This window comes from Diceros bicornis, chromosome 3 (assembly GCF_020826845.1).
Source record: "Diceros bicornis minor isolate mBicDic1 chromosome 3, mDicBic1.mat.cur, whole genome shotgun sequence".
In the NCBI taxonomy this organism is placed as follows: domain Eukaryota; kingdom Metazoa; phylum Chordata; class Mammalia; order Perissodactyla; family Rhinocerotidae; genus Diceros; species Diceros bicornis.
In genome coordinates this window covers 83656012-83794210 of record NC_080742.1, presented here as the reverse complement: position 1 = coordinate 83794210, position 138199 = coordinate 83656012, and the positions used below count along the sequence as shown (strand labels likewise).

The 138199-nt window shown below is 43.0% G+C and overlaps 2 protein-coding genes across 3 annotated transcripts; one reads left to right on the top strand and one right to left on the bottom strand.

The window, feature by feature from the left end:
* The first annotated feature begins 56719 nt into the window (after positions 1–56719).
* Positions 56720–110666, top strand: LOC131397548 (solute carrier family 23 member 1-like). Of its 2 annotated transcripts, none has more exons than XM_058530645.1 (12): positions 56720–56959; positions 62172–62315; positions 65017–65174; positions 77878–78037; positions 83744–83925; positions 84843–84963; positions 86108–86264; positions 87094–87347; positions 106532–106696; positions 107086–107194; positions 107291–107386; positions 108722–110666. In XM_058530645.1, exons 1-12 carry the CDS (start codon positions 56918–56920, stop codon positions 108979–108981), a joined length of 1848 nt encoding a protein of 615 aa, XP_058386628.1. In that variant the 5' UTR covers positions 56720–56917; the 3' UTR covers positions 108982–110666. The 2 variants fall into 2 exon arrangements, with proteins under 2 accessions (XP_058386628.1, XP_058386618.1); XM_058530635.1 differs by having other exon boundaries at positions 62169–62315.
* Positions 110667–110747: 81 nt separating this feature from the next.
* Positions 110748–116988, bottom strand: LOC131400099 (WD repeat-containing protein 91-like). Its single transcript, XM_058534832.1, has 6 exons — positions 116954–116988; positions 115958–116218; positions 115054–115204; positions 113581–113675; positions 113252–113420; positions 110748–111177 (listed from the first exon to the last, which is right to left on the bottom strand). The coding sequence occupies exons 1-6, from the start codon at positions 116986–116988 to the stop codon at positions 111028–111030; spliced, it is 861 nt and encodes a 286-aa protein (XP_058390815.1). The 3' UTR covers positions 110748–111027.
* Positions 116989–138199: the final 21211 nt, after the last annotated feature.

The following is a 138199-nucleotide window of genomic DNA, read 5'->3' as shown; positions in this document are numbered from 1 at the left end:
TCCCAAGGAGTGGCCCAGCCTTGGACCCCATGAGGAAGCCCCACCCACTAAGCACAGTGGTGGGCATGACCATAAGAAGAGGTGGTGGCAGGCAGATCTATGCACCCAAGTGAATGCTTTCCCAGCTGGCACAAGCACTCATACTACCCCAAAACTTCCAGCAGATGGCGTGGGATCAGAAACCTAGCTCCTGCTTCCCAAGTGGTAGCAGGAGGAATCTGTGACCTGAAAGTACCACAAATGCTCCAGCAAAAGATTAGTTCATCAAACACCATGAGAAACTACAGCAACAATTCGGAGCAGAAGGAGAATGACAATTCTCCAGAAACCAACTCTGAAGTCACAGAAATTTACAATCTAATGACAGACAATTCAAAACAGCTTTCAAAAAGAAACTCGAGTTACAAGAAAACTCAGACACACAGTGCAGTGCGCTCTGGAATAAAATTAATGAGAAGAAGGAATACTTCACCAAAGAGATTGAAACTGTAAAAAAAAAAAAAAAAAACAAGCAGAAATTCTGGATATGAAGAACACAATTAATGAAATAAAAAATAATCTAGAATCCTTAAAAAATAGAGCTGATTTTATGGAGGAAAGAATTAGTGACTTAAAGGATAGAAATATAGAAATACTTCAGGTGGAGGAGGGGACAGAACTAAGACTTAAAAAAAAAGGAAGGAATTCTTCAAGCAATAGCTGACTCAATTAGGAAGAGCAACATAAAAGTTATAGGTATTCCAGAGGGAGAAGAGTGGGAGAAAGGAACAGGGAGCTTGTTGAAAGAAATAATAGCTGAGAATTTCCCAAACCTGGGGAAGGAACCAGACTTACAAATACATGAAACCAATAGAACTTACATCAATGCTAAAAGACCTTCTCCAAGGCATATAGTAGTAAAACTGGCAAAAGTCAATGACAAAGAAAAAATATTAAGGGCAGCAAGGCAGAAGAAAATAACCTACAAAGGAATCCCTATCAGGCTTTCAGCAGATTTCTCAGCAGACACCTTATAGGCTAGGAGAGAATAGAATGATATATTTAAAGTACTGAGAGACAAAAAATTTCAGCCAAGAATACTCTATCCAGGGAAACTATCCCTAAGATGTGATGGAGAAATAAAAGGTTTCCCAAATGAACAAAAACTGAGGGGGTTCCTCACCACTAGACCTCCTCTACAAGAAATGATTAAGGATGCTCTCACACCTGAAACAAAAAGGCAAAGGTCTCCAAAGTCTGAGCAAGGAGATCAATATATAGACAAAAATCAGAAAAACTGCAACTCTCTTTCAGAACAGGAAAGCAAACTCTTAATTATAACTTAAAAGATAAAGAGAACGAAAGCATCAAAAGTAACTATAAGCACTTCAACTTAGTCACAAACTCACAACACAAAACAGAATAATTTGTAACAATAACTCAGAAGGGGAAGAGGAAAGGGATGGAACCTGCTTAGGCTAATGGAGATAAGAGGCTATCAGAAAATGGACTATCTCATCTACGAGATCTTTTATACAAACCTCATGGTAACCACAAAACAAAAAATCGGAGCAGAGCCACAGTGCACAAAAAGAGAGAATACTGAGGGGCTGGCCTGGTGGTGTAGTGGTTAAGTTCATGTGCTCTACTTTGGTGGCCTGGGGTTCGCAGGTTTGGATCCTGGTCATGGACTTACACACCGCTTATCAAGCTATGCTGTGGCAGGTGTACCATATATAAAGTAGAGGAAGATAGACATGGATGTTAGCCCAGGGCCAATCTTTCTCTGCAAAAAGAGGGAGCATTGGCAACAGATGTTAGCTCAGGGTTAATCTTCCTCACCAAAAATAAATAAATAAATGAAAAAGAATACCGAGAAAACCTCCACAGAACACCACCAGAATGAAATGGCAGTCAGAATGACAAAGAAAGAGAAAAAATGGAACCATAGAACAACAGGAAAACAAAAGATAAAATGCAGTATTAAGCCCTAATATATCAATAATCACTCTAAATGTAAATGGATTGATTCTCCAATCAAAAGACACAGAGTAGCTGGATGACTTACAAAACATGACCCAACAATATGCTGCCTCTAGGAAAAACATCTCAGCCCCAAAGACAAACATAGGCTCAGAGTGAAGGGATGGAAGACGATACTCCAAGCAAATGGCTAACAAAAGAAAGCAGGAGTTGCCATACTTCTATCATACAAGGCAGATTTCAAGATAAGAAAGACAAGGAGAGGCAAAGAGGGGCAGTATATAATGACAAAATGGACATTCCCCCAAGAGGACATAACAGTTATGAATATATATGCACCTAACACAGGAGCACCAAAGTACATAAAGTTACTATTGACTGACCTAAATGGAGAAATTAACAGCAACACAATAATGGTAGGGGACCTCAACACCCCACTTACACCAATGGTTAGATCCTCCACACAGAAAATCAACAAGGAAAGAGTGGAATTAAATGAAACACTAGTTCAGATGTACTTAATAGATATATAGAGAGCATTCCATCCGGAACAGCAGACTACACATTCTTCTCAAGTATGCATGGAACATTCTCAAAGATAAACCATATGTTGGGAAACAAGGCAAGCCTCAATAAATTTAAGAAGATTGAAATCATATCAAGCATCTTTTCTGACCACAATGCTATGAAACTAGAAATCAACTACAAGAAAAAGGCTGTGAAATTTCCAAATATGTGGAGACTAAGTAACAAGCTAGTGAACAACCATTGAATCAATGAAGAAATCAAAGGAGAAATTAAAAAATACCTGGAGACAAATAAAAATGAAAACACAACATATCAACTTTTATGGGATGCCGCAAAAGCAATCGTAAGAGAGAAATTCATAACAATGCAGGCACACCTCGACAAACGAGAAAAATTTCAAATAAGAAATCTTAAACTACATTTAACAGACCTAGAAAAAGAAGAACAAACAAAGCCCAAAGTCAGCATAAGGAGGGAAATGATAAAAATTAGAGTAGAAATAAATGAAATAGAGACGAAGAAAACAAGAGAAAGGATAAATGAACCTAAAAGCTGGTTCTTTGAGAAGATAAATAAAACTGACAAACCCTTAGCTAGACTCACTAAGAAAACAAGAGAGACGGTTCATATAAAGAAAATTAGGAATGAAAGAAGAGACATTACAACAGATACCACAGAAATACAAAAGACTATTAGAGAATACTATGAAAAACGATATGCCCACAAATTGGATAACCTAGAAGAAACGGATGAATTCTTGGAATCATGCAACTACCCAAAACTGAATCGAGAAGAAACAGAGAATCTGAATAGACCAATCACAACTAAGGATATAGAAACAATAATCAATAATCTCCCAAAAAACAAAAGTCCAGGACCAAATGTCTTCTCTGGAGAATTAAACCAACCATTCAAAGAAGACTTAATACCTATCCTTCTCAAACTATTCTGAAAAATGAAGAACACAGGATTTTGCTAACTCATTCTACAAGGCCAAATTACCCTGATACCAAAACCAGACAAGGACAACATAAAAAAGGAAAATTACAGGCCAATATCACTGAGGAACATAGATGCAAAAATCCTAAACAAAATATTAGCAAATTGAATACAGCAATACATTAAAAGGATCATACACCATGATCAAGTGGCATTTATACCAGGAATGTAGGAATGGTTCAACATCTGCAAATCTATCAATGTGATACCCAACATTAACAAAACGAGGAATAAAAATCTCATGATCATCTCAATATATGCAGAGAAAGCATTTGGCAAGATCCAACATCTATTTATGATAAAAAAAAAAACTCTTAATAAAATGGGTATAGAAGGAAAGTACCTCAACATACTAAAGGCCATATATGACAAACCCACAGCCAATATTGAACTTAACACTGAAAAACTGAAAGTCATCCCTCTGAGAACAGGAACAAGACAAGGGTGCTCACTCTTGCCACTCTTATTCAACTAGTAATGGAGGGTTTTGCCAGAGCTATTAGGCAAGAAAAAGAAATAAAAGATATCCAAATTGGAGGGGAAGAAGTAAAACACTTTTGTTTGCAGATGACATGATTCTACATAGAAAACCCTAAAAAATCCACTGGAAAACTATTAGAAATAATCAACAACTACAGCAAAGTTGCAGGGTACAAAATCATCCTAAAAAATCAGTTGCATTTGTTTACAATAATAACGAACTAGCAGAAAGAGAAGTCAGGAATACAATCCCATTTACAATCACAACAAAAAGAATAAAATATCTATGAATAAATTTAACCAAAGAGGTGAAAGACCTATAGAATTAAAACTATAAGACATTATTGAAAAAAACCAAAGAAGACATAAAGAAATGGAAAGATGGTCCATGCTCACGGTTTAGAAGAATAAACACAGTTAAAATGTTCGTGTTACCTAAAGCAATCTACAGATTCAGCGCAATCCCAATGGGAATGCCGATGACATTCATCACAAACATAGACGAAAGAATCCTAAAATTTATATGGAACAACAAAAGACCCTAAATAGCCAAAGCAATCTGAGAAAAAAGAACAAAGCTGGAGGCATCACGGTACCAGACTTCAAAATATACTACAAAGCTATAGTAATCAAAACAGCATGGTTCTACCTCAAAAACAGACACACAGAGCAATGGAACACAATTGAAAGCCCAGAAATAAAAGCAGACATCTATAGACAGGTAATCTTTGACAAAGAAGCCAAGAACATACAATGGAGAAAGGAAAGTCTCTTCAATAAATCTTGCTGGGAAAACTGGACCTCTACATGCAAAAGAATGAAAGTAGACCATTATCTTACACCATACATGAAAATTAACTCAAAATGGATTAAAGACTTGAATGTAAGACCTGAAACCATAAAACCCCTAGAAGAAAATATAGATAGTACACTCTTTGACACTGGTCTTAGCAGCATCTTTTGAAATACCATGTCTACTCAGGTAAGGGAAACAAAAGAAAAAATAAACAAATGGGACTGTATCAGACTAAAAAGCTTCTGCAAGGCAAAGGAAACCATGAACAAAATGAAAAGATAACCCATCAACTGGGAGAAAATGTTTGCAAATCATATATCTAACAAGGTGTTAATTTTCAAAATATATAAAGAAATCATACAACTAAACAACAGTAAAAAAACAACCTGATCAAAAAATGGGCAGAGGATATGAACAGACATTTTTCCAAAGAACATATACAGATGGCCAACAGACACATGAAAAGATGTTCAACAACACTAATTACTAGGGAAATGCAAATCAAAACTACAATAAGATATCACCTTATACCTGTCAGAATGGCTATAATTACCAAGACATAAAATAGCAAATGTTGGAAAGGATGTGGAGAAAAGGTAACCTTCATACACTGCTGGTGGGAATGCAAACTAGTGCAGCCACTATGGAAAACAGTATGGAGATTTCTCAAAAAATTAAAAATAGAAATACCATATGACACAGCTGTCCCACTAAATTTGTATGTTTATCCAAAGAACTTGAAATCAACAATCCAAAGAGATTTATGCCCCTCTATGTTCTTTGCAGCATTACTCACAATAGCCAAGGTGTGGAAGCAACCCAAATGTCCAGTAATTGATGAGTGGATAAAGAAGATGTGGTATATATATACAATTGAATACTACTCAGCCATTAAAAAAACTAAAAACGTCCCATTCACAACAACATGTATGGACCTTGAGGGTATTATGTTAAGTGAAAAAGCCAGACAAAGACAAACATCACATGATTTGACTCATATGTGGAAGATAAACCAACATAGGGACAAAGAGAACAGATTAGTGATTACCAGAGGGGAAGGGGGTTGGTGGGTAGGCAAAAGGGCACATGTATATGGTGATGGATAAAAATTAGACTATTGGTGGTGAGCACGATACAGTCTATGCAGAAACTGATAAATAACAATGTACACCTGAAATTTCACAATGTAATAAGCCATTATGACCTCTATAAAATAATAAAACAACAACAACAAAATATAAAAAATTAATAAATAAAAAATAAATAAAACTGAAAATGGAAGAAAATATACTGAATGCAATCTAAGCAGTGGACAAAAGCTGATTCAGAGAACATGACCATATTCTGCCTAAATTAAGCATCTGGCAAGAAAAGGGAAAGTCAGAACTCCTCTTGATTTTCAAAAAACAATTGTGATAAAAGTTTTGCCTTAATTTGTTAAAAATATCAAAAGGGCAACGTGAATACCAAAAAAGAAATCCTAGAGATTTAATATAATAATAATAATAAAACACTTTATTAGATGATACTTAATATCCTGCTAGAGTTGGAGTTTCCATGGTTACCTTTATATATAAAGTCTGATTACTTTGTATTGGATATAATACAACAAATTAAATGGCTTAATACAACAAATTAAATGGCTTTGTCCTGAGGTATAGTGAGGTAAACTAAAATCTACTCCTAGATATCCTTAGATTTGGCTGACTGAGAGTGTAGAAACAACTAGTTATCTAGCCACTTAAATTATTTTTCTGAAATTTTGCATAAATGACAATCTCTAATTTTTATTTAGAAGTGACCTTAGGACAGCATTAAAAGAAATTTAGAAAGGACAAATAAAATGTTATAGAGTTATTAGACAGAAACCCTTTATCATGGGTTAATTTTGGCTTCATTCTTGCTGTAAGACGCCAAGACATCCACTTAATGTCTCCTAGGGTGCTAAGGCTCCCGGGTTTTGTTAACAAACTTGAGCTCCCTGTAATGACACTTATGAGCACATAGCTTTCTCCAGCCTTCAATGCAAGCCTTTCATCACCTGAATCTTCTTATAAAGACAAAAGAAGTGGTTAGCTCCCACTTACTTTTCTGTGCAGAGAGATACACCTGTTAGACAAAGCTTCTTTCCTGTGGTAGCTTTCTCTTTCCTTTCTTATTTTTAGCCAGTGCCAAAATACTGTCAAGATAGGTTACCCCGATTTGCTAGAGCCCAGAACTGTCTGCTGTCTGCTTCTCCCCTCCTCAACCCCCCACCCCACTTCTGTGCACACCATACATCAGGAAAATGCTTCTTGGGCAATTAGGGCAATTAGGCTTCAACCTATATATTTTCACATAGAAGAGCTAAAGATTATACTTTAACTAACTTTATATTTCCTAGACCTTGTAAGCCTAAGAATAATACGCCTCACCATTTTGCTTACTAAATATTTCATATAGTATGTTTTTTAAAAAAGTGAAGTCTTAAAATCAGTCATAATTAATTATACTAAAGCACAGAAGAAATTACACAACACATAAAAGAAAGTACCACTTCACATAACCGGTAAATTGATCAAACCGAATGATAGTAAAGAAAGAGAAATTCTAAAAAACTTCAAATTGGTTTTTGATAAATTCCTTCATGCTTGTCTATCATGCACAAGGGAAACTTTATATGCTTTTACATCCTTAACCTTTAAAAAGTGACTAGTCTATTCCTTAAATCAGGAATTTTTAACCTGGAGTCTAAACTCTTTGGACGTACTTGCAGAGTTAAGAGTTTGTGTATGTACATCTGTCCATTTTTTTCCGGGGAGAAGATCCATAGTTATTAGGTTTGTGAAGGGTTTGGTGACTCCCCCTAAGAAAAAAAAGTTAAGAACTGCTGCCTTGAAATGCTTTTATTGCTTTTATTAGGAAACAGAGACCTAGACTGAATGATTATTCATATGATGAATGTCAAGTGCTGCTTTATTTTTTTACAGATTCCATTTGAAAACATTTTCTGATTAATAATACTTTCCTTTTCACTCTACTGTTGCATTTTGTTTTTCCAGGTGATGCTTTTGCATACTCTCCCTTTATTTCAGCAAGCATTAATTAAATATTTGAGTGCCTGTTGTGTGTAGTGACCTGAGCTAGGTCTTGAGGGATATAAGGTCGAATAAAGTACAGACCCTATCATCAAGGATAACAGTGTAGTGACAGTTTCATTTCAAATTATTTCTATAAGGTCAGCTTTTGATATGTTTTAACCACAAGAACAGCCATAGCAGGTCAGACTCGTGTCGTTATTCTTCGCTCTGACGGTGGCAACAAAGGGCATTGAATACTGATACTTGAAATTTTTAAATGTATTCTAATTTGGAGTGAGCAAAGAAAATCTTAATAGGGAAACACACCTTCGTTATTCTTATTTAAGTATTTCTCAGTCACGTGTATAATATGCTCATGTCTCTTACTCTTTACTTAGTGTCCTGGGAATTAAGCAGAGCTTTCTCTATATCTGTTCTTTTAAAGAAAACAACTTTAATATATTGTGTCTGTGCACACTTTTACTGATATGGCTCCTATTTGTGTGGTGTTCCAAGCACCTTCAAGACTGCTAGAGCTGTCTTCTGCTGTGACACAGGTCCTTAGGGGGCTACTTCCACAGAGGCATTTCCTCTTAAAGCCAAGAGAAAGGAACAAATTGCAGGTGCATTGAAATCTTACAAAATGAAGACCACCATGTTATTTATGCATATGTAAAAACTGGGGAACATTTTATCCTATGTTGAGTTGTAAGGTTTTGGATTTTTTAAATTTATTTCATCATGCATTTCTCCAAAATCTGCTTAATTGGCTTTAAGAGATGGATATCACACAATTGATGACACAACTTTAAAAAATTTTTTAAAGAGGTGATAACCCAAAACGACATAAAAGTTTTTTTCTTCAACATATGAACAAAGTCAAGCTAGTGTCAAACTAGTCCTTCTATCATTAGTCCTGTGTCTCTCTCCTCTCAGCCTTTTATCTGAGTGAATGCCTATTACATTGTCTCCTTGTACTGTGCTGAATAAATGGCAGTAATATCTGCAAGTATTCACACATGAAATTTTTAGTGAACTAATCAGATACTGTGCTGATAAAAAAGTAAACATGGGAGTTAGAGAAAGAAGTTATTGTGAGCTGGTTCAGAGAAGGGCTTCCTAAAAAGTCAGACTTTTTGATTTTGAAGGATGGCTGAAATTTAGATGATGGAGGGGGAAAATATGGTAAAGGAGACAGATGGAACAAAAAAGCATAGACAGAGATTAGCATGGTCTGCAGGAGTTAGGAGGGAAGGACAGTAAGGAGATGGACTCGTCGGAGCTATACAGGTCATATAGGAAGGTGAGATAAGTTTGCAAAAGGCTTGAAAACTTTGACGAAGAGTTTAGTCTTGATGTGGATGTGGTCAATGGTAGAGAACTATAGGTTCTTTGGTAAAGATGTAACCTGATTATAGTATTTTAAGAAGATTCATTTAGTAATATGTTTCTTGAAATTAGGACCAGTTAGAAAGAAGTTCCAATATGTTATTGCTGACCAGTGCAAATAAGATGGTCTGGACTAGAACAGTAATAGTAGGAATGGAGAAGAAATTATGAATTAGGAGTCAGAAAGGATGAGAGCTAAGAAAGGACTTTGGGTTTGGCTAGGTCTCTGGCGACTTTTAAAAATGTAACTTTTATAAAAAGGTACAGATGGAAGCCAGATTCCTAGAATTCATGAGGAAAGGTCAAGGGTATGGATGCAGCAGTCATTGACTACTTACTTAAGACATTTGGCAACAAAGGGGAAGAGAAAAACAAGATGCTGACTAGACGGGTGGTAGATCTTGGGAGGCATTGCTTTAAGTTAAGGGAGATACCTAAATATTTCAAGGCAGAGCCCCTTCATCTATGCTCATTTTCTCTAATCTCACATTCTGTCTCCTTGATTTTCTGATTGTTCTAACAAACAACAGAGGAAGACATTCTCTATCTCTGTCAGCACCATCCATGTCTTCCTCTCAGTTGGCTCCATATGTTCTGCCTTTAAATATTTAGGTATCTCCCTTAACTTAAAGCAATGCCTCCTAATATCTACCACCCATCTAGTCAGCATCTTGTTTTTCTCTTCCCCTCTGTTGCCAAATGTCTTAAGTAAGTAGTCAATGACTGCTGCATCCATACCCTTGACCTCTCCTCATGAATTCTAGGAATCTGGCTTCCAGGAGATTAAATAAATCTGTGAGAATAAGCCTAGAAGTGCATCAGAAAGAAATTAAAGAATTATTGAGTAAAGATAAGGATCAAATTTAAAAATTTTAGAGTCCAAATATGTATGGTTTTATATGTTCCTCTGATTTAACACAAAGCATCAGGAGTGGACAAAGTGAATATTGAGAGATTTTTTAGAAGGTGAAGAAAAGGACACAAAGCTATTCAAGAAGACAACATTGAAATATCTAATTTTCTGGTTAAAGAAGAGTCCACTGAGGCGGGTGTGAAAGTGTTGAAGGGAGTTCAGTGATTTTATATTTTGATCAGGACAAAGAATAGGTATAGTGTTGTAAGGGAATGAAAATTAGGAGACTGTGGTCAGTGTGATGGCCACTCAGTGCTGAATGATGAGTCAGAACCAGAGAAAGGATGGTAGGTAGATGTCTAACATTAGGGCTGGAGGTTGGAAAGAAGGCTGGCTTTCATAACCGTTATGGTCTCTTTTCTACCCACTTTCCCTCCAGTCCTTTCTTGAGAGTATGGAGGCAGACTGTATGACAGAGAATTGTGGAAAGCATGGTATTGCCCGGGGAATCCTGTAAGTTGAAGATGATCCAAAGGAAAACTTCCCAGAATGGAATAAACAGTCCTTCCTCAAAGCACAGTAGGAGGATGGGGAAGCAGAGTGAAGGAGAAGGCCTAGGAAAAGTCAGAGATGAGATTGGACAGGTGTAAGTAAGCCCAGTGAGTGTGAGGGATGGGTGGACATGTTAACTTATGACGTGAAAGATTTAGACAGAGCGAGCAGGTATGGCATATGGTGAGTCTGGTAGTTGAGGAGTGCATGTTACAGGTATGAGCTACTTTCCCCCAAGCTCACATACAAACTGAAAAGAATCAGCTTTCCACCTACTTAGGGAAAGTATCTCTTCTTACTTAGTCAGACTAGGTCATTCTGCTTTATTTATAGAACAGATTGGAATTAAAAGCAGTAGATTGGTGAAGAGTAGAGAGAACTGAAGAATTTTATCATAACAGGTCATAAAAATATTTTGACAATTTTCCTCAAATGTGCTGTGTAAATAGATACAAACCTACAAGTTATTGAACTATCTACTTTTGGTCCTTAGATTTTTTATACTTAGATGTGACCTTTAGGACAAATTGCTGAAGATGTAGTGGAACAGGGATGGAGATATAGATATAGATATATAACATATTTTTTTCTCCCTATTCAATTAACAGCAAATATGCTTAGTTTGGAAGTGCTCTAAATTTCCTGACACTAAAATATTTTTAAACTTCCTAGACTTATTCCACATGTGTCAGCTGAGATATCAACTATGATATTTAAAAAGATAATGCTTCAAAGGACAAGTCATTGCTCAAGAATCCGGTGTTTGCAATGTGCTGATGGATCGAGAAGCCATCGCTCCTTGGATCTCCTTACTGCCCTGTGATTTGCTACCATGAGTATTATTCTCAGCAACTTTATATTGCTGGGCATACTAGCCTACAGCTTCTTTAATCAGGAGCCTTTTCCAGAGAATCGCTCTCAAGAGTTCAAAATTCATTAAGGAGAATCTACTCTGTTCCATGGTGTTTTATAGGGTCTCCCCTGGGTTGGAGTCATACAAAAATCTAGGTTATACCTGTTAGGTACCTAAAATTGAAGGCAAGCCTAAGCAATCTAAGCTACTTGAGAATTGGACTGAAGTACCTAGAAGTTCCATGAAACAGTTGGAAATTGTTGTCCTTGAGAACCAATCCATTTTCTCCACATTTCTTCAGACCACACTTCCTAAGGCAGCTGTTGACTTGACTTTGTTCTTAGCCCACTTCATGTTACAGTTATTCTAAAGGTTCCTGGAAGCTCCACTCTGACTCTGGAACATACCATGCTTCGAATAGCTTTGTTGTTCCAGCTCTTGTTTGGTTCTCAGACCCACTATTCTGCTCTGTTACAAAGCAACACCCTAAGAGCTTCCCTCCAACCCCGTATAATTTATAAGGCCTTTACAGCACCCAGTGCCTTTTTAAAAAAAAATTGAGTTGAAATTAACATAACATACAATTAACTACTTTAAAGTATACAATTCAGTGGCTCAGTACTGTTCTTTAATTCCCTCAGTGTTAAAATAGCAGAATAAATAACCCAGTCCAGCTTGTGAGGATTTTGGCCTGTTCCTTCTTGGGGCTGTGTGGTCTAAGCTGCATCTAGACTCAGTGTTTTAGCCAGTAAAACTGAAAAGCAAATGTTAAATCTTAAAATATTCCATACTTCTTCACAGCAGTACAACTTAAGCTTGTGGGTCAAATAACTTCTAGACCCCGCCCTCCAAAGAGGGGATGGGAGAATGAACTGTAGGCGAGAGACCTTTAGGTTACTTGCTTTCCTGAGTAGGTAAAATTGTTTGAAATAGCCATCTGAATAGTTTTGAAATGGCACATATAGTCTTTCTGTCTTGATGACATTTGATCAGCTTTATGTAAGAAAATGTTCCCTTAGCAAAGGTAAACTATAAGTCTGGCTCTCTGTGTGGGTGTGAGGTTGAATGTGTGTGTGCGCATATGTGTTGGTTTATATACAGAAATTTTCATTTAAATTCTCCACTTAATGAATGTAGCAGACGAAAAAGTCTCAGGCCATCTCTCTAAGACTTTTAATGTATTTATTTCTGCTGTGCTGTCATTAATTCATATGTTTAGGCTAAATGTTGTATTTATATTCCATCTTTCTCTAAATATTTTTTTTAAAGAAATAAACACCCAATTTAAATGCAGCGAGCTTACAATACTGGTGCCCACCTCACCCCTGGTCATATTTTATCTGAACAAATATTTTCATAGCTTTTTATTATCAAGTTTCACTCCCACTACTAAGCATGCTACCCATCCCACGTCATACTCTTTGGGAAAACCTCAGGAAGAGATAATAGGAAAAAAGTTTTGTGAATCACGAAATTTCAGAGCTATGAAATCTATAACATAGTCTTGAACAATCCTCCTTTGAAAGACTAAATAATAGTAAACAAGGTGCAGAGGGATTGCTATTTGCCCATAATCACGTTCTAACAACAATCTAAAGTTCTCTTGGCCCTCATCATCTGAATTTGCTTTCACACATGTAACTCAAGGAGAAGAAAACTTCAAGATTCAGAATATTTCTTTTCTCTAAACTTCATTGTGTCTTACAGTTTGGTTATCACAGCAGTTCTCACAAGCAGTTTGATTATTATAGTAGCTCTTGCAAGTCAAGGTTTTTCAACTGTGAATATCAGTGCAAATAGTGAATTGAAGGCTTTCAAAGCATCTATCTATTGGCAACTGTTATCACAGATCCTGTCAATTGTCAAAACAGCCTGTGTTAAATGTGGCCCAGTGATCTTGGAGTAACTTCAGGAGGAGGAAAATCTAACTTGGCAGGTTCTCCTAATACAGACTTAAAATAATTGCCAATGTCAGAACCAAAATGATGAGTAAAACAGAGGTGGAAGTAAATTTACTCAGGATTTTCCTGCAGTGCCAAAGAGCATCTTAAGGAACAACATGCATGACCACTAGACTGGTGACATCTCTAATATTACAGAATGAAAAAAATCTTATAGTCATGGCGCCAGGATGCACTACACCCTCACTAAAATGTGATCTCAGATTCACCTTTGAGGAGTTGCTATACGCTACACCATGTAAAATGATAGCATATCTGCCAATTTTTTTTTCAATCAAGGAGGTTGTTGTTTTCAGCATAATGAAACAGAGGGAAAGCTTCACAAGGATTTAAAGATGATAATACCACCACTACCTCCAAGAGGAAATGCAGGAAAGCTGACTGCAATCAACTTCTGTAGCCTAGAGCTGTTTCCTAACATGTCGAGACCTTATCCCAAGGACTGCACTAGCATTTACGCTCTGTTCTCAGTCTTGCACACTGAATGTCTACGGAGCAGAATGTAGTGATCTGGAACATTACTGAGATGTTTTTAAATGTCGTTTTATATGTTGGTATTTGCAAGAAGACTGACACCCAAAGCTGCTTATTTTTTCCTTTATTACATCTATAAATTGAGTATCCAGCTAATGGTAAAGGAGGCCCTGGGTTATGACTTCATCAACCAAGTAGGAAGGTTTCTTATTGGCCTTAAGCTGAGTCTGGGGCTACAAACCATTGTTCCACTTATGTTTTCTCTATTAAAAATATAAGTTTTTATTAAAATTGATGATTATGGATTACGGATATATATGTCCTATCCTCTCACCGCCCGTGTAGGGGAAGATTTTCCACCAGATATGTTTCTTTTTACTTCTAAACTGTTAACATTCACTAATTAACCCAACTGTACTCTCCCCCAGTCCCAGATAGGTATAACATATCTTGAGTGTTAGTGTAGTCAATGCTGCTAGGCATAAACTCCCAGACCTCACCTGTATTTTAAGTGGTAGGTGATTGGAATGAAGCCTGTTACTAAAATAAGCAAAGGTCTTATATAATCTCCAAATAAGTACACAGAGCCCTGCAGCCTTTGCTTTATAATACACTTTTCAGGTTTTAATTCTTTTTTTGTTGTTGTGAGGAAGATCGGCCCTGAGCTAACATCTGCCAATCCTCCTCTTTTTTTGCTGAGGAAGACTGGCCCTGGGCTAATATCCATGCCCATCTTCCTCCACTTTATATGGGATGCCGCCACAGCATGGCTTGACAAGCGGTGCAGTGGTGTGCGCCTGGGATCCCAACTGACGAACCCCGGCTGCCCCCGCAGCAGAACGTGCGCACTTAACTGCTTGCGCCCCTGGGCTGGCCCCTTCAGGTTTTAATTCTTGACCATCATGAGTCTTATTCTGATAGATTGTGCTCACCTCTCTATCCAGTTTCTTTTTCTTTCTTTGGACAAAGAAGAAATTATTTCTTTCTCGTGTAACTTATCACAATTAGAGGGGGAGTTCTTGACTAGATCTTAATGTGCACTACCTGTTTGTTTCCCCTACAGGACCCCTGACAGGCCTGGATTTTCCCTTTTCAAAGGAGAAAGCTCTCTCTCTGTCAGGCTGCTGAGTATTTACTCAGAGTCTATGATCAGTTACCTCCCAATACCTCCTGGTAACCAGTCTGCTACCTTTCAGGTTATTTCCAAACTTGCTTTTCATTTTAAGTGATCGTATTCTTTCTTTTTTTCCCCTTTTCTCTTTTAAAACAAAACAACACATTTAAACAGAAAGTATAGCCTGGGTTTTGGAGTAGATTGAGTAACGACCACTGCAAGGTTAAATGTCGAATTGATAAAGATTTTTAACATTGTGAGACTGGTATTATTCACTTTCCCCAACTTCTAGGTTATTCTAGCTCTTTTATTGTATTTTTTTCAATTATTTTATTGAGGTCATAATGGCTTATAACATTGTGTAATTTCAGGTGTATATTATTATCATTATTATTTTTAAATTTTTGTTTGTTGCAGTAACATTGGTTTATAACATTGTATAAATTTCAGGTGTACATCGTTATACTTCTATTTCTGCATAGATTACATCATGTTCACCACTCAAATACCAATTACAACCCATCACCACACACATGTGCCGAATTATCCCTTTCGCACTCCTCCCTCCCGCCATCCCCTCTGGTAATCACCAATCCAATCTCTGTCTCTATGTGTTTGTTTATTGTTGTTATTATCTACTACTAAATGAAGGAAATCATATGGTATTTGACCTTCTCCCTCTGATTTATTTCACTTTGCATAATACCCTCAATGTCCATCCATGTTGTCACAAATGGCTGGATTTCATCGTTTCTTATGGCTGAGTAGTATTCCATTGTGTATATATACCACAGCTTCTTTATCCATTCGTCCCTTGATGGGCACTTAGGTTGCTTCCAAGTCTTGGCTATTGTGAATAACGCTGCAATGAACACAGGGGTGCATGTATCTTTACGCATTGGTGTTTTCATGTTCTTTGGATAAATATCCAGCAGTGGAATAGCTAGGTCATATGGTAGTTCTATCCTTGATTTTTTGAGGAATCTCCATACTGTTTTCCATAGTGGCTGCACCAGTTTGCACTCCCACCAGCAGTGTATGAGAGTTCAGGTGTATATTATTATTTATCAGTTTCTGTATAGACTGCATCGTGCTCACTGCCAACAGTATAGTTTCTATTGGTCATCATACACGTATGCACCATTGCCCAACCCCCACCCCTTTCCCCTCTGGTAACCACTAATCTGCTCTCCTTATCCATGTGTTTGTTTATCTTCCACATCCTACGGTGAAATCACACGGTGTTTGTCTTTCTCTCTCTGGCTTATTTTGCTTAACATAATACCCTCAAGGTCCATCCATGTTGTTGCAAATAGGATGATTTTGTCTTTTTTTATGGCTGAGTGGTATTCCATTGTATATATATACTACAACTTCTTTATCCATTCATCAGTTGATGGGCATTGGGTTGCTTCCACATCTTGGCTATTATGAATAATACTGAAATGAACATAGGGGTGCATAAGTCTCTTTGAATTTTAGATTTCATGTTCTTTGGATAAATACCCAGTAGTGGGATAGCTGATCCATGGTATTTCTATTTTTAATTTTTGAGAAATCTCCATACTGTTTTCCATAGTGGCTGCACCAGTTTGCATTCCTCCCAGCAGTGTATGAGGGTTCACTTTTCTCAACATCCTCTCTAACATTTGTTATTTTTTGTCTTGGTAATTATAGCCGTTCTGATGGGTGTAAAGTGAGATCTCATTGTATTTTTGATTTGCATTTCCATAATATTTCGTGATGTTGAACATCTCTTCATGTGTCTGTTGGCCCTGTGTATCTCCTTTGGAAAAGTGTCTGTTCATATCCTCTGCCCATTTTCTGATCGAAGCGTTTATTTTTTGTTGTTGTTGAGTTGTATGAGTTCTTTATATATTTTGGAAATTATCTCCTTGTCAGATATATGATTTGCAAATATTTTCTCTGAGTTGATGGTTTGTCTTTTCGTTTTTTTCATGGTTTCTTTTGCCTTGCGGAAGCTTTTTAGTCTGATGTAGTCCCATTTTTTTTTTCATTTCCATTGCCTGAGTAGATGTGACATTCAAAAAGATGCTGCTAAGACCAATGTCAAAGAGTACACTGCCTATTATTTTCTTCTAAGAGTTTTACGGTTTCAGGTCTTATATTCAAGTACTTAATCCATTTTGAGTAAATTTTTGTGTATGGTGTAAAATAATGGTCCACTTTCATTCTTTTGCGTGTAGCGGTCCAGTTTTCCCAGCACCACTTATTGAAGAGACTTTCCTTTCTCCATTGTATGTTCTTGGCTCCTTTGTCAAAGATTAGCTCTCCATACATGTATGGTTTCACTTTTGGGCTTTCAATTATGTTCCTTTGATCTGTGTGTCTGTTTTTGTGCCAGTACCATGCTGTTTTGATTACTATACCTTTGTAGTATATTTTGAAGTCAGGGATTATGATGCCTCCAGCTTTGTTCTTTTTTCTCAGGATTGCTTTAACTATTCAGGGTCTTTTGTTACCCTATACGAATTTTAGGATTCTTTGTTCTATTTCCATGAAGAATGTCATTGGGATTCTGTTTGGGATTGCATTGAATCTATAGATTTCTTCAGGTAGTATGGACTTTTTAACTGTATTTATTCTTCCAATCCATGAGCATGGAACATTTCTCCATTTCTTTATGTCTTTGATTTCTTTCAATAATATGTTATGGTTTTCAATGTATAGATCTTTCACCTCCTTGGTTAAATTTATTCCTAGATGTTTTGTTCTTTTTGTTGTGGTTGTAAATGGGATTGTATTCTTGACTTTTCTTTCTGTTAGTTCATTATTAGAGTATAAAAATGAAACTGCTTTTTGTAAGTTGATCTTGTACCCTGCAACTTTGCTGTAGTTGATGATTATTTCTAATAGTTTTCTGATGGATTCTTTAGGGTATTCTACGTATAAAATCATGTCATCTGAAAACAGTGAGAGTTTCACTTTTTCATTGGCTACTTCGGCTCCTTTTATTTCTTTTTCTTGCCTAATTGCTCTGGCCAAAACTTCCCCTATTCTCTTGAATGGGAGTGGTAAGGGTGGGAACCCTTGTCTTGTTCCTGTTCGCAGAGGAATGGCTTTCAGTCCTTCCCTGTTGATTATGATATGGGCTGTGGGTTTGTCATATATGGCCTTTATTATGTTGAGATACTTTACTTCTATACCCATTTCATTGAGAGTTTTTATCACAAATGGATGTTGGATCATGTCAAATGCTTTCTCAGTGTCTTTTGGGATGATCGTAAGGTTTTTATTCCTCATTTTGTTAATGTGGTGTGTCACATTTATTTGCAGATATTGAACCATCCCTGTGTCACTGGTATAAATCCCACTTGATCATGGTGTATGATCTTTTTAATATATTGCTGTATTCAGTTGCCAGTATTTTGTTGAGGAATTTTGCATCTGTGTTCATCAGCGATATTGGCCTGTAATTTTCCTTCTTTGTGTTGTCCTTGTCTGGCTTTGATATCAGGGTGATGTTGGCCTCGTAGAATGTGGTAAGAAGTGTACTGTCTTCCTCAATTTTTTGGAATAGTTTGAGAAGGATAGATATTAAATCTTCTTTGAGTGTTTGGTAGAATTCTCCAGAGAGGCTGTCTAGTCCTGGACTTTTGTTTTTTGGGAGGTTTTTGATTACTGTTTCAATCTCTTTACTCACGATTGGTCTATTCAGATTCTCTATTTCTTCTTGGTTCAGTTTTGGGAGGTTGTATGAGGCTAAGAATTTATCAATTTCTTCTAGATAATCCAATTTGTTGTCATATAGTTTTTCATTCTCTTATAATCCTTTGTATTTCTGCGGTATCTGTTGTAATTTCTCCTCTTTCATTTCTAATTTTATTTGAGTCTTCTCTCTTTTGTTCTTGGTGATAAGAACAAAAACCTTCTTGATAAGGTTTTGTCAATTCTGTTTATCTTCTCAAACAACCAGCTCTTTGTTTCATTGATCCTTTCCACTGTTTTTTTTCTTTCAATTTCTTTAATTTCTGCTCTAATTTTTATTTTTTCACGGCTTCTGCTGACTTTTGGCTCTGTTTGTCTCCTTTTTCTAACTCTGTTAGGTGTAGTTGAAGATTGCTTATTTGAGATTTTTCTTTGTTATTAAGGTGGGCCTGTATTGCTATGAATTTCCCTCTGATGGCTGCTTTTTCTGCATCCCATATGAGTTGGTATGGTGTATTTTCATTCTCATTTGTCTCCAGGTATTTTTTGATTTCTCCTTTAATTTCTTCAGTGATCCATTGGTTGTTTAGTAGCATGTTGTTTAGTCTCCACATATTTGTCACTTTTGTTTTCTTGTAGTTGATTTCTTGTTTCATAGCATTATGGTTGGAAAAGGTGCTTGATGTGATTTCAATCTTCTTAAATTTATTCAGGCTTCCCTTGTTTCCCAAAATATGGTATATCCGTGAGAATGTTCCATGTGTACTTGAGAAGAATGTATATTCTGCTGTTTTTGGATGGAGTGTTCTATATATATCTATTAAGGCCATCTGGTCTAGTTTTTCATTTAATATACTATTTCCTTGTTGACTTTCTGTCTGGATGTTCTATCTATTGATGTAAGGGGGGTGTTAAGGTCCTCTACTATTATTGTGTCATTGATATCTCTTTTTGGGTTGTTAATAGTTGCTTTATGTACTTTGGTGCTCCTTTGGTTGGGTGCATATGTATTTATGTGTTATGTCTTCTTGGTGGAGTGTTCCTTTCATCATTATATACTGCCCCTCTTTGTCTCTCATTACCTGTTTTGTCTTTAAGTCTACTTGTTCTGATATAAGTATGACAACACCTGCTTTCTTTTGTTTGCCACTTGCTTGGAGTATCATCTTCCATCCCTTCACTCTAAGCTTGTGTTTGTCTTTAGAGCTGAGATGTATTTCCTGGAGGCAGCATATTGTTGTGTCATGTTTTTTTTAATCCATCCAGCTACTTTGTGTCTTTTGATTGGAGAATCAATCCATTTACATTTACAGTCATTATTGATATATGAGGGCTTAATGCTGCTGTTTTATTGCTCACTTTCTGGTTCTTCTGATTTCCCTTATTTCTTTTCCCGTGTATTTCAGACTACCAATTAAGTTTTGTAGTTCTCTATGATGGTTTTCTTAGTTTTCTCTATTTATCATTTGTGTCTCTGTTCTGATTATTTGTTTAGTGGTTACCACGAGGTTTGTAAAAAATATCTCATAGATGAGATAGTCCATTTTCTGATAGCCTCTTATTTCCATAGACTAAGCCAATTCCATTGCTTTCGTCTTCCCCTTCTAAGTTATTATTGTCACAACATATTCCATCTTGTGTTGTGAGTTTGTGGTTAAAATAACGAGATCACATTTATTTTTGATGTTTTCCTTCCCTTTATTTAATGTTATAGTTGTTTCCTAACCTGTTCTGATACAATTTTCTGATTTTATCTCCTTGCACAAGGCTTTGTAACTCCTTACTTTTTTTTTCAGGTATGAGGGCCTTCTTGAGCATTTCTTTTGAGGGGGGAGTCTTGTGGTTATGTACTTCCTTGGCTTTTGTTTATCTGGGAAATTTTATTTCTCCATCATATCTGAAGGATATTTTCACTGGATACAGTATTCTTGGCTGAAAGTTTTTGTCTTTCAGAATTTTAAATATATCATTCCACTCTCTCCTAGCCTATAAGGTTTCTGCTGAGAAATCTGCTGAAAGCCTGATAGGGTTTCCTTTATAAGTTATTTTCTTCTGCCCTGTTGCCCTTAATATTTTTTCTTGGTCACGACCTTTGCCAGCTTTACTACTATATGCCTTGGAAAAGGTCTTTTTACATTGATATAATTAGGAGTTCTAATAGCTTCTTTTACTTGTATTTTTAGCTCCTACCCCAGGTTTGGGAAGTTCTCAGCTATTATTTCTTTGAACAAGATTTCTTCTCCATTCTTCTCTTCTCCCTCTTGAATACCTATAATCCTTATGTTGCATTTCCTAATTGAGTCGGATATTTCTCAGGGAATATCTTCGTTTCTTTTTAGTCTTAATTCTCTCTCCTCCTCCATCTGAAGCATCTCTATATTTCTATCCTCCAGACTGCTGCTTCTGTCCTCCATAATATCAGCTGTGTTATTTAGGGACTCCAGATTTTTCTTTATCTCATCCATTGTGTTTTTCATCTCCAACATTTCTGATTGGTTTTTCTTTATAGTTTCAATCTCTTTGGTGAAGAATTTTCTGATTTCATTGAACTATCCGTATTTTCTTGTAACTCATTGAGTTTTTTTATGATAGCTATTTTGAATCCTCTGTCAGTTACACGATAAATTTCTGTGCCTTCCTGATTGATTTCTGAGTGCTTGTCATTTTCCTTCTGGTCGGGAGTATTAATGTATTTTTTCATACTTTTTGACGGTGTGGATTTGTGCCTCTGCGTAGTGATAGTATCTGGTCACAGCTTCCACCTGCTGCCACTTGGTGGGGGTCAATAGCTGTGTATTCTGAGCCCGCAGCTATCCATGGCTCGCTCACTCACAGCTGCTGCTTTTCTATCTTACATGCAGGTGCTCTGGCCAACTGGCTGAGCTTCAGTGCTGGGCAGGGAGAAGGGGGCTTTCTTTCGCCTGCACGATCTCAGGGGCTTCTCGCATTGCCCTCCCTATCTGCTTTCCTGGGGTGCTGAGTTGATGAAGACATTCCCACAATAGCTTAGTCACCTCTGTGTGGGGCTTTCCCATGGGCTTGAGGGAACTTGGAGAGCGAAGGTGTTCCCATGGAGGGCCACTCCACCCCCTTCTCCTTGCAGAGCCACGTGTAGTCCAAGGGTTGCTACTGTTCAGGAGGGAGAGGAAATCCACTTACCTCCTTCTACTTCCTCTGGGGGTCCAGCACCTCCACCTTTGGATGTATGGTTCTGTGGGTCTCTCCGATGTCTTTTGTGTTGTGTGAAGGTCCTCTGTTGGTATATGAATGTCATTTTCATTGTCCTTAGAGGGGAGAGTCTAAGGGAAGCACTCACTCCACCATGATCCTGATGTCACCAGGAGCTCTCTTTAGAGAAACTTGTGATTGTTAAAGAATTTTTTCTCTTGGTTAAACCAAAATCTTTTCCCCATTTATACTTTGTATCATATATGTGAAAGTAGTTACCATTTGTCTAGTAACTCTTAGATGTAGATGAAATATCCTTAGTTCTTTCAACCATTCTACACTTAACATGGTTTCTAGTTCTCTCTGTAGTCCAGCTCTCCTGAACACATATTTTGAATTGGCAATGAATGCCTTTCTTAAAATATGAAGCTCACACTTAATATAATAATCCAGATATGACTAGATAATAGATCTACTTTTTCATTAAAACTATTCTTATTGCTAATATTTGTATATTCCTTTACAGTTTACCAGAGTCCTTTTATAAAAATATCCTGTGCAGTAAGTATTATCCCCCCCTTTTTTTTTTGGTGAGGAAGATTGGCCTTGAGCTATCATCCATCACCAACCCTCCTCTTTTTGCTTGAGGAAGATTGGCCCTGAGCTAACATCTGTGCCGATCTTCCTCTATTTTGTATGTGGATCACTGCCAAAGCATGGCTTGATGAGTGTTGCAGGTCTGCACCTGGGATCCAAACTGCCAAAGCTGGGCTTCTGAAGCAGAGTGCACTGAACTTAACTACTACACCACCAGACCAGCTCTTATTATTCCCATTTTTTAAATGAGGAGATTGAGGCTCAGAGTGGTTATCATCTATGATTTTCCCAGTGTCATACAATTGCTGATTTAGACATTGCACATCTATTTATGCAGTCTTAATGTTACCTTTTTTATGAGTTACATTACCAATTGTCACATCAGGTATTATTTAAGCCTGTTAAATAAAACCACTAGACCATTTTTCATCCACATGACTGCTTAGTTAGATCTCTTCCATCCTGTACTTTCCTAATGCATTTTTAAAAATCTGAACGTATACCTGTTAAATTTTATGTGTTTGGATTTGGCACAGTTATAGTGTATCCTCTTTGTATATCATCATCTTACAAGTTTGTCTTATGAAAGAACTATGTGATTAGAAAGTGGTAGATAAATGTTATTAGCAACATTATTAATATCATTTTGTGAGGAATTTATGAATTTTAATTTAAGAATAATTGTAGTTTGAATTATTGATTCTGTCATCTCTAGAATTGGCTCTCCGTTTACATATACAGTTAACTTTGTGGGTTTTTTTATGTATAATAAAAAGCAGGGAGTCAAAGATAAGCCAAGAAGTATCTAAGAAACTTTTAGGCTGACACACAGTATTTTAAGTTCTGTGAAAACTCACCTGAACACTGCTGTTATCCCTGCTATACTTTACCATCTTATCCCAAAAGGTACCTTGAGAGAACTTACCAGAAACTGCTGAATTCAAGATACGTTATACTTATGACATCCTAGAAAGCCTATACAAAGAATAAATTACTTTGATATGATTGGTTCTTTATGGAAATGCTCTCATTCATCACTATATTCAATTTGTTTTATGTGATTGATGTGTAAGTGGTATAGGAATGGAGCTAGCAGCAAAGTCTTTGGGTTTGGGCCAGCAACAGAAGAGGGAAGGAAATGGACCATGGGATATAGAAAGAGGTGTTTCTTGGTTCTTGGTTATGTTTTCTTGATTCTCATTAGATTATCTGATTCTCCTCCAAAACAGACTTGTAGATGGAAAACAATCATCTGTAGAAGCTGCCAAAATGACTACTTGTTCCATTTCAAAATTAAAGTTTAACTTCCCATGTATTTCAGCTGGAAAGGAGCTGAGATTCTAGAAAAAATGCTACATATTATTTCCCATGAAAAATGCCCCCAAATACAAGCAATAGAGCAGTGCTGGTTGGATTTTTATCCTCCTATGTCATTTAGCTCTGTTGCTTGTATGTTCTGGTTCAGGTTCCATCTAATCCAGTCTATAATGCTTCTAGGATGGTATTTATCTTTTGCATTAAATTTTAAGTTTACTTTTTCCTCATTCTATTTATAGCTTTATATATAGACATCTTCCCATTAAGTATTTTTCCATGATATTTTTTTAGTAGATTCTGCTTCCTTAGATCCTTCATAAAGCAAACATCTGGATGTTTTCCTGGTTCTGATTAGATTATCTGATTCTCCCCCAAAACAGACTTGTAGATCCTTATAGGAACATTCTAGAACAGAAAAGTACACATTGTGCAAAACACATCTACTTATGTTTTGAAGTGTTCCTACTGTATTTCACGATTAGCTGCTTCTGCTGCTCTATGTTCTGTATGGAATGCCCTTTCCCTCTTCCACATCAACTTCTCTTCCTCTGAGCTTCCGTAATCATTGTTTATTCTGCACACAGAATGACAGAATTGTTCATGTTCTTCTTTATGCCCCATAGGGCTTTCTTCATACCAGAATAGCATTTATTATCACATAGTGTAGTTATTTAAATGTGTCCATGCCCCGCCTCTCTTGGACCATGAGTCCTGCCAGGACAAGGACTGGTTGGTGGTGTTCTTGGTGGCAAGAACAAAGGTTTTTGAGTCAGACTGGGTTTGATTAGTGACTTCAGCACTTTTTCCTATATAACCTTGGGCAAATTCTTTAAATTACCAGAGCCTACTCAGTCTCCTCATTTGTAAAATGAAGCTACTACTTAGCTCATTGGATTGTTGGTACTAAAGTACTTAAGTATGTAAAGTGCATAGTGAGTGGATGAATAGTGTCTAGGGTATAAAAATGGATAGAACATAAGCTAATAGACGTTTTACCATCCTGTACAAATAATATTAGAATATCTTTTTTAAAAGCATTCCTTATTTAAATAATTTTGGTGAATTGGATTTTAAAAATTATATTTGCTTGTGTTTTTGCATCTCAAGCACTATTGAAAATGTATCATCTTAGTGGCTCCTTTCTCTCAGTTTCCATGCAGAGAAGCCTTTTGGACCCCAGAACTTATCTGATTCCTTCTTTCAGAAAGATTTGAATCTCTTTGGAGACAGCAATTTAATTCATAACATGATACAGACACGAATTAAGCAGGGTTTTTGGGGAAAGTGATTTTCCAGCTCCTCTCAAGTTGAATCTTTGATTCAGCAGATACCTCGGGCACGTCAAGTTTCTAAGATGCTGAGCTACGTGCTGTAGAGTGTACAAAATATCCCCTTGCAGGCCTTTCAGTAGAGTTGTGAGAGAGAAGGTGTGAGTACACGAAAGGGAAACAGTAACTCCAGCGGATGTCACAGCACAGTTTGCTGCCAAGTGAGTGTGGTTCAGACCACAAGTGCTGTCATCTAGAATGATCTGAGTGGAAGAGAAAAGACTTAAACTTTTGGAAGATTTATTAAAAATTAATTGAAGAGATCAGGTAAGTGTTCTAGACAAGGAGAAAGGCAGGAAGTAAAGACAGAGTCCAGAAAGCCCAGATCATATTTAGCTGATCATCACGGCCTCTCTCTTCCTGTTTATGTCGTTTCTACTTTCTAGTAGCAGGAGTAAATTTTGACTGTGTTTTTTATCACTTTGTTGAAGTTCTTCTGTTCTCAGCACTCTTTTTCATTTGAATTCTTAGAATTTTTCACTTAATTTAATCTCTACTTCCAGAACTCTTAAACCCTTAAGTTTTTGTCTTTGCCCCAGCAAGTCTGCTCTGCAGCACTGGTCTATCTTGCTTTATAATAAGCATAATTCTAGAAAATTGAATGCCAGTTCTTTTTGTTTGAGTAACATTTTTTCATTAACTAACTGATTTTATAAATCTGTTTGAAAGAATTTATTCACAAAGTAGTCATTTTCCCAGTGAATTTTAGTTAATAAATTGAAATGATTTTTGTAGCTGTGCTAAAGTACAGCATGCCTATATCATGAAGGCTTTAAGTTCCAATTGGAGAAATTTGTGTGCTCTTTAAAGTTTGGTTTAACATATAAGACAAGCATAATCCATTTATATTTGAGTTGCTTAGAGACATGTTGTTGAATTCTGAGAAAGTTTAGGCTTTCTTAAAATCATATACTGATGGAGATGGACTCCGTCCCCAAACTGATAGGAAATAGTATAAAACAGGGTGAGGTGGGGGTGTGTGTAGAGAGGGATGTAGTAACTGAGACAGGCTGTATGCCATGTCCTTCTACAAATGCATGGAGGTTTCAGAGTCTAACTGGCAAGGGGTAACCATAATGGGAACTAGATTTCTGATGTATAATCACTTGTACCAACAAAGATTTGTTTCACTAAGTAACCTATACACTGGAGGGAGACTTTGACTTTGAAATGTAAAGGACAGCAATGGAGAAAAAGAAGATAAAAGCTTTTTTGGAAAAAGATCAGGTTGCAGTTGAGGTTCTGGGGTGTAGCCATTAGATAAGGCTTAGAAACTGAAGAGCAGAATGAACTCTTTTAGGAATATTTTGTGACTGGGACTCTCAGTGACTGGTACCCAGTTGGGGTGTGTTTGGCTGCTAACAGAGAAATTTAACTTGAAATCAGAGGTCTCTGGCCCTAGGGACTGCAGAGGAGGATGGAGTAGCCTAAGGCTCAAAGCTGAATATATGTGGGCCCGTTGTCCCCACCCCAACATGACAGTAGAGAAATTGGTGAATTGTGCATTTAGGTGCATCTAGCTAGTTTAATTAATATGCCCTATGTGTTTATTATTTAATGAAAAGACTGGAGGATGGGGAACCCAAAAGAAATTAGAGGCAAGAATTCCACCAGGAGACAGGAAATCCTGACCTGGTCATACAAATTGTATTAGAGGAAACAAATACTTGGAATAGCCTTTTGTTTAGAGTTCCTCTTAAATAAAACATGTTATCTCACTGTGTTCTCATTATAAGTAGATCTTCTGTCTTCACGCTTAGGATCAGATCTTGTTTTTCAAAGGCAATCATACATGGTAGTCTAATATGTGAAATGGGTGTAATCAGGATGGGGGGCTGTGTTGTCCTAGTGCCCTCCCCCCTCAGCTTCATCCCCAGTGGCTCCTGGGGATGGTTTTGCCGTCTGTGAAACCAATTATTTGAAAATCGTTCTTTCAGGTGAAGATTTTATGCAAACCAGAAAAACTCATTATCTCATCACCAGTGACAACTTATCCTAAGGAGCAGATTTTTCCACATTTTGCTATCTGTAGTTTTGAATTTCATAATAATTACCATATTGCAGTTCATCTGAGGAACAGAAAGGAAAGAAACCCACTTTGGCAGCTGTAACGTTAACTGTGTGCTCTTGCGTAAGCTGTTCATCTTTTCCTGCTTTATGACTTTCTATAAAAGGTCTAATATCAGAACACAGCTTATCTTGGAATTTATGCTTATAAAACATGTCTTTCTTTAAACTTCCTGGTAAATAGTTGGACTAGTCTAGTATTATGTAGAAATATCAAAGATAGTTTCAACCTGTTGTGGGTTTTTCAGGCTCAGAGTGCCTATGTAGTCACTAAAACAACTTATGAATGAATGACTGCTATTGTCCTTCACTCGCTGTACTTCCAGCACATTCCCACATGTGTGCCTGATCTCTCTGTTTATTAAACTTTTATAGTGTTTATTAGTTATTACAACCCTGTGACATTTCTTCTGTTGTTTTTTCAGATTGTAGTTATTGAAATTTTCACGTACTTGCATTGTCTCACCATCTACACTATAAGTTCCTTGAGGAGGCTGGGAAGATGGTGGCATAGAAGGACTCTGAACTCACCTTCTCCCATGGACACAACAAATTTACAACTACCCTTGGAACTGTTACCCCTGAGAGAGAACTGACAACTAGATAAAAAGAACCCCCACAACAAGGGACAGTGTTGACGGAGGTGGAAGAGGCAGAAATTCTTTTCTGGAGAGGAAAAAACCACATTCTAGCCATGGCACTTCACATCCAGGAGCAATCTTAAGGTATGAAGTTTTCCCTGGAGGATTGGGGGAGCTGAGTGGGAGAGCTTTGCCACAATAAGCAGCTTTTGGATTCAGCACAATGGAGATGAGTGTCATAATAGCTGGTTTTGCTGGCTATTAACAATGACAGGGAATACTCCCAGAAAAGCTATCCAACATAAGGGGAAGAAAAGCCTGCTCTTAAAGGGCCCACACACAAATTCACCCATTTTGGAAAGCAACGTAAAATCACCAGAAAGAAAGGTGCACAGTCCTTTGGTGAAAACAGACTCAATTGATAAGCTCTGGGCACATCAGCAAGAGACAAGACCTCTCCAGGCTGGGACCACCCCCACAGGGACTGAGACATTGGCGACAGCCATTATTGTGGCCTAGTACAGGTGTGCTGCTGACACAGAGGATGGCAGATGCCATTGGAGTTCCCCCCCTGGCTTGTTAGTGCAGGGGTATGCCCCACCCACTAGAGCACTGATTTAATCCAGCTCAGCCAGGGCAGGCAGCCCACTCTAGGGACTGGCTCCCCCCAAAAGCAAACCCTTAGGCAACTTGTGGGCCTGCACAGGTGGGGTGTGTGGGACCTCCGCAGTGGGGTGACCAGGTCCACCCCTGTGGGGCAGGGCATATGTGAGGGGCAGGGTCTGTGCGAGGGGCAGGCCTGTGTTGGCAGAGTATGTGGGGCCTCTGTAGCAGGGCAAGCTGGTCTGCTTCAGTGGGTCCAGGCATGTGCATGGGGCAGGACTGCATTAATGGGGTGTATGGGCCTGTGGGGGATGGGGCTTGTCAGCTGCAGCACACTTGTGTTTCTCAAACAGCCACATAGGGAATCTGCCCCACCTTCCAACACCTGAAATAATCGTGTGCTGCCATGCCTGGAGCCAGCCCCTAACCAGCTGCAGTACTGAGAGAGCTGACAACAACCTTGCAGGCTGGAGGCATACAGCAATTATAAGCCCCTGAGCCTAGCAACCAGCCACACTGGGGCCCTACTCACTTAACAGAAAAACTGTAGCAGGAATGTGCTATTAGACCTTGCCAACTGTACTGGGGCTCCTCATGCCTGATAAAGTGACCAAAGGAACAGTAGTAGATATACAAGCTGAGCATTACAACCAGCTGGCCAAGGTGACAGCCTAGCCTCCCTGTGCACCTGCAGCAAAAGCAACCCTGCCACAACAGAAGGACACATGTAACCCACACAAGCGACACTCTTGGAACATTTGGAATTGGTGACAAGAGGGAAGCACGCTGCTGGACCTGATAAGGCATCTCTTACATAAGGCCACCTCTCCAAGATTGAGAGATGTAGCTAATCTACCTAATACATAGATACAAGTGCAGATAAAGAGGCAAAATGAGGAGAAAAAGGAATATGTTCCAAATAAGGGAAGAGGACAAATCCTCAGAAAAAGAACCAAATGAAATAGAGGTAAACAATCTATATGATAAAGATTACAAACTAATAATCATAAGGATGCTCACTGATCTTGGGAGAAGAAGGGATGAATTCAGTGAGAACTTCAATAAAGAATTGGAAAATATAATAAAGAACCTAGGAGAACCTAAGAATACAATAATGGAAATGAAAAATACACTAGAGGGAATCAATAGCAGAATAGATGATACAGAAGAATGGATCAGCAAGTTGGATGAAAGACTAGAGGAAATCACCCAAGCTGCACAGATAGAAGAAAAAATTACAAAGAATGAAGACAGTCTAAGGGAACTCTGGGACAACATCAAGAGCACTAACATCCATATTATAGGTGTCCCAGAAGGAGAAGTAACAAAGGGCCAGAGAATATATTCAAAGAAATAATGGCTGAAAACTTTATTAACATAAGGAAGGAAATAGACATCCAGATACAGGAAACACAGAGAACACCAAACAAGATGAACTCAAAGAGGCCCAGACCAAGAAATATTACAATTAAAATGTCAAGAATTAAAGATAAAGAGAGAATCCTAAAAGCTGCAAAAGAAAGGCAACAAGTTACATACAAAGGAAACCCCTTAAGGCTATTGGCTGACTTCTCAGCAGAAACCTTACATGCTAGAAGAGAGTGGCATGATATGTTTAAAGTGCTGAAAGGAAAAAACCTACAGCCAAGAATACTCTACCTAGCAAGGTTATCATTCAGAATGGAAGGAGAGATAAAGTTTTTCAGACAAGCAAAAACTAAAGGATTTTATCACCAATAAACCAACCTAACAAGAAATGCTAAAGGGACTTATTTAAGTGGAAAAGAAAAGACCACAAATAGGAATAAGAAAACTATATAAAAAAACAATAAAATCACTGGTAAATGCAAATATACAGTAAAGGTAGTAGATCAACCACCTACGAAGCTAATATGAAGGTCAAAAGAAAAAAGTAAAAATTATCTATTTCCATGATAAGAGGGTAATGGATACACATACACAAAAAAAGAGGTAAAAACACATAAATGTGGGAGGAGGGGAGTAAAAGAGTAAAGCTTTTAGAAAGAGGTCAAGCTTAAGAGACCATCAACTTAATATAGATTGCTATATACATAGGTTATTATATATGAACCTCACAGTAATCACAAACCAGATACCTATAATAAATACACAAAAAAAAAAAATCAAAAGGAACTCAAGCGTAATACTAAAGAAAATCATCAAACCACAAGGGAAGAGAGCAAGAGAAGAAGAAAGGAACAGAGAAGAACTACTAAAACACCCAGAAAAAAAGTAACAAAATGGCAATAAGTACATACTTATCAATAGCTACGTTAATGTTAATGGACTAAATGTTCCAATCAAAAGACATAGGGTGGGGGCTGGCCCTGTGATGTAGTGGTTAAGTGTGTGCACTTCACTGCTGGTCACCCGGGTTTGGATCCCGGGTATGCACCGAGGCACTGCTTGTCAGGCCATGCTGTGGCGGCGTCCCCAATAAAGTGGAGGAAGATAAGCACAGTTGTCAGCCCAGGGCCAGTCTTCCTCAGCAAAAAGAGGAGGATTGGCATGGATGTTAGCTCAGGGCTGATCTTCCCCCCCCCCACACACACACAAAGACATAGGGTGGCTGATTGGATAAAAAAACAAGACCCATATCTATATGCTGCATACAAGAGACACACTTCAGACCTAGATACTCACAGACTGAGAATGAAGGATGGAAAAAGATACTCCATGCAAATGTCAATGAAAAGAAAGCTGGGGTAGCAATACTTATATCAGACAAAATAGACTTTAAAACAAAAACTGTAACAAGAGACATAGAAGGGCACTGCATAATGATCAAGGGAACAATCCAACAAGAGGATATAACACTAGTAAATATCTATGTGCTCAACATAGGAGGACCTAAATATATAAAGCAATTATTGACAGACATAAAAGGAGAAATAGACAATAACACAAAAATAGTAGGGAACTTTAACACTCCACTTACGCCAATGGATAGATCATCCAAACAGAAGATGAATAAGGAAACATATGCCTTAAATGACACACTAGACCAGATGGACTTAGTAGATATATACAGAACTTCCATCCAAAATCTGGAGAATACACATTCTTTTTGAATGCATATGGAACATTCTCCAGGATAGATCACATATTAGGCCACAAAACAGTCTCAATAAATTTAAGAAGGTTGAAATAATACCAAGAATCTTTTCTGATCATCAAGGTATGAAACTAGATATCAACCACATGAAGAAAATCAGAAAAGCCACAAATATGTGGAGATTAAACAAAATGCTGCTGAACAACAATTGGGTCAATGAAGAAATCAGAGGAGAAATCAAAAAATACCTGGAGATGAATGAGAATGAAAATACAACATGCCAAAATTTATGAGATACAGCAAAAGCAGTTCTAAGAGGGAAGTTTATAGCAATACAAGCCTACCTCAACAAACAAGAAAAATCTCAAACAATCTAACAGTGCACCTAAAGGAACTGGAAAAAGAACAAAGCCACAAATCAGTAGAAGAAAGGAAATAATAAAAATCAGAGCAGAAATAAATGAAATAGAGACTAAAAAATAAAAAAGAGAAAAAGAAAAAAAAATCATTGAAACAAGGAGCTGGTTCTTTGAAAAGATCAAGTTGACAAACCTATAGCTAGGGTTACCAAGAAAAAAAGAGAAAAGGCTCAGATAAATAAAATCAGAAATGAAAGAGGAGAAATTACAACAGACACCTCAGAAATACAAAAGATTATAGGAGAATACTTTGAAAAGCTATACACTCAACAAATTGGATAATCTAAAAGAAATGGATAAATTCTTAGAATCATACAACCTTCCAAAGCTGCATCAAGAAGAAACAGAGAATTTGAATAGACCAATCACCAGTAAGGAGATCAAAACAATAATCAAAAACCTCCCCCAAAATAAATGTTTAGGGCCAGACGGTTTCCCTGGTGAATTCTACCAAAAATTCAAAGAAGACTTAATACCTACCCTTCTCAAACTCTTCCAAAAAACTGAAGAGAAGAGGAAGCTTCCTAACTCATTCTACAAGGCCGACATTACCCTGATACCACAATCAGACAAGGACAACACAAAAAAATAAAATTACAGGCCAACATCATTGATGAACATCAACGCAAAAATCCTCAACAAAATACTAGCAAATCGAGTACAACAATACATTAAAAAGATCATACACCATGATCAAGTGGGATTTATACCAGGGATGCAGGGATGGTTCAACATCTGCAAATCAATCAACATGATACACCACATTAACAAAATGAAGAATAAAAATCACATGGTCATCTCAATAGATGAAGAGAAAGCATCTGACAAGACACGACATCCATTTATGATAAAAACTCTGAATAAAATGGGTATAGAAGGAAATCATCTCCTATATATTGGATGTTGATGGAAAGACAAATTGATCTGTAGCAGTAACTGGCCTATTGCTAAAGAGGTTATCAGGAGGGGAGAAGTGATTTTTTTAAAGGAGAAAAAAGATGTGGCTTTAGATTTAAAGTAAATTCAAATGTTGTAAAGAAAAAGAGTATTCACAGATTTAATACCTATCCATAATATAAAAGCTGAAATACAAGTGATTTATTTCTTCAGTCTTTCTCCTCTGTCAGAATCTTGTTTTCTTTTACCTAAATTCCCCTGACGAGGGCGCTCTGAGACAGCACTGCTCTGGGGCCCTCTGCTCATCATCAGGAGCAAATATCTGAGCGCCTTGCCTGCAGCTTTTGTAGGTTCTGGACGTTTGTGCAGTATTGAGAAGACAGGAGAAAAGAAAACAGAAACCTGGTTATAACCTGACGCTAAAACTAAAAACAAGAAAATGTACCTCTTTCTTCAGAATTAAAACTAAAATCTTAAATAAAAGAGAAACCTTGATGATGACCATTGGGTTGTTCTTGTTTTTGATTCTCCGTTTTATTGCATGTGAGTCTGAAACATTTTGTGATAGCAGTCATCAGGTGTTTCCATTGATTTTTACATCTTCCACAATAGGGAGGGTGGCTGAGAAGAAGAAATTATAAAAAGAGTTCATTTCTTGTCAGTCACTGCCATCTTTGAAGATCAGCCCATCTTGTCCTCAAGAGTTCCTCTTCCACTGGCTTTCAGTAGAGAGCTCTTCTTATGCTATCGTATTCTGTAGACCAAAGCATCCCAGATGAGAAGCCTCACATGCCAGGAAGGAGCAGAGGGCTGTCCTTGCTGAGATGCTGGTTGTCTTGGGGAGACCTGGCGGGAGCAGCAGCCAATGTGCTGCATAAGTAGCAGCACCTCGTGCGAGTGCCATGATGAGAAAGAGATTGGAAAACACTGATGTAGACAAGCCACAGATAGATCTTTTATGACCGGCCATTCTAGGGAGTTCCTAATGATGGAGAGATGGTCACTCCACTGACCAAAAGAGGGCAAAGGACAGAAATGAAATGTTCCCTACCAGATTCCTAGGAATCTGAACGTTTTGGATTACATTCAGAAGCTGGAGTTGGCATATTTTCAGCCACATCCATCAAGGGAATCTTTGTAGGATGAATTAAGTAGGTCTTCTAAATTTTACATCCTGTTCTTTTGAATTGATTTTCTCCTTCTTATGTTTACTTTGTACTTCAATTTACTACCAAGAAACCCACAACAATAATAACTTCAACACAGTTTTGAAAAATGTAAACAGGATAGTCTCGAGCGTCACTACAAATAGATGTTGCAGGTGAATAGTAAATTGTTTTTTTAAAAATTAACCAAAATGTTACTGTGATAGAGAGGAGAGGGCTAGAAACTGCAGGCTCTCTTTGACCTGTGAGCTTTGCTTCTGTCTCCTGAGTCTTCACATTGCACTGCAAAGTGATATACCAACACACAAGCAATATTCAGGTAGCAGTGAATTGTAATCAAGGCTTTTGGGTGGGGAGGTATTGAGGGGATTGGATATTCCTGAGATGTGTGTATATGAATAAAAATGTTGCTTTTCCCAAAAAAAAAGGAGGAAAATTCTACCTTGCATGGTTGTGCTGTGATTGTATGTTTAATGAACCACACCTACAGAAGACTTTATAAAATGTATAAATATCGTTTAAAGAATAATCAAACAATAAAAATTTGTGTGCCGACCACCTAAGTTAAAAATAGGACCTGCAGTATCTTAAAAGACCCCGTATCTGCCCCTCTCCAACTATACTTCCTTTTCATTACCCACCATCCATAAATAACCATTATGTTTATTTCTGTGTTAATATTTCTTTTCTTTAGAGTTTGGCCACTTATGTATGCATTTGTTTAATTTTAAAAAGCAGAGTAGTAAACTAACACATACCTGTGTAAGGAAAAGGGCAATATTGTCACTACTAGATCAAGGATTTTAGGAGAAGATAAGCTCAACAGAGTCTCTGGGTCATAGTTTGGCTTTAGCTTCTCCGATAATTTATAAAAGCCAATTCTGGGGAAGACAGTGGGTGAGGTCATGAGTGAATCCTGTGCTTATATTGAGTTTTGTTTACATTGAATTTACACTCCCAACTTAGCCAGCGTCTTCTGGGTTTTGTACAGATAAGGAACAAGGAAGGATGAGGTAATTGTCTTCAGATATTTGAAGGACAGTGTGTAGGAGAGGAAATAGGGTGAAAGATGCAACTGGGACTAAGATGTGAAGAAGAGATTTGGGTTTAATTTAGTCTAACCTTTTTTTCAAGTATCTACTTTGGGCCAGGCATTATTATGCCAGGTGTTCAGGGGGTGCAAAAATAAGACGACCCCTGCTCTCATACTCTGAAAAAGTTTGGGTAGTCAACTCTAAAACAAGACCAAATGTGAGTGTCAGAAGTTCAAAATGTCAAAGTAGCTCAAAGTGAGAGTTTTGGATAAGCTGAGAATTGGGTAGGCAGACAGCCTGAGCAAAGAAAGTCTCAAGATGAGATTGCAGAGTGATATCAGCATCATGGTGGAGTGAGCTATTCCTTTAGTCTCTCCCCCCTAAGATACAACCAAAAGGACATTCATTAACCAACATAGGACACCCACACAGTACAATAGGACATCTGAGAGATCCATGTAGCCATATGACTGAAGGTGGGGGTACTGGATCCTTGGGAGGCAGTGGAAGGAGGTGAGTGGATAACCTCCCCCTCACCAGCAGCAGTGATCTAGGGCATGGAACCCCACGCAGTGGCTGGCACGTGACTCTAAGAGGAGACAGGGAAATAGGCAGGTCTCCACAGGAATGCTTTCACTTTCGGAGTTGCATCCCAGCTCATGGGAACAGGGTGGCTCAGCCACCATGTGGGCACCCCCACCAAGCCTAGCAGCCCAGGTGGGCCACCAGTGAATCAAAGCCGGCACACAGGCACAAAAGAAAGCACTCCTGTCCTCCCCTCCTGCCTGGCACACTAGCTCGGCTAGTCAGCCAGGGCAGCGGATCCTCACCAGAGTGCCTGTGCCTCTGTGTGAGACCTGTCAAGGATCAGCAGCCAGCAGGCAAATGCAGATGAGCCCTATTGGCACAACTTGCAGCAGATAGGAACAACTTCCAGCAGATGGGCACAACTTTCAGCAGACATGATGGGTTCAGAAAACACAGCTCCTGCCCTCCCCCCAGGGGTGGCAGGTGGAATCTGTGACCAGATACTACCACTATGCACCAGCAAAGGTCTACTTCATCAAACACCATGAAGAAATATATTAACACTCCAGATCGGAAGGAAAATGACAAGAAGGAAAACAATCCTGAAGTCACAGAAATTTACAATATAAATGACAGATAATTCAAAATAGTTATCATAAAAAATTCAACTAGTTACAAAAAAACTCAGACAGTTCAATGAGCTCAGGAATAAAATTAATGAGTAGAAGGAATTCTTCACAAAAGAGATTGAAACTTGAAAAAAAAAACTGAAATGCTGGAGATGAAGAACACAGTGAATGAGACAAAAAGCAATCTAGAAACCTTCAAAAACAGAACTGACATTATGGAGGACAGAATTAGTAATTTAGAGGACAGAAATATAGAAATGCTACAGGCGGAGGAGGAGAGAGAACTAAGACTTGAAATGAAGAAATTCTCTAATATCTGAATCACTTAGGAAATGAAACATAAGGTTTCATTATAGGTATTCCAGAGGAAGAAGAGAGGGAGAAAGGAGCAGAGAGCTTGTTCAGAGATATAATACTGAAAACTCCCCAAACCTGGGGAAGGAGCTGGTAATTGAGGTCAACAGAACTCCTAATTACATCTATGCAAAAAGACTTTCTCCAAGGCATATATTAGTAAAACTGGCAAAAGTCAACAACAAAGAAAAAATATAAGGGTAGCAAGGAATGAGAGAATAATCTACAAAGGAACCCCTATCAGGCTTTCGGTGACTTCTCAGCAGAAACCTTACAGGCCAGGAGAGAGTGGAATGATATGTTCAAGATACTGAAAGACAAAACCTTTCAGCCAAGAATACTCTATCCAGTGAAACTATCCATCAGATAAAATGGAAAAATAAAAACTTTCCCAGATAAATAAAAGCTGAGGGAGTTCACCACCATAAGACTTCCCTGCCTCATATCTGAAACAAAAAGGAAAAGGTTTACAAAGCCTTGAGCAAGAAGATAAACAGGGAGACAAAACCAGAAAATTGTACCTCTCTCTCAGAAAAGGTTAGCAAACACTTAAGTACAAAATTAAATATAAAGTGATGGAAAGCATCAAAAAAAACTATAAACACTTCATTTTAAATGCATACTCACAACACAAAATGGAATAATTTGTGACAATAATAACTTAGATGGGGAAACGAAAGAGATGGAACTTGCTTAGGCTAATGGAGATAAGAGGCTATCATAAAATGGACTATCTAATCTATGATATCTTTTATTAAAAACTTCACAGTAACCACTAAACAAAAAACCAGAACAGAGACACAAATGATAAATAAAGAGAAAACTGAGAAAACCATCATAGAAAATCACCAAACTGAACTGGCAGTTGGAAATACAAGGGAAGAGAAACCAGGGCAATATAGAACCACCAGAAAACAAGAGATAAAATGGCAGCAGTAAGCCCTCATATAAAAATAATCACTCTAAACGTAAATGGGTTGAATTCTCCAATCAAAGGGCACAGAGTGGCTGGATGGGTTAAAAAAAAGACCCAAGAATATGCTGCCTCCAGGAAATACATCTCAGCTCTAAAGACAAACACAGGCTCAGAGTGAAGGGATGGAAGTTCATACTCCAAGCCAATGGCAAACAAAATAAAGCAGGTGTTGCTATTCTTATATCAGTAAAGTGGACGTCAAGATAAAAAAGGCAATGATAGACAAAGAGGGGCAGTGTATAATGATAAAAGGGATACTCCACCAAGAGGACATAACAGTTATGAATGTATATGCACCTAACATAGGAGTACCAAACTACATAAACCAACTATTAAGAGACCTAAAGGGAGAAATTAACAGCAACACAATAATAGTAGGGGACCTCAACACCCCACTTACATCAATGGATAGATCATCCAGACAGAAAGTCAACAAAGAAATAGTGGAATTAAACAAAAAACTATCCTAGATAGACTTAACAGGTATATATAGAACACTCCATCCCAAAACAGCAGAAGACACATTCTTCTCAAATGTACATGGTACATTCTCAAAGACAGACCATATCCTGGGAAAAAAGCAAAGCCTCAACAAATTTAACAAATGAAATCATATCAAGCATCTTTTCCAACAACAAAGCTATGAAACTAGAAATCAACTGAAAGAAAAAAGCTGCTCAAATGACAAATATGTGGAGACTAAACAACATGCTACTGAACAAACAATGGATCAATGAAGAAATTAAAGGAGAAATAAAAAAACATCTGGAGACAAATGAAAATGAACATACATCATACTAACTTATATGGCATGCAGGAAAAGTGGTCCTAAGAGGGAAATTCATAGCAATACAAGCTTTCCTCAACAAACTAGAAAAATCTCAAATAAGTAACCTGAAACAACATGTAACAGAACTAGAAAAAGAAGAACAAATGAGCCCAAGTCAGCAGAAGAAGGGGAAAAATAAAAATTAGACCAGAAATAAATGAAATAGAAGCTAAAAAAAAAAAAAAAAAAGGGAGAAAGGATCAATGAAACTAAGAGCTGGTTCTTTGAGAAGATAAACAAAATTTACAAACCCTTAGCCACACTAAGTAAGAAAAAAACAGAGAAGGCTCAAATAAATAAAATTAGAAATGAAAGAGGAGAAATTATAATGGATACCATAGAAATGCAAAGGATTATAAGAGAATATTATGAAAAATTAAATGTCAAAAAATTGGATAACCTAGAAGAAATGGATAAATGCTTAGAATCATACACCCTCCCAAAACTGCATCAAGAAGAAATAGAGAATCTGAATAGACCAATCTCAAGAAAAGAGATTGAAATAGTAATAAAAACAACTTCTAAAAAATCAAAGTCTTGGACCAGATGGCTTCTATGGAGAAGTCTACCAAACATTCAAAGAAGATTTAATATCTATCCTTCTCAAACTATTCCAAAAAATTGAAGAAGACAGAATGCTTCCTAACTCATTCTATGAGGCCAATATCACCCTGACCCCAAAGCTAGACAAGGACAACACAAAGAAGGAAAATTACAGGCCAATATCGCTGATGAACACAGATGCAAAAATCCTCCACAAAATATTGGCAACTGAATACAGCAATACATTAAAAAGATCATACACCATGATCAAGTGGGATTTATACCAGTGACACAGGGATGGTTCAACATCCACAAATCAATGTGATACACCACATTAACAAAATGAGGAATAAAAATTACATGATCATCTCAATAGGTGCAGAGAAAGCATTTGAGAAGATACAACATCCATTTATGATAAAAACTCTCAATAAAATGGGTATGGGGGAAGGTACCTCAACATAATAAAGATCATATATGACAAACCCAAAACCAACATCATACTCAATGGTGAAAAACTGAAAGCCATCTCTGAGAACAGGAAAAAGACAAGGGTGCCCACTCTCGCCACTCTTATTCAACATAATACTGGAGGGTTTGGCCAGAGCAGTTAGGCAAGAAAAACAAATAAAGAGTATCCAAATTGGCAAGGAAGAAGTGAAACTTTGCTGTTTGCAGATGACATGATTCTATACATAGAAAACTCTAAAGAATCCAGCAGAAAACTATTGGAAATAATCAACAACTACAGTAAAGTTGCAAGGTACAAAATCAACTTATAAAAATCAGTTGCATATCTATACTCTAATAACGAACTAACAGAAAGAGAACTTGAGAATACAATCCCATTTACAATCACAACAAAAAGAATAAAATATCTAGGAATAAATTTAACCAAGGAGGTAAAAGACCTGTACAATGAAAACTATAAGACATTACTGGGGGGCTGGCCCAGTGGCTTAGCAGTTAAGTGCATGTTCTCTGCTACTGGCGGCCCGGGTTCAGATCCCGGGCGTGCACTGACACACCACTTGTCTGGCCATGCTGAGGCAGCGTCCCACATACAGCAACTAGAAAGATGTGCAACTATGACATACAATTATCTACTGGAGCTTTGGGGAGTAAAAGGGAAAAAAAGGAGGATTGGCAATAGATGTTAGCTCAGGGCCGGTCTTTCTCAGCAAAAAGAGGAGGATTGGCATGGATGTTAGCTCAGGGCTGATCTTCCTCAAAACAACAACAAAAAAGACATCATTGAAAGAAATCGATGATGACATAAAGAAACGGAAAAATATTCCAGGCACACGGATTGGAAGAATCAAGATAGCTAAAATGTCCATATTACCTAAAGCAATCTACAGATTCAATGCAATCCTAATCAGAATCCCAATGACATACTTCACAGAAATAGAACAAGGAACCCTAAAATTTATATTGAACAACAAAAAACTCTGAACAGCCAAACAAACCTGAGAAAAAAGAACAAAGCTGGAGGCATGACAATCCCTAACTTCAAAATATACTACAAAATTATAGTAATCAAAACAGCATGGTACTAGCACAAAAACAGACACACATCAATGGAACAGAATTGAAAGCCCAGGAATGAATCCACACATCTATGGACAGCTAAAATTTGACAAAGAAGCCAAGAACATACAATGGAGAAAGGAAAGTCTCTTCAATAAATGGTGCTGGAGGGCCGGCCCCGTGGCTTGGTGGTTGAGTGCGAGGGCTCCACTACTGGCAGCCCAGGTTTGGATCCCGGGCGCACACCGACGCACCACTTCTCCAGCCATGCTGAGGCCACGTCCCACATATAGCAACTAGAAGGATGTGCTACTATAACATACAACTATCTACTGGGGCTTTGGGGAAAAAAAAAGGAGGAGGATTGGCAATAGATGTTAGCTCAGAGCTGGTCTTCCTCACAAAAATAAATAAATAAATAAATGGTGTTGGAAACTGGAAAGCCACACACAAAAGAATGAAAATAGACCATTGTCTTACAGCATACACAAAAATTAATTCAAAATGGATTAAAGACTTGAATATAAGACCTGAAACCATAAAACTCCTAGAAGAAAATATAGGCTGTACACTCTTGACATTGGTCTTAACAGCATCTTTTCGAGTACTATGTCTACTCAGGCATGGGAAACAAAAGAAAAAAAAAAGAACATCAGACTAAAGAGCTTCTGCAAGGCAAAGGAAACCGTGAACAAAATGAGAAGACAACCCATCAACTGGGAGAAAATATTTGCAAATCATATATCTGACAAGGGATTAATCTCCAAAATATATAAAGAACTTACGCAACTGAACAACAGAAAAACAAACAACCAGATCAAAAGATGGGCTGAGGATATGAACAGACATTTTTCCAAAGAAGATATACAGATGGCCAATAGGCACATGAAAAGATGTTCAGCATCACTAATTGTTAGGAACATGCATCAAAACTACAATAAGATATCACTTTACACCTGTCAGAATGGCTATGATCACCAAGACAAAAAATAACAAATGTCAGAGGAGATGTGGAGAAAAGGGAACCCTCATACACTGCTGGTGGGAATGCAAACTGGTGCAGCCACTACGGAAAACAGTATGGAGATTTCTCAAAAATTAAAAATAGAAATACCATATGACTCAGCTATCCCACTACTGGGTATTTACCCAAAGAACTTGAAATCTACAATTCAAAGAGACTTATGCACCCCTATGTTCATTGAAGCATTATTCACAATAGCCAAGATGTGGAAGCAACCCAAGTGCCCCCCAACTGATGAATGGATAAAGAAGATGTGGTATATATATGCAATGGAATACTACTCAGCCTTAAAAAAAAACAAAATTGTCCCATTTGCAACAACATGGATGGACTTTGAGGGTGTTAAGTGGAATAAGCCAGAAAGAAAATACAAACACCTCATGATTTCACTCATATGTGGAAGATAAACAACCACATGGACAAAGAGAACAGATTAGTGATTATCAGAGCAGAAGGGGGTTGGGGAGTGGGCATAAGGGGTAAAGGGGCACATACATATCGAGAATGAAAAACAATGTACACGTAGAATTCACAATGTTATAAAATATTATGACCTCAAAAAATAATTAAAATAAAATGAAAAGATATCTGCCAGTAACGATGAGAAAGCTGGCACATTTCCCATTCAGATCACTACCGGTCAAGATGAGCCTAGTGGGTATTTACTGGCGGAGTTGAGCTAAGTCACAGACTGAGAACAGCTCCCTGGAGCAGGCTTCAGGTCAGACATTCAGGAAAATTCACTTCTCGCTGGTGCGTATGCTCAGATCAGATGACATTTCAGCGGAAATCCGTGTAGGATATTCATTATAGTATCCAATATCGCTGCCGGTTGGCATCATGCCTGTTAATTTTCTTCTAATTTAGCCCGTCTAAGTTTTATGATGTTTCATTTTGAATCTGGTCCTTGTAGGTATATACTGCTCATTGTTGAGTAGGGCAAAGGCACAGGATGTGTGGGGCGGTGGTCAGGGGTTAAGCAAACGGGTGCGAAAAGGAAGTGGTGAAATGCTCCTTCCTGGAATGTGGCTTCCTGGCCTTCGTGTGAACATCTGGTCCTTGAGGCAGCGTCTGTTGAGAGGAGGTGTAGGTCCCTCACCCACATCTGGGTCCAGTGCTCAAGCATAGGGAGCACGTAACCAATTTTTTTCTATGTGTATTGTCGTGCACATCCAGCTGCTGCTGGCTATTTCCATGCAGATGTGCACTGTCCTTTCACATCCAACATGCATGAAACCTGGTTCCATTTTCCCCCAACCTGTTCTCCTCCCTGCCCTGTTTGTAGACTTTGCTTGTCAGTACTGGACAGGGATGTGGGGAAAGCTGCGGGCTGGGAGGTGGTCCTGGATTCTAGTCTGAGTCTTACACTTAGCTGGGTGTCTTTGGGTGGACTCTTGACCTTTTGGAGTTCGGAAACCCTGGTGTAGCATTATCTACAGGGGCTACATGCCACTTATGCCCAATCCCCATGATGCACAACACTGAACATGCACATTATTATCAATTGGTTATGAGAGCAAATTCTGTTCATGAATACCCACCTTTCATCTCCTGTTACCAATCTTCTCTGAGTCATTATTTAGTATATATGCTGGATATGTTCTGTTTCCCTTTCAGACTCACCCTTCGCCCCTCTCCATCCTATGCTCAGCCCCAGGAGGCCGACCTCTATGGGTTACATCCACATGCCGTGCCCTCTGGCTTCGGTTGAGTTTGGCCCATGGGGAGCCCCAGTAGGAAATGAGAAGGAGGAAGGAAAGTGAGCCCGTGATATTTAGTCTCCTGGCTCCCTACCTATGAGGCATCTTTGCTTGGCTGTATCCCTCAACCAAGGTCCCTGCACTTCACAAATCATCCCTCTCGACATGGCTTTCTCCTCCTGGGTTCCAGTACCTCTTCCTTCCCTTTGTCCTTGGGCCTAAGTGTAGAAATTGTTCCTCCACTCTTACTACCTCTGGGTTACTACATATCCATTGTGATTGCCTTATATTCTATCTTCACCTTGCAAATGATCTAATTTGATTGTGCCTTCTGTTTCCTGGTGGGGGTCTGACTGATGGGAGTGTTGGAGAACAGGGGCGAGAGGGAGAATTTGGACAGGGGAACATGAAGGCACCGTTTTTGAGGTTCGAAGGCCCATCTGCTGATCACTTGTCAGGAGAGGAGAGAGTGAGTGGATGAGCTGCCTTGCCCAGGACCACCCCTGGGGGTCCACTTAAGCCCTTTTCTGGGTATGCCTTCTCCCCATGGGGCAAGGAGTCTGTGGGGCCAAGGGGACATGCCAAACTGGAGCCACAGCCCCCTTTCCAGACCACACTGTCATTCCAAGACCCTGCCCTTCCTGCCCAAATGCTCACTTGCAGAGCCTGTGCAGGCTTTGTCCCCAGGTGTGCACCCCTAGGCCCAGCCAACGAGTGGCCAAGAGCTCATGTTAGTGGGGGAGGGGTGGACAGAGCTTGGATGTGCAGACTGGGCCTCCACTTGCATGCACCCAAGGTCCTCATGGTGTGGGATGGAGCCAAAGGTGAGGAAAGCAGGGGATCAGGCTGTGAACTGAGGCCTGTTCTCCCCGTGCCACTGCATTTGAGCACAGACTCCAAGGAGTCAGAGAATTCTAAATGCAAATCGGCTGCCAGGTTGATTTGAAGGTGCACTTGTCAGGGCAGGATGATAGAACATACTTATTTCACAGTTTCTTAACTTGACTTATAACCTTTCGATAAGTAGACACATGGTAGGTAGGCCTCCATTTGTGCTTGTGTCCTGGGCCCTGCAAATATCATGAGTGGGTTGTCCTCAGAGTCGTGTTGTCCCCAGTTGCTGCTATTCAATGGCAGGCAGCCTGTCCTCTTCCTAAAGATGTATAGGGACAGAGAGTCATCCAATTCCTCATTAGTCCTTGCTGTGAACTCAGCCTTCTCAGGACATTCTCTTCCCTCCTAAGTCCAGTTTCCTTAAGAAATAGGACATGGTGAGGAAGAAAGCCCTTTCTGATGACACAGTGATAAGAATCAGGATATGATGAGTTAGAAAGATCTTTCTGATGACACAGTGATAAGAATCAGGGTATGGTGAGTTAGAAAGACCTTTCTGAGGATACAGTGAAGGCCATTGACAGGGGCAGAGCTGCATTCAGAATCCTGGCGGCTGGCCTGGACTTTCCAGGCCAAACTAGAAAAGGTCTGGATTGGGACCCAGGGAGGATGGAGAAGACAGGGAGGATGGAGAAGACAGGACAGATGCTGTGAGTGAGTGCTGGTTCCCATCTCCTGCCATGCCACGCTCACCAAAGAACCTTGGGAGTTGGGGGGATGCCTCCCACAGTGGGTAGGACACCTCCGCTGTGCTCAGAGGACCATGGCAGGAGCACCGGGAGGTGGGCATCTTGCTGCTGCTGCTCCCAGCTCTCCCAGGGGAGCTCAGATGCAGGCTCTCGGGGAGGGGTGTCTTCTGAAGCCAGGCAGGTCCCTCAGCTCCTGGAGCAGGTGGCTGCATGTTGGAGCTGCCAGTAGGGGCTCCTGGTGCAGGCTCCTTGGGGGGAGACTCTGGCCTGCCTGTTGGCTTGAGGAGGCATCCCTGGAACTGCTGCAAAGAAAGAGCTAGGGAGGAGGGAAGGAAGGAAGGAAGTGTGAGTGATTCTGGACGAGAATGGTGTAGAGCTGTGGCTGGGCTGAGTGGGCTGCTCTCTGGCTTTGCATCTCCCCCGTCTTGCTGTTCAGACACAAATGCTGCCTCACCCCTGGGAGAGTGTGGGGCTCCTCCTCTAGGCTTCTCTGGCCTAGGGGGTGGGCACTTTCTCTTATGACATGTCCCGTCACTGCTTTTCCCTGCCCCCCCAATAGATGATAAGTGCCAATGAGGGCAGAGTCAGCTACCTATTCCAGCCATTTTCCAGACACTCCTCCTCTGCTGCGCCCACCATCACCACAAAGCCGTCTTACCATTGAATTAAAGGCCTTGATTGGCTATGGGAGTGAGGTCTGTGTGCGTTGTCAACGCACACAAGTGAAGCCCAGGAAACCCATTGTTGGGCATAAAAGGGGAGAAAGAGAGGTTTCAGGGGTGAGCAATGAGGTGGGGCCTGCTGCTGGTGACCGCTGGTCAAGGCCCAGATGCCCGCTGGGAGCCTGGCTGCAGAGGAGGGAACAGGAGGTTGCTGGGGCAGGGCATGAGCGGGGGAGGCCAGGAGGCTGCTCCAGGGAGTGAAGGCCACCTCTGTGGGGAGGCCGAGTGTGTTGTAGGGATATCATGTGAGGGCCCAGGCCTCTGACAAGGAGAAGCTGGGCTGGAGGGCTGTAAGATGCTGGCAAAAATGTGGGGGCAAGAAACTGGACCTGAAATTAGAGTCTGTGCCACATCCAGCACCCTCTTCCAACTGCTCCCAGCACAGAGCAACAATGCCAAATTGGTAACTGCCCCCAGGCCAGGCTGCCTCCCTACTGCCCCCAGGCCAGGGTGACCCACACTGCATGACCCACACTGCCCCCAGGCCAGGCTGCTCAAAACTTTGGGGCCCTAGAGATCAGGGCATGGTCCATCTTGAGAGCACTACCTCTGAAAGCCCCAGTTATTGGGGCACAGGGTGGGGCAGGAAGGTGGCTCTGTGTCCCCAGGTCAGCCTTGTCCATAAGCCCCAAGGTCTCCCCACCTCCTCCTCCTGTGTGGGGCCACCTCCCTGGGTAGTACCTGGAGGGTGGAGAGAAGGGGCCTGGTCCTGGGGGAGGCACTTGGGAGCCAGGCACAGCTTTTGGGCTTCCCTCCCTCCTGCATGTGCATCGGTCCCCACAAGCCCCCACTGTCCTCCCTGCCAGGAGTGTGACCTTCAGCACAGGAAGGACTCCGGCTTCATCACAGGCTGAACAGAGCTGGGAGGGGAATGAGAAGGTCACCCTGTCCCACCTCACCCATGTCGACTCTCCGCAGAGTCAGCTCAGGGCCCTGTGGCATTCTGCCCTGTCAGCAGGGAGCCCCAGCCAGGGGCTGCTCCACCACAGAGAGAGGGATGGAAGGAAGCAAGAGCTAGACCCACAGGTCACCTCCCCGCAGCGTGAGCGTCCTTCTCTCTGGTCTCCACTTTCTGTCTCTGCTCCCAAGGATCTGATCCAACAATCCTCCATCAGGTGGGAACACATTGACTGGAAGTCCAGCTTGGGCAGCAAGAGAAGTGGTTCTCTCCTCCTCCCAGCTGCTCTTCCTGGACTGAAGTGTGCAACCTCGGGGCAGGCACCCTGAGGCCCTTCCTAAGCTGTTATTGTCGTGCCAGTGGCCTCGTGTCTGCTCCTCATTCTGTATGCTCTCCCTGGGCCTGATCATCCATGCCTGACCTCAATGACCATTTATACAGAGCTGAATCTCAAAAATGACACCTCCAACCCTCTCCTGGGAGGTCCTCTGTATGTATGTCTGCCTCCTTGACATCTCCACTTGGGTGTCTCAAAGTCACCTTGAACTCAATGACTGCACTCCTGCTCTTCCGCTGCAAACCTGGTCCCATCCAGGTTTCCCCAGCTCAATAAAAACCCTCACCTTCCATCATATCAAACAGACCAGAAACCCCATGTCACCCCTAATACTTCCTTCTCCCTTACCCACCCCCATGCCCAATCCATCATCAAGTTCTGTTGATTTTACATCCTAGTATCTCTTCATTCCATTCAGTTCTGTCCACCTTCACTGTCACTCTGGTCTGAGCGACCATCTTTTAGCACCAAGTCTCACAGCAGCATTCGTCTCTCTTCCATAGCACTGATCACAGTTGAAATTATATATTGATCGCTATAAGTGTTTGATTAATGCCTGTCTCCCACACTAGATGATGAGTTCCATGAGGGTGGGGACCTGTGTGTCTGTTTTTGCCCACTCTGACGTACTCAACACCTGGCACGATGCTCAAAACACACTAAATGATGGTCAGTGCTCTATAACCTGTGGAATGGTTGATGGCTGGAAGACAGAGAGGATGCAAAGAAGGAAAGAATGCTCATTAATAGGCGTGTTTGAACTAAGCCTCGAAGCTAAAGTTCTCTTTTAGATACGTGATGTAAGTTGATATGGCTTTGTAGATTGAGAACAATATCTTTTCTCTCCTGGCCCACTCCTTGAAGCGTGGAAGAGGAATACGCCCTTGAACAAAGGCCAGGACTTGGGTCTGGGCTCAGGGAAACAGCATTAGTGTTGGGAAGTCACGTGTAATTGGCAGCTATGGCCTTGAGGCCCTGAGGCAGCAGATGTCAGATGTCAGGCCCTTCCATTGCCCTCAAGTCCAGCTTCTCCTTCCCCCACCCTGGGATGTCAGTATCACGGACAGCACTCAAGCCCAGTCCCAGGAAGATGGGATCTGCTCAGAATTCCGGTGAAGCAGAGGGCAGGCCAATTCCTGTCTCTAGGGAGAAGAGAGCTGGGGTCTATTTCTCCACTGGGTGTCATGGCTACCCTTGTTCTCTATCACACAAAGCTCTGGCAGCTGCAAGGGGATAAAGCCAAGGAGGCCCCTCCCTGTCCTCCAACTAGGGAACAGGGAAGGAATTGCATGGGTCAGCCCAGGAAATGCTGGCTGGGAGCCCAGTCATGGGTTATAGTCTCCGTGTGCTGTTTACCATGCAATGACCCCTCTTGACCTCAGTGGTGAGATTAGGGTAGAGGGAAGCTCTCTGATGGAACTCTCTGCTTGAAGCTGTTTCCTGCAGCCAGGACTCCCCCAGCTCCAGTGATTCCTGTCATATGCAGGGCATCCTCCCACCCTCTGCGCTGGGAGGTGGGCATGAGCACTTCTGAGGAGGAGTGCTGGGGCTCGGTCCTCTGCCTCCCCTGGGTCCATCCACCACAGGGTCAGCACAGGGTAGTGTGCGCTCGGTGTGCCCAGGCTTTAGGGCTTTCAGCTTCACAGAACCGAGGTCCTCACACACAACAGGCAGCTGCAGAGCAGCTCCTTGTAACCTTCTTCTGAAGGAAGCACAGGGCGAAGAAGATGGAGCCAGCTAGGAGGATGGCCCCGCTGAGAGAGAGGCTCTTGCTGCTCCATGGAAGCCATCCTCAGAGGGCTCAGGAGTGACTCAGACCAAGACTACAAGAGAAAGCTGAGCAGCAAAGCCCCTGATGTGGCTCACTTGCATCGAGGGGGCTCACAGCGTGTTGGTGTGCTGCACGCTCACCCTCTGGACTCGAGATGGCAGCACCGCCCATGATGGCCACCTTTTGTGCTCCTCAAGAGAAGCATCTTTAATATGCAGCCCAAGCTCCATTGCTACTCAGCCCCCTTAAAAGTGATCAAACAGCAGACGGACACTGCATGCAAGAAGTATTTAGGTCAAACCCCTGTTAAGAGGAATTGAGCGAACAAAAGGCCAGAGGCCAAAACCATTATTCTTATAAAGCTAATGAAGGGAATTCCACACATGCCAGGTTGTCTTAATCTGTTTGAGCTGTGATGATAAAAAAGCCATAGACAGGGTGGCTTTAACTACAAACATTTATTTCTCACCCTTCTGGAGGGTGAGAAGCCCAAGATTAAGGTGCTGGAAGATTCGCTGTCTGGTGAGGACCTGCTTCCTCGTTCACAGACATCCTTGCTGTTTCCTCACATGGCAGAAGGGGCAAGAGAGCTCTCTGGGGTCTCTTTTATAAGGCATTACTTCCATTTATGAGGGCTCCACCCTTATGACCTAATCACCTCCAAAAGGCCCTACCTCCAAATATCATCACATAGGGCATTAAGATTTAACATATGAATTTTCGGGGACCCTAACATTCAGTCTATAGCACACATCTTAGAAGGTCTCTGGACCTGGGCTCCCCCATCTCCCAGCTGCAGCTGGTTCACAAAGAGCAGCTGGTGCTTACAGTAGAGTGGGGAGGACATGCAGGAGATGGGCAGGTCCTCAGACCGGGGCTCCCACCGACTTCTCTGCAGTCAACCCCTGGATAGCAGAGGAGCTACGATGGAGCCCAGTGCCAGGACACCACCGGTGTAAGCACAACATTGGAGATAGTGTAATGAAGGACAAACCAGGGGCACCCTCCATGATAACTGGTCCCCGATTTGAGCATTTGAGGGAGGTGGCGTGTGGGGAGGGCAAACACTGATTTTGCTTTGTCCATGGTTCACACAACCTCAGTTGCTACTCCTGGAGAAATTTTCTGGTGATGCAGAGGCTGAGCCCTCCTTTCTCCTTAGGTTGTCCATAATAGATATGGTATTCTACTGGGATGGTGGGTGTTCACCACTTTCCTGGACTTTGTGGATAAATTTGGGAGCACTTGGGTACTGCCAAGGCTTTAGGGAAGGCCCATCCCATCTGGCCCTGAGTCACCTGTGCTCACAGGTGTCCTGTAAGGTGTCTATTGTCTGTCTGCCATGTTCTTCAGTGCATGTATGTCCCCACTGAGAAGGCCCTTGTTCTTTCAGGCCCATCAGCCATCTTGACCACCTCAGATTCTCTAACTCTTTGGCTTGAGGACCCAGGAATCATTCAGTTGCTTCAGTGTCCTGGGGGGTGCTGTCTGTGGCCCTGTCACCTGACATACAGATGGTCCCTCTCTGGGGTCTTGCTGGACTCTTACTGGCCTCTTCCCCAGGAGAAGGAGACCCCCAAATACTCTTGCTTTATCCATTTCCCCTCACCATTGACCCCTCAACTACCTGCGGGGTGAAATCCCTCCCTCTACAAATGGTGATTTTTTTGCCTGAGGAACCTAGTACGATTATTATTTCCAAAACATTATTCTTTCACAGTGTCTTGCCTCTACCAGTCACATTCCCTTTCTTTGTCCTTCCGATGGCCCTGGAACTGCTCAGGGCATTTAGTGTCCTGTGGGACTCTCCACCAGGCAGTCATGGGGACTCACCCTGAACCCCGGCCTCTGAGAGGCTCCACATCACTGCACACGATTCTACCCGGCTCCCCACGCCCTGAATGGCATGACTCTCATTCTCAGGTCTGTGTCAGTCCCCTCTGCCTGGGGGGTCTCGGCCAACTGGGTGAGTCCCCGCGCTGGAGGGTAGGACTCTCAGTCTGAAAAATCAGGGATTCAAGAAATTAACCCTATTGTTCTACAACTCGATCAGTTCTGGGTTCCTGCCTGCTTCCCTTAGTGATGTGTCTTCTAGAATAGGTGGGGGACAGGGGGAGAGGAAAATGCCTGCCCAGAAAGCATGCATTAATCATGCAAAAACAGTGTCTCCCAGCTACATTAACTTCTGTTTCCTGGGGAAGGGGGTGGGCAGCAGACAATCGCCTTCCAGGTTTGTGCTGAGTAGGGGAGGAGGAGGTGGAATGTGCTTTTGCAGTGGCCAGTGAAGCACAGGAAGCAGGCATACTCCATTGTTGTACTTATTGACCACATGGCTGGTAGTCTTGCTGCAAAGGCACAGAATTTGCGTGGGAAAACTCCTTGGGTTCCTCCACCCAGGATGCACCCGATCATGGTAACTGTGGGGAGTGGCCACTTCCTTCCTGCATCTTCCTCCTGCCTTTCTTCTCTTTCCTTTGGAAAAACTGCCCCTTCCCCCTTCTTTGTGCCCCCTGGAGAGCTACCAGTTGCAGGACCCCACTCCAATCCCTGTGGGCTGCCTGCAGGATACATAACCCAGGCTGGGCCAATCCCATCCCACCTCCTTGGAATTTGACTTCTGAGTGATGGCACAAGGAAGAGAAGGTGGTTGGGGCTGAGTCACCTGACAGTGACACCCTCAAAGAGAAGGTCCATGGATCCCTGCCACTGTGATCCCTAGACCCACTATTGCTATCCTTCCCAATGCCTGGTTGTTCAACTCTTCATTCTGTGAGCTACCAGTGTTCTTCAAATAACTACCCATTTCTTTCTAACCTTGGTCAGAGTCAGTTTCTGTTGCTTGCAACTAAGAACATAACTCATAGCCTGTGGTTTACACTTATCAGGCATCCTCTGATTTCCCAGATCCTCCGATGGCCTGCAGTAGCAGGGTGAGCCATGGGTTGCCAAGTCTGGAATACTGTCCTCTGGGTAGGTGGGTCACAAGGTGACACGAGAAGACTGCAGATGGGGCACACCCACAGACAGCTTCAAGGTGATGGAGTCTATAAGTCCAGGACCTCTCCTGCCAGAGGAGTCTCTGTGTGAGGACCCATCTGACTTTCACTAGTCTCTGCTCACTCAGCCTCCTGAAGCCCCATCCTCCACTCCGAGCCTCAGTGACCTGACCAAAGCTGGCCGCAGGACCTGCTCCTGCTGAGAAGGGGCAGCTTAGAGTAGCGGTTAAATTTTCGTAACCTGTGTTCCAAGTTTAGAGTGTGTCTGCTTATATTAGAGTGCTGTTTTTCAACCATTACTCTCCATAAGCTGGTTTCAGCTCTTGGTTCCACAGCCCCAGCTCAGTTCCATCTCATCCAGGTCCTGGGACCCTACCTGGAGATTCCTTCCTGGGCCCTGCTTGTCCAACAGAAGAGCCTGGACACTGAGAGACAGAGACAAGCTGAAGGGTTAGCAGAAGCAGTTAGTTACATAAGAGCAGAGAGAAAACATTATAAATGGCAAATTGCCTGTTATGACCGTTCCTGTTAAGCAGCCCTGGAATCAGGCCTGTGCTCTGGAAGAGTGAACTCAAAGATAAGCTTGTAGCACACTGAGCTCTAGAAGAGGAAAGCAAAGACTGGTATCAGTTGAAGAGGAGATAATAGGGTTAAAAAAAGTGCTTATTTATACTTTGTTTAAATTTATTTAAATCATACCTATATCATGTAATTAAAGATGAAAAATTATATGCTGAAGACTTTAAATTGAGTGTTGCTTTTTTTTAAACATGAGTTTTTGGACTGATATTCTAGAGCAGAAGTCAGCAAACTTTTTCTGTGAAGGGCCAGGTAGCAAATTATTTTAGGCTTTGTGGGCCCCTCACAACTATTCAACTTTGCCATTGTAATCCAAAAGCAGCTACAGAGGATATGGAAACGAATGGGCCTGGATGTGTTCCAGTAAAGCTCTGTTTGTACACGTAGGAGTGGGTCAGATTTGGCTTGTGAGTCACAGTTTTCCAACCCCTGTTCTAGAAACAGAAATTGAAAATGTTCAATTAAGCATTAGTACAAGAATCATTTAGACCAGGAAGACATAAATCAAGAGCCACAATCGAGGCAGTTTTCCAAGCTGCAAATATCAAAATTTGAAGTAAATAATTTTTTTTTTTTGGTGAAGAAGATTAGCCCCGAGCTAACATATGTTGCCTATCTCCCTCTTTTTGCTGAGGAAGATTGGCCCTGGGCTAACATCTGTGCCCATCTTCCTCTACTTTTCATATGTGAGACGCCTGCCACAGTATGGCTTGAGAAGCAGTGAGTAGTTCCGTGCCTGGGATCTGAACCTGTGAACCCCGGGCTGTGAAAGCAGAGCATGCGAACTTAACCACTAGGCCACTGGGCGGGCCCTGAAGTAAATAATTTTGCAAATCCAAACCTAAAATGCTACAACTCCAAGTTCTGGTGAAACAAGCAAGGGCTCTATAAAGATGTTAAGAAACCCTGCTCTCCATGGCTAAGGCTGGTTTCTTGACCTTTCAGATCAAGAGTATTTGAAATTAGGTACAGCCATGGGTCACATAACAATGGGGATAGCTTCTGAGAGATATGTCTTTACATGGTGTCATTGTTGTGGGAACATCACAGAGCATACTTACACGACCTAGATGGTATAGCCTACTGCACACCTAGGCTATACGGTACCAATCTTGTGGAACCACCATCACATATGTGATCCATCACTAACCAAAATGTCATTATGTGGTGCATGACTGTATTCATTTGAGTGAAGCACCTTATGGACAAATAGATGTTAAACTGTTCCCCAATAGTCTCTTGGATGGTTTTTGCCACATTTTAGACAATTAATTCTGTGGTGGAAAAATATGTTGAGGTGGTTAGCATTAGACCCAATGTTTAAGTTATTTTCAACGCTGTTAGAAACTGAACAATCATTGTTAGTGAAGGGTAAAAAATTAGCAAATATTGTGTAACTAATTCTAGAAAAAGAACTGGTCTAGGATTGGAGATAAAAGTGTAAGTTTGTGGGTTGGTGTTTTGGTTGCAAACGACAGAAAACCCAAATCACATTGGTTTAAGCCAAAAAGAGAATTTACTAGCTGAAGTGTATGGCTAGATATATGGATTCAAATATCCCTGGGAACCAGTTTCTCTCCAACTCAGCTCTGTTCTCCATGTCAGCTTCCTTCTCGGGCTCTGTGTAGTTGTGAAATGGCTGCCAGCAGCTATAGAGCAGCATCCTCCAGGTTCAAGTTTAGTGAGGAAAAGAGAATGCCTCTCTCCCCAAAGTCCCAGCAAAAGTCTCGTTACATCTCATTGGCTCTAGTTGGGCCCCACGCCCATTGCTAATCCAACCAAGGCTGTGGCCAGAAGTCTGCAGTGCTCCAACTGCCCCACACCCTCCTGCAGGGCAGCCATGGGGCAAAGTAAACTCTGCCGGGAGCACGCAGACTGGTTGCTGTGGATCAGGATGGTTCCCAAGAGGAAAATGAGGGAAAGTTAAATAGATTCTGAATGGCAAAACCAAAAGCTGCACCTACACTTGAGAAACTCTGCTGGCCTTCTTCATGCTTGTTGTCATGTGTGATTTGCTTCATGGCTGTGTCTTGGCATATTTCTGCCTACAACAGCCAACTGCCCATTTATGTGACCTTAGTGATGAAAAGGTCCAGGTCAAGCCTTCTTGCTTAGCCTACTCCACACAAGAAGATGGTGCATCCAATGGGGCCATCATGCATTATATACAGAGAAGCCCAACACCTTTGTCCTGCCAAAGTGCCTGGGGCTTAAGGAGCTGCCTCAAATTTGAGATTAGAAGTTTATGCGTGCAAATGTAATGGAAGAGTTTTAACTCCATCATGTATTTGAGGAAAGATCATGGGTTCCCTGAGAGACCCCACATTCTTAAAACAAATTCCTCTCATTGCTTGAGCTAATTACCAGAACTAGATTTCTGCAACTCAAAACACACAGTCATAAATAATTAACGTGAATGTGCTGGGCGTATATTGCGAACCTCGAGCTGGTGTGCGTATGGGGTGTCAGGATGATTCCAGCTGGGCAGGAGGGTGAGGCCAGCAGTTGGGGCAGCTGCAGTTGTGGGCGAGTTGTGAGGTACCACAGTGGCTTTAGTGTGAGAGATGGAGGCAGAGGCTAGGCCAGGGCAATGAGTGGAGAGACCACCGTCTGTGGAAGTGACTTCTGAGGGGCGGAAGGTGGAGGACAAGGAACAGTGCTGGCTTTGCTCCTCACCTGAGCTGCTGAGGGAGGTGGGGACTACAAGGTCTCAGCAGTGACCACAAGCCACAGGGTGAACACAGAAAGGACTTGTGCAAAGAACCATGTGAAACAAAGAGTGTCAGGACCAGAGGAGAGGACTTGAAGATGAAGAGTGAGGAAGGTTCTGGAACACATTGAAACAGGCAGCCAAACAAAGTGGCTAACGGGAGACCATCTTTGTGACTTACCTCAACTGTGTAGCTAACCCTGTACCATGTTTCCTCACACTCTAGGAGTTTAATTGTACACCAAAACAATTGGCAGGGTGGGCAAAGGGCAAAGCCAAGAAAGGCAGGACCTTCAGTGTGGGGAGGGCAGCATCTTGGAGAAGTCCACTTCTTCCGTGTTACTCCAAAAGGTGACAGAGAAAAGAGATATCCAACATGAACCCAACTTTGCCCATGCCCGCAGGTCTGTGAGGGTGGGGGGTTGTGGTGGGCAGTGCAGGCAGCCCCCTGCTCTGATCCTCACCAGCCAGGCCCTCCTGCAGCAAGGAAGCTTGTGCTGCTCGCTGCCGAGATCCATGTGAATGTTGGCACCTGCTCTCTGTCCTCACTTTGTAACTTGCCCAGCCCAGGGAACCACACATTTAGTGTGTTCAGGGCAACCCAATCGACACAGGAGTCCATGCTCTCCTGAAGCTAAGCAGTCTCACACTCACTTCTGAGGTGAACTTGGGGTCCCTGGGATCTATCCTTGTAGAGGATCCACGTTTCCTCTCAGGAATGGTGTGGGGAAGCCCCTCTGTGTCCACGCTCTCTGGACTATCTCCCCTGGAGCCCTGTCCTTCCATTCTCCAGACCCAGAAGGTTGCATGTCTCCATTCGGCATCTCCTTGACCCTCGCGGGCTGTGGAACAAGACTGTCTGGGTTTGAATCTCAGCTCCCGTGTTTGCTATGAGCCTCAGGCAGAGAGCTTAACCCATCAATGCCTGAATTTCTTAATCTATGAAATAAGGATGTGAATGCTAGTTTGTCGTGAACAGTAAATAAGATAATACAAAAAAGGTGTAGCAAGTGTACACTGTTACATATTCAGTAAAGTTAGCTACTTAGTGACCTTTGTCTTCTGACCTTGGCTTTCTGTCACAGCCCAAATCAGGTCTGTCTTCTCCCTCATCCAACATCTCATTGTTGTTTTTTTCAGTGCTCCCTCTTGGACCAACTCCCATTGATGTCTATGTGTGTCCTGCACGTTTTTTGAACTTTGAGACACAGTGCCACCCATTCCAGAACATTATGCCATTACGAGTAGCTAGTACTTGACTTGCTTTGGACTTCATGGAATAGGGTTTATCAAGCGTTTATTTTTTTCTTTTTGTGAGGAAGATCAGCCCTGAACTAACATCCATACCAATCCTCCTCTTTTTGCTGAGGAAGACAGGCCGTGGGCTAACATCCGTGCCTATCTTCCTCCACGTTATATGGGACGCCGCCACACCATGGGCTGACAAGCGGTGCCTTGGTGCACACCCGAGATCCGAACCCTGACAGCCAGCAGCGGAGCCTGCGCACTTAACCGCTACGCCACGGGGCCGGCCCCTATCAAGCGTTTCTGAGGAGAGCTTTTCAAGTGCCCTGTGCAGAATAAGAGAAAGACTATGCCTTCCTGGATTTCTCTCTCTAAAAGGTGGGTTATTAGGTGTTTCTGGGTGTTAGGGAGCCTGTAAGAATTAGAAGCACTTTTTTTTCTCAGTCTCTCACCTGAGCCCTTTGCTCCACCCCTGAGCTGGAGTGGCTGCTCCAAGGTGAACAATAATACGCTTTCCCTCATCGATGACTTTATTAATGCATCTCAGGGGCCAGGCTGGTTGGGTTGTTTTTGCAGTGCTTTCATTCCCGCTCAACTAGTCACTAGAAATCAGCTTTCAAAAACTGAAAAACTTTTTCAGCCACAGCCTCCCCCTCACCCCCCTCCTTTCCTGCCTCTGGGAATTTGGCTTCCCGAAAATGATCTCCTGCCACACCCAGCCAGGCTGTGCCCTGATTTGTTGCTTTAGTGTCATGGGGTATCAACTTCTCTGCAATTATCCAAACTTACCAAATTATGACTGGAGAGGGCCGGGGAGGGGGAGGCAGCGTGGGCGGGAGTCTGTTGCAGATCCACAGACGGGTTATGGAGGCCCCACCCTCCCCAGAGCCAGGCCCCGGATCCCTGTCTGTCTCTTTTATTATTTTGGCAGGGCGTTGAGAAGTTAATCTTTCTCTACTGGAGCGGCTTCCCTTTTTTTTCACCCTGAGAGGACGCCAAAAGGAAGAGACCTCAAGTTGCCATGAACTCTGCCGTGACCACCAATGAGGACCCCGACTTCTTGGTGAGTGCTGGTAGAAGAGAGAGGGAAAGAGAAGAGGGGGGCAAGCAGAAAGGAAGAAAGAGACCTGGAGGGGAACCCAGCAGAGAGTCCTAAAGCCCTGATTCATCATTAGTGCTAAGGACGGTGGCTCACAGTCTAGACGAGATTTTAGATGATTACACGGGGGTGGCAGCTGCCCTCCCGACCTGGTCACCAGAGGCAGAGGCCGCTGTGCTGAATTACAAAGGACTGAGGAGGAGCTGGAGCAGCTGGAAGAACCTCTGCTTTACCTTTACTCTCAGGTTGGTCTCTGTTGAATCTAAATATTTGTTTTCCAGGTTCCTCAGAATTACAATTTCTTTGCTCAGAAGCCCTTTGTGAAGCAAAGCAAAGGGAAAGAGAGAGGGAAGCAGGGAGAGAGAGAACTAATGTTTACTGAACAACCCGTATGCCCCAGGCACTTTATACACTTAATTTTCTTCCTTCCAAGCCAGTGGAGCAGGCACATCTGTTCCCATTTGACCGATGAGGAATGGGAACTGAGGCTGAGGCCCAGAGGAATAGTCACAGTAACCCGTATGGAGGCCTCGCTGGCTAGTCCTGGCCCCAGCACCGCTCCACCCTGTTCTGGCCACCTGAAACTGACAGGGGAAACTGAGCGGAGGCCCTCTGTTCTTGTGACTCCCACCACAGCTGGAAAGAGCCCCTCTGCACCAGGCCAGGGCTGTAGCCCGAATGCGGCCCAGCCAAGGCCTCTGTGGGACAGGTGCCACCTGTGAACCTGGCCTGGGTTTCCAGAGCTGTCCCCTTGAGCCAGGTGCCAGACCCTGCCCACGTTGGTCAGCCTTCTGGTGAAGAGGCCCTGGCCATCTCTTCTGGAAAACTGTGGGAGGCATGGGAGAGAATTCTCCTTTCTTCTCCTCAGAATTCTTCCTGCCACTACCTCATGGAAGCCAAAACCAAAACCAAAAAAAAAACCAAAAAACATCTTGGAAAATAAGTTGAAGACTCTATTTTCTGACCGCTGGGATGTTTCCCACATTTGGGGCTTACCCGAGGCCAGTTGGGGAGCGGAAGGGCCTGGGCACGTATCCATCTCCTCTTCAGTGGCCCGTCTTCTCTTCATTTTCCTCAAAACCTCAGTTTCAGCACCTAGGTTAAAAAGTCACTTTTCTGAGATGTTTTTGGTTTACCCATGCGTGTTGCTCTGCTAACACCTTCCAGAGATATGAACACGGGGAAAACAGATTATGGCCGAGCTAGGGGAAAGCAGGGTGCACCAAAAATACTTCTGATACAAGGGAGAAAATGGTAAATTACATGACAGAGAGACAAAGTGTGTTGGGAGTACAAGGGAGAAAAATCTCCCCAGGGGTGCGGGGTCAGGAGAGGTGATGGGGGAGGAGGCATTGAGCTCCTGGAAGCAGGGAGTGGGGAGGGGAAGCAGGGGAATCGAGTGTGAGCACAGGGTGAGCAAAGGCTCTGTGGCAGGATAATTGAGGTCACATTTGGAGAAACCTGGAGGATTCCATTGGTTGGGGCCAGGGGAATGGGAACGTTAGGAAAGGAACCTAGAGGGGTGGGTGGGGAACAAAGGCTGTGTGGGGTATGGATGGAGTCAGAGGGGCAAGTGCTCCATCGCCCCCAGAAACTCCCCCTTCCCACTGCTGCTCTCCCTGCACCAGGGTCTCCTCCTGCTCTGCTCATCTGCTCCAGGGAGCTGGAGGGCTGTATGCACAGGGAAGCACCTACAGGAAACTGCCCTTGACTCCAAAAGAGGACAGTTCCATTCTCCCACGTACAGTGGGACCTTTGACAAGCCATGGACCCTCAGGAGCCTCAGTCTCCTCACCTGTAAATTGGGGCTGATATGATGGTGATGAGAATCAAATGAGAGGATGCATTGGAAGCTCTTTGTAAACTGTAAAGCTCTATAAAATGTCAACACGCGTCAGAAAGCCTCTTTCGATCAAGGCTTTTGGTGAAATTACAGCTCAGGTGTTGAGTTGATAGACTCACCTCCAGCCAGAAGAAGAGCTGTGGCCTCTCTTCTCACCCCAGTGCTCACTGGCAGGGAAGCTTCACTGAGAATCCATTCTTCCTCCACAAAGGGGCTCACAAGCTTCCATCTGCCGCTGTGTGAGTCACACACGCAGACTCCTCCCGGCCGGGGATTCTCCTGGGAGAAAAGCACCTCCCAGATTCAGATATGCCCTGAGATGGGACAGCTCCCTCCTCCATCTGAGAAGCGCTGCTCTCACATACCTTTGGGGCGTCACTTGTTTCTAAGTGTGTCTTTAATATGCTAATAATTCATCTCTGACCCACAGGAGTCTTAGCGCACCGTGTACCTGATTGCTGTATTTTTTGCCCCATCTCTTTGCATAAGTGACATGAGGTCACCAGGTCTACCGGCCATGGCTGACGGGCTTCCCAGAAGTCACACACCCTTATGAGAAGAGGAGAACCAGCTGTTCTCAAAGAAGACAAGATTTTCCCAGCTCGAAGTTCTAAACAATTGTTGTGTGTGTGTAGGGCCTCATGCAAGGTCAATTTCCCAGAAGACTGTTTTAAAGCAGATGCAGAGGTGGTTTCTATAACCTTCAGAAGGTCCGATTTGATATCCAGACAGAGCTTAGGACAGTAAGAGGTCCTCAGGCTGGGGACAGTCTTTGAGTCATTGGCTCCTATGAGGAAAAAACACCAGAAGGTCCAGAACCAACAGTTCCCCCCAGTCAGTGTTTCCCTCCCTGTCATCTTCCTGAGAATTCTGAGAGATCCTGAGAGAGGGTGTGAGGTGAGCTTGTTGGCAGAACACACACAGCTGTACCAGCCACAGTCCTGTGAGCTCACGCATGGGCACACACAACAGGATGCCACATACACCGCACACACTGGAGTCTTCCTGTATCCTTGCAACCATCCCAGATTTAGATGGGGAGACTGAGGCTGGGAGAGGTGAGGTGATGTGCCTGTGGCCTCCAAGTAGGGGACTGACAGACCGTGTCAATTTCCAACTGCATGCTCTGTGGTTCCGTGTAGCCTACGGAGAATCAATCAACCAACCAATCAATCATTCAATCAATCTCTCTTTCCATCTCCCTCTCCTCTTTTCCTCAACCTGTTTTTCCTCTGTTGCCCTCACTGATTCTTCAATACATTCACTAAAAACTTGTGACCAGGGCTCAGGGGCCCAGAGTTCCTTCCCTGTAGCAGCCTCCATTCTATCTTTGACTGGCCTTAACCTCCTTAGGCGAAAAAACTTTCCTGTGCAACCCAAGTACCGAGCAGCATCAGTACAGCCTTCTGCTCAGAAGTCTAAATAGGATAAGCATGATGTTTCAAAAGAGTTCTAACCAGTTAGTGAGGGACATTAAAAAAATCAATGAGAAAAATTCTCTATAGTGATTAGTTTATACATTCGTTCATTTATTTCATCAGTCAACAGACAGTTACATGAGCACTAACTGTGCTGGAGATGGCAGTAGAGACTTTATGGTCTTTTGGACAAGGAAACGTGGTTGCAGTCATGCATGTTTTGGGCCAGGGTAAACATGTTCATGGTGTTGTAGGAGCCTCTGAGGTGGAAAGGCCTAGTTTAGTCAAGGCTGAGGTTGGGTGAGGTCAGGGAAGGCTTCCTGGAGCAGGTGAGGGATGCATACTTCCAGGCATCACTAAATAGATGAGCAGAAGCAAAACTCTTACACTGATGTTTTAGGACATAAATGTTAGAAGATTAATGAGCAAACACTGTTCAGAACCCCAGGAACAAAATGACTCTGCAGAGCTGTGCTTGGCTGGATCAGTCAGCCCACTGTCAGCAGAGTGACCATAGCCCTGGGCTCCCCCGGCTGCCCGGAGGCTCAGCGCGCTATGCCACGCCTTCCCCATGTTCAGTGATGTGGACCTCAGAGGTGGCACTGGGAAGAAATTAGGATCAGGTTTGCTAATGCTCTAACCCCATGGAGGAGGTGGCCTGGCTTCGTCTGTCTCCACATGGGAGATGGGATGGTCTGCCTGCCCACCTCCCCATGACCGGCAGCACTGTCCCTAGTTAGGACTTCCGTAGTGGGGACTGGTCAATACTCAGAACAGCAGTTTTTTTGTTTTGTTTTGTTTTTTTTGTGATGAAGATCATCCCTGAGCTAACATCCATGGTGATCCTCCTCTTGTTGCTGAGGAAGACCGGCTCTGAGCTAACATCTATTGCCAATCCTCCTCCTATTTTTTTCCCCCAAAGCCCCAGTAGATAGTTGTATGTCATAGTTGCACATCCTTCTAGTTGCTGTATGTGGGACGCGGCCCCAGCATGGCCAGAGAAGTGGTGCGTCGGTGTGCGCCCGGGATCCGAACCCGGGACGCCAGTAGCGGAGTGCGCGCACTTAACCGCTAAGCCACCGGGCCGGCCCAAAAAACAGCAATTTTTAACTGGAGGTGATTTTACCCTTCCCCTGCCCCCCCCAGGGACATTTGCAATGTCCAGAGACATTTTTGTTGTCACAACTGTATGGGAGGGGGTGCTATTGGCATCTAGTGGGTAGAGGCAACAGATGCTGTTAACATCCTACAGTGCACAGTAATTCAAACTTAATTTTTGTTAAACTGGTAGGAGTGTAAGTTGGCTATTGCCCCTAGAGCATTCTGTATGCGCTGCACTCATTTACATTTGTGTGTGACATCCATTCATTTGGTCTACACTGAGCACAGGGATTGCTCTGGAAGCTGGGCCACAAAAAAGAGTAAGGCACAGTCAATGCTTTCTAAGAACTCACGACCCAGCAGAACAGATGGACAAGGAAACCGTCCATACAATAACCACGCTGTAATGAGGGCTTTGGCAGATGTAAGCACAGAGCCTGAGGGCAGCTACTCCATTCTGGGGCCAGGATCCCCATTTATCTGACTGTCTGGGAGGGAAACCTGCCCATTTTCTGACCTTGGAGTTGGGCCCCATCTCCTCCTGCACAAAGCTGATTCTCTGCCAGGGCTTCGGGCAAGAGATCCACGCCTCTTGCATGGCCCCAGACTTTACACAGAGGCCCTATGCAGATGTATAATATAGAAAATCACTGCTCTTTTGAGTCTGGACCTATAAATCCCAAGCTGGCCAACAGTTGTCCCTGTCTCATTGCCTCTTGCCTCTGGAGGGCTGTCCATCAGTGTGGTTGAAATCTGGAAGTCCATTTGATTCCATTGGAAATGTCCTGATATGTCCTTCTCTTGTTCCCAGCAGAGGGATGATAGCTTGCTCAGCTCCCACGATGATGGCCAAGGCAAGAAGAAGGATGGCCAGTCGGGGAGTCCCAGCAGCAGCCACCTGGCCTATAGCATCTTGGACATCCCACCATGGTATCTCTGCATCTTCTTGGGGATCCAGGTAATGCCACTCAGCAAACACTGTGTCCCAAGAGGCTCTGCCTCAAAAGCCACATCAATACACACCCAGGTCAAATTAATTAGTCAAGATCCACGACTTCAGTTGCTGATATTGTTGTCTTCCATGTAATTGACCTCTAGGGGAACTCAAAGCTCCTCTGGTCTCTCTTTCTGTCCAGGAGTTTGGGGATGGGAGAGGAATTAGGCAGGATTCTCTTTCATGCTGGGCTGAGAAGTCACATCAAGGACACCAACGGGGCCATTGCTTTTTCTTTTCAAGATACCAATTTTAATTTATTTGATTGGCAACAACTAAAAAATTTGAGAACCAATGCTTGGGGAATTTTGGGAAACAAGCACTCTCAAATACTGCTGGAATGTTAGTTGGGGCAATCTTTCTGGATGACAATTTGGTGATTTCTATCAACATGTAAACCACATATACCCTTTCACCCAGTTCCCAATGCTGAAGAATTTCTCTGTGGATATGCTGACAAGACTTGTTAAGATAAGTACAAATAAGTTCTTGTAACATTACTGGTAATAGTAACCTCAAAACACACAACAAACAAAACGCCAGAAACAACCAAAATATCCACCATAGGTTAAATAAATTGTGGCACATCCTAACAAATGATGTTTTTATGCAGCTATTAAAAAGAGAGGGATATATTTACTTTGCAGTTAGGGAATGTTCCCCAAGATATGTTAAATGAAAAAAACAAAGTAGATAACTGTGTATATGTGATCTTCTTTGTGTTAAAAAACAAACAAAAAAGAGACAGAATGGTAGAAATAAGTATATGTAGTAACTTTGTTTTGAAGTATTTAGAAGAAACTAAGAAAGGCATTTAGCTTTGGGAAGAAGAACTAGGAAAGGCAGGGTAGCTTTCAACTTTCATTTTTTTATTCTTTAACTTTTTATAGCATGAATTTTCTAATTTCATAGATGTGTTTTTTTACTATTACAAACTGTTCAATATGGGACAGCAGGGATGTGGTACAGATTTTTGTTTGCTTCTTTGTGCTCTTCTATAAAATAAGAACAAATGTCATACTATTTTTAAAATATTATTATGAGCCAGTTTAATGGATAATGTAGATATTTTCTCATGAAAGGATGTTGAATTTTGTCAGTGCTTTTTCAGCATCTATTGAAATGGTCATATGATTTTTATCTTTCATTTTATTAATGTGCTGTATCATATTTATTGATTTGCATATGTTGAACCATCCTCGCATCCCAGGGGCGAATCCCACTTGATTGTGGTGTATGATCCTTTTAAGGTATTGTTGAATTCAATTTGCTAGTACTTTGTTGAGAACTTTTGCACCTCTGTTCATCAGGGATATCGGCCTGTAGTGTTCTTTTCTTGTAGTGTCCTTATCTGGCTTTGGTATTAGGGTTATGCTGGCCTCGTAAAATGAGTTTGGGAGTGTTCCCTCATCTTCAGTTTTTTGGAAGAGTTTGAGGATTGGTGTTAATTCTTCTTTAAATGCTTGGTAGAATTCACCAGTGAAACCATCTGGTCCTGGACTTTTCTTTGTTGGGAGGTTTTTGATTACTGATTCAGTCTCCTCACTTGCTGTTGGTCTGTTGACATTTTCTGTTTCTTTACGATTCAGTCTTAAGTTGTATGTTTCTAGGAAGTTTTCCATTTCTTCTAGCTTATCCAATTGTTGGTGTATAATTTTTCACACTAGTGTCTTATGGTTCTTTGTATATCTGTTGTATCAGTTGTGATGGCTTGTCCTTCATTTCTAATTTTGTTTGAGTCTTCTCTTTTTCTTTTCTTAGTCTAGCTAAGGATTTGTTTATCTTTTCAAAAAGACAGTTGATTTTTTCTGTTGTTTTTCTGGTCTCTGTTTCATTCATTTCTGCTCTGATCTTTGTTACTTCCTTTCTTCTGCTAACTTTGGGTATGGTTTGTTCTTCTTTTTCTACTTCCTTGAGGAGTAAAGTTAGATTGTTTGTGTGAGATCTTCTTTCTTAACGTAGGCATTCGTTGCTATAAACTTCCCTTTGAGAACTGCTTTTGCTGCATCCTGTAAGTTTTGGTATGTTATGTTTCTATTTGCATTTGTCTCAAGATATTTTCTGATTTTTTCTTTGACTCATTGGTCGTTCAGGAGTCTGTTGCTTAATTTCCACAAATTTGTGAATTTTCTAGTTTTCCTCCTGTTATTGACTTCCAGTTTCATAAAACTTTAGTTGCAAAAGATACTTGGTAGGATTTCAATCTTCTTAAAGTTGCTAAAGCTGTTTTGTGACTTAATATATGATCTATTCTGGAGAATGTGCTCAGGCCTTCCTGGTCAATGGTCTTGCTCTCACCGTGTGCCTTGTTATAATAATGAGCCTCTTGCCTTGTTCTTGTTCTTGAGGCCCTCTCCATGGTTCCTGTCATGTCCATCTGGGCTATGTTTCTGCTTTGGTTTCTCACCCAGGATATGAGTTCCCAGCACTAGGGTCCTGCCCAGGGTCTGCGTTGAACTCCAGCCCCTCTGGCTGGGTCCCTGCTTCTTGCTGCCAGGCCTCCCTAGTTCCCACTGTTTGCCTGGATCTCTGCCTATCACTTATGGCCAGGATCCTCTGAGACCGGAGATGGAGCTCTTGGCACTGGCGGTGGGAATGGGAATGAGGGTGGAGCAGGAAGCCACAGCATCTACATGCCTGTCTACTCTCTCTGCTTTGTCCATAGCACTTCCTTACGGCCCTGGGGGGGCTCGTGGCAGTGCCACTCATCCTGGCGGATTACCTGTGTCTGCAGCATGACCCCCTGACCCAGAGCTACCTCATCAGCACCATTTTCTTTGTCTCTGGCATCTGCACTCTCCTGCAAGTGTTTTTAGGAGTCAGGTAAGTAAAATCCTCGCCATGGATTCACACTTTTACCTGCCAGTGTATCAGCAAGTCTTGCTTGGCTTGTAGCAGGAGAGGCAGTTAGGAAGCTGGTGTGACATGATAGAGAGAGCACAGAGCCAGGGGTCAGAGCCTGGGTTCAAGTCCTAGCTTCAACAGTTACTGTCCATATTAGCTGGGATTCTTGATTAAAGTAACACAAATCCAGATACACTTAGGCAAAAATTTGTTCTTTATTAACTTATAAGATTGAGCCAAGAGAAAGGCAGGGTGCATTATGCCTCAGGAACATGGCCAACCAGGGACTCAGATGCCACTAGGACTTTCTCTCCATCTCTTGTCTCTACTCAGGTCTGCTCCTAATATTCGTGAGACCCAGGGCAAGAGTACAAATGGAGACCCACACACTCCATGTCTAAATATCAGAGAGTTATACACCAAGCTTACAAGCTCTTAAATAAAATATGTTCTGATCATCCTACCAGGATTGAACTTACAATTCTATGATTCCTTCAAGTTCTGCTTTGAAACCTGGCATCCCAGGGAGGGCTGGCCCTCAGCCTGTGGCCTTCCCCCTTCTCTTCCCACCTCAAGCTTTGCTCCAGATCACAAATGGTCTCACATGCAAGAATAGTGACACCCCAACCTGCACATCCAAGTTCCATCCACACCCCACACACACCAGATTCCCCAAACAGCTGCCCCTTGGCCATCCTTCAGGCCTAGGGGTGTGCACACCAGCATTGTGGTCTGCCTTCAGCAGGACAGATCTGGCGAAGAGGCCCAAGCAGGCTCTGGAAGAGGCTCAGGGCCATTTGGGAAGAGAATTCTTGGGATTCAAAGGAGAGGGGCACACAGACTTGAGGTGGGCATAGCCCTTTGGCCCTGCAGTCGCCTCCCCAGGGGAGGCCAGAATGGAACCCTCTAGAGCATCCGGCCATGTGCAGGGGGCTTTTCTTTCCTAGACTGAAGACAAGACTGTCTCTTCATGACTCTCCCAGAGCCTGTGCTTCATTCTTGCAGACAGGCTTCCTACGCGTGTCCATAGGCAGGGCTGCTGGCAGTCCTCTCACCCCTCCAAAGCAGGCAAGTACTGTTCTGGCTGGTCTCACATTTTAAAAATTCCAGGGAAGAGCTCTGATTGGCCCTGTTTAAGCCAAATGCCCAGCTCTGGCCCCACCAGGGCAACAAATATGGCAACTCCCATTTGGGAAGATGAGTTCTGTTCTGAGTAGACAAGACAGCAGACGTTCACTGAACCAGATATGTGGTTTGGGATCTGTCAGAGAAGGCTCATGATCACATGTGCCCTGCTCCCTTACAGTATTATTGAGATAATCAATTGTGATGATTGGTGGAGTCACTTTTTTTTTTAAACCATCTAGTATTTTATGTTCATATGTAAGCTGCTAAAATTAGCCTGAGTGAAATGGAGTCCTATTTCTCTGAGCTGGCCTGGACAAAACTGTGAATGAAGCCTGGAAAACATGTCTTTGGAATCTTCCCCTCCTCATTTCCACACATCCTCTCTTCACATTCTCCACCACCACCCCCCGCCCCACCTGGAGTCCACACCACACAGCGGCTCCCTTGGGTACCATCTTCTCAGCAAATTCCTCTCTGTCAGTCTTCCAGACCTTTCCTGCTCACCTCCTTCGCCCCAAATCTGTTAGTCCTGTATCTTCCTTTCACATTCATTTAGCATCTAGTCAAAGACAGGCCCAGGTTTTGTTCAGCCTGAAGCTTATACAGTTTTTGGTGTCCCTTTTAAGAAAAAGAACACAGAATTATGAATAAAAATCACATACGAGAATATTATTAAATTTAAAAAAATAGCAACAAATTACAAACTTTTAAAAGCAGATAAACACCATAAATTCCAAAACATAGCATGGTAGTTTTTATTCTTTAACTTTCTCACAGTCCCCTGTAATACATTTTTCCCCATGTTTTGTGGTTGCATACCCTTCAATCCCCTCTTCATTTCACAGAGAGAAGGAAAGATGATTCAGTCATTCCTCTAGCAGGAGTCAGTCCAAATCTGTTTGTTATGACTGCTAGTTGGGACGCAGTACCATGCCTTCACATGCAAACTGTAGTTCTGCTGTAGATTTGTGCCCTACAAACACAGGACTTCTGTCCAATTCTATGGTACGTGATTCCTATCATTTTTTTTTTAATGCATGGTGCATTTGTTACTGTATATGTTGCATTATTAAGTATATTCCTGATAGGAGAAAACTTCTATTTTGCCTGCACATCAATGAGAACAAGACTTTCTCTGGTAATTTTGCATATCTGATGCTTGGCAAATTTGCCACAGACTAGCTTCTGACTGCATACACCTCAAACCCTGTTTTTCATCTACCACCCACACATGTCAAGTGATGGGTGCTATAGAGCACATTCATATCATAATGCAAAGTCTGGTCCTGTACCTTCGTGACATAGAATGAGCTGGCACAGTGGGCAGTAGAGCGTTGCTGGAAACCAGATTACCCCAAGACTGCCAGCAATACATTAACTACGTATGGGTAGTTTAGTGATCTCAAACCATAAAATATATCCCGCTACATTCAAACTAAATTTATCCTGACTCAACTCCCCCTTAGCCAGATCCTAAAAGTGCCCATAGCCTTTCAAATGCTGTCTGATGCAAGCGTCAGAGTTAGGGATGTGGCGGTGGAAAGAGACAGTAGTTACAGAAAATTGTGGCTGAAACCTCTCACTTTCGCAAATTTTACAAAAGTGTATGGCTAGTGAACACATTGCACGGCCCCTCCCTGGACTTTAGAAGGAGCCATGCAAGTGAGGGGCCCGTCACTGTAAATCTGCTTTGACCTAATCTGTGCCAGGCCTGTGCTCAGCCCTGGAGTTGCAGAGGAAAATGGAAAACATTCCCTACAGTGTGCTTCTGCCTGACCTGTCTTAAGAGAGAATGACTGGACAGGAAAAACTAATATCCATTGGTTCTTTATCAATTATCTGAATCAAGCCACACAGGTGTGCCTGATAGGAGGTTGGCCCATTGTTTCCAGGACAGGCTGACTGCAGGCAGCATCCAGAGGAGAATATTCATTCCTACCATGGTCCTTTGCTAAATCAAGTCAAAGGCACTTTCCAAGGTGCTTCCTTTGCAAGTCATTTCCAGGAGCTATGCCGGTGCTTAAGTTCTTCCATTCTCCACCGAGGAGTGGGAGACTGGCGCCTACATCTTTGGCAGGTTATTTCCCTTCCCCCTCTTCTTTCTTCTGTCACCATCTCTATGAGCCAAGATTTCTTCCAAATTCTCCATGAAGAACTCAAAGAGGTACAGAGTTTGATCTGGTCTGTCTCTCAGGCCCCTAAAATCCAGGACCCCTCCTTCCTTCCCAGGATTAGCCCCTGGAATGTCAGACACGGCAGGAGCATTAGACAGGACTTGCAGCAACCTGCCTGGATTCCTAGGAGCCCCTAGCCCTGCGGGGGACCTATGGAGAGTTACAAACACAAAGCTCTTCTGGATGGGGGATACCCTCCCCCTTAAACCCAAAATGGTGTTAATTATAATTATGGAAAAGCTTTGAGCTTGGAAACCGGAGGCCTGAATTCCAGTCCTGGTGTCTGTGCTGTGGGAACTTGGACAAATCATTGACTCTCTCTAAGGCTCAATTTTCTCATCTGTCAGATGGAGTTGAACTATATAATATCTAAAAGTCCCTTACATCTCTAATATTGTGGATACCTATGATGGTGACAGAGAAGATGAAGTGCCATGTTTCAAGTGAATAATCAGTAGTAGTAGTACATGTGGGGGTAGCCTTCTGGTAAGCTCTGTGAGAAACACCAACTAATCAGGAGCTAAGCTTCAAAAAACTTACACCCTAATTAAACATGCAAAGAAAGAAGGAAATAAAATTATGCTAATGTCATTAGACTAAGATGGGGGCAGGAACACACTTGAGTTTGGTTCCACCCATGAAAGTGGGCTTTCCTCTCAGATGCTGATGAGTAACTGCCTAAGATATTTTAGGTGGTAAAACCTAACTGACAGCTTATGAATCAAAGGCCAAGTAGATTTGGTTGTTGATTATCTGCTAACCAGGATTTTATGGTAGACTTTTCTAGATTACATATAAAACACTGAAGTTGCAATAAGATTTCAGAAGCTCTTAGTATTTAAAACCGTATTAAATAATCAAAAAGGAATGATAAGAGGCAATGAGTTCTGCATCTTAACTCCATCTCTGGAATTATTCATGATTTTTACCTGGTAATTTGTTTTTCTGGAGTCGTTCCATGTGATATGACTTCCTTTCCATTTTCCTGGGAATATCTCAAGTGTGGAGCAAGTACTCCTGCCACAAAGTGCACTCTGATGCCTATGTTTGCTTGCATACAGTTTTGCCTGAGTCAGCCCTGGCCTTTGTCCTTTTCACCCACCAAATTCCCTGCAGGCCCAGCCCTGCCCTGCCCTAGCTCTGCGCCTGTCCCTGGTTATGCAGAAAGGCCATGCCCATCACCAGAGGTGTGCAGCCACCTTGTTCCTGCCCTGTTGACAGCTAGGTCACCCGATGAGCCATTGGAGCTCCGGCCGGAGCAGGAACAGTGGTGGCCATTGGGGTAGAAGAGTGACCTGGTGATCAGTCACATCAGAGGAGGGAGAGGGGGTTGATGTGTCCCAAAGAGGGCGCTGGTGCTTCTGCTTCCTGTGGGTTTAAGTTGGGTAGATATCTACAGGGAAGGCCCATGATGGGCTTTTCCACAGTTTAGCAGGTCCTGACCTGCTTGGTGTAAAGAGCCCAGGCAAAAGATGAACAAGTGCTCTTTGTCCAAGAGTGAAGTAGGTGGGGCTCTTGGGATGCCCAGGATTTCTGACAACACAGTGACCCTTTTAAATTCAAGAAGAATTCATCAGTCCCATCCTACATTCCTGAGGCTCTGCTCCCCATCCTAACCTATTTCAAAGAAAAGTCCCTGTGAGATTATCTTTTGCCCACTCATTGGATTCACTCCAAGAAGGGAACATCAAAATGATGTCAGAGGTGAGGTTGGATTCCAGCAACTCAAGCTCCAGATGCATCTGTCCCCCTCTGTGGACCTCTTCCCCGTTTACCCACAAACCCCCCCAAACTCCACATGGCCCAACCCCAAACCTCCTCAGGGTTGCTGGTTCCTGTTCCACCTCATCCCCTCCAGGTTCCTGGGCGCTCAGGGCATATTGCCCTGCCTAGGGAGACTTAATGCTCCCTCTCCTTTCTACCCCTGACAATATTTGCATTTATTTTCTCTCGTAGTTTTCATGTTTCTGTGAAGAGGACCTGTTTTTGAATTTTTTCAAAGCCTTGAGAATTAAATTAGATAATGCACATTAAGTAGTTAGCTCAGTACAGAAAATTTTTTTCACATCAAGAAAAGGATTGTACCATACACACAATTTTGACTTTCCCTTCCTTTTTTAACAATTAAAAAAATTCAATTGTGCTAACAAAACACTCCTCCCCCTTTTATAAACATATGCAATGCATTATAAATCTTTCCATTTCAATAAACACATTTCTGCAACAGCACTTTTCAAAAAATGATCACTTAGTATTCCATATTCTAAAATATCAATATATTCTAGTTTAACCATTTCTTATTAAAGGACATTTAAGTTGTTTCGAGTTTTTTATTATTGTAATAGTGACCAATGTAATTCATAATTATGAGAGGTATAAATTTCCTGTGTACTGACAATCAATTTTCTAGTTAAAGACAGACTGGAAGAAATGTTAAAGGTTATTTCTGGGTGGTATACATTATATATGAAAGGTATTATTATATGTGTGCTAATAAAATTTATCTAGTTAAAGATAAAAAAAGACTAGAACAAAATGTTAATGGTTATTTCTGCTTGTAGAATTATCGTGACTTAAATTTATTCTTTATATTTTTATTTGCCATTTATTTTCCTTTGAAGTCCATGTGTTGTTTTATGACTCGGAAAAATAAAAACCACTTAAAATGTGTTTTTAGTGAAGCATCACGGCTTGTTTCTTGAGCCATACCCTTTGAATCGGTGTCTGAGAGCCAAAGTCCAGTAGGCTGCCCATTACCATCTTGGAAGGAGGGGAGCTATGGTTCAAGGCCCCCGCCTTGAGAAGCCTTGAGAAGTTTCTGAGCTTCTTCAACCTTTGTTACCTCACCTGCTTTTATCTTTGTGTCCCTGTGATTATTAGCGTTAAAGCCCTTAAAAACAAAAAATAGCAGAGTCAGCCTTGATGGCCTACTGGTTAAAGTTCGGTGCTCACCACTTCAGCGGCCTGGGTTTGCTTCCGGGTTGTGGAACCACACCATCACCTATCTGTCAGTTGCTGTTCTGTGGTGGCAGCTCATATAGAAGAACTAGAAAGACTTACAACTAGTATATACAACCACGTACTGGGGCTTTGGAGAGCAAAAACAAAAGAGGAAGACTGGCAACAGATGTTAGCTGAGGGCTAATCTTTCCCTCCAAAAAAAAAAAAAGGGGAGGGAGCAGGCATGCACGTCTTTGGGGCAGAACAGAAGGAAGAACTGGAGCAGAGGCCCCAGTCTATCACCAGTTCGGGGGCAGATGTCAAAGGCACACTCAGGGCAGTGGATAGTGATGGGTGTAAAGAAGACAGATGGACAGGCTTCCTTTCCCCACCAGAGATCTTCCCCCCTTTTCTTCTAGGCAGAGGCAAGCACTCTCATCCCTCCAAGCTGATTATTTACACATTTTTCTCCAAGTCTCTAACTAATATGCTTCTATTCTAGGCATTACTGATTGAGGTGCCAATATGGATGACTGTAATTACTTTTTCTCTCACAGCCGCCCCCCCATCACATACAAGCACACTTCCCATCCTCCTATTTGCCCACACTCCCAGCGCAGATCAATATTCAGGGCTTACGTTATGACTATGATGCTATTCAGAACTGAATCACAAAGTTCCTGTCCTGTTCAACTTTATGTTTACCCTGGAGCTAATATCTTTCTTGTTTTTAATATACTTAGTTTTCTATGTACTTATTTCTAATTCAACTCTAAACTCTCTGCCTGTTGTCTAAATCTCTTCTTAATAATTTCATTCACATCATACAGTCTATCAGCTTCATCTTCTTGATGAACTGTCTCCTGGAGCCCTCTGACTTGCTGCAACCTGGAATGGTTGCTGTCTATGCCTGGTGCTCAGCTGTCACCCTAAATGCCTCTTCACCCTTATCCTGGGAATCCCCTGCATGTCAGTTCTCAAGTCTAGATCTCTTGTTCCTGCATCTTTATCTTTCTTTGGTGGAACACAATTATCTAGTAGTATCCTGAGAGACCGTACAGGGGAAGTAAATTTTGTAAGACTTTGCATAAGTGAAAATGTCTTGATTCTACTCTCACTTAATTGATAGCTTGGCTGGGTATAGAATTTTAGGTTGGAAATAATTTTCTTTCAGAATTTTGAAAGCAATGCTGCCTTGTCTTCTAGTTTCCAATGTGATTTTAAGAAGTCCAAAGCCGCCTCTCCCCTTCTTCCTTCTCTGCAGGATTTTGTACAGGCCCAAGTCATGCTGGGTTTTCTGTCTATTTAACATTTGGGAGAGGTCTATCTAGTCACAGTGTCTAACATACAAGATTGACTATGACCACCCTGTTACTAAATCCAGTAGACTTCCTATTAGCAATTTTCCATCCACTGACCCCCACCCTGCTCTTTGGCTATAAATCTCCACTTTTCCTTGTATGGGGAGTTAAGTCTGATCTCTCCCACCACAAAAACCCATTGTAGTGCCTCTCTCCTTGAATAAAACCGGCCTTAATATCTTTAATAAGTGTCACGAATAATATTTTCTTTAACAAGGTACATGTGAGCTCAGAGAGAAGGGTTGATGCTTACTTTCCCAATACTTCCAAAAGGTTAGATGTTCCTGTTTTATGGGACAAAATGAGACTACCGAGAGAGGAGAAAAATGTCCCACCTGATCATCAGCATAAACCCTTCACGTATATTGTTCTTACCACAAGTCCTGTTGTCAGTTGTCCTTATAACAAACACACTGTTGTAATTTGGCCCCATGACACAGATTTTCTGATCAGGGCTCCCCCACTTCCCAGCTGAACCCTGCCACTAGCTTCCCCCCAGCATCAGTTTCCTTTGATATCCCCCTACCCACCCTGAAGTACTCTTGAGATGACGATAGGAAGACACTGTGTAGGTTTGTGAAGACTGTATAAACCTAGATGTTAATACTACCCCCAGGGACACATTTCTGTGGTTTTGCCAACGTAAAATACCAATCGTGTCAGACTTTTAGGATACCTTCCCGAGACTACAGATTTTGACATTTTACCTCTTCTTAGAAAACATGCAAGTGATTGTCGTAAAGGAAAATGGCAGAGAGTTTTCTCTTCTTTGTACTTAAGCCAACAGATGAGATGGTGATGGGTGAAGAGACGAGTAGGATGGACAGAGAGAGTCTGCCCATGTTTTCTATGGGATGTTGTCATGGTGGCAGTGGAGATTTGCACCCAGATCTCAATCCATCTGAGCCAAGAATGGCTTTTTCTATAAGGGTTTATGAGGCTGGCTGTGGGTGAGATGGGGTAGGGAGAGGGAGAAGGAATAGGTGGAAAATGAAATTAGAAGGTCTGAGGATAGAGTGACAGGTCCCTAGTGTATCATAACATATTTGTAAGTCCTTATAAATCCTATTTGGAACAAGATGAAGTGTAAATCAATAGCTAAAGTTAATACATATCATGTTGGGACTTGTGGGACATTATTAGAGCACTTCCTCCAAAAAAATCTAACAAACAAAAAGAAACAGACAGTGAGAGAGGACTGGAAATCGATTCAACAACAATACTAGAATGAGAAGCTTCAAAATAATTAGTAGATCCAATAAAAGCAACTCCATCCCAAAGTAGGCAGACACTGCCTACTAAAGAACTAGAACAGAAGAAATAACACTGAGGAGTCAAGTGAAAGCTGTGCAGGTAAGACTGTGCTACCTGAGGGCTGAGTGGATGCCACAGAGCAAGGGATAACTGATGCAGAGACCCAGCCTTGGACCAGCCCAAGCACATGGATTCCAACAACACAAAAGAAAACAAGGATCATGGAAAACAAAACTTAGAGAACCAACATGCAAGAAATCGGAATGCCAAACAACAGTAAGAAACAGGCCTACACGGTAACATCTGCTATTTAGAGGAAACATTAAGAAAATGTGCTGATGTGCACTACCTTCTCAGGATGTACCCACACATTTCAGAGGGAATAATAATGACAATTATTGCTATTTATTGAGCTCTTCTATGCCCCACTGTAAAACTCTCCACCATTTTCCTTTACGACAATGACTTGCATGTTTTCTAAGAAGAGGTAAAATGTCAAAATCTGCAGTCTCAGGGAAATATCCTAAAAGACTGATAGGATTAGTATTTGAGGTTGGCAAAACCACAGAAATGTGTCCCTGGGGCTAAGCATTTACATATATTTTTTCTTCACAGCTACTCCTTGGGGAGATTACTATTACCTTTATTTTATCAGAGGACACTGAGGTTTGCAGAAGTTAGGCAACATGCCTAGGTCACACACTGATAAGGTAGAGTGAGATTCAATCTTGCCTTTGGTCTATGCCATGCTCTTAATCGGTGTCACAGGTGAGTGATGAAGAGTGAGGAGACCCAAGCACTTGTCCTGGTTAACTCTATGACTTTGGGCCCCAGATCTCCTATCTATAAAATGACAAGGCCAGGCTGGATACATTTCAAAGGACTCTTCTAGTTCTAACATATTGAGTTGTTTTAATGAACGGTCTATGGTTTACAAGAGAGACATTTAAGTCAGAAGGCACACGTATAATAACAGTGAATCATATTCATGGGCAAATTAAAAAGGAGTTGCCATCATGGTAGCAGATGAAATTAATACGAAATTTAAAAGAGCACCGAGATACACATTAAGGTCATCTTAAAAGGTAAGAGATATGCTGAACAACGAAAGCCTAGTCATGATACTGAGTGCATATATCCCAAACATGTACCAGCAAAGTGTATAATGGAACACCTAACAGAAATGCAGGAAATACATGTAGATCTATCTATCTATATATCTATCAATTATCTATCTACCTACCTACCTACCTACCTATCTATCTATCAATAAAAAGGGTACCAATAAGAAGTTATGGGAAAGAAATGGGAATGCTAATGAAATGAGGTGGGGAGAGAGAGAAGAATGAATGGAATTGGAAGTTCTGAGTGTAGAATAATGGGGGAAGAATTTATTGATACATTGTGTGAATCTAAAGGTAGGACATGATAATACACTGAAGAAAATGGAAAAAAAATCATCTTACTCTTGAACATAAAAGGTATTCAGCAATTAAAAAAAGGCAGAAAGTCAGTATCACATGTCCCAATCACGTGTAATAATCTCGGAAGAACAGAGTTAGAAAAGTGCTCAACTACTTAAAAATTTTGAAATATTCCCTTAAATAATTTCTGAGTTAGGGATGAATTCCTGCATACAATAACAGAAAACATTTTTTTAAAATGAAAATAAAGCTCACTATTGAAAGAACTGTATAAATATATTTCAACAGTATCCAAATTCTATGTCATAAATAGATTGATTATAGGTAGGAAAAACAGACATGAAATCACATGAATGAGTACACGTCCTTTATGACTTAATGAAATGCAAATTCACATTTATTAGGGTTTCATTACATGCCTATTACACTAAAAGAACAAAATAAAAACCCAATGTTGGTAGGGTTTTTGTGACACCAGGCTCAGTGCTGGAGGGATGGAAAAGAAAAATAATGAATCCCTGCCCTCATGGAACCCAGTAATACTGAAATGGCTGAGGCAGTGGTGGCATACTAACACGGTGGAGTGTTTGTAAGCATAATCCTAAGGTGTTTAAAGCAATCCCTGAGAGTCAGTTACTATAAATGGTTAGTTTGTTAGTACGAGCGCTAACAGAGAAATGTGTACCTAGAATAGAAGTGGGAGTTTTGTCTCACTCACCATGAAATCTCCAATACCTGGTACCCAGTGTCTGCCACACAGGAGATCCTCAATAAACATCTATTGAATGAATGAAATGTGTATACAGAATTATAGCTAAAAATTAAACACAAGTCCTATATTATGTACTCTCTGGTTATACCCTTATACAAAGAATTCTATGTTCATTTTAAAAGCTCAAAAGGCATTTTGCAATGATATACATATAGCATGTTTCCCTTCTCTGTCAAGATACTCACATTCATAATTTTTAAATTAAAAAAGTTACTCACACATACTCATACCACCACCCATGTGTTCCTGCCCTGTGTGTGCAGTGTATTCCATTCCATTTTGGAGTGTTATGGGTCTAGATTTACGAATCTAGATCAGTTGTTCTCAGCCCTGGCTGCACACTGGCCTCACCCGGAGCTTTGTGCACTCCCCGTGCCTGGACGCACTCCTAGACAAGCCCTTGAACTTGTCTGAGGGTGATGCCCAGGCATCGCCGATCCCAGTCTTCAGCCAGGATACAAAGGCCACTTACGCAGCAAAAGTTTTCCGTACACTTTATGTTTTATTACATAATATGTGTTCAGTCATTCTTAAGAATAATCCTTGAAGCTGTCTTCAGAGAATCCTGAGTTCAAAGATACCCTGCTAGTACTGTTAAGAAAAAGTACCTGGAGGCCGGCCCAGTGGTGTAGTGGTTAAGTTTGAGTACTCTGCTTCACGGCTTGTGGTGTGTGGGTTCAGATCCTGGGTGCAGACCTACACACTGCTCATCAAGCCATGCTGTGTCAGCATCCCACATACAAATTAGAGGAAGACTGGCAACAGATGTTAGCTCAGGACTACACTTCCTCATCAAAAAAAAAAAACAACAAGAAAAAGTACCTGACCAAGAAGGGCCATAGTAACAAATGCAATCAAGAGGCTAGGATTTCTCTGTTCCACTCCCTTCCCCCACTCAAATTCTAATGTCCAAGGCTGGCAGACTTCATACTTTCTGACACTCTAGTAAGACAGGATTGTTGGAGGTTGACTGTCAGGCTGTGTTCACCCTGAAAGGAAGAAAAGGCAGGGAAGCACTGCTAGAAGTTCTTACACAGGCCAGAGTTAGATACCGATCAGGAGTGAAAAGGGTTTGGATGGGGGACACGCCCTGATAATGACCTCAATCCTCTTCTGTCTATGCGTAAAAAGGAGCCTAAAGGTAGAGGTCTGGGACTGCTGTTCAATTTGAAGACACAAAGGAATCCGGCAACCCAGACTCTAGGCTGTGCATCTCTTATCAGTGGGAGAACTCCACACGTGTGAGCTATGCTTTGATCCTGGGTCCAGAGAAGATTCTCTGGTACTGGGGAAGACAATGGCACCCACTAACTGTGTTCACTGAGCTCTGTGCTGTCTCCAAATCTTTTTCCAGCACCTGACTCTCTCTTCCTGGGCTTGCATCTCCAGGACAGGGCTTAGATCCGCTTGTCTTTCCCCTCCCCACCTCTCCTACCTGTCCAAAGTTTAGGAGACTTCATGGGTCTGACTTGGAGCTTGGCAGGAGTTCTTTGTAAACTGAGAATAACAGGGGTCATGTGTTGCCTGGAAACTGAGGGAGGACTTGGGATTAAAAAGCCCCCATTGAGGCCAGTGACAGACTCGTACTAAAGAATCTTATGGGTAACTGCATCATTTCCCCTCCTCCAGGCTGCCCATTCTCCAGGGAGGGACATTTGGTTTTGTGGCACCCTCCCTGGCCATGCTCTCCCTTCCTGCCTGGAAGTGCCCCGAGTGGACACTCAATGCCAGCCAGGTGAACACCAGCTCTCCTGAATTCACAGAGGAATGGCAGAAGAGGATCCGAGAGGTAATGGGGCAAGGGAGGTGGGTGGGAGGAATGGAGGGTACTCAACAGGGGCTCCCGAGTTGACTCATTTGTTCAACATTCATTGTTCAACCCACTGCTGGGCAAGATTCCAGGCTTTGAGATACTGCTGTAGGTAAGTCAGACAAGGAACCTGCCCTCGTTGAGCTAACATTCTAGTGTGTGTATGCAGTGGGGCGGAGTGGGAGGGAGAGACAAATACTCCAAAATGCAAATAGAAAAGGAAAATCTCAGGGAGTTATAAGTGCAATGAAGAAAATAAAACAGGATGATGAGCAAGAGAGGGATTGGGGCTGCTGGGGTTGAATGGATGGAGAGTGAAAATAGGTTTACTTGGAAATGCTCACATATTTCATATTTAGTTCATGACCAATTTTAATCTTAAACAAAAGTTCAAGCAACAGACTACATCCTAATATGCCAGCATCACAGCACGAATTGGCCACTTTTACAATGTTCTTTCCTCATTGTCCATCCAGTACAGCCCAGTGTACTCTGGGTCCAGTTTTATTAGACGTGCTTCAGTTTGGTAGAATCAACTCTGGTGCTAGCATCCCTCATCCCAGACTGAAGATGTATCTAGAAATATTGCTAAGAAATCATTTTCTTATTTCCAACTTATTTTAAATGTAAAGGGCAAAGGAGCATTATCTGATACAGTAATTTGTCTGGTGACTCCAGTTCTTTCTGCCGCCATCTTTCTTTCTGCCCCTTGGGAGCCCTTCTTAGCCCAGTCCCTTGCTCCTGTTGGAGGAGGAGATTGTGAGTCATTCTCGGCTATCCTTTAAATAGTGGGCAGCAAAAGTAACACTGTTAAACCCTCCTGTATGTCCTTCTCCAAGGTACTTTCCAATTATTTAATAAGTATATTATCACTGGATCCTCTCCACTGGTTAAGATGCGTCCTGATAACACCAGATGTTCCAATCTGGCCCATTAATACCATCAGGAATCCAACAAGTCAAATTAAAGTGATTTCTATTATTTCCATCCTAGGGAACATGAAAGAAAAATCCCTAGTCTTGGGAAAATAAGGCTTCTAGACCCTCTCATTTCTCAACCTGTCCTTTAGAAACTGCTCTACTGGTGACTCACTTTCGTGCCCCATGTTTAGTGTGATCTCACACTATCCCAGCCTGGAAAGCCAGCCTTCCGTGCCTGTGTCACGCACATTTTGTTGCCTCAAGCACATTCTAATTTTGCAATAATTTCACTGCTTTTGTGAAGTGATATGAAACATGAAAAGATCACTTGATGTTGTATTTCTTGGTCTACTCCTGTCCTTTTCAGGCTGTGAAAAGTGATCCTTAAGCTGTTAGATATATAAGTTGATATTCATTTGGTTGGCAATCTAGGCCACCAGTCTTCTACAGCAGTCTGGCCCAGGGCTTCAGCTGCAGAAGAGGCAAAGCTCAGACCAGAAACACTGTCAATACCAGCTTAAAAAGATATTAAAACCTCCCATGCTCGGTGAAATGTCCAGTATAGCAGCCTGCCAGCTCTCTGATTGGCCATATATCCTCATATTCTCCCACCAAAGGCACATGTGCCCACTGCTGTTGCCAATCGGGATCATCCTGGGCAGCACAAGTGATTTCAGATGGAGATGAGGATTATGCTGTTTGTGAGTCCACAACAACATGTGTTTGTGAGTGAGTGCACGCGGCTTGTGGCCCAAGGTGTCATCTCATGGGCCCTAGTGACTACATTCAAAATCATACTTACCTCCTCTTTTTAAGACTTGGGGGCATCAACAAGAACCACCAGTACTGGAGATTTGACTAGAAAGTCCTGTCCCACAAAAGGTGAAATTTTAATAGAGTTTTCTATGATCCACTTGCCAGACCACACTGCTAGTCCATTGGCCACAACCCACGAATCTGTATAATTACGTAGGGATAATTCCAGGTATTTGTGTGTGCAGTCAGTCACATCACACGTAAGTCAGTCCACTAGCTGGATTTAGACATGCCTTACTTCTTCCATCAAGGTCCTTCTGTTGAAACGTTATACTCTTCCAGTCTCCATCTTTCTTAGCCAGCTGAGCAGCACCTTTAGCAAGATTCCAACCAGTGCTTTTTGAACTCAAAGACTCACATAGTGGGATCCAAGTCTGTGTTGCTCGAGTTATCTTGTGAGGTAGTGTAGTATCCACCCCAGGAGAGAGGGGACTGTCACTTGCTTATGGATCCTATGTAACCCCTGTGTAACTGCCTTTTCTTTTCCTAACTATAGCTATTTCCCTTGAATCATCAAATTTTGTGGATCAGCCCCTTCCTTATTGGAATGTCTTTCTGACATCACTCAAGATATGATTGGGATCTCTGACCCAGGAGTTATTTGGTACCATTCAGTAGTGGGCTAATTCCAAACATTGCCCAGTAGCAGACTAGTTACCAATGATCTTTCAAAGGGAGAGTGTGGGTTAGCTGCTCCAGGCCACATCCGCACCAAAAGCCTCAAAGCAGAGCTGAAGACCCTGGCTTCTATCCGGGTCAGTCCTCATTCAGCGTGGACTCCACCACCAACACTTCTGATTCCTCAGGGAGCACTGTGCTTATAAGGACACAGTAGACCAGTCTGAGCCAGAACTTGTGAATCTCAGCCAGAACCTTCTGCTGTTCTTCCCTCTCCAAAACAGCGTTTTACACATGCCTGTGCTCTGACATAAAGTCCAAAAGGGCACCCAGATGTGGGTGAACTTCAATAATCTCATCAAGCCCTTGTGCTTCCTTCTTCTCTCAGGGTGGACCAGAATTAACAGGGCTTTTTAATCTTTAAAGAACTTTTCCATGTAGTTCCAGATCAAGATATACTTAAGAATTTCACTCGTCAAGCTGGCGGGCCCTGGATTTTTGCCAGGTGCATTGGCCAATCTCAGAATGTTGTGTGTTGCACCACCTTTTCCAAATCAGGATGTACTTCTTCAGTGCAGCCTCCTGTTACTACATCATCATAGAATGAATCACAGAACACATGCGGTTTGTGGAGGGTTCTTTTTGTTTGTTTTTTTCTGTCCCCCAGGGAGCCTGTACTTGGCTTTGGTAAATCCAAATTAAAACTAAGCAAAGAATGAGAAGCAGGGTTGCCTTAACCTGCTCTGCTAGATGCCAGGGGCGGGATTTCCTTTTCCCTCACCTCCTGAGAACTATAATTCCTTAGGTAAGAATCTGTTACCTTCATACTATCCAAGAAGAAACATATGACACAGTGATTTGTCTCTTCTCCTACCTAAGTACTCATACTGCTCAATCCTCCCTGTGTTCTAATGAAGTGTCTGCCTCCACCTCTGCAATGGCATCAACCTTCACCACATTCAGAAGCAGTTACCTTGTGTTCTGAGGACACTGGGCAAGAGTTACGGGAAAGAATTTCCCTGGGGCTTGAACAGTATTAGTAGTGAGAGAGGATGTTGAGGGATACGGGCCGTGTTGCACCTGCATTGAGCACGGCATCCCCAGGGACAGACACATCCATATTTCCTTTAATACATTGTCTGTTTACTTTTGTTTTGTGATACATGCAGTCCTCTAAAGCAGAAGTCAGCAAACTATGCTTCTGGGACCAAATCCAGCCTGTGTTCTGTATCTTTACTCCCAACTAAGAATGGTTTTTACATTTTAGAAGGTTGTTTGAAAAAAGACTATGTGATAGAAACCACATATGGCCTAGAAATTCTGAAAGATTTACTCTCTGGCCTTTTATAGAAGAGGTTCACCAAGCCCTGCTCTAAGACCCTGGGCCTGGGGTGGGGCTTCCTCTTGCCTGCATCTAGACAGTCGTCTCTAGTACTTTTTCCCACATCACCTCCTAGTATCCAACAGTGAGCCCAAACCCGGAGTCTCATCTGTGGTTTCCAGCTCCCCCTGCTGGTCCAGTGCCATTAACAAGAGAAAAAAGTTCTTATGAGTCTCAACCGCATTTTATTAATTGATTGATTGATTGCGTAAATTCACTGAGCCAGTCTATTGGAATTTAACGTAGATTCTCCATATTTTGCTGAGTTATATTTGTCCACACACATCTCAAGGCTTGAAATCACTGATGCTGGCAGGCTAATTGTACATCACAATACCAGCCACAGATGAAAGTGATGAGAATACATGCCCAATAGGAATGTCATTAATTACTGGGATATAAGAAATAAACGAGAGTTAAAAGTGAACAATGATTCTATTTTAAGGAAATGGTGTTGGCAGAAAAAGAAGAAAACCATGAGAGGAGATGGTAAGTTCAGTTTTCAACACATTAGACCAATTTACACTTCACCTTCCAGTATCATGGTGGTTTTTATTTATATACTTATATGTGCTTATAGATAAGTGAAAGAAAGGACAGCAATGATGCAAGGGATGGGAGGGAGAAATCAGGACTACTTTGTTATTATAAGGTACTCACACTACCCATGAAGTTGTGTAATGTTATTTGCAAGTGGACTAGGATTAGCTGTAAATGTATATGGCAAACTCTAGGGCAACCACTAAAAAGTAAAAAAAGGAAAGTATAACTGATATGCTAAGAAAGGAGAGAAAATGGGATCATATAAAATACTCATTTAAAACCACAAAAGGCAGCAAAAGATTGGAAGATAGAAATAGGAACAAAGAACAAGGGCAACAAATAAAAAAGAGTAACGAATACGGCAGATATTAATCCAACTATTTCAATAGTCATTTTGAACATCAATGGTCTAAATGCATTGATTAAAAGGCAGAGACTGTCAGAGAGGATCCAAAAACAAGACCTAACTATATGTTGTCTACAAGAAACCCATTTTAATTAGAAAGACTCAGATGGATTAAAAGTAAAGGGATGGAGAAAGATATACGATGCTAATGCTAATCGCAAGAAAGTGGAAGTCACTATATTACTTTCAGAATGAGCATACTTCAAAGCAAAGAAAGTTTTCAGGGATAAAATAGAATGTATAACACCCAAACCAGTAAAGTAAAAAAGGAGAAGTAAAGCAAACTCCTTCAGTCCAAGATATCGGGGGTTGGCAAACCACAGTCCAGGAACCAAATCTGGCCAGGTGCCTGTCTTTGTAAAGGCCACAAGCTAAAAACGGTTTTATATTTTAAATGGTTGAAAAAAAATCAAATGAAGAATAACATTTCATGACACGTCAAAAGTATATGAAATTCAAATTTCAGTGCATATAAATGAAGTTTTATTGGAACACAGCTAGGCTCATTTGTTCACTTCCTGTCTGGAAAAGTATGACAGAGCCCATATGACCCACAAAGCCTAAAATGTTCACTATCTGGTGCTTTACAGAAAAAAAAGGGCCAACCCCTGCAATAGAAAGTGGGAAAACAGAGAAAAGTGAAGCAGCAACATATCCAGTACACTGCTGAGTGACGCTGCTTTACAAGCATCACCATCATCACTATGATCAATCAATAATGCTGAAGGCTACGCCCTGAAAACCTTCCTATTAAGGGAAAGTGTCCAACAGCTAGTTGGAAATCCAGAACTGGAGAGAGGAGCCAGATCAGAGCTCTTCTTTCCTCAGTTCCTTCAGGGTCCAGCTTTGCCTCTGCACTGCCTCTGAATGCACCACCCAGGGGTGACCAGATTTAGAGGTGGGCTGCAGCAGCGGGGCCTGTTCTCGGGGCCTGGGCTGGGCTGAGGCCCACAGTCCTGCTGCAAGCTTTGAGGTGCCTGAGCTGCACTCTTCCTCTTCAGTTGCAGGGCGCCATCATGGTCGCTTCCTGTGTCCAGATTCTAGTGGGCTTCTCAGGCCTCATCGGCTTTCTCATGCGCTTCATTGGCCCCTTGACCATTGCTCCGACCATCTCCCTGGTGGCCCTGCCTCTCTTCCATTCTGCAGGGAATAATGCTGGGATCCACTGGGGGATTGCCGCCGTGTAAGTACTCTCTGGGGAGGGAGCGCCATCTAAGTTCTCTTTGGTGGAAGGTTACCCAGTAAGAAGAATAAGAGTCCTGGATATTGGCAAACTCTTGTGGTTTAGAAATACTTGCATGAACATTACGATAACTTAAAAAGCAGGAAAATTGGTACTTCTATTACTCTTACTGTTTATTGCATTATTAGTGCTTACAGATAATGAGATCATCGCAGGCAGTGTATAAGAATACTTAGTGTAGTGTTCACAAAAAGCTGATACTACTGTTCCCCTGACTACTAGGTTTTCATTGAGCGAATGTTTGTAAACTTCTGGCCTCTGGGAAGGCTGCAAAGACATGACTTCAGCTGTCAAGCATCTTGTAGTGTCTGGGAGAGAGACAAGACTTGGATCCAAGTACCTATGACATCAGGAGACAGTGATGAGAGTTACAGAATGTCATGCATGTTCAGGGGAGGGGTGAGGACAGCCAGCTGGGAGGATCAGGAAGGCTTCCTGGAAAAAGAGGTCTGAAGCATTTAAAGAGAGCATCGAAGGGACTTGGGGATGACACTGGACACTGTCATTCTCTCTGCCTGCTGTGGTCTGAACACAAGGACCTGCAGAAGAACCTGGGAGAGATGTTCTCTGAGTCTGGGCTCATTGGCTCCATCTGCTGGATCCATCCAGCTGCTGATCTCTAAGGAATAACAGCCTCCCCTCCCACTCCTCCTCCTCAGCCACCAGCAGCTTCTGAAAGGCAGCAGCCCACTTTTTCAGAGGTGGCAGGATTCTGCCTGTGCTGTAGAGCAGGGTCTAGATGGGGGCCCTCCCAGCTTGGCTACTGCTCCCAATCCCAGAGATACGTGGTGGCCCAGCTTTCTGGACCCTCACTCAGGCTGAGCCCCTGAGTTGGGTGTGGTTTGTTTCTGTTTCAGGACCATCTTCCTCATCGTGCTGTTTTCTCAGTTCCTGAAAAACGTCGTGGTGCCCGTGCCCATTTATGGACGAGAGAGGACGGGTTTCACCTCTAAGTTCTACCTGTTTCAGGTCTTCCCTGTAAGCAGCACTCCCCTCGCGCTTCCATTCTGAGTTGACTCACCCAGAGAGTGAGGCACAGCCTCTGGCACTCCCAGAAAGCCCCCAAAACAAATGCTCTCTCACTTGCAGTGGCCTCTCCTCCTTGGCCTTCCTCAATGACCGGAGAAGGAGAAGGAGGCCGAGAGGAGGCCTGTGGCCTATGGGGCGCTTCCTGACCATTGGTGGAATGCCGTCCAACGCCTTCCCTCAGTGCTTCTCTCCCAGGAGCAGAGAACCCTGCCCTAAGTCGCTGCTCTGGGCACCAGTGTGGGACAGCCTTCTCATGTTCCCTGGGCTGTCCTCATAGCAAGGTTCTGGAAGACACAACCAGGAACACCACTAATTACACAAAACTAAGGGCCAAGTTGCTTAGATCTGATTCTTTCCCTGTGGCCTATGGGTAGTCTATATACCCTGGGATGAGGACGGCATCTCCCTTTTCAGAGCCTTCCCTGTTGAATTCTCTCTTGAACCACACAGTCAAGTATGTGTAGCTGTCAACCACACAAATATGTTTGCAGGTTTCATTCAACTGTAAACTACATTTCACATTGTAAAAAGATCCTTCCACACAATGATCTTATTGCTCCTTCAACAACACTGTAGGCCAGTGGTTCTAAAATTCAATATGCATCAGATCACCTGGGGACACTGTTAAAAATACAGATTTCTGGGGTCCTGCCACAAGAGAAAAAAAAACAATGTATCTGAGGATTCTACTTGAAGAAATTTTGCTCTAGGCTCTGCAGAGCAGTGGTGGTCATTCCACTGTACAGAGGAGGAAACTGAGGCTCAGAGAGTTTGATCCAAGGTCATGTGACCAACAAACAGTGGAAAGGGAGCCAGATGGTAATCCCTCTGAACCCAGCTGTGCCCACTTTACCAGACATTTCCGCCTGTGTTTGACACAAGGTCTCCCCATAGTTTATTTGCTACGTTCCTTTAATGTGTTAATTATCCACTGACACACCAGATTCCTGTTGTCACTGGAAGGGTGAGTAACCCAACACTTCCTCATTCCAAAGAGCTTTCCTGAACTCCCTCCTTAGCCCCACCCCTCTGGGAGGTTGTTGACCTGGGCAGGGGGTGAGACCCAGCAGTGAAGGGCGGCTCCTTCTGGCAGGTGCTGCTGGCCCTCTGCATCTCATGGTTCCTCTGCTTTGTGCTCACGGTGACCAATGCCCTCCCCGCGGACCCCACAGCCTATGGGTACCAGGCCCGCACCGACACCAAAGCAAATGTCTTGAGCCAGGCTCCTTGGTTTCGCTTCCCTTACCCAGGTAATGAGAAGATGGTCCCCTTCTTGCCTGGGACACACATTTCCCAGGACTGCCCATGGGGCCCAGGGCACTGGAGGGAGAGTTGAATAGGGCCGGTGGGGGAGATCTCCTCCAAGGGATCTGACAAGGAGGGACAGGCCCTAGGGAGTCCATATCATTCCCCTAAGAAAAGAAGACCCTTGGGTTGCCCTAAGAATCCTTTGGGGGTGCCAGGCCAAAGGCTCCCACTCCCAGACCTACCTCTGAGCTGGCCTACATCCCTCAGCCCTCCTCCATGTTGCTCAGAACCAACGAACTTGGGAGTGGGGAGAGGACAGTGAGGTCTTGACCTCTTAGCCAGACCTTTTGGTCTCCTCCTGGATTCTGTGGATCCCACACAAGGGAGGCCTGGGACTGAATGAGAACATTTCTGAGGAGACAAGGTCAAGGCCACCCCTTAGGCCACTTCTGGTCTCCTTTGCCCGCAGTTCTTCGCTCAGGGTGTACAAATAACCAGGTTCCAGGGATGGCTGGCCTTGCCTCATGGACTGTGGCGCTAAGGCCTCCCTGACTAAGCATCTTGGCTTCCAATGCTTCAAGGCCTTCCTGGGAAGAGGCCCTGTTGCTGGCTCTTTTTGTGCACAGTGACATCAAGGTCAGGGCGTCTGACCACCTCAGGGATGAATGGTAGGGCAGGAGTCCAAGCCAAAGCCTCTGGACAGTTGTGGGGTTGGAAGACATGCTCCCTGGCCTTTAAAGCCTTTCAGAGACCTCTCCAGCAAAGAAATGATTTAGAGTTCTGCAGCCTGTTATCTTCTAGATTAATATTCTCTCTCCATTGCCTTTGCAGGACAGTGGGGCTTCCCCACCGTCAGCCCGGCTGGGGTCTTTGGGATCATGGCAGGGGTGATTTCCTCCATGGTGGAGTCGGTAGGCGATTATTATGCCTGTGCCCGCCTGGCAGGGGCCCCACCCCCTCCGAAGCACGCCATCAACCGCGGCATCGGCATTGAGGGCATTGGCTGCCTGCTGGCAGGGGCCTGGGGGTCCGGGAACGGCACCACCTCCTACAGCGAGAATGTTGGGGCACTGGGGATCACCAAGGTAAGGCAGCTGACGGGCCTGCTGGACACCTGTATCTGTCATCAAAGTGTTAGTCTCTTAGTACTGCTGTAACAAAGGATCACAAACTTAGTGGTTTCAAATACCCCAAGTTCTTCTTTTACTGATCTGGAGTTCAGAAGTCCAACAGGGGTCCCGCAGGGCTGTGTTCCTCTCTGGAGGCTGCAGGGTACAACCCATTTCCTCGTTTTTTCCATCAGCAAGATTCTGCCCACATTCCATGCCTCAGGGCCCCCTTCCTCCATCTTCAAAGCCAGCAATGTTGCATCTCTCAGACTCTTCTTCCATGGTCACATCTCCCTCTGAGCACAGCCAGGAAAGATTCTCTGCTTATAAGGATTCATGTAATTAGACTGGGCCCACCCAGATGATTTAGGATACTCTCTCCATCTCAAAATACTTAACATAACTTAATCATAACTGCAAAGTTCCCTTTGCCAAACAAGGTGACATGTTCACAGGTTTGGGTATTAGGGCATGGCATCTTTCTGCCTACCATACTTGACCTTCTTGGTTGTGGCGATTCCACAACCAAGATAGAAAGTCTATCTGACACTGGCAGACGTCAGTGGCTTTATGAGCACTGAAGAAAGTCATTACTTTCTGAAGTTTAAGTGGGTGGTCCATTACCTCTGGCCCAACTCTATGTTGAAGCTCCAAACCTGAATATTCAAAGGCCATCTGGTCACCTCCACCTCAATGTCCCAAGGGCACCTCATACTCAGTACGGCCCCTGTGCTGCTCAGTATGTGCCCTCATCCTTACTTCTCCTCCTGTAAACCTCGTCTTAGTGAGTTCACCCAAATCATCTAACTTCTTGCTGTCCTGCATCCTCACAGTGGATTCTATTTTCTCAACATGCCTGCTGCCCTTCCTGTCCTCCTGTCCCCATTCCCAGTGCCACAGATTTATCATCTCTCACCTGGACACTGCAGTCTCCCTAACAGTCTCTTTTCTAAGGATCTTGCCCATCTCTAATCTAGCTACAACATGGCTGCACAAGGATCTTTCTAGAACTCAATTAGATGAGTCTCTGCTTAAAATCTCTTCCTTGCTCTCCATTTTCCACAGGGAAACTCTGTAAGGTCAGCAAGAATTCTTCAGGAATGTGCTCGCTAAAGTGACTTAGAAAAGAATAGTATTATGATGTTGCTTTCCACTTGCTTCAGGTATCTTTGCAATGGTTCCCAGCACAAGTCCTGTGAGTGTCGGAAAACGCAGATCCCCCACCCACATCCCCCGCCCTACATTTTCTGATAGCTCCCTCAGTGGTCCTGATATGCAGCCAGGTGGTACTGCATCTTTCTAGCATCAGATCTGTCCACCTTTGTACCCTGCATGGCCTCTGGCCCACAGCGGGGGCAAAAACCTGGGAGCAAACAGCTGAGCCAGTGTACCCACGCCTACAGCAAGTCCCGTATGCTGCGACACTGTGGACTCTTTGGTACTTGCCCAAGGTTTCTAAACCTTTAGTGCAAGTGAGGCAAACACTATCCCACACGAGGGCCAATGACCCACACAGAAATACAGCTGGAGTGAGCTACATAGGTATAAAGCAGCAAATATTTTTCCTGTTAAAGATAACAAATCTGATACAGAGCAGAAAATTATATTCAATAAACAGAACATTTCTTTGATGTATCATTTCTAAACTAAGGCCTTTAGAGGAGAGGGAAAGAGGAGGAGGGAAATATTCACAGACACAGAACAGACTAGGAATGCAGTAGGAGACAGATTAACCCTGGTCTGGACTCACACCTCCTCCTTGTGGCCTTTTAAGGTATTGCTTCATGTTGCATCTGCAAGGAAAGAGCTGTGACCAATTCTTGGTTCTCTCCCTGCGCGTGCGCGTGCACGCGTGCGTGTGCGTGTGTGTGTGGAGGGGGATCTGGCTGAAGGCCAGAGATCACCCATCCCTTGTCCAGGAGGTCATGCTCCCAGCCCAGATTTCAATCCTGAGGACAAAAGAAGCCCAGGGCTGCATGACGAATTCTGTGGTAGCAGGATTGGGGAGGACTGCCAACTTTATGAGACCATCAGCATGTGCAAAGGCTCTGGTTGATCCAACTAGTTGATATCTTGTGCTTGGATTCATGCCCTTGTTCCCACAGTGCATTGTTAGGGTTGCAAACAAAACAAGGCAAAAAGTGCTTTTGATGTGGGAAATTCCTACCACATGTCTTCTAATGAAGACAGTTAAGTAAAGAAGCTCTTAGACTAGAAAGAAAAATAAGCAAAGGCAGAATCTGCTACTTTATTGCTGCCTTAATGGACTTCAAGTAGCTGACATTAGAGTATCTTTTAAAAAAAATATTTTTAATTGTGGTTAAAGACACATAACATAAAATCTACCATGTTAACCATTTTCAAGTGTGCAGTTCAGTAGTGTTAAGTTTACTTACTTAATATACTATACTATACGATATACTGTAATAATATACTCTACTATATACTTGTGCAACAGATCTCCAGAACTTTTTCATCTTGCAAAGCTGAGACTACATTAGACTAACTTTTAAGGACTGGAAGTAGACACAAATGGATGAGAAAAGATTTAAGAACTATCTAAAGACATTCATTGACAATAGACTCATGATGGGATATTCAGACACTTGCAGTACAAGTCTAACTTTTGAGGATGATCCTGAATGCCTCAAGGTCAGAGGTCATTTTTGTCTCACTGCTAGTAGCTATCACTCAAACTCCAGCTATAACCCTTGACTAGCACAACAATCAGTAATGTCCAGTTGTGTGACAGCTGTGCTGGGATGGGATTTGTTCTGTGGTGGGATGGGATGTGGCCCATGGTGCATGATCCTCACAGCAGAATGCTTTGTTTTGTTTTCATTTCCACTAGTTCCTTTTTTTTTCAGTTGAGGTCATAATAGTTTATAACATTGTGAAATATCAATTGTATGTTATTATTTATCAGTCACCATATATATGTGCCCCTTTATACCTTATGCCCACCCCCGAACCTCCTTCCCCACTGGTAACCACTAATCTGTTCTCTTTGTCCATGTGTTTATCTTACACGTATGAGTGAAATCATACAGTTTTTGTCTTTCTCTGTCTGGCTTATTTCGCTTAACATAATACCCTCAAGGTCCATCCATGTTGTTGCAAATGGGACAATTTTGTCCTTTTTTATGGCAGAGTAGTATTCCATTGTATATCTATACCACATCTTCTTTAACCATTCACCAGTCAATGGGCACTTGGGTTGCTTCCATGTCTTGGCTATTGTGAGTAATGCTGAAATGAACACAGGGGTGCATAACTCTCTTTGAATTGTTGATTTCAAGTTCTTTGGATAAATATCCAGTAGTGGGATAGCTGGGTGGTATGGTATTTCTATTTTTAGTTTTCTGAGAAATCTCCATACTGTTTTCCATATTGGCTGTACCAGTTCGCATTCCCACCAGCAGTGTTTGAGAGTTCCCCTTTCTCCACATCCTCTCCAACATTTGTTGTTCTTTGTCTTGGTAATTATAGCCATTCTGACAGGTGTAAGGTGATATCTCATTGTAGCTGTGACCTGTATTTCCGTAATGATTAGTGATGTTGAACATCTTTTCACGTGCCTGTTGGCCATCTGTATTTCTTCTTTGGCAAAATGTCTGTTAAATCCTCTGTCCATTTTTTGATCAGGTTGTTTGGTTTTGTGTTGTTGAGTTGCATGAGTTCTTTATATATTTTGGAGATGAACCTGTCAGATATATGATTTGCAAATATTTTCTCCCAGTTGGTGGGTTGTCCTTTCGTTTTGTTCCTGGTTTCCTTTGCCTTGCAGAAGCCCTTTAGTCTAATATAGTCCCATTTGTTTATTTTTCCTTTTGTTTCCCTTGCCCGAGTAGACATGGTATCCAAAAAGAGCCTTCTGAGACTGATGTCAAAGAGTGTACTGCCTATATTTTCTTCTAGCAGTTTCATGGTTTCACGTCTTACCTTCAAGTCTTTAATCCATTTTGAGTTAATTTTTGTGTATGGCAAAAGATAATGGTCTACTTTCATTCTTTTGCGTATGGCTGTCCAATTTTCCCAACATCATTTATTGAAGACACTTTCCTTTCTCCATCATATGTTCTTGGCTCCTTTGTCACAGATTAGTTGTCTGTATATGTGTGGTTTTATTTTTGGGCTTTCAATTCTCTTCCACTGATCTGTGTGTCTGTTTTTGTAGCAGAACCATGCTGTTTTCATTGGTATAGCTTTGTAGTATATTTTGAAGTCAGGGATTGTGATGCCTCCAGCTTGGTTCTTCTTCCTCAGGATTGCTTTATTAGGTATTCGGGATCTTTTGCTGCCCCACATGAATTTTAGGATTCTTTGTTCCATATCTGTGAAGAATGTCATTGGGCATTTGATTGTGAATGCACAAATCTGTAGATTGCTTTAGGTAATATGGACATTGTAACTATGTTTATTCTTCCAATCCATGTGCATGGAATATCCTTTCATTTCTTTACGTCTTCATCGAATTCTGCCAATAATATCTTACAGTTTTCATTGTATAGGTCTTTCACCTCCATGGTTAAATTTATCCCTAGATATTTTATTCTTTTTGTTGATATTGTAAATGGGATTGTATTCTTGACTTCTCTTTCTGTTAGTCTGTCATTAGAGTATAGAAATGCAACTGATTTTGTCAGTTATCTTGTACCCTGCAACACTGCTATAGTTATTAATTTTTTCTAATAGTTTTCTGATGGATTCTTTAGGGTTTTCTCTATATAAAATCATGTTGTCTGCAAACAGTGAAAGTTTCAGTACCTCATTGTCAATTTGGATATCTTTTATTTCTTTTTCTTGCTTAATTGTTCTGGCCCAAACCTCCAGTACTATGTTGAATAAGAGTGGTGAGAGTGGGCACCCTTGTCTTGTTCCTGTTCTCAGGGGGATTGCTTTCAGTTTTTCCCTGTTGAGTATGGGTTTGTTGGCTATGGGTTGGCTACGGGTTTGTCATATACGGCCTTTATTATTTTGAGATACTTTCCTTCTATACCTATTTTATTGAGAGTTTTTTTTTTATCATAAATGGATGTTGGATCTTGTCAAATGCTTTCTCTGCATCTATTGAAATGATCATGTGGTTTTTAGTCCTCATTTTCTTACTGTGGTGTATCACATTGATTTGTGGATGTTGAACCATCCCTGCATACCTAGTATAAATCCCATTTGATCATGGTTTATGATCCTTTTAGTGTTTTGCTGTATTCGGTTTGCTAGTATTTTCTTGAGGATTTTTGCATCTATGTTCATCAGTGATAATGGCCTGTAATTTTCCTTCTTTGTGTTTTTCTTGTCTGGCTTTGGGATCAGGGTGATGTTGACATCATAGAATGTGTTAGGAAGTGTTCCTTCTTGTTCAACCTTCTAGAATAGTTTGAGAAGGATAGGTATTAAATCTTCTTTGAATGTTTTGCAGAATTCTCCAGAGAAGCCATCTGATCCTGGACCTTTATTTTTAGGAAGGTTTTTAATTACTCTTTTAATCTCTTACTTGTGATTGTTCTATTCAGATTGTCTACTTCTTCTTGATTCAGTTTTGGGAGGTTGTATGAGTCTAAGAAATTATCCATTTCTTCTAAATTGTCCAATTTGTTGGCATATAGTTTTTCATAGTATTCTCTTATAACCCTCTGCATTTCTGTGGTATCTATTGTAATTTCTCCTTCTTCATTTCTAATTTTATTTATTTGAGACTCCTTTTTTCTTAGTGAGTCTGGCTAAGGGTTTATCAATTTTGTTTATCTTCTCAAAGACCCATCTCTTAATTTCATTGATCTTTTCTACTGTTTTTTTGGTTTCATTTATTTCTGCTCTAATTTTTATTATCTCCCTCCTTCTGCTGACTTTGGGCTTTGTTTGTTCTTCTTTTCCAATTCTGTTAGGTGTAGTTTAAGATTGCTTACTTGGGATTTTTCTTGTTAAGGTGGGCCTCTATTGCTATGAGTTGCCCTCTCAGAACTGCTTTTGCTACATCCCATATGAGTTGCTATGATGTATTTTCATTTTCATTTGTCTCCAGATATTTTTTGATTTTTCCTTTCATTTCTTCAATAATCCATTGGATGTTCAGTAGCACGTTGTTTAGTCTCCACATCTTTGTCACTTTCCCAGCTTTTTGCTTGTAGTTGATTTCTAGTTTCATAGCATCTGGTCAGAAAAGATGCTTGATATGATTTCAATCTTCTTAAATTTACTGAGGCTTGCCTTGTTTCCCAACAAATCGTCTATCATTGAGAATGTTCCATGTGCACTTGAGAAGAATGTGTATTCTCCTGTTTTTGGATAAAATGTTCTATAAATATCTATTAAGGCCACGTGGTCTAGTTTTTTGTTTTATTCCACTATCTCCTTGTTGACTTTCTGTCTGGATGTCCTATCCATTGATGTAAGTGGGGTGTTAAGGTCCCCTACTATTATTGTGTAGCTGTTATCATCTCCTCTTAGCTCTTAATAGTTGCTTTATGTACTTTGGTGCTCCTGTGTTAGGTGCATATATATTCATAAGTGTTATGTCCTCTTGGTGGAGTGTCCCTTTTATCATTATATACTGCCCCCCTTCGTCTCTCATTGCCTTTTTTATCTTAAAGTCTACTTTTTCTGCCACTAGTATGGCAATATCTGCTTTCTTTTGTTTGCCATTAGCTTGGAGTATCTTCTTCCATCCCTTTAATCTGAGCCTGTGTTTGTCTTTAGAGGTGAGATGTGTTTGCTGGGGGCAGCATATTGTTGGGTCTTTGATGTTTTAATAGTTTTTAACATTGTGAAATCTTGGCTTGTACATTTTTGTTTGTCCATCACCATATGTACGTCTCCCTTCATCCCTTGTGCCCACCATCTACCCCCATTGCCCCTGGTAACCACAATACAGTTTTCTCTGTCCATGTGTTGGTTTATATTCCACACATGAGTGAGATCTTACAGTGTCTGTCTTTCTCTTTCTGGCTTATTTCACTTAACATAATACCCTCCAGGCCCATCCATGTTGCTGCAAATGGGACGCTTGTCTTTTTTTATGGCTGAGTAGTATTCCATTGTATATATATACCACATCTTCTTGATCCAACCATCAGTTGAGGGACACTTGGGTTGCTTCCACTTCTTGGCTATAGTGAATAATGCTGCAATGAACATAGGGGTGCATAAGCCTCTTTGAATTGTTGATTTCAGGTTCATTGGACAGATTCCCAGTAGTGGGATAGCTGGATCATAGGGTATTTCTATTTTTAATTCTTTGACTAATCTCCATACCATTTTCCACAGAGGCTGCACCAGTTTGCATTCCCACCAGCTGTGTATGAGGGTTCCTGTTTCTCCACATCCTCTCCAACATTTGTTGTTTTTTGTCTTGGTGATTACAGCCATTCTAACGGGCGTGAGGTGATATCTTAGTGTTGTTTTGATTTGCATTTCCCTGGTGATTAGTGATGTTGAACATCTTTTCATGTGCCTATTGGCCATCTGTATATCTTGTTTAGAGAAGTGTCTGTTCATTTCCTCTGCCCATTTTTCGACCAGGTTGTTTGCTTTTTTGTTGTTCAGTTGTGAGTCCATTATATATTATGGAGAATAACCCCTTGTCAGATACATGTTTTACAAATATTTTCTCCCAGCTGGTGGGTTGTCTGTTCATCTTGATTCTGGTTTCATTTGTCTTGTAGAAGCTCTTTGATCTGATAAAGTCCCACTTGCTTATTTTTTCTTTAGTTTCCCTAGTCAGGGTAGGCATGTCATCCAAAAAGATTCCTTTATGACCAATGTCAAATAGTGTGTTGCCTATATTTTCTTCTATGAATTTTATAGTTTCAGGTCTCACCTTCAGGTCTTTGATCCATTTTGAGTCCATTTTTGTGAACGGCATATCAAATGATTCACTTTCATTCTTTTGCATGTGGCTGTCCAGTTTTCCCAACACCATTTATTGAAGAGACTTTCCTTACTCCATTGCATGTTCTTAGCTCCTTTGTCGAAAATTAGCTGTCCATATATGTGTGGTTGATTTCTGAGCTTTCAATTCTGTTCCATTGATCTGTGTGTCTGTTTTTGTACCAGTACCATGCTGGTTTGATTACTATTGTTTTGTAGTATGTTTTGAAGTCAGGGATTGTGATGCCTCCAGCTTTGTTCTTTTTTCGTAGGATTGCTTTAGCTATTTGGGGTCTTTTGTGGCCCCATATGAACTTTAGTATTCTTTTTTCTATTTCCATGAAGAATGTCATTGGCATTCTGATTGAGATTGCATTGAATCTGTAGATTGCTTTAAGTAACATAGACATTTTAACTGTGTTTATTGTTCCAATTCATGCACATGGGATGTCTTTCCATTTCTTTATGTCATCGATTTCTTTCAATAATGTTTTGTAGTTTTCATCATATAGGTCTTTCACCTTCTTGGTAAGATTTATTCCTATTAGATATTTTATTCTTTTTGATGCAATTGTAAATGGTATTATCTTTTTGAGCTCACTGTTAGTTCGTTATTAGCATACAGAAACGCAACTGATTTTTGTAGGTTGATTTTCTACCCTGCAACTTGGCTGTAGTTGCTGATTATTTCTAATAGTTTTCCAACAGATTCTTTAGGGTTTTCTATATATAAAATCATGTCGTCTGCAAATAGTGAGAGTTTCACTTCTTTGTTGCCTATTTGGATTCCTTTTATTCCTTTTTCTTGCCTAATTGCTCTGGCCAAGAAAACTCCAGTAGTATGTTGAATAAGAGTGGTGAGAGTGGGCAACTTTGTCTCATTCCTGTTCTCAGAGAAATGGCTTTCAGCCTTTCCCCATTGAGTATGTTGGCGGTGGGTTTGTCATAAATAGCCTTTATTATATTGAGGTATTTTCCCTCTATACCCATTTTGTTGAGAGTTTTTATCATAAACGGATGTTGTATCTTGTCAAATGCTTTCTCTGCGTCTATGGAGATGATGATGTGGTTTTTATTCTTTACTTTGTTGATGTGGTGTATCATGTTGATTCATTTGTGGATGTTGAACCATCCCTGCGTCCTTGGTATAAATCCCACTTGATCATGGTGTATGATCTTTTTAATGTATTGCCGTATTCGGTTTGCCAATATTTTGTTGAGGATTTTTGCATCTATGTTCATCAGAGATATTAGCTTGTAATTTTCCTTCTTTGTATTGTCTTTGTCTGGCGTTGGTATCAGGGTGATGTTGGCCTCATAGATGAGTTAGGAAGTGTTCCATCTTCCTCTATTTTTTGGAATAGTTTGAGAAGGATGGGTATTATATTTTCTTTGAATGTTTGGTAAAATTCATCGGAGAAGCCATCTGGTCCTGGACTTTTATTTTTTGGGAGGTTTTCAATTACTATTTCAATCTCTTTACTTGTGATTGGTCTATTCAGATTCTCCATTTCTTCTTGGTTCTGTTTTGGGAGGTTGTATGAGTCTAAGAATTTATCCATTTCTTTTAGATTGTCCAATTTGTTGGCATATAATTTCTTAGTAATCTCTTATAATCCTTTGTATTTCCGTGGTACCTGTTGTAATTTCTCCTGTTTCATTTCTAATTTTATTTACTTGAGCCTTTTCTCTTTTTTTCTTAGTAAGTCTGGCTAAGGGTTTGTCAATTTTGTTTATCTTCAGAAAGAACCAACTCTTTGTTTCATTAATCCTTTCTACTGTTTATTTGGTCTCAATTTCATTTATTTCTGCTCTGATTTTTATTATTTCTCTCCTTTGGCTGACTTTGGGCTTTGTTTGTTCTTCTTTTTCTAGTTCTGTTAGGTGTAATTTAAGGTTGCTTTTTGGGGCTTTTTCTTATTTGGTAAGGTGGGCTTGTATTGGTACGAGTTTCCCTCTGAGGACCGCTTTTGCTGCATCCCATATGATTTGGTATGGCATATTTTCATTTTCGTTTGTTTCCAGATAGTTTTTGATTTCTCCTTTAATTTCATCAATGATCCATTGGTTTTTCAGTAGCATGTTGTTTAATCTCCACATTTTTATCACTTTCCCAGTTTTTTTTCGTGGTTGATTTCCAGTTTCATAGCATTGTGGTCTGAAAAGATGCTTGTTATGATTTCAATCTTCTTAAATTTATTGAAGCTTGCTTTGTTTCTCAACATATGGTCTATCCTTGAGAATGTTCCATGCGTGCTTGAGAAGAATGTGTAGTCAGATGTTTTTGGATGGAGTGCTCTGTATATGTCTACTAGGTCCATCTCGTCCAGTTTTTCATTGAAGTCCACTGTTTCTTTATTGACTTTTTGTCTGGATGATCTATCTGTTGATGTAAGTGGGGTATTAAGATAACCTACTATTATTGTGTTGCTGTTAATGTCTCCTTTTAGGTTTGTTAATAGTTGCTTTATGTACACTGGTGCTCCTATGTTGGGTGCATATGTATTTATAAGTGATAATGTCTTCTTGGTGGAGTGTCGCTTTTATCATTATATCTTTTCCTTCTTTTTCTCTCTCAATCTGTTTTATCTTGAAGTCTACTTTGTCTGATATGAGTATGGCAACACCTGCTTTCTTTTGTTTGCCATTAGCTTGTAGTATTGTCTTCCATCCTTTCACTCTGAGCCTGTGCTTGTCTTTAGAGCTGAGATGTGTTTCCTGGAGGCAGCATATTGTTGGGTCTTGCTTTTTAATCCATCCTGCCACTCTGTATCTTTTGATTGGAGAGTTCAATCCATTTACATTTAGGGTAATTATTGATATATGAGGGCTTAATGTTGCTGTTTTGTCACTTATTTTCCGGTTCTTGTGCATTTCCTTTGTTTCTTGTCCCATTTGTTTCGGACTGCCAATTCAGTTTGGTTGTTCTGTCTTATGACTCTTCTAGTTTTCTCTTTGTTTATCATGTGATTTTGTTTTGATTATTTGTTTAGCGGTTACCTTGAGGTTTGTATAAAAAATCTTGTGTATGAGATAGTCCACTACCTGATGGCCTCTTATTTCCTTATACTGAGTGAGTTCAATCACTTTCTTCTTCCCCTTCTAAGTCGTTCTTGTTATACCTTATTCTATCTTGTATTGTGGGTGTGTGTTTACAGTAATGAGGTTATATTTATTTTTGGTGAATTCCTTCCTTTGATCTTTGAGTTTGGCATTTACGTGGTTGCTAAGCTATTCCAGTAAAGATCTACTACTTTTCTGATTTTGTCTACCTATTTTTCTCCTTGCTCCAAGCTTTGTATTCCTTTTCTTTTCTTTTTTGCAGGCCTGAGGGACTTCTTGAGTATTTCTTGTAGCGGGGGTCTCGTGGCCATGAACTCCCTTAGCTTTTGTTTATCTGGGAAAGTTACTATTTCTCCATCATATTTGAAGGAAATTTTTGCTGGATAGAGTATTCTTGGCTGAAAGTTTTTCTTTCAGTATTTTGAATATATCATTCCAGTCTCTCCTAGCCTGTAAAGTTTCTGTTGAGAAATCCGCTGAGAGCCTGATGGGAGTTCCTTTGTACGTTAATTTTTGTTTTTGTCTAGCTGCCCTTAATATTGTTTCTTTGTCAGTAACTTTGGCCAGCCTTACCACTACATGTCGTAGAGTGGGCCTTTGCCTGTTGATGTATTTAGGTGACCTATAGGCTTCACTTACTGCTATTTCCTCCTCCTTTCCCAGATTTGGGAAGTTCTCAGCTATTATTTCCTTGAATAGGCTCTCTGTTCTTCTTTCCCTCTCTTCTCCCTCAGGAATACCTATAATTCTTGTTACATTTCGTAATAGAGTCAGATATTTCTTGGAAGACTTTCTTCTTTTCTTTTTAGTCTTAGTTCTCTCTCCTCTTCTATCTGGAGCATATCTGTATTTCTATCCTCTATAATGCTAATTCTTTCCTCCATATTGTCAGATCTGTTCTTTAAAGATTCCAGATTCTCCTTTGTCTCCTCCATTGTGTTCTTCATCTCCATCAGTACTGATTGGTTTTTCTTTATGATTTCGATCTCTTTTGTGAAGAACCTCCTTATCTCATTGAATTGTTTGTGTTATCTTGTATTTCATTGAGCTTTTTTTGTGATAGCTATTTTGAAATCTCTGTCGTTTAGGTTATGGATTTCTGTGTCTTCAGGGTTGGTTTCTGGGTGCTTGTCATTTTCCTTCTGGTGTGGTGATTTCACGTAACTTTGCATTGTGGTTCCTGTATTCGCTTTGTTTTTCCTCATCCTGGAAATATCTGGTTGCAATTTCCACCCGCCTCCACCATGTGGGTGTTAAGGGCAGTGTAATCTGAGCTCCCTGTGCTCTGCCCCAGCTGCTTGCTGTGATTGGCCGGCCGCTCGGTCTGGTCTGGTCGGGTGAGCTTCAGTGTCAGGCATGTGGGGAGGGTGTGGGGGCTCTCTCTTTTGCCCGCTGGGTCCCTGGAATGGGGGGCTTCTCACTCACCCGTTATCTGCTCTCCTGGGGTGATCAGATGTTGATGGCACCCCTGCAGCAGTCCTGAGTCCTCTGTGTGGGAGATTCCCACTCGCTGAGAGAGCCTGAAGAGCTACGGTTTCCCCGCAGAGGGATGCACCTCCCCCACTCTGGGACCCATGCAGAGCTGGATCGCTGATCTGATGGGGAGGGAGAAGATTTCTCCTTACCTCTCTACACTTCCTCCGGGGGCCCCAGCATGTCCACTCTCAGATGTGCCACAGTGTGGATCTTTCTAATCTTGCTTTTTGCTGTCTAGGAGTCTGTAGTTGGTCTGTGACTGTTCCTTTTGCCGTATCTTATTTGGGGAAGAGCTTACGGGAAAGCTCACTCCGCCATGATGCTGACATCAGTGCTGTTGGGTGTTGTTTTTTAATCCATTCAGCCACTCTGTGTCTTTAGATTGGAGAATTCAATCCATTTACATTTAGAATGATTATTGATATATGAGGGCTTAATACTGCCATTTTTATCACTATTTTCCAGTTGTTCTGTACTCCTTTCTTTCTGCTCCCATGTATTTCTGAATGCCAATCCAGTTTGGTTGTTCTCTATGATGGTTTTCTGTTTTCTCTTTATTTAATTAATTAATTATCTATTTATTTGTTTCGGTTTCTGTTCTGATTTTTTGTTCAGTAGTTACCTTGAGGTTTCTATAAAAAAATCTCATAGGTGATCTAGTCCATTTTCTGACAGCCTCTTACTTCCTTAGTCTAAGCAGGTTCCATCCCTTACCTCTTCCCCATCTAAGTTATTGTTATCACAACTTATTTTGTTTTGTGTTGAGTTTGTATTTAAAATTAAGTGATTAGAATTATTTTTGATATTTTCCTTTCCTTTAATGTTATAATTAAGTGTTTGCTAACCTGTTCTGATAGAGAGCTGCTGTTTTCTGATTTTGTCTGCCTATTTATCTCCTTGCTCAAGGCTTTGTAAAACCTTTCTTTTTTTTTCAGGTATGAGGACCTTCTTTATCATTTCTTGCAGGCAGGGGTCTAGTGGCAATGAACTCCCTCAGCTGTGGTTTATCTGGGAAAGTTTTATTTCTCCATCATATCTGAAGGATTTTTTTCACTGGATAGAGTATTCTTGGTTGAAAGTTATTGTCTTTCAGCATTTTGAATATAACATTCCACTCTCTCCTAGCCTGTAAGGTTTCTGCTGAGATATCTGGTGAAAGCCTGATAGGGGTTCTTTTGTAGGTTATTTTCTTCTGCCTAATACTGCCCTTAATATTTTTTCTTTGTCATTGACTTTTGCCAGTTTTACTAATATATGCCTTGGAGAAGGTCTTTTTACACTGACATAGTTAGGAGTTCAATTAGCTTCTTTTACTTGTAGTTCCAGCTCCTTCCTCAGGTTTGGGAAGGTATCAGCTATTATTTCTTTGAATAAGCTCTCCGCTCTTGTTTCCCTATCTTATCCCTCTGGAATACCTATAATACCTGTGTTGCATTTCCTAATTGAGTTGGATATGTCTCGGAGAATTTCATTTCTTTTTAGTCTTAGTTCTCTCTCCTCCTCCATCTGAAGCATTTATTTCTGTCCTCTAAATTTCTGATTCTGTCCTCCATATCAGCTGTGTTATTTAAGGACTCCAGATTTCTCTCTCTTATTCATTGTTTTTCATCTGCAACATTTCTGATTTTTTTTTAATAGTTTCAATCTCCTTTTTGAAGAAGTCCCTTTTTTCATTAATTTTATTCCTGATTTCACTAAACGGTTTTTCTGAGCTTTCTTGTAAGTTGTTTTTTTATGACAGCTATTTTGAATTCTCTGTCATTTAGATTGTACATTTATGTGACTTTAGAATTGATTTCTAGGTGCTTGTCATTCTCCTTCTGGTCTGGAGTGTTAATATACCTCTTCATACTATTTGACAGGGTGGATTTGGGCCATTGCATAATGGTAGTATCTGGCTGCAGATTCTACGTGCTGCCACTGGGGGTGGGGGTTGGCCAAGGGACTTTGTATTCTGATCCCACCGTGATTCATGACAGCTGTGCCTGTTCTTTGGAAGCTGTGCTGATAGGGCCCTTCTGTGTTTGCCTGCTGGACACCACTGCTTTACATATGTATATGGAGGCACGCTGGCAGGGGCCCCTTGCTCTGGCCGACCAGCTGAGCTGGTGCACTGAATAGGGGGAGGGGTGCTTAGTTTCACATGTGTGATCCCGGGGGGTTCTCTCGCTCTGCGCTCCATCTGTCCTCCTGGGCTGCTTGGCTTGGTGAAGATGCCCCAATGATTGCTTACCTTCCTCAGTGTGGAGCGTTCCCATGGTTTGGGAGGCAACTCTGAGAGCGAAGGCATTCCAGTAGAGGCCTGGCCTTTCCCTCTCTCAACTCAGAGTCGTGCGTCATCCGCCGCATGTGGTTCTGCGCCCTTGATCGCTTACCTCCTTGCACTGGCTCCCAGGAGGTCCAGCACCTCCACCTTCAGACCTATGGTGACATGGATCTCTCAGACGTCTATTGTGTTGGGCCAGTGTCCTCTGTTGATTTATGAGTGTCCTTTTTGTTGTATCTTAGGGGGGAGAGTGTAAGGGAAGAGCTCACTCTGCTATGATGCTGACAGCACTCCTTGTGTTTTGTTTTTTTAACCTTTGTAGAAACTTAATTTTAAGATCTACTCTAAGGGGGTGAAATGTACTTCCTTAGCATTCCCACACCCTTAGCTACTCGAAAAACTCTATGCAACCAGCTAATAGCAATTACTAGTGACTCTACCGCAACACTTGAGCCTCTGGAGAAATGAACCAGAAGAAAATCTCATTTGTAAGATTCTTGATAGGACCAGTTGATGCTGTATAACACCATGGGAGGGGGCCGCATCTCAGTTTTGTATTCCAAGTGAACCCACATAGAGATTAAGGAGAAATCATACTTTATACATATTCCATAATAATTGCTTGTTGAGAAAATCTAATTTGTCCTAACCGAGGAAATGTATCAATTAATAATAATGAAGTGACTTTTACAGACGGAACTTCTTGAAAAGTAAATAACACCACATCACCACCTTGCTAAACACAACTCTACTAAGAGTTTCCTTTGTCTTTGGATTATTTTTAATTGTGATAAAATACACATAACATAAATTGACCATCTTAACCATTTCTAAGTGTACAGTTCACCGGACTAAAATACATTTAAATTGTTGTGCGGCCGATCTCCAGAACTCTTTTCATGTTGCAAATCTGAACTCTGTAGCAGTTAAACAACTCCTTATTCCCCCTCCCCCGGCCCCTGTCAACCAGCATTCTAGTTTATGTTTCTATGAATCTGACTACTCTAGGTACCTCATATAAGTGGAATAATACAGTATCTGTTTTTTGCGTCTGGCTTATTTCACTTAACATAATGTTCTCAAGGTTCATCCATGTTGTAGCATGTGTCAGAATTTCCTCCATTTTTGAGGCTGACTAATATTCCACTGTAGATATGTACCAGGATTTGCTTATGTCCTGCCTTGGATTTTATTCTAACTCCTTTCTATGACCCTTAAAGCCCTCATGACAGACCCTTTGCCTTGCTCTCCATCCCATCTAGTGTCCCTTCCTGTGTGACTGTGCTCCAGGCACAATGATTTTCCTTTTATCCCTCTCAGCTGTATTGAGATATACTTGACATAGAACATTGTGTAAGTTTAAGGTGTACAATGTGCTTATTTGGTACACTTATATATTGCAATATGAAGACCACCATTAGCTAACACCTCCATCACATTACTTAACGATTGCTTCTTTTGTGTGGTGAGAACATTTAATATCTACTCTCTTATCAACTTTAAGTATATAATACAGTATTATTAACTAGAATCACAATGCCAGGCATTAGGATCCCCAGAACTTATTGATCCTCTAACCAGAAGTTGTACTCTTTGACAAATGTCTCCCCATGTCTCCAACCCCACATCCCCTGGTAAACACCATTCTACTATTTCTACAAGGTTAGCTTTTTGAGATTCCACATACAATGATATCGTACAGTATTTTTCTTTCATTGACTTCTTTCACTTAGCAGAATGCCCTCAATGTCCATCCCATATTGTCACAAATGGCAGGATTCCTTCTTATTTTAAGGCTAATATTCCATTGTGTGTGTGTGTGTGTGTGTGTGTGTGTGTGTGTATACATATGTATATATGTATACATATACATATGTATATATACATATGTATATATACACACACACACACACACACACACACACCACATTTTCTTTATCCATTGATGGACACTTAGGTTGTCCATATCTTGGCTATAGTCAATAATACTACAATGAATATAGGGGTGCATATATCTTTTCCAGTTAGTGTTTTCATTTCCTTCAGATAAATACCCAGAAATATTACTGGATCATATGCTAGTTCTATTGTTAAATATTTAAGGAATCTCATACTGAGTTCCACAGTGGCCACATCAATTTACATTCCTACCAACAATGCACAAGGGTTGCCTTTTCTCCATAGCCTCATCAACACCTCTCTTGTCTTTTTGATGATAACCATTCTAACAGGTATGAGATAATACCTCATTGTGGTTTTGATTTACATTTTCCTGAGGATTAGTGATGTTGAGCATCTTTGCATGTACCCATTGACCATTCGTATATCTTCTTAGGAAAAATGTCTATTCAGTTCTTCTCCCCATTTTTAAATCATTTTTGTTGTTGTTATTGAGTTGTACGAGTACTTTATACATTTGGATATTAAACCCTTATCTGATATATAGTTTCCAAATATTTTCTCCCATTTCATAGATCACCTTTTCATTTTCTTGATTGTTTCTTTCGCTGTGCAGAAGCTTTTTAGTTCGATGTACTTGTTGATTTTTCCTGTTGTTGCTTGTGCTTTTGGTATCATATCCAAAAAATCACTGCCAAGACCAATGTCAAGGAAATTTTTCCGTTTTCTTCTAGGAGTTTTACAGTTTCAGGTCTTACATTAAAGTCTTTAATCCATTTCAAGTTAAATTTTGTGAGTGGTCCAATTTCATTTTTCTGCATGCGGTTACCCAGTTTTCCCAACACCATTTATTGAAGCGACTATCCTTTCCCCATAGAGTATTCTTTGCTCCCTCGTCAAGTATTAGTTGACTGTATATGCAGCGGTTGATTTGGGGGCTCTTGATTCTGTTTCATTGGTCTATGTGTCTATTTTTATGCCAGTACCCTACTGTTTTAATTACTATGGCTTTGTAGTATAGTTTGAAATGAGGAATTGTGATGCCTCTAGCTTTATTCTTCTTTATCAGGATTGCTTTGGCTATTCAGGGTCTTTTGTGGTTACGTATGAATTTTAGGATTGTTTTTTCTATTTCTGTGGAAAATGCCATTGGAATTTTGATAGCAATTGCATTGAGTCTATAGATAACATTGCGTAGTAGGGACATTTTAACAATATTAATTCATCAGATCCATGAACATGGGATATCTCTCCATTTCTTTGTGTTTTCTTCAATTTCTTTCATCAGAGTCTTATTGTTTTTTGCGTACAGATCTTTCATTTCCTTGGTTAAGTTTATTCCTAAGTGTTTTGTTGTTTTAATGCTACTATGAGAGGACTGTTTTCTTTATTTCTTTTTCAGATGTTTTGTTGTTTAGGGTATAGAAATGCAACTGATTCTGTATGTTGGCTTTTATATCTTGCAACTTTACTGGATCATTGATTAGTTCTAACAGTTACTTGGTTGAGTCTTTTTTACACATAAGATCATATGATCTGCAAATAAAGACAATTTTGCTTCTTCCTTTCTGATTTGGATGCCTTTTATTTCTTTATCTTACCTGATTGCTCTGGCCTGGACTTTCAGTACTATGTTCCATTCCCATTTTGAATGGGAGTAGCAAAAATGGGCACCCTTGTCTTGTTCCTGATCTTAGAGGAAAAGGTTTCAACCTTTCACTGTTGATTATCGTATTAGCTGTGGGTTTGTCACATATGGCCTTTAATACGTTGAGGTATATTCCTTCTATACCCAATTTGTTGAGAGTTTTTATCTTGAAAGAATGTTGAATTTTGTCCAATGCTTTTTCTACATCTATTGAGATGATCATATGATTTTTATCTTTCTTTCTATTAGTGTGGTGTATCACACTGACTGATTTGCAGATGTTGAACAATCCCTGCATCCCTGGAATAAATCTCACTTGATCTTCGTCCTTTTAATGTGCTGTTTAGTTCAGTTTGCTAATATTTTGTTGAGAATTTTTGCATCTATATTCATCAAGGATATTGATCTGTAGTTTTCTTTTCTAGTAGTGTACTTATGTGGCTTTGGTATCAGGGTAATGCTGCCTTCATACAATGAGCGTGTGAAGTAAGTATTATTAATCCCATTTGGTAAATTTACAGGCTGACATCTGGAGAGTTTAGGTAATAAACCCAAAGTCACACACCTAGTTAGATGCAGAGCTGGGTTTCGCTCTGAAACATCCATTCTTAAGCACTGGCCACTGCTTCCCAAGAGACACCTCCTGCCTCACTACAAAGCTGTCTTAGAAGAGGAGCATTTGAGTCAGGACTTGAAGACAAGTGTGAGAGCACCAGAATGGAGAGGTGAGGGCAGAGGCCAGGATCCAAGGTCACACACACATTCTTTCCCAAGCCCCACGTGGGAGCAGAGTGGGGACCATTTTGGGGTGAAGTGGTGCTGTTCCTGCAAGTCCACTGGAGCAATGTTCCAGGTGCCCTGGGAGCAGGGCAGAAGCCTCTGGGCATGTGGCCTGGCTGGGGCTGAACTCCTTGTCCCCCATCTACTTGAACATTGCAGGTGGGGAGCAGGATGGTGATTGTTGCAGCGGGCTGTGTACTGCTCCTGATGGGAGTATTTGGGAAGATTGGGGCTGCATTTGCCACTATCCCAACCCCTGTGATCGGAGGCATGTTCCTGGTGATGTTCGGAGTCATCGCTGCTGTGGGGATTTCCAATCTGCAGGTGAGGCGAGGCACCCCTGGAAAAGCAGCAGCATTGCATCCCCTGAAAGGAGCCCATGGGGATGAGATGAATGGAACAGGGATGGGCAGGGCATCCTTGTTCCCAGGAAACACACTGGCCCCCAAATGGAAGAAAGAAATAGCCAGAAGCATCCAAACTTCTAAAATACAGGAACTGCATCAGCTTGTATTGGATTATCCACTCAACTCCCAAGTTCAAGTTGGAATTAGGGCCTGGCTGGCCCACTAAGAGGATGTATCACTCCGAGTCCAGCCTCCCTTCCCAGTCTGGTGGTGGTGGGAATGGAGGGGGCATTTGAGGGATGTTAGATTGATGTGCAGTACAGGTGCTGATGGTTCTGGGCTGCCATGGGGGCCTCTCTCCTGCAGTACGTGGACATGAACTCATCCAGGAACATTTTTGTCTTTGGATTCTCCATCTTCTGTGGGCTTGCTATTCCCAACTGGGTGAACAAGAACACTGAGAAGCTCGAAACAGGTGATTCTCCATTCTCTACATTGTGACCACTCCAGGGGAAGAGCCAGTGGGGCCCTTTGTCCAGGGGAATCCCTGTCACTTTTGTCTCCACTCTAGGGATTCCCCAACTGAACCAGGTCATCCAGGTGCTGCTGACCACGGACATGTTTGTAGGTGGACTTTTGGGCTTTCTACTGGACAACACCATCCCAGGTACAGATCACTTGCGCCTATAAGCTAGGCGTTTGGGTACATGGTCAGTATTTGGCCACTCACATTGCCTCTCTGCCCCAGATTACCATGTCAGCTGGCCTCAGCATACCTTGAAGAGGCTCTGGGTCTGGGTGGGGTGTACAGGCATGTATTAGTTTTCTAGGGTTGCTATAACAGAATACCACAGACTGGGGGGCTTAAACAACTGAAATGTATTTTCTCACAGTCTGGAGGTTAGAAGGCTGAGATCAATGAGTTGGCAGGGTTGGTTTCTCCTGAGACCTCTCTCCTTGGCTTGCAGATGGCTACCTTCATGCTGTGTCTTCACGTGCCTTTTCCTCTGTGTATGTGCACCCCTGTTGTCTCCGTGTCCTAATCTCCTCTTCTTAGAAAGACACCAGTCAGATTAGTTTGGGGCCCACCCTAAATACCTCATCTTTAACTTAATCACCTCTTTAAAGGTCCTATCTCCAAATATAGTCACATTCTGAAGTATAAGGGGTTAAGACATCAACATATGATTTTTGGGGGGACACAATTGAGCCCATAACACAGCCCTAAGGTGAGAAATGCACCAGAAGCAAAACCAAAGCACACAACTCCATCCCCAGAGGCTGCAGTCTAGTTGGTGAGGGAGAGAACACACGTATTCATTCACTCATTCATTCATATTTTCAATAAAAACCCATTGAGCACTTGCTGTACTCCAGACGCTATGTACTGAGAATACAAAGAGCAGAAAGACATGCCCACTGCCTTCCAGAAACCCACAGGCTAATAGGGGAGGGTGACAGGAAAACAGACAATTAGAATACAGGGTAATAAGTGTGATGATGAGCAAACTGAGTCGATAAGTGCTGAGGACACTGAAGATGAAGAGTGCAGAGCTGCCATCACTGATGGCTTTCAATGCTGCCTTCTTGATCCTCGCACAGCCTCGACAGGACCTCTATGATAGCCCCTGCTTCACAGTATTCTATTTTCAACCTTTCTTCTCTCTCCCAAGTATAAAAATGCATCTGCATTCCAGAAACATTAAATGCAGAGAGGCCTACTCCTAAAGATGAGGAGAGGATGGTGGTTCATATACGGATCCTACCTCGGAGCTATGCACCATGTCAGCCCCACAGTGGGAGCTCAGGGGATGCCTGATGAGCTGAGCTGTGATTCTTCAGATGGGCTTGGAGGAGGAGGAGGAGGCGGCCCTTTTGGCAGGTGGAGGGCATTGAGAGGAGGCCTCATGAGTGCCTGCAGAGGGCACCAGAGGCTCCCTCCAGCCCACCTCGGCCCAGCTCCATCAGGGCCTGGCCTTGACTGCTCACTGTCTCCTATTAGGAAGTCCAGAGGAGAGAGGCCTCCTGGCATGGAATCAAATCCACGAGCAGTCTGAGGAGACTACGAAGGCATCAGAGGTCTACGGCCTCCCCTGTGGGATTGGCACAAAGTTCTGCACTTCCTCCTATACTCGGTACCTCCCCTTCTGGCCCAGAGTGGAACATCGTGGGACAGGTGAGGTTGGAGCATGCCAGCTTACCCTCTACTCCCACGATTCCTCAGGAGAGTGTCTGAAGGATGCCACAGAAACCAGGATGTAAGGAGAACTCTCTGCATTGCGGGTGGGAATGTAAATTGGTACAACCACAATGGAAAGCAGTATGGAGGTTCCTCAAAAATTTAAAAATAGAACTACCGTATGATCCAGCAATTCTACTTCTGGGTATTTATTTGAAGAAAATGAAAACACTAATTCGAAAAGATATATACATCCCCATGGTCACTGCAGCATTATTTACAATAGCCAAGATATGGAAACAACCTAGGTGTCCACTGATGGATGAATGGATAAAGACTATGTGGTGTATATATATATATACACACACAATGGAATATTATCCTGCCATAGAAAAGAATGAAATCTTGCAATTTGCGACAACATGAATGGACCTCGAGGGCTTTATGCTAAGTGAAATAAGTCAGACAGCTCTGCCCTGGAGCAGCAGGGGGATTGGCCACAACCTCCAAATTCCCTGCTGAGCCACAGAGGAGATCTCTTTGGAATTGGTTAGGGCACTTTTGGCTGGAAATGAGAAAAGTAACTCAAAAATGGGAGATGGGATTTATTGATTCTTTTAACTGGGAAGGAAGGAAACTAGGAGACCTCACAAAAACACAGGAGGAATCGTATAAACAAAGGATAATACTGGTAGATAGTATAAAATCCAAAAGGTCCAGGAGAGCATACGTGAAAAGCAAGTCTTTCTGCCACCTCTGCCTACCCCACCCTGTATAAAAGCTACAAGGGAGCGGTTACTTTTACTTTTTTCCCCCAGCTTCCTTTTTACAGCATTTCTTGACTCTGCTAAGTCCTACACAGCTGCCTCTGGGAAGCTGTCCCCACCCCCCCAGGCAAACTCTACACATTCATGCTGTGACCACCCAACGACCAAGCTCACCACAGCACAACCTGGCCCCAAATCGAGACCACACTGCTCCATCTACAGTGGGATGAGTCAATTCTGCTACGAGAAGGAGAAAGGATGTGGATACTCCCCTTTTATAAGAATAGCCAACGCCCATTGAACTCATTTACACCTCACAAAGATCCTCTCCAACTGGTTACTATGATTATCCCTATCTTACAGATGACAAAACTGGGCAGAGAGAGGCCCAACGTCAGAGCTAGTAAAAGCGATGGTCAGGATTTTAACCCAGCCCATCATGCTATCCTGGTGTGCTCTGCAATCTCAGATGCCGAAGCCAGAGGGGCAGAAATTCCTGATCTTGATCCTGATCACCTATCTTCCCGTTGTCGCCGATGCTGGACACAGTGTTCTCGTCGTAGCTGAACTCCACGGAGTAGACCTCTCCGCAGTAGGCCTTACAGTTCATAGTGCACTCGTGCTGCTGCATATCTGAGGCAACAGATGCCTCTGAGATTCCCGCCCGGGCCCCGGGGAGGCATCAGCCCAGGACAGGAGGCACCCCTCGCCCTCTGCCCAGTGGGTGGGAGCTGTTCTGGAGGCAGAGGGCCTCCAGGACCCGACAGGTGTCACAGAGCTGACGCTTGCCGAAGAGGCCAGGCTGCCTCTGAGCCCCACAAGCAGCTTCTTTCACTGGGTCAAAAGTAAGGTTCTGGAATCCCTGGGCAGAGCCCGTTCGTCTAGGAGGACACAAAAGTCCTTCCTACGAGGCCTCTGTAACTTCCCACCAGGGTGCCCTGGGGATCTGTTAAAGATACAGTCCCTAGTCCCATCCCTGACCCTCTGACTCTGGGTCTCCTGGGACACGGGCGGCATGAGCATCTTTAAACAGCGTGCCAGATGATTCCGATGCACACTGTTCTAATGCTTTCATGGGGAGAATGAACTAGCCTCACCGAGAGGACAGGACAGCATCAGCTCATGTGTCCTCTTGGCTCTCACTCAGGCCTGAGGACTCAGATGCAACAGCTCAAGAATGAAGGACTGCTAAGCTCCACCCTCCCGCGTCCACTCACACTGACCACGTGCAAGGTGATTACAGAGGGTGCTCTTGAAACACCAGACCCTGACAAAGTTAAGCTCTATTGTAAGCATCTTGAATCGGGTTTGCAACAGCCTCTAGTCTAGCTGGCAAAAATTCAACTCTCTTCTCTGAGACATTTAAGGAGGGGACCAGGATTGCTGTGAGCACACTTGCTTACCAAACAGCCGGATGACGCCGTCATCCGCCCCTGTGGCCAGCAAGTTCCCATGGTGACTGAAGGCTGTGCAGTTGATAGCAATGGGCTCTGGATCCAGGGAGAACTGGAGCTAGTAAGAAAAATAAAAATAAAAAATAAATGTAAAAATGTAATGGAATAATAAACCAAAATTCAAGACAGTTCTCTCTGGTAGGGGGAAGGAGACCAAGCCTAGGGAGGGGCACATAGGAGCATAAAAAGTATTGGTAATGTTTCATTTTTAAACTGTGGTGTATATAGGTGCTTATTTTACTACTTTTATTCTCATTATACCATATATCTACAATTTCAATATTCTTATATACGTATTCAGTATTTAATTTGAAATTTTAAAATAACAAGTGAAGATAAAATTAGAAATCATGGTAAGTGCCTTGAGGAAAATGGCAGGATTAAGAAGGAACTAACCAAACTGGGTTGTAAACAGGAAAGCTTCTAAGAGATGCTGGAGGACAGATGTCTGCCAGACAGGGTGGGGTAAGAAGCCTCTGGAAAGGGGGCAGCACACAGGAAGGGCCTGCGGCTGCAGGATGAGAAGGGCAGGAAGCACCAGGAGGCTGGAGTGTGGGAAGGGGCAGCATGCAGGGCCTTGAGGGACAGGGGATGGGAAACCTGGAAGAGCAGGAAGGAGCATGACGTGCTGCAGTGTCTGCCTGTCCCCTAGGTGGTTGTGGGGAGACGGGGGGTGGGTGCCACAGCAGGAGGTCCTGCAGCTGTCCGGCTGAGGGGCACTAGACAGCGGGTCTAGGGTGTGTCCCTGGAAGTGCAGAGAAGTGGTCAGACTGGGAAGACATTTGGGAGGTGGAACTGACAACGTTTGCTCATAGATTGGTGGTGTTGGGTGAGGGAGAAGGATGGGCCCGGAAACGCACTGTTTCTCAGTGGGATGCAGGAAGACTAGAGGAGAACAGGTGTGGCGAGGTATGTTGGTCAAGAATTCGGGTGTGGCCCTCATAGGCCTGAGACACCTGTGAGACTTCCCAATGGGAATTTACACCATCTCTGCCAGCAGATGCAGTAAGGTGCAAACTGAACACTTGGAACACAGCCCACCTATGAGACAGGGACCCTTCAAGTGTCCAGCAACATCAGGAAACGATCTGTTCAACATAAGGGCCACACCACTTTTGAGCACCAACACTAATTTTAACAAGAAACATCACTGCATTTTAAAGAGGTGAGTTCAGACATCAATGAATCTCTCTAGGGGTTAGGGTCACAGCTGCAGGCATCTCCTGTTCTGGATGGGAACGGGTCCTCAGCTCCTGAGGAAGGTGGGCCACATGGCCCCGTGAGCTGGGCTGTCACTTCTTAAGAATATGCATGTGTCCTCACTACTCCAAGTGCTACTGTCATTTTTATGCAATTCTAAGTTAACAGGGAGTCAGAAGGAGACTCCAGTCGTCTCCCCAAAATAACCACTGGAATCACAATATTAAGTGAAAGAAGCCAATCTGAAAAGGCTGTATGATTCCAACTACATGATATTCTGGAAAAAGCAAAACTACGGAGACAGTATAAGACCACAGTTACCAGGGGTTGTGGGGTGAAGGAGATGAATAGGTGGAGCAGAGGATTTTTAGGGCAGTGAAAATCCCCTGTATGATACTATAAGGGGGCATACATGTCATTACACATTTGTCCAAACCCACACAATGTTCAACACCAAGAATGAACCCTAATGTAAACTATGGACTTTGGGTGATTATGAGGAGTAAGTGTAGACGCATCAATTGTAATGAATGTACCACACTCTGGTGGGGGTGTTGATAGCACGGGAGGCCGTGTGTGGGAAGGGGCAGGGGGTATATGGGAAATCTCTGTACCTTCCTCTCAGTCTTGCTGTGAACCTAAAACTGCTCAAAAATAAAGTCTTTACATATAAACAAAAATTAAATTAAAAAATTTTTTAAATAAACCACAAGGGCCCTCTCATAGGCTCTGTGTGACTTCTCAGTTTGTGGCTCAATTCTGAATGACTTAAGCTGCTAGCAATCTGCCCAGCTGGAGTATTACTCCTTTTCAACACTTGAACTTTGAAATTTCCTCACAAATCAAAACCTGAGGAGACCAAAGCAAAGAGAGCGAAGAGACTCTCAGAAATCGAGTCCTGGGAGGGTGACCCGCAGCGGCAGGGCCCACACCTGCTGCTTCATGGTTTTCGTGTTCCACAGCAGCAGCTTGCCAGGAACCTGGTTAGCGCTCTTGCTGCCGATGTCTGGTGCCGAGAAGTCCACCTGAGAAGCGAGGCTCGAAGCTGCAGCTGAACAGACGAAAGAGGCCCCGCTGGGGCTGCAGGCGAGAGACAGGATTCTGCAACAGACGTGGGGCAGGGTCAGCACTCCGCCGGCGCAGAGGAAGGATGAGCTTCGGCTCTGAGGCTGGGGCCCGCCACAGGAGGTGGGGCAGAAGGCTCAGCAAAGGACGGGGCCCCGCAGAGCACAGTGAGTGGGGGGAGTGGCCTCCAGCTCACCTGGGCATATCGTCGTTGACAGTGATTTCACAGAGATTCTTCTTGGCTTCCGTGTCATAAAGGCGCACTGTCCCCACACCACTGCCCAGCAAGAGCTGGAATGAGAAGGGGCGGGAGGTGCGAAGAACAGCATGGGGTCAGGCCCAGTCAGGAAGGACCACGTGGGGCCAGGCCTGCTCCTGGGAGGTACGGGTCTGGGCAGGCTGCAGGGGTGAGGCCCCTCCACTTCTCCAGGTAGTTCAGTGAAATCTGGCTAAAAAGAACCTCATTTCACATTTAAATAAAGACATCAGAGCTGACCTTGAACACAAGCACAATCACAAAATGATCTGTGGATGGCAGAGAGGTATCACCTCAGATACAAGGTAGTGGGAATGTTCTGGCTGATTAAATGAGACCCTCGGATCTTCCCTCCCTTTCTTTCAGTTTTAAAGCCCAGCTGTTCCAGCCCTTCCTTCTCACTCCTGACCTCCCCACCACCACCTCCCTAGGTGCTGGCCCCGGTGCTCACCAGACCTGGGTGACTGGCCCATGTGCAGGTTCTGGGGACAGCTCCAGCTCTGGGCCTGTGAAGGCTTCCAGAAGAAATAGAAGAAGCTATCCTTGCCTTCAAGAATTTGTGATCTATTTGGTGAAAAGCTTCAAAGATAATAATGACTGCTGCCAGAAGAAAGCACCAGAAGCAGGTCTGAGGGTGTCCCCCAGGAATGTTCCCTACATCATGACCTCAGCATTCACTTGGCAAATTACAGTGGTACAGGGTAAGCCCCAAGATCCTAGTACCATAAGGATAATTCCTGCAGTTGTCAAAAATTATAAATAAACAAGGTTTGCCCCTTGGGCTGCCTGGTATAATCCCCTCAAAATGGAACACAGTGAAAGAAAAAACTATAAATCAACTTTACCTCCTTAACTACAAATCCTATCACAAATGTTAAAGTCCAGAAGGAAGATGAACACTGAGTGACACAACTGCATTAGACCCGGGAACCATGAACTAGGACACCACCCCCACCAGCTGCTTCCCTGGGGGCCTGGCACAGAGAGAGGTCTTAGCAGCCGGAGGCAGAAGCTGAGAATGTTTGCAGTTGGTTGTTAGATACGGGGACAGGTGAGAGGAGCTCACGGGGGAGAACAGGAAGTAAGCCAGTCCCTCCACAGGCAGATGGAGAAGCGGGCCAGATCACCACAGGTGGGAAGAAGGCCTCCGCCGTCTGACGGGAGAGCGTTCTCCAGGTCCCACGCAGTCTAATCACAATTCTTGTGAATCCAGTAACTTCCCTACCACCCCCCAACAGATGCCCACTGGGACAGTCTTGGATGTGTGGTCCCCAAGATCCCAGTGAGAGAGAGAAGGGAGGGGGTCTGGTTTGGCTGCCTCAACTTGGCCTGTGGTGGCAGAGCCGGGTGGAGAGCCCTGGGGAGTTTGTCACTTAGACTGCAGAGCGAGCAACGAGGCAAGACGTTACTCACCAGCCTGTCCCACTTGGTGGCCCACTCCAGAGAGAGCAGCGGCAACTTGGAAACAGATGACGCTTTGGTCTGCATGATGGGGCTGAAGGACCACACTTTGATGACCCCGTCTAAATCTAAGCTGGCGACCCTCCACCCCGAGCAGTCCACTCTAAGGCCAAAGAAAGAGGGAAGCTGTTAGCATCCTTGCCTTAGTCAGCCGTCCTCCTCAGCTAACGCCCACCAGGTGATGGATGTACTGATTTTCCTACTGTCTTAAAAAATAATCCCCAAATGCCTACACTCCAAGGGTGGGCATGGACGATTTCTAGAAATATTTATTCATCCAAGAACTATCTATGAAGCACCCATTGTGTGCTGAGCCCGGTGGTAAACCCTGGGGACAGAACAGCAGGCACCTTCACCCCGTGCTCAGCCATTGCAGGCTCTGGAGACGGAGAGCCTCCTGCATCACAGCTCTGGAGCCCATCAGGGCTGTCAAAGCAAGGAACCCACTGATCCTCTGAACATGACACCCCGGGAGGGCTTGTTCGTGAAAGGTATGTTTTTACCATGTAAAACACTTACCTAAAAGTACCCACATAAAGCAAATTAAAATTGAGTAAGTCAGAGGGTTAAAATAAAAGGTAACTTGTTCCTCAAACTCAGACTCCCACAGTTAGGAAGGATAGAGGAGTTGACCAAGCCAACAACAGCTCTGAGCAGGAGCCCCCGATGACAGTTGCCCAGTCCTCCTCTGACTGTTCAGGGGTGAGCACGGTCCTTCAGGGACCATTCCACCATCTGTACCTCCATTCGTCCCCCATCCTCCTGTCGGCCACACCTCACACGCATAGCCCGAAAAGACCAGCCCCCACCCTGGTCAGCGTTTCCCTGGTGGGCCTCGACCCTGGCCCAAACCCACCTGCAGTGCATGATGGAGGAGTGGTGCTCTCCATACTCCTCCTGCCCCAGCACGATGAACGGCTGCTCCGGGTGGACCCCTCCGCCCTCAGGGCCTGCTGTGGAAGCCCGCGTCAGCGTCTCCAGGGCCTCCACGTGGAGCTCTGCGCAGGGCTCTCCCTCTGGGCCACTAGCTTCAGGCTTCTTCTCGACGCACTGTGCAAAGCAAAGTGGGGACAAGTCAGCTGTGACGGTCTGCGCTGGGCCCAGCCATTCACCACACCTGGGGACACACTGGGGGACATCTAGAACACCAGGCCGCAGCACTCTGAGGGGGCTCGCAGTGGTCTTGGAGTCTAGAGGAGAGAGCTCTGAACGGCGAGAGCAGCGCCCCGTTCGCCCCTGGAGAGGTGGTGCCTGCTTCACCGACAGCCCCTTTCTAGAGACCCTGCTCCTCACACAGGCCCTGCTGAGGAAGGAGTGGGCCACGGGCACCCCTCCCTGTCAGAGCTGAGGGGACTCAGGATACACACCATCTTGACAGGCCAGGCCAATGATGACAGAAGTCGGTTAGTGAGCGCCTACTGTGAGCCAGACACTGTGTGAATACCACTGATTCTCTCACTTAATCCTCCCCCAAACCATGTGGATCCTATCATCAACGCCATTTTACAGCTGTGGAAACTAGGACTGAGAGCAGCAGCAGTTAAGTAACTTGCCCAAGGTCAAGAGCTGGCCAGGGGCAGGACTTGGACGTGAAGCCAGGTCAGTCAGAGGTAAGCTGGCCCCTCAGCAGTACACCACCACGCCAACCAGCGCCTCCTCCTGGGAGGGGGTCACTGAGACACTGAGGCCACCGGCCAGGCATAAAGACAGAGACCCATGGACAGCAGCAGAGCCAGAGCAAGGCCAGACGCCAGAGGGCACCCCACATGCCCTGGCACCCGGGGTCTGCAGTGGCCCTGGTCTCTGCTCCTGGTGCACTAAGTGGTGGCCACCACGATTACCACCCGCTCACCCAGACATAACCCAGGCCAGGGCATCAGCTGGCATCACCACCACCCCCAGAGCTCCTGATGCTCCTCTAAGCACTCCCCAGGGTCACAGGAAGAGCAGTTCTACAGCAAAATAATAACAGAGAAGAGAGACTGGGGCTCAGAAAAGTGCCCTATGGGAGTGGCTGAACTCAGGAGTGTCTTTAATCCTACAGCGCCGGACAGGAGGATTTGAGATCGGAGCCATAAGTGTCTATTGGTGTCCATCAACCTGGAACCTAGAGGGCTGGGAATCAGCAGAAATGCCTTTAAAATAGGCATTCATCTCCTGATAAATGGACAACAAGGTGACTTAGATAAGAGACTTAGGCAGTAAATCCCTCGAGCTTTTCTCTTCAATCTAGAGTATTTGAAGGAAAAGGAGGCAGCTCACACTGCCAGGAAGAGCAGACCCCGACCCACACTCACAGTGAGGGGAATCTCAGGGTCAGAGTGGCAAGGGCCTGGGCCACAGCACAACACTGTGTGGGCATGTGGCCCTCAGGAGGAAAGGCTCCTGTGATCAGGCAAGTCTGGAGGATTCGGGGTTCAACCAAGGGGAACAGGTCTCTCTGTGGAGTCTGAGAGCCTGCGACACGCTACCATTAATACGCACAGTTAACTTCGGGGAAGGATGCAGCACGCAAGGGGTCTCAAATCAATTCAATCACAGAACTCATCATGTGGGACCATTTTCAGTTGGCATCTTACGGCCCCTACTTAGGGAAATGCCACATCGGGAAAAGGGAACACGGAAGAGCCAGGCACAATATCAGCAAAACAACCAAAGCACAAGCAATTAAACCCAGTTAGGCAAAACCACGCTCTACACAGCAGCAGAAATCAAGAGAGGTAACAGCGGGCCCTGCACCCCCACAATTCCCACGGCCATCCACGGTAGCCGTGTGCTATCCCTGCCGCGGGGGGAGAGGACAAGCCGTACATGCCAAGTCATAGAGAGAAGCTCCTTCCTCTCCTTGCCGTGATCCTCCAGGCGCTGCTGCCGGTGCTGTGACCAGCTGGACTCCCCGGTGGCCAGCCCGCTGAAGAGATTCTTCCCATACTTGAAACCACAGGCTGGGTCTGCTCCCTTAGCCTTCTACAGCGGGAGACACCAGGCTGTAAGTCTCTTCTCGTTTGTGCCCCGGCCATGACACCCAGGCCAGGAGGGGAGCAGGAGCTGGGGAGCAGCGTCTCTACACAACAGCTCTCGGGTAGGGGTCCTCCCTGGCCGTGCTGAGCAGGGCGTTAAAATGTTACCATCTCAGCTGGTGGGCAAGGTCAAGAGTGACACATGGACAACTCTAGACCTCCTCCTCTCCATGCTCTAGTCCCCATCATGAGAGGACAGGTCGTCAGCACCTCTCAGTCTGCCACAGCTGTCACCTGGAGGTAGATATACATCTGTCTCCTTCATTTGATCGGAACAGTGAACTTGAGTTAAGGGGAAGGAGACCAGCACTTACTAAGCCATGAGTATGAGGCAGGTCAGGCCCAACGCTTGGTGTTATAACATTTACATCAACTATACGTTTGGGCAATAAAAAAAAAATTTATGCAACATACAATCTGGAGGGAAAAAGGAACACAATACCCTCTCTTGTTTTGGGCCAAGGGTGTGACTAAGAGAATAAACTCAACCACAGTCCGCTTGTTCCTTTCTAGTTCTTTAACTTGTTACTTCTTATGTTAAGAATAAACAACTTAAAATGATTAACATAGATTCCTTGGGAGCTTGGAGTCATGTGAATATGTGTTAAGAAATGAAATTTTAAAGGACAATTAGTTTACCTGGAGCCTAACTGTGGCTGACCTACAGGGTATTTGTTAGTTTTGTTTTTCTGACTGAGGTCACCTCCAGTGGTATCTACTTATGCTTGTAACAGATGTTTCTTCTAGAGAAAGTATTTGTTCTCTGAGTTCTGGCTTATTTTGGGAGAAGGATGGTTCTTGTTCAAGAGAAAAGAAATAAGAAGATAATCAACAACAACAATAACGATAATAGAACCAACATATATCACTCATTGAATGTTTACCATATGCAAAGCACCATGATAAGAACTTCACAAACATCCCCTTAAAGATGAGAACATGATTTTAACACAAGGAACTGAGGCTTAGAGAGGTTAAGTTACTTGCTCTACACAGGGAGAACTTGTTGGAGCTGGAATTCATGCCCAGATCTGAGAGCAAACCTCATGCTCTGAGAAAGCTGAATAAGCAATACCATAAAGGGAGCACTTGGGAGAAAGGGACACTGAACAGAAAAGATAAGAAGAAATGTCATAATCCTGGAGCTACATAACATAACCAAGAAAAGGCCCTTCTCTCAGTGCTTCTGGCCATTCTTGAGAAGTACCCCATGGTCCATGGAACACTGAACAGGTTCCACAGATTTAGAAAGTGGAAGAAGACTTCTCTCACCTTCCCAGAAGCAAGACATGATCAAGACAACTGATAACAGAGAGGTCATGAGGTAACCATGGCACCCCTCACATGGGCCCCAGGGGGCCTGTGCTTACTCCCTGGGATGTGACCTAAGTCTGACAGCCCTCATTACATAAATCCATTGATTCCTCTCCATATCTACTGATCCAGAGGGCAAATCAGTCTCAAGAATTCCACAGGGGTAGCTAAACTTACCTCAGACAAAACAGATTTCAAGCCAAAGACTATAATAACAGACAAGGTCATTATATAATGATAAAGGGGTCAATCCAACAAGAAGATAAAACACTTGGAAATATTTATATGCCTGACATAGGAAGACCTAAATATATAAAGCAAATACAAACAGACCTGAAGGGAGAAATAGGCAGCAATACAATAATAGTATGGCATTTTAATACCCTACTTTCAACAATAGAGAGATCATACAGACAGAAATCAATAAGGAAACATTGGACTTAACCTATACACTAGATCAAATGAACTTAATGGACATTTACAGAACGTTCCGTCCAAAAGTAGCAGAATACACATTCTTCTCAAGTGCACACAGAACATTCTCCAAGATAGATCACGTTAGGCCACAAAACAAGTCTTAAAAAATTTAAGACGACTGAAATCATATCAAGCATCACCATGGTATAAAACTAAAAGTCAACTACAAGAAGAAAACTAAAAAATTCACACATACATGGAGATTAAACAACATGCTCCTGAACAATCAATGATCAAAGAAGAAATCAAGAGAAATCAAAAAATATCTTGAGACATATGAAAATGGAAACACAACATACCAAAGCTTATGGGATGCAGCAAAAGCAGTTCTAAAAAGCAAGTTCATAGCAATAAACACCTACATTAAGAAAAAACAAAGATCTCAAATAAACAATCTCCTCAAGGAACTAGAAAAAGAATAAATGAAGTCCAAAGTTAATAGAAGGAAGGAAATAACAAAGATCAGAGTGGAAATTAATGAAATAGAGACTAAAAAGACAATAAAAATGATGAGTGAAATTAAAAGCTGTTTTTTTAAAGACAAAATAGACAAACCTTTAGCTAGACTTAACAAGAAAAAAAGAAGACTCAAATAAAATTAGAAATGAAGGATTCCAAAACATGTCTCTAAAAGCTCTACCATTTTGATAGAAAAGACAAAAGAACTGGTAGTAGAGGCCACATTTTCTGAATCTAAAAGATAGCTATGGGAACTCCACAGCTAGCTACGTAAACAGTGCAAAGGAGAAGGAAAAATGGTTTCCTGGGTTGACGGCTGTTTTCCAAAATAATGGGATCCTGGCAAGTGAGGAAGTCTCAGAAAGCCTTGAACAACTATTATGCAGGTTTGACAAATTTATTAACCTGACCAAGAGATCTTTAAACTAGATATCTGAGAAGAAAAGGGAAAAGAACACATATAATATTGCATTCATACCAAGGGAAAAGTACATGGACCACAGAGGTATCCTGCCTGGCACCAAAGCTGGGGAATGTTAGAAGGGAGACAGGCACTTTGTGGGCCTCTTTTCTTTCCTTACTGACCCACTACACCTGATAAATGGTGTCTTTTCCTTTTCAAGTCTTGGTGTTAAGAGGGCTCAATTCACTTGTCCCATACTGATTGAATAGCGAGGCTTAGGATGTATTCAAATTCCTCTAGGTGACACAAAAGCCACTTGTTAACATTTCCGCAGCATGGACACGAAATATAACATTAAGAAGTGCAAAGGCAGTGCTTCCCTCACAAGTCAAGATGGCAAGGAAGTTTCCCAGTACATCACCAGGCTGGGGGCTGGACAGTATTCCAAAATGAAAACTCAAACAGGCATTAACAAAGGGTACTGCAATAAATTAAGAACTACTTTTACAGTGATAGGGTAGTTCACACCCAGAAAGCTATGGACCCATTAGAGCCTGCTAAAAGAGAGCCTCTCCTTAGACCGCATCTAAGTTATTTACTAAAGAAAGGTGAACAGCAACAAAAAATAATAACGTGCTAAAAGCTGATGGACGCAGCTGTGCACAAAACACTTTAAGTAGGTTAAGATAAACTTGCCTCTAGCTACAGATTTACATAAATGTTTACTATGATGTAATTAATAATTGAATGTTTTATTTTAAGAGCAAACTTCATATAAATCCTAACTACTGGATTCATATAACATTCCAATTGTCCAAATTATATTCTGTCACATTCTATCATAATCCACCTGTCTCCTAGAGCTCAGCAGAGATATTTGAACCTACATTTTATCATTTGACCTTCTTGCTTCTCACTCTGGAGAAGGATATAAATTAATTTTCAGTGGCCTGAAAAGAGCTTGCCAGGCAGTCATCCAAATGGGGCAGGGAACAAGGGCCAGTAACTTGGTCTCACCTGAAGCAAAATAATGCCACCCAAAAGGCAAGCCCTCCTAACACGGGAATTATGAAATGAAAGACATGGAAGAGGGCTCCCTTTTCCCCATCTGGCTAAGATCCATGGAAACAGCCCCAAGGGCAGCTGTTTTTACCACTGACATCTCAGTAGCTATGAGGTCATTTGATACTGGGTAAGGCAACAACCTTGAGGGGCTCTTCTTACTCTGAGGCAGCAGTGAGGACAGGGAGCCCATACGAGGAGACCGGGAGAGGGAAGCGTTCCTCTGGCTGCACACCATGTCTCTGGTCAAGCAGACACACCACAAGGTCACAGGGCTGGAGGGGGACCTGGGAGGCTTAGCTGTGGACTGGGCTATGGACGGCGCCAGTGACCAGGGCCTTCTCCAGGTCCACACGCCTGGGCTTTAAGGCGGCATTATCCTTGGTACTATTTCTTGCACCGAAGGGAGCCGGCAGCCTAGCTGGCACAATGGTGAAGTCTGTGCCTCTTCTTTGAAGGCCATAGGAAAGCTCAGAGCTGTGCTGTTCCACAGCCACTGACCACATGTGCCCCTGAGCACCTGAAATGTGGCTGGGCCAAATTGAGATGTGCTGGAGGTGTAAAATATATGCTAGAATTCAAGACTTAGCATAAAAATAAGTGTAAAATATCTCACTAATACTTTTATACTCACTACATGTTGAAATATTTGGGGCATACTGGGCTAAATAAAATATATCACTAAAATTAGTTTTACCTGTTTAAGTTTTTCTTAACATAGCTACTAAAAATTGTTAAATTACATTTTGGCTTGCATTTTATCTCCACCGGATGGCGCTAGCTCAGAAACTAGAGCAATTTCACCTGGTGCAGCACTTGGCCATGTGTAGAGTTGGAATCTGACTGCCTGGGTTTGCATCCTGACTCACAATCACTAACTGTGACCTGTCTGTGCCTCCGTTTCTTCAACTGCTACTACGATTATCATCACTTGGGCCTTTTCCTTTAACCGGCTGTTTCTTAACGTCACTCAAATACCTCTCTCCAATCTGCCTACCTCTTCAAACCCTGACAAGAGCATGCTTCTACCACTGAATGCATCCAACCTGGGGTGGCCAATCTTTCCACCCATGAGGTGCTCCTTTCAATGCACAGAAGCTTCCTGTGGCTTCACAACAGGGGTTGTGTTTATTTATGCAGGCTGCTCACATCTGGATGTGCAGATCCCTGGCAGAGCTGTGCAGTTTCCCCTCCCTGGGCAGGCTCAGAGGCTGGGAGGGGGGAACAACTCCTAGGGAACCTTACTCAGAAAGCTCAGACAAGAACAGTGAGGGCCAGGAGGCTCTTTGGCAATTCCCTAGTAGCAGGAGGGTCAGGGCAAGGTGCTTTCCAGGGGAGAGAGCACAGGAGACGGGGGAGGAGGGTCATGGCCTCCCACCCGCGGGAGAGGAGGGGACACGGCCTCCCACCCGCGAGGGGCAGTGAACACTCACAGTTCCGAGTCCCCCAGGCGGTCCATGTTGCAGACATAAGGAGGTAATTTGTGTTGGACCAGGGCCTCTTCCTCGTCTGGCTGTTGCTCCTCTTTCTTCAGTGGGTGGATTTCGGCTTGCAATGCAAAAAGCTACATAGGAGTAGGGGCGGGTCAGATGGTGATCCCACCTAATCGTCCCTCCCCTGGGGAAGATTAGACACATCACATCCAAAACCCACCCTCACTGGCTCAAAAGGCCCCTGGCCCTTGGCCTCAGGGCCCGTCTCACTCTCTGCTCACCGTGGACTGGAAAAATGGGCAAGTGGCCGCTGTTACCTGACTCGAGTGAGGTGAGAAAACTAAAAATTGTTAGATACACAAAACCCACTTTTCTTTTTCTGTTTATCATCTGACTTGCTCCTTCCTGAATTCACTGAGAAAAACAGCTCTGCCCTATCCTGCTTTGCTCTTTGGAATCTACAAAATCAGACTTTGGAACTCGCACATAAAAAATGTCTTAAATGAATTTCAGAATTTTTGACCTTTCGCCTAAAGAAAACTATACACCCACACACACAAAACCCAAGAATCTTAAACCCCAAAACATAAACAGCTTATAATCTTCCTTTTTCTGAAAATCTTCCTCTTTCTGAAGCTATCTTAATTTCGAGGACAGAGAAATTCTCCTCAGGCAAAATCTAAGGCTAACGTGAGTCTCCTGGCGCTAGCATTTTACCAAACTAGAGGAACACAGCTGAACAGACCAATTAAACTATATCTGGGCTGTAAACAATATAGATGTGGAAAAGGACTAGGGGGACAACATAGACAGGAAAACAGGTTAGTTGTAAGGCATGAGTGCATACAGTCCTCTCCTCTTCGAAGTTCATTACTGTTACTATGTTGTTCACGCTACACACACGACTTAAAATAGGAACCTCACCTCTGGTTTTCAGAGACTGTTACAGCCCCCGAATCCCCAACACTGACTTCTGGTGACACGCTTTCACCTGAGATCAGTGTTTTCCTGTATTTAATCAGCCCTCCACTGCCACTACCTAATCTCACACATGAAAAGCAGAAGTACTTCCCGAGGAGCAAGCATGTTCAGAACACACCTTCTGGCGCAGAACTTCATTTTCTTCTTGAACCTGGTTGGTCCTCTGGCACTCCGCATCAAAGTTCAGGATCACGGGAACTGGTGCAGGAAGTTAAAGAATAAGCCTGCCTGTGAAACGAGTAAAAGCCCTTCTCACACTGCTGACACAGCAGCAACATCCCTGAACGTGAGACGCAGGGAACAGAGAAAGACTCGGTGCTGTGGGCTCTTCCCAGCTTTATGGAATCATCTCTCCCCACGCCGGGCCTGGTCTGACTTCTTTCAGACAGACTCACAGACACATGACTTCTGCCTGGCCAGCCCACAGAGAGGACATAAATCCAAACCTGAATGTTTTTCCCAAATACCAGCAGTAAAGAGCTGGGATCCAGTGGGCTTCACAGGCAGTCTAAGCTTTAGCGACATCCAGCTAAAAGCGAGCCCAGCGGCCAGTGGCTCTGCAGGCATACTGCCAGCTGCTCTGCCAGTGGGGCAGGAGGACTGGCCCCACGCCACCCCATGAACATCCACATTCTGGGTCAGGGTGTTAGTCTTTCCCAGTCATCTCAAACAGCTTCAGTCACGAGGGGCACAGCAGGCAGGGCCTCAGCACTGGAGCTGCGGCTGGAATGTGCATGACCTAGTTTGCAGGGCACTGTGTTGTGCTGAAAAGATTTGGTGTGACTTTTCCAATTTCCCTAGAGGGCCCACGTGGTCATGGGCTGAGGCCCCTGCTAGTTTCGTTTGAAAGCCCTCAGGATGAAGAGCAGCAGCAGGGGGAGAAAAAAGACAATGGCAGGGGCGGAATTCACGCTCACCCTTAACAGGAAAGGAAAGAGCACCCTTCTTTTCATGACACTCTCCCAGAAGACACTCGTCCCAGAGGCCAAAACGGCCTCTGGTGGTGGGCCTCTACACACCCAATTTATCAGTGACTCATCAGGCAGCCCCATTCAAATCAGACTCCCTTCTCTTCCCCTAGAAATCTAGCCTAGATCAGGAGCAAGGGAGGACGCCCCGGGCCCCAGGATCGCAGGCTTTCCATGACAAAATGGTAAATATGGTAGGCTGTAAATTATTTACGGTCTCTCTCTCTTAGATAGCCACACGTACATTCTTAAAGCTACTCTGTTTTCTGACAAGTTGAGGAACACTGGGGTCACTGTCAGAGAGAGTGACACAGGGAGGAAGTTCCAGTCCAAGAAGCATTCTCACCTGCTATCTAATCCCAGCAAAGGCAAGTGACACGCTCCAGGGCACAGGGCATGCACAGAGAGGGTGCTCTGGAGGCTGGCAGTGTCACTAAAAGCAGCTGCCTACCAACCCCCGTGTCAGCTCTGGTTGAGGGGTCCTCTCAGAGCCCGGCACTAGCACCCCACCGCTACGACAGTCCCCACCGCCCGTGCACATCAGCTATTTCTTCAGCAGCCGAGTGTCACAACTAAGATTTATGATTCCCTGGCCAACTGACAAAAATAACCACAATCTGCCCAGCCCCCTCACATAAAACATGACAGTGGTCCTTGGGCATTTTGTAGAGCAATGATTGCATCAAGAGCAGTGGCTGCTGATCACATTGTCTGACGCCTCAGACAGGGCCAAAGCCCCAGGCAGCCGAAAGGATATGCATGCACTGAAACGGGACGCTCAGGAAGTTGTGCAGGGACACAATGAGGTGGCGGCCCACTGCAGAGAAAAGTAGGTAGTAAAGGCGGGGTTGGTGTCCAGGGAGGGCAGGAAAGGCAGGACAAACCAATCCTTGCACTCGGCCTGGTTCTGGAGCTCCGTGGCCTGCTTTGCAAAGAATTCCTAAGCCGACGCTCCAGGTAGCTCCAACAATCCCGAAGAGCAGCCAAGTCATACAGCTGCATTAACTGCTGCAGCTGGTCCACAATCTTGTCCACCTGGTAAGAGAAAGATGGGTTGGAGAAGGTGGCGCAGGACAGAAGGGAATTCTCTCCTCACTCCACAGTTAATACAGCTTTTTCCTCTTGCTGTGGCTTCTGGATGTTAAAGTTTTTTTAAACGTAGCAATCTATAACACTTTCAAAACATAGTAATGTAACAGCTTTTAAGTTATTATCTGATGTTAGATATGTGGTTTGACTAACAAGAGTGGAAATTTCAGCTGTAAAAGTGCTCTGGCCCAGAAAACAGGAGATCTGGGCCCAGGTCTTAGATCTGCCCCTGACTTACTCAACCAACATGGCAATGTCAGCTCAACTCTCTGGTCTCAGTTGCCTAAGATTTCGAAAAATGAAAAAAGAGCAAGTGAGACAATCTCCACGGTCCTCCTCCCAGCTCCGCCATGCCAGGATTCCAAGACTCACGGTGAGACGCACTGCCTGACTGCAAGTCATCAACGCACCACCAAAGCCCTGGCTGCTGCTCAGAGTGTCAGCCAAAGAAGTCACCTCCTTGCGAAACGCAATCACATCAGAACACAACCTGGAAAAGGTTTTGGATACCAATACCAATCCAACACCCCCATTTTACAGATCAGGACACTGAGGCCTGGAAAGCTGGAATGATTTGCTTTTGCCACTAAGTAGCCACTACCTTTGGCAAGACAGGAACTCAGGTCTCCTAACTCCCCTCCAGTGCTCTTGCTGCGGGCTCACTACCTCTCTCAATTCACCTGCCAACACTGACTGAGGTCAGCAAACATACACACGAATCACACACATATAAGTTCCAAGAACTTCTCAACAGAAAATCATGTCCGAGGAGGGGAGGTATAATGTTTTAAAATGTACAGTAAGGGCTTCCTCAACTGCCCAAGCAAAACTGCCAAGGAGTCACTGACACAGCCATTTTAAACAAACATCCCAGACACCTGAGCCTTGCTAACACTGTGGGCTGCAGACCCCTTTGCTCTCAATGCCCTCGGAAGCCAATTTTAGAATATTTCTGTCGCCAAAACTCAACCATGTACCCAACCTTAGCTCCTAAAACCTCATCGCCACCCTGGCCAACGACAGGCCAGCCCCCGCTGGGAGGCAGATGGAGAACGGAGCCTGGACCAGGAGTCAGGGCACCGGTAGCCTCGACGATGCTCCTGACTCGCTGGGCCACTTCAGGCAGGTCATGTCCCCCCTCAGGGCCTCGGTTCCTCCTCTGTCAAGCGAGGGCCGGACGCGCCGACGTCGACGGTCCCCCGGCGCGGTGACAGCGCCGCTCCCGCCCCGGAGGCAGCGCGGGGGGAGAGCCCGCCCCGGGCTCCCTCGGGGTCGCCTCTGTACGCGCGGCGCCCGACCCTCACCCGGAAGCCCCTCTCCTTGTCCGCCTTGATCTCCGCGTCCAGCTGCCGCAGTGTGTGCGTGAAGCCGCGGAAGAGCAGGTACTCGCGGACCAGCTCGTCAGTGCCCTCCACGGCCTCCACCATCGCTGCGCCAGCGCCGTGAGGTGACGCGGCGGACCACGGGCGGAGGGGCGGGGCCAGGGCTGCGGGGGCGGGGCCGGGCGAAGGCGCCGTGTACGTGTCGCCGCAGCTGGCCTACCAGCTCGCACGCACGGCGCGCCGTGCGCCTGAGGCCCCGCCCCAGTCCCGTCCTTGGCCCCGCCCGGCTGTTTTGTCATCAGCACCCTCCCGGGGGAGCGACTGGAGGACGCGCTGCTTGCCGGAGTTTCCCGGGGGCGCTGGCGGCGGCTGCTGTCCAAGTCAAGGAGGACTGGACCTTGGAGAACATCCCAGATAGTCACGAGGCGGGCTGGCGCTGAGGTGCCCTGCTCATTGGCGTTACATCGCGGAATCCTCTGTGCCCTGCCCTCCTTTTACAAATGGGGGAAACAGGAGTCCTAAGGGGCGGAGTGACCTGTGGGAAGTCCCACAACCAAGTGTGTCGTCAGGGCTCTAACTCCCCCCAAACCCCTGCTCTCATTAATATTAATTAACTACACGGCCAGGTACCCAAGATACACTGTTAAGAAAAAAAAGGCAAGATTCAGAACAGTACGTATAATATGGTCCCAGTTTCTTGTAAAAAGCAAAGAAAAGTATGTGTTGGTATATTTTAAGAATTCAGGAAGATTTTGCGCTAAGCGTTTGTGGTTGTTTTCTCTAAGAGGTGAGACTCTGAGGGACTTTGACTTCCTATTCTTTACCATTCTTTGTTTGAAACTTTTACAAAGTGTATTTTTGTAAGCATGGCAATAGCCAGTGTCTGAGCCTTACTTCCTTGTCTGTAGAATAGTGACAATAGCATCTACCTTGCAGAGTAGTCATGAAAATTTAGTGAGATAATGTATGTAAAACGTTTAGCAGTAAATAGCCCACTGGTGAAACTCAATGTTTGTTCCTTTCTCTTTCCCTCTAATGGAATAGTTTTCTGTATTTGTCAAAGTATGACTCAGAATCTTTCTGCCACTCTGCCCAGACCCTCCAATCCAACTATATGGACATTTAGCTCCAGGGGTGGCTCAGATCTCTGCTGGAGAAACCTGAAAAGATAACAAAGAGCAAGCCACAGCAAGACAAAGTAGAGACTTGTTGCATCTCTCTGTCTGCCTTACCTGTCTCCACAGGTGTAAGTATCCCCCAGGCAACCAGCCTTGCCCTGCAGGGCAGGAAAGGAGAGTGACTATGGGGAGGACCAGACCACAGCCTACACTCACTGGGATCTCAGATCTTCAAAAGTGAACCTGGGAAATCCGGACTAGTAGCAACCGCCAAAACCTCCCCCTACAGGAAAGTTGTAAGTTAGATTTCCTGAGGCTTCTGAAGTGTGCAGCCACAGCTCCCACCTCCCCCACCTCTACCTGCGCTGGGCATTCCCAGACTAGACTGGAGCCTATAAAACCAGCTAAGATTGGTTTTCTGATCCGTGAAAGGCAGTTCCTCTGGGCCTTATCACGAGCTCTTTCCTCTGCTTAGAATGCCTTCTGCTAGATACCCACATGGAGATCTCATTTGAGCAAGCACCGGGAGGAGGCTTCACAGATTGTACAAATGTCACGGGGTCAGAAAGGCTGTCTGACCATCCTGTACAAGACAGTACTCTGACCTCCAGTATTCCTATGTTACCAAACCCAAACACAGGTTCTTTTACCTGCCGCACAGTAGGGCCAGTAATTGAAATGTCAGGCTTATGGAAAGGAAAGAGGATTACTATCGAAAGGCAGCCAGATGAGGAAATGGGAGTTAGAACTCAGATCCACCTCCTCGTAGGGAAAATGGTAGGGGTTTTCATCTGGGGTTTTAGGTAGGGGAGGGGGATCATGTGGCCTTGCTGGTTGGCACCTTCTCACCAGCCTGTGTTTGGCCTTGAAGACTGAATTTCTTTTCCCTTGACTGTCTGGACTTTTCTGGTTAGTTTTCATCTTCCGCCTGTGTTTGGCCTTGTGAGGCTGAATCTTGACATCTGGACCTTGACTTCCTGGGAAAGACAGCTCACTCATATACTAAAGAGGGACAGAAAGCCCTGGTTAGTTTGAAACAACAGTTTGATTATGCTGAATATGCACAATTGCAGTTAGCAAAGCTTATCTCAAAGTTTTTTTGGCTCTAGGGAAGAATTTTTTTAGCTTCTTCGTGCTCGGTTTCATTTATTCCCCTGGCCCGGATACATCTTTCTCCATAGTACTTATTACCATGTGACAAACTAGATATTTAACTTATTTAATTTATTGTCTCCCTCCCCCACTAAAATATAAGCTGCATGAAAGCAGAGATTTTTGTCTTAATTGTTTGCTACTATATCCCCAGAGCCTAAAACAGGGCTGTTATAGGCTTATAGTAGATGCTCAATAAATATTTATTCAGTGCATGAGGGAGGGCAGTTTCAATGAGGGCCCAGCCACCTTCAGGCAGGACAGCCCTATTGGAAGGAATATAAACTCTTGGATTACTCCTGTGTGTGGGCTTCTGACTGGTTCCCTGTCCAAAGCATTCCTCTTCCCCCATTTTCCCTTCATACCATTTTACTGGCTCTTTAAAGATATTTGGAGACATTTCACTGAGTTGTCTTATGCCATGGAGAAGGCACTAGATTCTCCAGCTCCTTCATTGGCTCCAGTTAGTTGATCTGATTAAGCCTTTGCTGCTTATGCTCTGGCGCCTGCTGTGAAAGTAGCAGGTAGCCTGGAGATCATTTAAGAAGGTTCTGTCGGGGGCCCGCAGCAGTTCCATTATACAAAGAACATTATGTGGGTGCCCACAAGGTGAACCACAAGTTATCTTTTCTTCCAATCTAATAATCTCTCTTTGCCTTTGAGCCTTAGAGTTGGGAGAGAAGGGAGGGCAAGGAATATGGGGATAGCAGGGGGAAAACATTTAATGGGCACCTACTAGAAGCCAGGTACCGCGAGAGGTGTCAGGGACATATTAATATGCAAGACCGGAGTCTCTGCCCTCAGGACTAGCTCTGGCTGTTTGGAGAAGCCAGACGACTGAAGCACACACACTCTGGCTGCAGCATGGAGGCTGGATTGGATGGGAGCAAGGCTGGAAGGAGGATGGAGGCCAGTTGGGAAGCTGTGGCATTCCAAGCAAGAAATGAGACTAGACTGGTGTCAGTGGGGATGAAGAGCAGAGGGAGGATCTGAGGATTATTGAGGAGTGTGATCAGCTGGACTTGGTGACTGATTGGCTAAGGTGAGTAAGGAGCAGGTGTGGTCAGTGACTGGCAGGTTTCTGGCTTAGGCATCTGGTGGATGATAATGCCATTCATAGAACTCAGGAAGAGGAGACTGTGGGACATCCAGACACACTCTTTTGGGACAAACAGGGACCCTTAACCGGTAAGTAAGACTGGATCCTGGAGCCTGGCCACTATCCTACCTCATGCCCCTGGAGGCTTCAACTATTATCTATCCACTGAGGACTCCAAAATCTTACCTCCAGCCCAGACCTTCCTCCTGAGCTCCTGCCCAAATACCTGGGGATATTTCCATCTGAATATCCTACAGATGTCTCAAACTTAACTGTACCAGTTCTGTTCAGAAGCATTTATGGAGGCTCAGAGTTCAAAATGGTGAATGAGGGCTTTAGTCCTGCTACATTAGACTGTAGAATTCAGCTCCTGTTTCTCCAAAGTATAATTGTGTCACCACAAAATCAGGATTACCTCGGGGTCTTGTTAAATGACAAATTCCTGGGACCAACCCAAACCTACTCAATCAGAATTGCTTGGGATGGTGCCTGGGAATCTGTGTTTGGAGCAAGCTCCGGGTGATTCTTAGGGATACAGGTTTGAGAATCACATTTCATGGTAATAGAGGGTATAAGTGGTCAGCTGCCAATCATCAGGCTTCCATGTATCAGTGACTATTTTAAGCTTAATAGTAATAGTAATACTGATAACATTTTGTAACTGCAAAATACTTTTACATACCACTTTTACATATTTCATTTGAACCTTACGTGGCCCTATAAATTCCTTTTTTCCTCATCTTAGAAATAGGAAACTGAAGTTTAGGGAGACTAAATGTTTTATTTAAGGTCTCAAATTCACATATCTGATTCCAAGTCCACCAGTGCTCTGCTGAGAGCTTCACAGCAGTGTCAATGAGTCAGTCAACTTGTGAGACAGGGCAGTTGAGTGAATGAGGATGAACTACCCCTCCTCCTGAAGAGTATTAGAGCACAGACCACCACACAGGGTCTCTTTAATAGCTGGAGCAGTCTGCATGGAGCAGAGATCAATCTCGTTAACCCTGGGTAACCAAAGAAAACAGGGCAGAGGTGTAAGAGCCCCTGCAGCTATCTCAGGTTCTGGAGTTACCTTGGACCTGGCCACCCACTTCCGAAATATTGGCCATGAAAACCCTATGAATAGCAGTAGAGCATTGTCTGATACAGTGGTGGAAGGTGAAAGTATAGTGCAAAAAACCAGGCAGGGCTCCACTCTGTTGTACACAGAGTTGCTAGGAGTCGGAATCAACTCTATGGCGCTAAGAACAACACAGGATGCAATTGAGGGGATCAACTCACAAAATAGATATTGCGTCAATCAGAAAAGTGTCTTTTATTGATGTCATAATAGTTTCTAACATTGTGAAATTTCAGTTGTACATTATTGTTTCTCAGTCACCATATAAATGGGCCCCTTCACCCCTTGTGCCCGCCCCCCTTTCCCCTTTCCCCTGGTAACAACCAAACTATTCTCTCTGTCCTTGTGTTAGTTTATCTTCCACATATGAATGAAATCATACGGTGCTTGTCCTCTGTCTGGCTAATTTTGCTTAACATAACCCTCCAGGTCCCTCCATTTAGTTGCAAATGGGACAATTTTGTCTTTTTTATGTCAGTAGCATTCCATTGTATGTATATACCACATCTTCTTTATCCATCATCAATTGATGGACACTTGGGTTCTTCCACTTGTTGGCTATAGTGAATAATGCTGCAGTGAACATAGCGGTGCATAAGTCTCTTTGGATTGTTGATTTCAAGTTTTTTGGATAAATACCAAGTACTGGGATAGCCAGATCATAAAGTATTTCTATTTTTAATTTTTTGAGGAATCTCTGTACTGTTTTCCATAGTGGCTGCACCAGTTTGCATTCCCACTGGCAGTGAATGAGGGTTCCCTTTTCTCCACAACCTCTCCAACATTTGTTATTTTTGTCTTGGTGATTATAGCCATTCTGACGGTGTAAGGTGATATCTTACTGTAGTTTTGACTTGCATGTCTCTGATGATTAGTGATGTTGAACATCTTTTCATGTGCCTGTTGGCCATCTGTATATCTTCCTTGGAAAAATATCTGTTCATATCCATTGCCCATTTTGTGATCAGGTTTTTTTTTTTGTTGTTCAGTTGTGTGAGTTCTTTATATATTTTTGAGATTAACCCCTTCAGATATATGATTTGCAAATATTTTCTCCCAGCTCATGGGTTGTCTTTTCATTTTGATCCTGGTTTCCTTTGCCTTGCAGAAGCTCTTTAGTCTGATCAAGTCCCACTTGTTTATTTTTTCTTTTGTTTCCCTTGCTTGAGTAGACATGGAATTTGAAATGATCCCTCTAAGACTGATGTCAAAGAGTGTAATGTCTATATTCTGTTCTAGGAGTTTTATAGTTTCAGGTCTTGCCTTCAAGTCTTTGATCCATTTTGAGTTAATGTTTGTGTGTGGTGAAAGATAATGGTCTACTTTCATTCTTTTGCATGTGGCCTTCCAATTTTCCCAGCACCATTTATTGAAGGGACTTTACTTTCTCCGTTGTATGTTCTTGGCTCCTTTGTTGAAGATTAGCTGTCAATAGATGTGTGGTTTTATTTCTGGGCTTTCAATTCTGTTCCATTGGTCTGTGTGTCTGTTTTTGTACCAGTACCATGCTGTTTTGATTATTATAGTTTGAGGTTTGCATAAATAATCTCATACATGAGATATTCCATTTTATGATAGCCTCTTATTTCCTTAGACTAAGTGGATTCCATCCCTTTCCTCCTCCTCTTCTAAGTTGTTACTGTCACAAACTGTTCCATATTGTGTTGTGAGCTTTTGGTTAAAGTGACAAGGTTATATTTATTTTTGATGTTTTCCTTCCAGTTATCTTTGATGTTATGATTAAGTATTTTCTAACCTATTCTGATAGAGAGCTGCAATTTTTCTGACTTTATCTACCTATTTTTCTCCTTGCTCAAGGCTTTGTATCCCCTGTCTCTCTCTCTCTCTCTTTTTTTTTTGTTTTTCAGGTATAAGGGCCTTCTTGAGCATTTGTTGCAGTGGGGGTCTTTTGGCAATGAACTCCCTTAGCTTTTGTTTACCTGGAGAAGTTTTTATTTCTCCATCGTACCTGAAGGATATTATTGCTGGATAGAGTATTCTTGGCTGAAAGTTTTTGTCTTTCAGAATTTTGAATACATCATTCCATTCTTTCCTAGCCTGTAAGGTTTCTGCTGAGAAATCCACTGAAAGCCTGATAGGAGTTCCTTTGTACATTAGTTTTTTTGTCTTGCTGCCCTTAATACTTTTTCTTTTATTGACTCTTGCAGCTTTAATACTATATGCCTTGGAAAGGGTCTTTTTATGTTGATATAGTTAGGAGATCTATTGATTTCATTCACTTGTAATTCCAGCTCCTTCCCTAGGATTGGGATGTTCTCTCCTATTATTTCTTTGAATAAGCTTTCTGCTCCTTTTTCCCTCTGTTCTCCCTTTGGAATACATATAATCCTCATATTGCATTTCCTAATTGAGTTGGCTATTTCTCAGAGAATTTCTTCATTTCTGTTTAGTTTACTTCTCCTCCTTCATCTGGAGAATTTCTGTATTCCTAGCGTCTAGGTTTCTAATTCTAGCCTCTATATTGTCAGCTCTATTCTTTAAAGATTCCAGATTTTTCTTTATCTGCTCCATTGTGTTTTTCATCTCCAACATTTCTGAATGGTTTTCTTTATAGTTTCAAACTCTTTTATGAAGAAGTTTATTATTTCATTGAACTGTCTATCTGCATTTTATTGTAACTCATTGAGCTTTTTTTATGATAGCTATTTTGAATTCTCTGTCTTTTAAATTATAAATTTCTGTGCCTTCAGGATTGATTTCTGGGTGCTTATCATTTTCCTTCTGGTCTGGAGATTTAATAAATTTATGCATACTATTTGAGGGCGTGGGTTTGTTTTTCCTCATGATGAAAATATCTGGGTTACAGCTTCCACCTGCCACCCCTTGGTGGGGGTCAAGACCTGTGTATTCTGAGCCTGTTGTGATCTGAGGGCACTCTGGCCAACTGGCTGAACTGGAGAACCAGGTGGGGGTGTCGGGACGCTTTCTTTCACCTGCCCGATCCCAAGGTCTTCTCGTGATTCCCTCACTATCTGCTCTCCTGGGGTAATAGCTTAATGAAGACACCCACATAACAGTTCTATCACCTTTGTGTTGCAGTTTCCCATGGGCTGAGAGGGAACTTTGAGAGTGACAGTTTTCCTGCAGAGGGGTGCCCTGCCGCCCTCTCTCTCTGTGAGAGCTGTGCGGTCCCAGGGTCGCTGCCACTGGGCAAAGAGAAGAGTTCTCCTTACCTCCTTCTGCTTCCTCCTTGGGGTCCAGCACCTCCACCTTCAGACATATGGCTGCGTGGTTCTCTCAGATGTCTTTTGTGTTGTGTGAATGTCCTCTGTTGGTATATGAATGTCCTTTTTGTTGTATCTTAGGGGAGAGAGTCTAAGGGAGAGCTCACTCCACCATGATGCTGATGTCACTCCTCTCAGAATAGGTTTTAAACACAGAAATCAAGTGAGTAACTATGAGCAAAGCCCATCAAAGCTCTCCTGTGCACCTTGGCCAGCAGACGTCTTGTGTTCTGTTCTATGACAAGGCCATTCCCCAAATGAGGAGGGACTAGACTACTCAAAATTGGGTTATTGGAAGCATCCTCCCCCCGCCTTTTCCTTGTGCCAAGTTCACCAATGGACCATCTGATTCTCCTGGCACTTGACAACATGAAGAGTTGTGGCATTCCCATGTCTTTCTCCTGGTAAACTAAAAGGGAATTTCTGATTGTGATAGCCTTCCAACATAGGTGGAAGGGGATGTCATCTATGCCAGTGCTACCATAAACACTCTCTCTCTGTGTGACAGGTGTATTTCTCATTGAACAATGAAAAAAGTGGCATCTTGATGTCTCCCTCAGGACCCTCTGCAGCGCAGTTATCATGAATCAGCCTTTCAGAACCTGCTCACCCCTGGACACCGCAAGAACCAGGTCCAGCGGGCCTGTTCTTCACACTAGCTCCACATGCAGGAGTCTATTAGTGATTTCTACGTGGAAAAAGAAATGTGAAACAACCAAAATGTTCAACATTAGGGAAAAGCTTAAATAAATTATGATGCCTCCATCTTATGCAATATTATATTGTCATTAAAAATCATGTTTTTTTCCAACGACTATTTAATTACTTAGAGAAATACTCACACTACATGTTAAAAATGTACGTTTCACACTCCAAAAACAATTCTGGCAGTTTGTTATAAATTAAACATGCAGTTACCACACAACTCAGTAATTGTACTCTTGGGCGTTTATCCCAGAGAAATGAAAACTTACCTTCACACAAAAACATATATACAAATGTTTATAGCCACTTTATTCATAATAGTGAAAAACTGGAAAGCACTCAAATGTCCATCAACTCTTTTTGGTAGAAGCTAAAATAAACAAGGGTAACAGGCAATACTGGGACCCAGGGCATGGCTGGTCTACCTCAACTCTTCCGGTTAAACAAACTGTGGTGCAGCCACACCATGGAATACTATGCAGCAATAAAGAGAAGTGAATTAGTGAGGCACACACAACCTGAATGGATCTCAAGTAGAATAAGCTGAGTGAAAAAAGCCAATCCCATAAGGTTACATATGTACCAAAAGGTGTGATTCCATTTATACAACATTTTTTTTTTTTTTTTTTTTTTTTTTTTTGTGAGGAGATCAGCCCTGAGCTAACATCCGCCAATCCTCCTCCTTTTTTGCTGAGGAAGACGGCCCTGGGCTAACATCGGTGCCTATCTTCCTCCACTTTATATGGGACGCCGCCACAGCATGGCTTACCAAGCAGTGCATCGGTGCACGCCCGGGATCCGAACCAGCGAACCCCGGGCCGCCGCAGCGGAGTGCGCGCACTTAACCGCTTGCGCCACCGGGCCGGCCCCTATACAACATTTTTGAAAAGACAAAATTCAGAGATTTTGGAGAACAGATTAGTGGTTGCCAGGGATCAGTGATGAGTGGGGCATATGAGAGGAAGAGAGTGTGATTATAAAGGGGCTCCTTGTGGTGATGGAACTGTTCTGCGTCTTGACTGTAGTTGTGGCTGCATGAACCTACATGTGTGATAAAATTGCAGTGAACTAAACACACACACACACACACACACACACACAAATATGTACCAGGAAACAGGGAAATCTGAATAATATCAGTGAATTGTAAATGTCAATATCCTGGTTGTGATAGTGAACTCTACTTTTGTAAGATGTTACCATTGGGGGAAATTTGATAAAGGGTACATGGGATCTCTCTGTATTATTTCTTACAACTGCGTGTGAATTCTACAATTATCTCAGAATAAAAAGGTTTAATTAAGTAATGTGATACAAAATTGTACATGCAATGTGATTGATTTATATAATATTTTTGATATATATGTACACAAAATATTTACAATTATTGGCTTTAGGTAGTAGAGGTGTTGGATTTTATGGATGATTTCTGACTGTCTTTATGCTTTTTAATATTTTTCAAATTCCTTACTATGAACACATATTAATTTTGTTTGATAAATATAATGAATATCTTTAAACATAGTGTGTTCATTTGTCATAACAACCATATCTTAGTGCTAACTCACGCAAAGCTTTTATCAACTAACCCCTAAAACTTTTAACTATAAACTGCTGCTAAACTAGGAATTCCCAATCTTGTGCTTATATGATTCTATTTTTGGAACCAAATAAAGGACCTCACTACTGAACTCTGATTATGGAATGAGTTGTGTCACTTGTCTGTCTCCCAGCTTCCTCATCTGCAACATAAAGACCTGGGATTAGATGTGTCACTGACCAGGCACCCCAAGAAACTCAAGGGTGGGTTTGGAAGCATTTAACCATTTTTCCAAGTTGTTTTTTTCCCTTTTGTTCTGTTAGTGAGATGCAACCACCAACCACCTTGAAACCGACCAAGCCTCACCATAAGAGCTACATCCATGATTTTTGCCTCATTTATAATGCTAAGATCTCTCCAGGAGGAGCTTAGGCCTCATTACCACAACGTGCAGTGTATGTGGAAGCATGTTTTCCAAATGAGCCTGTGCAAGCGAATACCCATCTCTCCCTTTTGAATATTCATTCCCCATCCAAAATAAAGTTCCCTAATTTGAGGGATCCCTTTGAGGATGCCATGACCTTGGAAATG

Excerpts from the sequence above, each read along its gene's own strand:
- LOC131397548 (XM_058530635.1), top strand. The coding sequence starts at position 56,918 with ATGAACTCTGCCGTGACCACCAATGAGGACCCCGACTTCTTG. Across the intron at positions 78,038-83,743 it reads GGCAGAAGAGGATCCGAGAG|TTGCAGGGCGCCATCATGGT; the intron begins GTAATGGGGCAA and ends CTTCCTCTTCAG. Across the intron at positions 106,697-107,085 it reads TGGGGATTTCCAATCTGCAG|TACGTGGACATGAACTCATC; the intron begins GTGAGGCGAGGC and ends TCTCTCCTGCAG.
- LOC131400099 (XM_058534832.1), bottom strand. The coding sequence starts at position 116,988 with ATGCCAGCTGATGCCCTGGCCTGGGTTATGTCTGG. Across the intron at positions 115,205-115,957 it reads TCCTCCATCATGCACTGCAG|AGTGGACTGCTCGGGGTGGA; the intron begins GTGGGTTTGGGC and ends CTTTGGCCTTAG. Across the intron at positions 113,676-115,053 it reads CCACCAAGTGGGACAGGCTG|CTCTTGCTGGGCAGTGGTGT; the intron begins GTGAGTAACGTC and ends TTCTCATTCCAG.